The 144,179-nt window shown below is 43.4% G+C and overlaps 1 protein-coding gene across 3 annotated transcripts; it reads right to left on the reverse strand.

The window, feature by feature from the left end:
- Window positions 1-10,214: 10,214 nt before the first annotated feature.
- ABCC5 (ATP binding cassette subfamily C member 5) lies at window positions 10,215-95,417 on the reverse strand. 3 transcript variants are annotated; one of them, XM_073675307.1, is made up of 30 exons: window positions 95,260-95,417; window positions 91,764-91,938; window positions 59,488-59,651; window positions 59,250-59,405; window positions 57,200-57,347; window positions 53,433-53,666; window positions 45,640-45,813; window positions 44,307-44,454; window positions 43,651-43,799; window positions 42,021-42,128; window positions 40,698-41,048; window positions 39,429-39,500; window positions 33,264-33,388; window positions 32,534-32,606; window positions 31,111-31,314; window positions 30,846-30,989; window positions 26,483-26,585; window positions 24,345-24,529; window positions 24,025-24,171; window positions 23,816-23,945; window positions 22,053-22,206; window positions 19,417-19,545; window positions 19,130-19,316; window positions 18,122-18,211; window positions 16,951-17,140; window positions 16,694-16,853; window positions 16,308-16,386; window positions 15,910-16,023; window positions 11,742-11,906; window positions 10,215-10,495 (listed from the first exon to the last, which is right to left on the reverse strand). In XM_073675307.1, the coding sequence occupies exons 2-30, from the start codon at window positions 91,890-91,892 to the stop codon at window positions 10,394-10,396; spliced, it is 4,314 nt and encodes a 1,437-aa protein (XP_073531408.1). In that variant the 5' UTR covers window positions 91,893-91,938; window positions 95,260-95,417; the 3' UTR covers window positions 10,215-10,393. The 3 variants fall into 3 exon arrangements, with proteins under 3 accessions (XP_073531408.1, XP_073531409.1, XP_073531411.1); XM_073675308.1 differs by lacking the exon at window positions 95,260-95,417 and adding an exon at window positions 93,449-93,583; XM_073675310.1 differs by lacking the exons at window positions 10,215-10,495; window positions 11,742-11,906; window positions 15,910-16,023; ... (20 more) ...; window positions 45,640-45,813; window positions 53,433-53,666 and adding an exon at window positions 54,427-55,564.
- Between the last annotated feature and the right edge of the window lie 48,762 nt (window positions 95,418-144,179).

Raw genomic sequence — 144,179 nt, forward strand, 5'->3', positions numbered from 1 at the left:
CCTCCTACATGGGGAATGGAGTCACTGGGAAGACTTCCTTTTCCCTGAGGGACTCTCAAACATGGAACCTCTATTTTTTGCTCTTTTGTCATCTCATTTTTCTTGATCCCTAGAAGGTCTTCTCCAGCCATATTTTCTCTTCTGAAAGGACCTCCTACACTCCGGGACAGAAAAACTGGGGAATCTCACCGTTTTATCACCAGCTTTGCCCAGGATGTAATCAAGAACTTGACCAAAGAGAAATTCCCCATCACACAGAATTGAACCTAGCTTGGTCTTAGACTTGACATCCCCCAGCCAGCATTTTAGCCATAGCACCCTACGAGCAGCGTTGGAGAGGCACACTGACCTTGCCGCCAGCCTTGCAGAGTCTGCTGGGGCATCTGCAAAAAAAGGCTGCTGCTCCCGATCCCCTCTCTATCGTGTTGCCTGTTCATCCAGGCAACTGGGCCGGGTCTGGGCAAGTTCTTTTCCCGATCCTTTTCTGCTCTGGATGTCTTCAACTTCAGGTTCCCTCAAAGACAGGAAACCAAATGATGGGGGGGGAGGGGGAGGTTTCACCCTTTTATTCAATAGCTTTTCTGTCCTTGATGGGTGGATACCCTCTTTCATGTAGTGCTGTCATGGGGGAAAAGAAAATCAACTTTAACCTTCCTCTGGACCAACAGTATAGGGCAGAAGGCTGAACTGGATCAACAAACTCTTTTTTTTTTTTTTTTACTTACAACCCAGTTACTATATGTTATTCTGCCCTCTGAACCATCACAAGAGGATGCTTGCTAGTGGCTTGCCTTCCAAAGAACAGAGGATCAATTTATTTATTTTACTTACATATATAGCGCCATTACTTCCACAGCACTTTACAGACATTATCAATCGCTCTTTCTCCAAATCTACCATCGGGGAACTGTTAGGACAACCCAAATTGTTGCCTATTTCGCTTACTTAAAGGGGTTGTTCAACAACAGACATTTATTACCTAAAAAAATGCTCATTGAACACTCTTGATTCTGCGGATAGGTAGTCAGCAACATAATCCTTATCCACTGAGGCAGTGTTCATTGACAATTTTTTCAGGACTATGAGTAACGCATGCGCAATACACATTGTTTACACATTACACATTCGAAAAGTACATGAATAGATTATCAATCTACAAATATCTGAAAAGGACACACTAAACTAGATGTTAGAGGATAACAGAAGCACAACAACATGGTGATATTGTAATTTGTATGCATAATATGTTACCTTTGGTCTCTGTCTTATTGATGCACGATTCTTACTGGACTTTAAAGTGAACCTGTCACCAGTTTTTTCGTATATGAACAAATACCACCACCTTCGTCAGCGCTTGTTACGCATTCCACAAAGTTGTATGTTATCCCCTTACTCTGTTCTGTATACCCCCTCAAAAACTGTTGAATTGCTCTCGCGCTGTATGCAAATCTGTATGAGACAATCCGATGGGTATCATCTGTCCCTCCTCTCGGGTAATCGCAGTCCTCCGGCTTCGACTGATGTGGATGATGCATCCAGAGTCATCCACGTAGCCAAAAGGAAATCTCACGTCTGCGCAGGTACACTGCCAGCTCTAGCAGGCGCACATTGCGGGCAGAGCAAATCGAGCATAGTGTGTCTGCACGAGACGGCGATGTCCCAGCACAGGCGAAAGATTTCCTTCAGCTATGTGGATGACGCAGGACACAACAACATCAATTAAAGCCGGAGGACTGCGATTACTAAAAGGAAAAGAGGGACAGATGCCACAGCAATGACATCCATCAGACTTGACCGTCCAGATTTGCATACAGCTCAGGAGCAATTCAAAAGGTTTTATTGGGGGCATACAGGGGAGTCAGAGAATAATATACAACTCAGTAGAAAGCAGCACAGGCGCTGATGAAGGTGGTGGTATTTGTTCATATACGAGAAAAACTGGTGATAGGCTCCCTTTAAATATGTGGATGGACATACATTCTTATGGTTTGACAAAGACCCATATGTTTGTCGAGTGCAAAACGTTGCTATCTTCCTGTATTTTTCTGATGCATTAATAAAAAAGTCCTATTTTCCTATCACCCATGACAGCACCATGAGAAAGGGGATCCGCCCTTCCAGGACAGGAAACCTACAAAATAAAAGGGCGGCGCCTCTCCACCACCTCAGTTGGTTTCTTGTCCTTGAGGGGGAACCTTGTTAATACGGCGGCAGAAGAAAGAAGAGAAGATTATTCCCAGACCTGGGCCGGTCTCTGCTATGGCCGGCGCCAGGGACCTGGAAGCGCCATGGTGGGTCCAAGGGGGCCTGTTCCATCGGACGGGCTCGAGCAGCAGCTGCACCATTCCCTTATGGTGGTCTGGCAGCCGCGCATCCCGGTTGCGCAGGATGCTATCCATGAAATCGCACCCTAAGACGCACGTCGGTGAAAGAAGAAGTAGCGGAGACCCATGTCTTCTAACATGTTTCCGGCTACTGTCTTGTACCAGCCTGTGGCCCTGATGACGAGCATACCGGAGGGTCCTTGATGGGAGAACCTTAGACAGGCTTAACTGTTGAAGATCCGGATACGACTGAGCGGCGCCCCTGTCTGGGGTCGGCAGCTCCAGCTCCGTGCATCAGTGGGAAAGCTGCTGTGGAACTGTGCCCGTCAGGCGTCGGCAGCTCCAGCTCCATGCATCAGTGGAGAAGCAGCTGTGGAACTGCGCCCCTGTCTGGGGTCGGCAGCTCCAGCTTTGCACATAAGTGAGAGAAAAAAAAAAAAAAAACAAGCAATGTGAACTGAGGTCTAAGATGGTAGACATGCAAGAAATAGGAGCATGTTCACACTAGCAAAAAGAAGCAAAACCTACAAAAGACAGAAAATATATCTCATACCCTACCATCATTATATATAAATGTAAAGCAAAGTTGCATAATAAATATAGGGTACTTAGTGAACTATTTTTGATCAAAAAAAGTATACAAGCCGTCCCACCAGCGGCAAGGTGACCCTAAATTGGGACGGTACCTATACTGTCTATATTAAAAACCTTACTGTATATCAAAGTTGAAGCAATGCATATACAAGGGTAGACAAATAGGACCGGGTCCCAACTCCAGACCACCTAGGCCCGTGGTAAGCTACATATATACCAATCAGCTCAACAAAGGGGATGCCACACCCTTAAATTGCACAGAATGCAAACAAGACAAAAAACCAAGCAATGTGAACTGAGGTCTAAGATGGTAGACATGCAAGAAATAGGAGCATGTTCACACTAGCAAAAAGAAGCAAAACCTACAAAAGACAGAAAATATATCTCATACCCTACCATCATTATATATAAATGTAAAGCAAAGTTGCATAATAAATATAGGGTACTTAGTGAACTATTTTTGATCAAAAAAAGTATACATATTTTCTGTCTTTTGTAGGTTTTGCTTCTTTTTGCTAGTGTGAACATGCTCCTATTTCTTGCATGTCTACCATCTTAGACCTCAGTTCACATTGCTTGTTTTTTTGTCTTGTTTGCATTCTGTGCAATTTAAGGGTGTGGCATCCCCTTTGTTGAACTGATTAGTATATATGTAGCTTACCACGGGCCTAGGTGGTCTGGAGTTGGGACCCGGTCCTATTTGTCTACCCTTTTATATGCATTGCTTCAACTTTGATATACAGTAAGGTTTTTAATATAGACAGTATAGGTACCGTCCCAATTTAGGGTCACCTTGCCGCTGGTGGGACGGCTTGTATACTTTTTTTGATCAAAAATAGTTCACTAAGTACCCTATATTTATTATGCAACTTTGCTTTACATTTATATATAATGATGGTAGGGTATGAGATATATTTTCTGTCTTTTGTAGGTTTTACATAAGTGAGAGAGCAGCTGTGGAACTGCGCCTCTGTCTGGGGTCAGCAGTTCCAGCTCTGCACATCAATGGGAGCACCTGTTGAGCTGTGCCCCTGCCTGGGGTCAGCAGCTCCAGTTTTGATCGGCGCACTATTGGAGGCGCCCCTGCCTGGGATTGACCACACCAGTATTGCTCAGGCATGGCCGGATGGAGAGGAACAGGCCTGTGACTTGGTCCAGCCTCATAGCACTTTATATCACATCATAGTGCCTCACAGCGCCTCTTGGCACATTATAGTGCCACATAGCACATCATAGTGCCTCATAGCATAGCGCTTTATAGCACATCATAGTGCCTCACAGCGCCTCTTGGCACATCATAGTGCTTCATAGCATAGTGCCTCATAGCATAGAGCTTCATAGCACATCATGGCACATCACAGTGCCTCATAGCATAGCGCTTCATGGTACTTAATAGTGCCTCATAGCACCTCGTGGTACACATCACAGTGCCTCATAGCACCTCACAGGGACTCATAGCACAGCGCTTGATAGCACCTCACAGCGCTTCACAGTGCCTCATGGCACATTATAGTGCCTCATAACGCATCATAGTGCCGTATAGTGTCTCAGTGCTTTATAGTGCCTGATGGCATAGTGTCTCATAGCGCCTTATGGCTCTTCATAGCATAACATATAGTGACTCATAGCATATCATAGTGCCTTATGGTGCATTCATAGTGCCGTATAGCGCCTGTTAGTACCTCATAGCGCTTCACAGTGCCTTTTAGTACCTCACAGGGCATCATAGTGTCTCTCGGTGCTTCAGGGTGCCCCTGTGCCTTGTAGTGCTTTATAGGGTGTCTGTGCCTTGTAGCGCTTTATAGGGTGTCTGTGCCTTGTAGCACCCCTGTGCCTCATAGTCCCTCTTTGTAAAGGTACTGGTTGCACAACTAAGTTTATGTCTGACAAAACAAGTTCAGCGACTGTAAACTGTGCATGGCAAGCTTACCGAATTCAGGGGGAAAAAGATCCTAGCCTCTATTTTGAGACAGAGGGTGTCAGTATTCGTGGCTGGTGCTCAGCTGGCTCGGTGGAATGCCGGTTGGAGGCAGGTGACAATAAGAGCGCTTCCTTAGTTTTGCAGGTTAATAATAAACCTTGTAGGGGTTTCACTCTTAAAAGGTAGGAGGCATCATGTAGTGCTCATACAGCCATTGTGGGTTTGGTCCAGTCGAGAGCAGTTTTATTGCTTTTTACAGGTTGCACAGAAGTCATAAACATTAATATTTCTGGTTTTGTCCAAGCTCTGACTAAATAGGACAGACCCTGACTACTCATATACAGCTCAGCTAACCCAGCTTGATCAAACAAAACCATATTTATCCAGGGCAACCACTCATACTTGGAGTCTGGCCTGTCTCTCTGATTTAGCTCCAAGACACATACAGTCTGATCTACTTTCCAGCAGTCTGACTAAGGTGAATGCCTAGCCTGCTCTGGTGCTTAGCTCTCCAGGTGCCCTAATCAAGACCTGTAAAGCTATTATTTAACCCAGGCCTACTTGGGTTTGCTACAACCCGAATGGGCTGTACAGATTTCTGAGAGTTCTGATCATTGGAAATGGACTCTATAAGATCTGCTAGTAAATCTGAAGTTCCAGATTGCTATATAGTAGTATAGGCGTTTAAGGAGGTATACAATCAGGGTCCAATTCACATGAAACATCAAATTTTCTGAGAATAGTTCTTGGCATAAAATGAGGATTTAGGCTTTCAGTTTGTGTCCTTCCATTCAGATGTTAATGAGCTTTAAGGCTTTATGGAGAATTATAGTAGTTAGGACAACTCTCATATCGAAGGAAGAGGCATTGACAATAGTTTACCTCAACTATTTCAGGATTACGGGCTGATCCATTGAGCGCTGCAGAACTCACTGGGCAATGAGTAAGAGTTGTGGTCTCCCAAGGTAGAATAAGGAGTCCTGCTATATGTCAAAATTAATAAGCAGTCTGGCCACAACTCTGAACAAGGCAATATTGCTGTTAATAACTAATCTCCTACATTCCAGTAGTAGCATGGTCACAGGTACACACCCATGGGCTGCCTCTAAAGACCCGGTTCCTCTAACCTAAAGAAGCTTTAGGCAGTATATAAGAAAGCTCCATTCATCTATACATGGTCACCATGTAAAGGTCTTGTCATACAACAGAGTAGCTTTATCTTGCATAAACCATTATGGAGGAACACTGCCAAGATCCCTAATGACACTCATGTCTAATCAGTTCAGATGGAAAAGTCTCACATTTTATCTTTAACAGCACCTCATATAAAGAGGAAGAGAATTGCAAGTGGACCTTTTTAGCCGTAGAATACTGGAACAGTGTCCGACCTGCATTGAATAAGCAAGGAATGTGAAAGTGAGTTTTGGATCTAGGCCCATTTTCAGTCCAAAGATGGCACCCTGGGATCTGAATCCAGTGCTTACGGCTCTAACAAGCCTTTGCTTCAACCCATGGATTCAGGGTCTTCACATTAAAGACTATTATCCCGGTGGCCCTGACTTCAGCATGGTAAGTTAGTGACATTCAAGCTTTGTCGGTTAATCCTTTGTTTATACAGATCCTAGAAGATGGGCCGGTTCCAGAACTACCCTATCTTCCGAAGATGGCTTCCAATTTCCATAGAAGTCAGGAAATTGTGCACCCTACTTTCTGTGCTAATCTGGGGAATCCATGGCAGAACAATAAGAAAGCGGATGTCCCCATCAAGCATTTTGTAAGGTTGCGATTCAGTTTTCACCTTGCACCTGATATAGACACTATAGGCTTGATCTGGGATCTTCTGCTGTCCTTTCCTTTAGGAAAACTGTGCTACAGGCTGTGGTTCCACCCTAACTTTAAAGTTTTTTCTCTGTAAATCTCTCGTTGTGGTGCAGTCATGGGTGATCAGAAAACACTAAATTACTTACCGGCAATGTGATTTTCCTGAGCCCATAACAGCACCCTTATATTCCCTCCCATCACTGGTAGAAGTTGATCACTTCATTTCCTTCGTGGTGTTTGATTCACGCGGTGTGTAGAAGGAAAAATCATGGGATATATAACTATTAAGTAGTGTCCTCTCATGCTCTGTAAACAACTGAGGTGGTGGAGAAGCGTCGCCCTTTTATTCTGTAGGTTTCCTGTCCTGGAAGGGGGGATCCCCTCTCTCATTGAGGTGCTGTCATGGGCTCAGGAAAATCAAATTACCGGTAAGAAATTTAGTGTTTTCTATCTAGGATACTGTGGGGGTTTTTATTGTTTACTGGATACTATAAATTACCGAGGATCGTACTCTTCATTGGCGTACTTGCATTCCTTCATATTCAACGACAGTTATCCTATGCTTGGTGCTGTCCTCTCTTGTTTGTTTTACTCAATATATTGCTGTCAGCTTCATCTCTCCCCCATTGTACTGCTCTCACCTCAAACTGTCCGCTCTCTTCCTAAATAGTATGCTGTATGACAGCTCCACCTATTCCTTCTCTGATACGGCCCACACTACCATAGGTGAGAGGATGGGTTTCTGTATCATCTCACTGGCTACATGCTGCAACTTCTGCCCTTTCTGCAGTGTAGTCCTTGCATACTGCTCAAGTTAGGTAACTTACCTCTGAAAATGAGTGCATGACATGTAACTGTGCAGCCCTTAGGGGGGCTGTCTACATAAAAATAACCCAGGTATGTGCTCCAAAACCAGACAGGACATAATAAAGAGCAACTGAGCTACAAACCTATGTATTTATCTCACATTCTGATGAAATGACAGGTATGACTTTACAATTTTATTAAAGATACGATTGTCTCTTGGAATCCTTCTTATACATGAAAAATATCGCTTATGTCAACATCTTTTAAATAAAATGTTAGATAAGCATCCAGTTCTTCTCTAGGTACCCATACATCTTAGATAACTGTTGTTTGCCCAACAGCTAGTTCTGCCACTTCCTTTATAGCTGTATGGCTGTGTGCCAACGATGCGTTTTTCATGCGTTTACGCTGCGGAATTTCCACAGCGTAAACGCTTGGTAAACCTTCCCCCATCGTCTCCAATGCAATTCCTCACTTTCAATGCCCATGCTGCGGATTTTTCCGCAGCGTCTATGCTGCGCTCAAAAATCCGCAGCATGTCCATTAATTTTACGGAAGCGCTGCGTTTTCGCCGCCATTGACTTGCATTAGAACGCGCCAATTCCGCAACACTGCATCTGTACTTGCGTAATTGACGCGTTCTAATGTGCGGATGGTACCCGGGTGAGGAGGACAGGAGACTCTCCTCCACACCCAGGTACCATAAAAAAAAGAATAAAATAAAAAATAAAGATTATATTCACCTTCCGACGGCCCCCGGACTCCTTCTCTTCGCTTGCAGACAGATCGCGCAGGACTGAAGGACCTGCGCTGACGTCACAGTCATGTGACGGCAGGTCTTTTCAGTACAGCTTAGCGCGATCTGCCGGCAGCCAGCACAGGAGCACTGCAAGTCTCAGGGGCCATCGGAAGGCAAGAATTAGGTTTATTTTTTTTTTATTTTTAACCACTCTCTCGGGTCACACTATATAAATCCATGCCGTTTGCATGGATTTATATAGTGTGACCTAGTTGTCACAAGCACTTTCCAAGTGATGCTAATCGCTTGGAAAGCGCTTGTCAACCCGCATGCGGAAATGCCAGTGAATAATGCTCCATTTCCGCATGTCCCTGGCAGGAAAAAGCATGTACAATCCGCATGTGTTTTTTTCTGCCAGGGAGATGCAGAAACGCTCAGGAAAAAATCCTGAGCATTTCTGCATCGTGGGCACATAGCCTATGAGTGGTTGGTTGTCAGTATTTTGCACCTGTGATATCTTATATCATGTAGGCTTACTGCATCCTGCAGTTCATTAGTATTGTGAACTGGTATTGGAAAGTACAGCTGCTTTTTTTTTTCTGTGATGACCGATTTTTCTCTCCTCCATCATCATAATCTTTTAGAGGCGACCCTGGGACTCCCATTCACATTAGGTGGTTGCCCAGTTTGGTACACTTTAATGTCTTTGGGGGCCTTAAAGGCCTGTGTTACAAGATGACCCTTTGTAGTGCAAATGAAGCAATAGAAAAATACATTGGGCAGACAGGTTTATTATAGAAAACACCTTTGTTTTTGTACAGTATAAGGCTTTGAGACTATTTGCGTTAGATGTAAGTTTCACCAGGCAGACATAATATATATGCTTTGGCTTTTCCCTAAGTTCACAAGACATTGGGAGGAACTAGTCAATATAATGAATTCCATTTCCCATCTCTTACTTTGTCACTTTATGCACTCTCAGTATGTGGATAACCTACCCAACACCAGAACCACTTAAGGTGGTTGTGGCTCGTCTACTATATTACTAGAAAACTCATAACCCAAGATTGTTTCCAAAAGAACCCACATAGATTACAGGAGTTCCTTGGTAAACTTAAGGAGGCGTTTAACACTTGAAAACAGTATTTATAGAAATAAGCGCTGGGGTAAACATTTTTGAACTTTTATAGGACTCTAGACTTGATAGGTCTTGCCTGACCCCTTTCAATATGACTAAAATAGAATTATTCATTTTTGAGATGGTGCAAGTCAGGTCTTACAATGGTTCCATACTTTACTGTTTCAGTGTTTGAAATTAATTCTGAACCATTAATTCATTTTATTCTATACTTAAGATTTTCAATTTGCTCTTGGTTTTTATGGTCAATTTTGACAATTCATGTAATTGGACTGTAGTGTCTTCATGTACAATTCTGTGGTGTTACTGGTTTATATGGAAGCTTAGTGCACCCACACATCACAACCCCAGATAGGAATTGGAACTCTTCAACTTTTTCATATTATGGACTAATCCAACAAAATTCTCCTGATCCTGAAGAAAGTACTATCATAGTAGTGGTCCCCCAAACACTATTGAAAATTGGCCCCCTTCAGTTGACTCCCACCCTACCATCTCCCATTGCTAATTGGTTAAATATACAAAACGTTTTATATAAAAATTGTGAAAACACATTTACAGTCAAACGTTTGCATAAAATCCACACCCATATATTTCAGTTAACCCAGTGCTCATTTTAATATAAAATAAACCAGCTTACATCTTCACAGTAAATATAGGCTATATACAGACGCATGTAGAAAGCTTCATTCTAAGCTGGCTACATACAGAAGTATGGTTGCCTGAACCATTTTAATTATTTTCAGTGCATTTCATAACGAAAACGCATATATTTTTACCTTTAGTAGTAGGAATAAATACAATAGAACATGAATATTCTTTCAAACGGTTAAAAAAAATATCTAAATCAGTCCTGAATTGGTTTGTGCTAAAAAAAAAAAAAAATAAAAAAAAAAAATCTAAAACAATAGAAGGAAAATTAAAAAGGCAAAATATACCATATTTTCAGTCAAGAGAAAAAAAAAGGTAGGGATTGAGCCTGCCACAGGCAGGGAATGAGAAGCAGCGCACAGCCCCGCGATGTGGGGTTTAGCTGAGGTGCTCATTATTTAGCCCTTCACGGTAATCTTGTTATCTGCTGCAGCAAACATAGAGTAGAAACGAGTATTCTCATTGGAAAGCAAGGCAGACGGTGTGTCAAATTCCATAACCTGTAACCAATAAAAACACATTAGTGACATAAAAAATGCAAAGGTGCACCCATATCATTAATAATTAACATTTTTAAAGGATTATTTGCAAGTTCTTTAAGGAGTAAAAATGAAAAGTGCTTTGAGTGGTGCGCTCCTGAAAACACATAATTCAGCCACTACACTTTTTTTTTTAGTATAATGTAAGGTAAGGATTAGTGCTCTTTGGTAGTCGGTAGCGTACACTCAGGTGATGAGATCTGGTCCAAACAAGTTAACTTTATTGTGTTTCTTAAACTTCAGGAAGACACCAAACAAGAACACAGCCTTTTCTAGGCAAAAAGATATACTAAAGAAAACAGTCCATATACCGCAGATTACCACTAGTTCCACAAGAATCTGCAAAGGATCACAAGTCTTTCCAACTTCACTGACAGACCACCTCTGAAACAGCTCAGGCGCATTTTAAATTAACTACATTGGACATATGGGAGCACCCAGTCCCAATCAGCTCCTCTATCTGCTCCTAAAGCCCGGACCCAGATATATATATATATATATATATATATTATATATATATATATATATATATATATATATTTATATTTATATATTTGCTAGAACCTGCTCTCCGGGCTTCAAATCACCGAGACCAACCTAGCTGACACTATCTCCCCATCCAGGACCTGTCCAGCTGCATCCTTACAATACCTACAACATATGTTTATGACTCTGCTGTTTTCATTTATTTCAGAATTAAATAGTAGCATCTGAAATCAAACAGTTTGAAAGCTTCTGAGAGTGGCTGATAATTCATTATTAGTGGATTTTGTGATTAATCTGCAGACTGGCTCAAAAAACAACTTAATTTCCAAATAGTCTTAGTCCGAATTCAGACAACTGATTATCAGTACGAATACGGACCATGATTGCCAGTCAAACCACAGGTCTAGTGACCTGGACTCAGCAGTCTCATAGGTCGTGCAATTTGTGAAACCGGCCTTATAGACTTGCATTGGGCATATATGTGCTCTTTACCATGGCTGTGTGAAAGGCGTATCAAAATGCTGAGACAATCAGACCAAAGACAACAAGATAACAAAGAATAACAAAGACATGTAGGTCTGTGCGGGAGCTGGATACACAAAATGAAATAGTATTTTTAAACAATATTACTCACAAGGTCATGTAGTAACACGGTTAACAATTAATGAATACTTCATTATATCCACAATAAAAATCCCATTGCTAGATTCTTTTCACTAACCTGTCCTTGTGCTAGCACCATAATACGGTCACAACCAAGTACAGTGTTGAGACGGTGAGCTATGGTCAACATTGTGCAGTCTGAAAATGCCTCCCTTATAGTTTCCTGGATTAAAAGGTCCGTCTCTGCGTCCATGGCAGCTGTGGCTTCATCAAGAATGAGAATCTAACACCGAGCATAAACAATCAACGTTAATGTAAATTTAAAGCCTTACAAAAAACTCAATCTTATTTAATTTACAACGCAAACAGCATAAAATGCAGTGAAACTATGCTTTAAAGGGTGATCCAGCTTTGTAATAAAGCCCTTCCTATACATCAGGGCTATCTATACTCCCCACGGAAGGTGCTTCTTTAACAGAGTCCTAATTCTGATGAACTTCATACTCACTCAGTAAAGATTACGGGCTATATACAACCGCATAATCATTTTTCTTTTTAGCTGTTCCCATGCAATTAAAATAAAAAATGAGGCAACTTTGTAATAGGTCCCAAATATTTTCAGAATAGTTTTAATTTCTACAGCTCTATGTAGAAGTTTTCACCAGTTTTCAACTTTCTGCTAAAATACATTCAGTAGGTTACTAATAAGTAGGAATGAAAGAAAGTACGATTGCAAGATCCAAATGTACAGGGTTTATTTTTTTGTCTGTTAACATGGAAAAGTAATTGTAAAGGTTTTTTTTCTAGATACATTGACTTAATAAAAATCACTTTGCAACAAGAATGTTTAAAGACATATAAATAAGGAATTTATATTCTGAGCCCAAATAGGGATAATGATAATAATGTCTGTAAAGCGCTGCGGAATATGATGACACTATATAAGTAAGCATAATACAGTTATATGAAAAAGTTTGGGCACCCCTATTAATCTTAAGCTTAATGTTTTATAAAAATTGGTGTTTTTGCAACAGCTATTTCAGTTTGATATATGTAATAACTGTTGGACACAGTAATGTTTCTGCCTTGAAATGAGGTTTATTGTACTAACAGAAAATGTGCAATTTGCATTCAAACAAAATTTGACAGGTGCATAAGTATGGGCACCCTTATCATTTTCTTGTTTTAAATACTCCTACCTACTTTTACTGACTTACTAAAGCACTTTTTTTGGTTTGGTAACCTCATTGAGCTTTGAACTTCATAGCCAGGTGTATGCAATCATGAGAAAAGCTACTTAAAGTGGCCACTTGCAAGTTGTTCTCCTGTTCGAATCTCCTCTGAAGAGTGGCATCATGGGCTCCTCAAAACAACTGTCAAATGATCTGAAAACAAAGATTATTCAACATAGTTGTTCAGGGGAAGGATACAAAAAGCTGTCTCAGAGATTTAACCTGTCAGTTTCCACTGTGAGGAACATAGTAAGGAAATGGAAGAACACAGGGACAGTTCTTGTTAAGGCCAGAAGTGGCAGGCCAAGAAAAACATCAGAAAGGCAGAGAAGAAGAATGGTGAGATCAGTCAAGGACAATCCTCAGACCACCTCCAGAGAGCTGCAGCATCAACTTGCTGCAGATGGTGTCACTGTGCATCGGTCAACTATACAACGCACTTTGCACAAGGAGAAGCTGTATGGGAGACTGATGCGAAAGAAGCCGTTTCTGCAAGCACGCCACAAACAGAGTTGGCTGAGGTATGCAAAAGCACATTTGGAGAAGCCAATTTCTTTTTGGAAGAAGGTCCTGTGGACTGATGAAACCAAGATTGAGTTGTTTGGTCATACAAAAAGGCGTTATGCATGGCGGCAAAAAAACACAGCATTCCAAGAAAAACACTTGCTACCCACAGTAAAATTTGGTGGAGGTTCCATCATGCTTTGGGGCTGTGTGGCCAATGCCGGCACAGGGAATCTTGTTAAAGTTGAGGGACGCATGGATTCCACTCAGTATCAGCAGATTCTTGACAATAATGTTCATGAATCAGTGACAAAGTTGAAGTTACGCAGGGGATGGATCTTTCAGCAAGACAATGATCCAAAACACCGCTCCAAATCTACTCAGGCATTCATGCAGAGGAACAATTACAATGTTCTGGAATGGCCATCCCAGTCCCCAGACCTGAATATCATTGAACATCTGTGGGATCATTTGAAGAGGGCTGTCCATGCTCGGCGACCATCAAACTTAACTGAACTGGAATTTTTTTGTAAAGAGGAATGGTCAAAAATACCTTCATCCAGGATCCAGGAAATCATTCAAAGCTACAGGAAGCGACTAGAGGCTGTTATTTTTGCAAAAGGAGGATCTACTAAATATTAATGTCACTTTTCTGGTGAGGTGCCCATACTTATGCACCTGTCAAATTTTGTTTGAATGCAGATTGCACATTTTCTGTTAGTACAGTAAACCTCATTTCAAGGCAGAAACATTACTGTGTCCAACAGTTATTACATATATCAAACTGAAATGGCTGTTGCAAAAACACCAATTTTTATAAAACATTAAGCTTAAGATTAATAGGGGTGCCCAAACTTTTTCATATAACTGTAAATTATAAAGGGAATCTGTCAACAGATTTTTGCCATCTAACCTGAGAGCAGCAACATGGAGAAACAAGAGACCTGATTTCAGCTGTGTGTCACTTACTGGTCTGATTGCAGTAGGTAATATCACTATTTTATCAGCAGATTATCACTAGAGGACCACTAAACGAGTCCTCCATATTCATGATCTCTGTATAACCTCGCACCCACCAACTGATTGGCAGCTGTCTGCCAAATGTACAGTGTACAGAGAAATGTGTCAGTGTTGTGAGAGGTTTATGCACAGCTCAGCATTCAGAGAACGGATAGATCTGCAACAGATAAAACAGGGATTTTATCATAACTGCAGAAAGCAGCCCAGTAAGTGATACATCATGTTGCTTTCTGATGGGGTAGCAAAAATCTGGTGCAGATTTAAGCAGACTCCTTATGCACATACAATGTGAAAATACAGCAGTTCATATATACCTCATGTCTATGTTCAATGTTGTGTGTGTTCAAGAAATGTATATTAAGTTCCCAGTTCTGCTCTAGCTTCAACTCACCATGATCATGGTCTTGTATTAAAAGGAATCTGTCATATCAAAAACGCTATTAACCGGCAGATATAGGGATAATATGCAGGTTAATAGCTTACTAAAGCAGTGTGGCTGCTGCATTGAGAGCTCAGATACGAGTAGGAAATGAACTTATTCCTCTCGGGAGCCTCCGAATTTCAGTCATAGAGGCATGGCCGGTGTGGCTTTAGTCACCACTAGTACACTGCCCTGACACACTGCTAAGCCAGCTGTCAGTCAGTGCTGGGGCGAGGCTATAGCCACAGCTTACTATGTACTGCACAGTAACTGAAGCCTCCATGACTGAAAGCTTGGGGGTGCTGCAAGGAACAACCCCTTTAAGAAGAGCGGGGAAAAGAAAAGGCAAGAATATCCTTATCCTCTAAAATATGTAATTCACTAGCACAACATCCAGCTCTAGCTGATCTTCAAATGGGTAGGAAAATTTTTTAAAAAGTATTATACAGTAGTTTTGATATGGAATTTCAAGGTAAGTACACAAGTCCTATCAGGTCCAAGAAATCTTTTTAATAAAGCATGTGGTCTGTATTGGGAAATCTGGTGATAGATCCTATTTAAATAGAATAAAAAGCATTACACTAAGCAGCAGACTTTCATCCCCATATACAGTGGGCCATGGTGGAGAGGTTGGAGTGTGTGGACAGGTGTCCTTTATACAGGTAAAACAGGTGCAATTAATACAGGTAATGAGTGCAGAGTAGGAGGGCTTCTTAAAGAAAACTAACAGGTCTGTGAGAGACAGAATTCTTGCTGGTGATCAAATATTTATTTCATGCAATAAAATACAATTACATTATTTAAAAATCATACAATGGGATTTTTTTTTTAGTTTCTGTCTCTCACAGTTGAAGTGTACCTACGATAAAAATTACAGACCTCTCCATTCTTTGTAGGTGGGAAAACTTGAAAAATTTTCCCCACTGTATAAATTCATGCAATTTTGAAGATGTTTCTACAAAGATATTTACAGCTTCCTTTATAAACTATAGGCATTATCAAACACAGATCAGCTTAACAGTATTTTTAATGACAGTAAGCACAGCAATACCTTCATTTTCATCAGCCCTGTAAAGATAACATTCTGATATACCCAGCAGCTGACTTACCTTACATCTACGTAATAAAGCTCGCGCTATGCACATTAACTGGCGTTCTCCCACTGAGAAATTCTCTCCATTCTCCAAAACTTCACTTTCAAGCTTGAGAGGTAGTTGGGCAACCTAGCATGAAGAAACCAATATGTTGTAGAAATGTAAAATAGTGAATGCTTCAAAAATGTGGCTGAATAGCATCTTAATTCAGTCACTTAAAGGGAACTGGTCATTGTATTTGAAAGCCGACTAGGGACTGTGTCTCCTGGCTGACTAGTCCAGCGCTGCCCCCAGGGAGCTTCTCCGCGCCCTGCTCTCGTTGACTGACAGGTCTCAACATAGCTACACACAAGAGAGACCTCTCAATCTAATGATGGGTTTCCTTTAAAATATAAGTGCGGATATTAACTTACACATTCCTTCATGTGTGTCCTTTCCAGGGCATCCCAAATCTGCTCCTCCGAGTATTGATTAAAAGGATCCAAGTTGGAGCTAGGGATTTAAAGTAATGAATATTATAATTTTGTTACAGAAATTGGAGATCTGGTTTGCAGATAAACATTCTGTAGAGAGAAAGTAACTCTTACATATGACGGTTCTATCTTTAAACCACCCCATACACGGCCTATTAGACAACATGTATGTTGCCACCCCCCAGAACATCTTGGTACTATGCATATGCAGCAAACAAAGTTTGGCTAACCGCTGACTGATTGTTTCATACTTTTAGCATTGAGAAGAACTATGACAAATTTTATGGGGAAAGAGATGGGACCTAGATTATTTTAAATGTGCTTACCGGACAGTGCCACTGAACAAGACAGGCTCCTGGGGTATAATAGATAGCTTGCTGCGCAAGTCTGCTAAGCCAATGTCACTAATGTTTACACAGTCTATTTTTATGCAACCATTAGAAAGTTCCACAAGTCGAAAAAGTGCCATGCCGAGAGAGCTCTTTCCTATGGGGCAAAATAAGGTTTAATAGTTAAAATGCAATAAGTCATCATGGAACCACACAATCCCATTCTTCATATATGTAATATATATTTCTCTCACCTGACCCAGTCCTTCCCACAATTCCAACCTTCTCTTTAGGCTTGATGGTAAAAGACACTTTCTTCAGTACCAAGGGTAGGTTTTCTCTGTATCTCATTCCTGCAGTTTCAAAAATGATCTCTCCCTCTTGGGGCCAATCTGCAGGAGGAGCCTTGTTCTTAATTCTGGCAGGAGCTTCAAGGGCCAATGTCTAAATGGAAAACAACAATTGTATGGGAATAATGAGCATCGGAAAACTCTTATTCATACACAATGCTGATCAACCTGACCTGGTGATCATGAATAAATCTCAGCAAAACGCCCTTAACAAAAACACACAGACTTCTCACAAGAACAAGAAATGGGTTCCTTGGCTGGGATCCACTACAATATTTGCTTAGATTAAATGAAAACTTAATAAATGTGTCATGTCCTCAAACGCTTAAACTATATAGTGTATAGCTGATATTTCTCTTATTGCTGAGCCCTTTTTTTCTAAGAACGCAGAGAATTCATAGACCGTGTCAGAGCAGCTCCAGCAGTGTGATCTTGTGACACATACAATATATCAGAACCTCAGGCTTTATTTTCACACTGCAAGCGGATAAAGAGGCAAAGGAACAAGCCAGCTTGCAGCAGACCCATAGAGGAAGCGGAGAACATCCAGAAGTCACCGATGTGAAGTTCCCGTCCTGCATACACATAAGTACTGCAAACCCTGCTTGGTTTTGTGAGACAATGTAAATCTCACAAGAGCAATCTGCTGGAGCTGCTGTGACATGGGTCATTGGACTGTGAAGGAGCAGCTCAGGTTCATGCCCCATTGACACAAGAAAAATAAGAGGTGCAGAGGAATCAGGAGCTCTAAAAGCTAGACTGTCAATTTTAGGTTCTTGATGACATGACAGGTCCTCTGATCACAACACTGAAAATCTGTTACAGAAAGCACAAAAAGTAGTTATGAACATGAACACGTATGCCTAGAACATGTGATGCAAAAATCAGTGATATTGGTGATCTATCCTTAAAATAGGTCATCAATATCAGATCGGTGGGGGTCTTACGAGCAGCAACTGCTACCACCGGAGATAATAGCTGATTGGTGGGGGTGTCAGACCATCATCAATCTGATATTGAGGATAGGTCATCAATATCTAAGTAGTGGACAACCCCTTTTAACACTGATGCTTACCTTGATGTAATGACTGATGCGTTCTACTGATGTGAATCGAGCTTCTGTTTCTGATGCAAGTCGGACTGTAAACTGGAATAGTCCTGTCAACTGGAATACAAAACATAAGAACAATAAAGCTTAAAACCGATGCATTACTAAAAACTTCGCAAAATCTTCACAAATGCACGAAAGAAAGTTATGACTCTGTAATTCAAAATAGATAGTTTAAATGAGTGTACCCTATCTGGCATATTTATGCCATACCCAGAGAGCTAAACAAAGAGATTCATGTTCGCAGCCACCTCTCTACTCCTGATAGACGTGGGTCCCAGATGTGGGACCTGCATCTTCTGAGCATTTATGGCATATCCTGTCGATAAGACAACCCCTTTAACAACAGACAGCAACTTCAACATGACTATGTATGCACAATGCTGGTTGGTAAGTAAAGTCTTGACATGACAAAGGGGTTGTCCAATCTAAAACTACAAACTATATAGAGCGACTGCAGACATGCATACTCCCGGCCACATTTTGACTAGATGGGCACGGTCTCGCTTAATGCAAGTGTATTGAGCGATGCCGGAAACTGTCTAATCGGAATGTAGCCTGGCGTATCGCATATTTGCGGCCACATGACTGCCACTCCTGGCACCTGAAAATCCTCGTAGCATGCAGGGTGTGTGATGACAAAGTGAAGATTCACAAGTCTGCAGTCACAGAGTAACTGCAGACTTTTAGTTGAATACTGGACAACCCCTTTAAACATGACTGTTCAAAGATACAGCTTGCGTGTTATGAAATATATCAAATTGAAGCAAAATACTGCAACACAATTATGAAATGTCAGAACAATGGCACGTCATTGCTCACATAGTGACATTGGGTGAAATTTGCCATGCAGAGTCATAAAACTGAACAAACTAATCTCTTTGATCAAGGTGGCAGCAGTGTAGAATATAAATGGCCTGTCCAGAATGGGAGAATAACACAATACAAATCCAATGAAATAAATCCTTCACTAACCTGTACTGCGTACGACATTGCAAGTCCAGCGTATGCTGGAGAGATTTCCCCATGCATTAACACAATCATGAGGCCAGTAGTAGTGATTAGGGATATACTGATTATATCCAGGCGAATAGCCAACCAGCGCATGGCACAATTAAACAGATAGAAGGGGGCCTGGTTATTGTCCAACAACTCCTGATATCTGAAAAGTAATCAGAAAAATATAGGAGGGTGAGACAAGAAATTACTATAGTCTTCTATGAATATCAACCTTCTTCAACCAATGGCAAAAGGACACCGACCTGTGCAGAAACTCATGTCCTTTGCTGTATGCGTGAATGGTAGAAAGCCCTTGAATACTTGATGTTATGTGTGACAAGAATGGACTTTGCGTAATGTTATCCAGTCTCTTCAGCTCTCGAATGAACACCCTGTAACAGATGAATAGTATTCGTTACTTTTATCAATATACATTTGCATAATTTTTCACAACATATTAATGGATGTTTAATCCTTTGATGACAAGGGACTGTTATTGCCTATAGGCATTCCTAAATTATTGTTATAGTTGTACATTCATCTGGGGTACACATATACGGTAGGTTAGTGATTCACTAATATTTTATTCTTAGCAAAATGCAAAAAAAAATGTAATCAGGTGGTCACAGGTATGTGTATATATGAAATAGGTAAAACAAATAGAATAGACACAGCACTCTAATAAAAATAAAAAATATGTGAAAAAAAGTGGACTTTATTCCCCCAGGTACATGAGACGTTTCAGCTTCTCATTTGAAGCCTCTCAAGTAAATATTAAATAGGTTTATTAGATTTGGTTCAATGACCGCCATGTAATGTCATTTGTTAACGGTGTCCCTGTTTTACATTATTCGCCTTAATTTATATTTTCAGAGGGTTATTTTCATGTTAGACAATTAAGGCATATCCACAGAAGATGAGACCTGCAACTCTCTCTAGACCAGGGCTCACAGCTCCCCATCTCACAGCCATTGTGACTGGAGGGGTGGCAGTGCATGTCCAGATTGCTCCATTTGCTTCTCTGGTAGGCCTAAAAACAGTGCTGTAAAAGAATAAATCGGCTGTGTCTGGAACTCCTGTTCATGTTGCACATGTGAGACCACCTCTCCATTAACAGAGGTTATGAAATGTTAAGTGGAAACCCACATAGGCCCTAAAGATGGAATTGGCACATAGCAGATACTTGTTGCAAGCATTATGGCATAGCCACAGGATATATAATGGGAATTACTCTTTAAAATTCTTTTTAATTCCTTAAAAAGGTTGTCCACTACTTTACCATTGATGACCCATGCTTAGGAGAGGTCATCAATGTCTGATTGGTCGGGGTCCTACACCCGGCACTCCTACTGATCAGCTGTTCTTGGTGTACTACACACTCGTCTCCTATTCAAATCAATAGGAGGCAGATGTGCAGAACCCAGCTGCAGCTACTATCAGAAGTCAGAGAAACTCTGCAATTGAGCAGTTCCAGCCGGCGGCCCCGACACCAGCTGATCAGCGGGGGTGCTGGGTGTCGGACCCAGACCGATTAGACATTAATGATTTATCCTTAGGATAGGTCATCAATGCTAAAATAGTGGACAACCTCTTTGATATTACATATTTACAGCCCGTTGTCCGGACATACTTAGTATTTTCTAACAACAGGTATCATAGAAAGTACTAGTATCCTTTAGACCCAGGCTGTCTCCTCATATAAATGTATACATCCTCTCATCTGTTGCCTCCTGTACCCCAATCAATGGAAAATTATTCCCTTGTTTCCTGATAGCAACATTTAAGGGGTGATTACAGCCTTTGTCATGCTCTTGCTAGCCAGGGCACCTCAACTGTGTGCCATACTATTATGGTGGCAGCCCTTAAGGGGTAAAATTTTCATCTTCATCAAAACTGCAGTTAAAGAACATAACATTGCACCATTAAAGAAGCCCTTCCATTATTAGTTTTCTTCATTAAATGTGTGTATATGTGCATGTAATTTAGTGTGAGTGTATTAATATACTTACCTACTGCCATTGTGCTCCTCTTCTCAGTGACATCACTGCAATTCTAACTAGCTGGCTCACTGCATGAGCAAAAAGTATCTTTTATAATGCAAGTCTATGGTACCCCATTCCTAACACTCCATAGACTTACACGGTAAAACCCACTTCTGGGTCATGCAGAACACAACATGAATCTGAAGAGCGGTGACATCACTGAGAAGAGGAAAACGGCACTGGAAACTGGAGAGAGTGGTAGTCGGTGAGAATATCACTATATACCATACACACATACACTGCACTCACTATTCAGGGATTCGCCGGTTTCTGAGCCGGAACAGGAGGGTATGTATGAGTTATACATACTCCCGGGCAGGGCCCGTCTAGTGGGCATGCACTCACTCCATACACACCTTGCTCCGTCCAGTGATGCTGCCGGCCAGTGGGCGTGGTTGACTGGAGGGCGTGGCCTTACTTCATACAGATGTTTGGAAGCGAGGCCGCGCCCACTGGCCGAGAGTATGTATAACTCATACATATCCTCCGGTACCGGCTCAGAAATCGGTGATTCCCCGCAGCGGACAGTGCCTGCGCTGGGTGGGGATTCCCAAGTCACACAGAGTGGCTGCAGACTTATCGATTTGGACTGGACAACCCCTTTAAGGCTGTGCCACATATCTCCATGGACGGAGTCTGGTACCGCAAATCCTCTTAAATACTACCAATAAGGATGAGCTGCAACACCTGACACCATCCATGGACACACATGATTCTTGTGCTGGAAAAGAAGAAAAAAAGCCGATCCCTCTATTCTAACCCTGGAAAACCTGTTTAAATAGATCAACATTAACACAATGTACCCATGTAATAAGAGCTTATAACAGTCCCAGAAATGTCTGCAACATAGCACTTGCCTGGAAACAACATGCAAAATGGTGAACAAGATAATAAGTGGTCCGACGGCCAACAGGAACCATGGGAAGACACCAGATATGACTCCCAGACAGAAGAAAACTAGTATGACATTTTGAACAAACATTTCAGCTTGAAAGGGAAGGCGGACATCAACTGCAAAAAAAACAAACAAAAAACCCAGAATGATTAATGGTAATTAGCAAATGTATGACAAAGGTGGGGTCAGATCGGCAAAATACAATGTAATAGTTTATAAAGGAGTATCCTAAAAACATTCTAAAAGGTTTTTGTCAGAAAGTAAAATGTGACAAACAGTTTGATCAGAATTTGCCATCAGATCCACATAGGTTGCCCGCCACTGACAATTTTACAGGGGTTGTCTCACCAGTTACAACCACTTTCACAGGACTTTGGACAGACCTGGCAAACACCAAATTTTGCTGATGGAAGCTCTGTTTGGTGACTGATGCAGAGTAAAAGTGTGATCCTTTTTGTCTCCATCTTGCCAATATGTGCCCGCATACTGTTTATTTAACTGTGTGTGAAAGCACCGCAGACTGGGTCACCGCAGAAAAACGTGTACGGTGCGGTATATACTACTTTTCTTTTGCAATGGGTCAATACAGTAGATGGATTCCACAGTATCCATGCAGACTGTGCCCACTGAGTGGGGCGTACACCTCATGGAGGCCACAAACACCACATGTTCTTTTCTCTACACCTGACCAGGCATTATGCAAAGAACTGCAACACAGTGCCAGCTCCTTCACTGTCAGGAATGGGAGTGATTTATTTCTTTCTTATGACTCATTTGGACATTGTCTCAAACAAAAGAAATAGAAATTTTAGAAAACTTTGAAGGAGCTCATATTTGTGTGTTCAATTTTCCCAAAAAGTTCAAAATTGTTAAAAAAAATAATAATCAAAAATAAAACTAAGAATTATCAGTAGAGACATACTAACGGATGTAAGCAACAGATTCCTTTTTACCCAATTATGGTTGGATTCATATAGTGTTTTGTGTAATTTTTGTGGGTCAAACACTCTCCTTGAAGGGAACCTATCATGTCAAAAAATTCTATTAACCTGCAGATATGGGGTTAATCTGCAGGTTAATAGTGTTCTGAAGCCGTGTGGCCGTCACACTGAAAGCACTGCTACTGGGAGAAAATTAACTTTATTCCTCCCAGCAGCCTCCGGTTTTCAGTCTTAGTGGCGCGGTCGGCGCATCTTCAGTCTCCGCACTGTTCATAGTGAGCGGTGGTTGTAACAGCATCCCGGCACTTACTATGCTGCTTACTATGTTTTGAGTGGAGACTGCGCCTTTATGATGGAAAGTCAGAGGCTGCTGGGAGGAATAAAGTTAATTTCCTCCCAGTAGCCAGGCTTTTAGTGCAGCAGCCTCATGGCTTTAAAACGCCATTAACCTGCATATAAACCCCATATCTGCAGGTTAATATCGTTTTTGCTACATGACCTGTTCCCTTTAAAGTTACTTTAACCTTTACAGCAAACTTTCAAAAAAAAAAAATCTACATATACTTTTTTTTTTGAAGATTTTTTTAAATTTTTTAATTAAAGCCACAACATGCTCTGACTTTTTTCTAGTATCTACCCATAGGCTGCTGTATAGGACATGAAAAATTGCAGAAAAACCAACTCCACTTTTTAAACTCCTAGAAAATATTTCAAAATGCTGACTAAATAGTGTGTGAATGAGACCAATAGGTTACAACCTCTTCAAGAGTACAAGAAAACTCACCTTCATCCATGTCTTTAGAAAACCTGTTAAGAATCCGACCTGTAGGAGTGGTGTCAAAGAACTTCATGGGGCTCCGGAGAATGCGTCTAAAGAGTTCATCATGAAGTTTAGAAGAAGCTCGGAGAGTTCCCTGAAACCAATTAAAGGAAGGAACATTAATAATCCAAGCAGAGCAGTAGACCAACCAAAGATAACTGAAAATTCATTACCTTGACAAAGACAACGCCACGCACTGCTTTCAGGATCAGCATGACAACCATGGACAGAGCATAGATGCCAGTGTAATAGAGCATATGAGGATTGTCCTTCATGCTACTACTGACCACAGTTTCATTGTGTAACAGCACAGATGTGTTCTGTAAGAATACACAAGGTTTCCAAAAATCAGTTTCTACAGGAGGTAAACTACTTGTACAACACATTGCATGGTATCTCTCTCAATCCATAGGGCTATTCCATCCTGGATAATAAGGGTGTTTACAGTAGATACTGTTTTTACATCACATTTAGCATTAAATGATGATCTTACCCCGCTTCCTTGCTTAATCCAATAACTAAGCCACCAATTGCTGAATGCTGTGCTTCCAACATTGAGCACAAACAGGGCCATGATGACGAAAAATGCAAAAGGACCTCCAGCTGCCTGGATATAGACTCCATAAACTGACCAGGGCACTGATCCTTTGCCTTTCTCCTCCATCTGCATAAGCTGGCCTGTGGATTAGAAAAGCCAAAGAACATTATGTATAAAAAAACAGTATGATTGTTTTTAAACAAATCCTCATAACTTGGCACCACACTAAAGAGAACCTGTCACCAGGAAATTAGACCCTTAATTAAATGCATGTTTGTAAGGCCCTTTACTTTGCAAGTTATAGAGCAATTCATCTCTGAAGTTTTAATCGTAAGTCCAGTGAGCGGACACTGCTCTTCCAGCTTTCATGCCTGTCTTAATCAGTCTTTAAATGGCCATTACAAACAAGCCTTTAGTTAGGGGTCTCATTTCCTGATGACAGATTATCTTTAATGCAAGTATTAATTGCAGATTGTGGAATAAGAATCCTTCTCTCCAATAAACAAGACCAACACTGCCGTCTGAATGCCCATTTACAAATAACCATGATGAGCTGGTGTGATTTATTGGTTTCCAGGGGACCTTATTTAGTTAAGGCAATGGTCATGGATCACAACTGATTGTGCATACAGGAAAATTACAACTATTGAATCAGTGAATATATATGAATAAAATCTGAAATTTGCAATACATACGAGGGGCGTTCATTAAAGATTTCCCCTGACCCACTTCTATTTATCACAGGACGCTGAAACTTCACATGTGTAATGATATAATTCTCTATAGGTTAAGTGCCAATTTGCAACTCAGAACTGATAACAGTCTTGATTTTACAGGTGCTGAAGTGGTGTTAGGGTTGATAATGGACCCAGTGGAATACAGAGCAGTCATCAAGTTCCTTTACTTGAAAGGTCGCACACCAAAGGAGACGTTCCATGAGATGAAAGAGGTTTATGGTGATTCTCCATCATATGATGTAGTCAAGAACTGGCATCGTCAATTGAAATGTTGCCAGACTTCGGTGCAAACAGCTCTAATTCCAGGGTGACCCCACTCTGCTATTGATGAACACACCATCCGGCAAGTGGAGGTCGCCATTTTGGAAAATCGCCATGTAACCATTCGCCACCTAGCCCAAAATGTAAATATTAGTGTGGGGTCCGTGCAAAAAATCATCCAAGACCATCTTCACATGCATAAGGTATCCGCTCGCTGGGTTCCCCGGTTGCTCACACCTTTCCAGAAGCAGGAAAGAGTCGAATGCTCTCAGGCTCGATTGACGATGCGCCATGGAAACCAGGAGGACTTTTTCAACAGACTGATCACACAGGATGAAAGCTGGGTCCATCACTAGGATCCTGAAACTAAAGTCCAGTCGATTCAATGGAAGCATCATGACTCACTGCCTGCAAAGAAGGCACAAGCACAACCCTCGGAAGGCAAGGTCATGCTCACAGCATTTTGGGACTAGCACGGAGTAGTATTGATGGATTTCCTAGTAAATGGTACCATGATCATTGGGGCATACTATGCTTCACTGCTACGGAAATTGCGGGAGGCCATCAAAACCAAGAGACGTGGCATGCTCACCAAAGGTGTCCGCCTTCTGCAAAACAATGCACCAGTTCACAACTCACATGTTGCCCAAATGGAAGCAAGCACCTGTGGCTTTCAAATTCTACCACATCCCCCTTATTCACCCGACCTCGCGTCATCGGACTTCCACCTCTTTCCAAAAATGAAGTTATTTTTGAAAGGCAAGCATTTTCCAGATGATGAGACTGATTTCCGAAGTCACAACGTGGCTTTTGGAGCAACCTGTCGACTTCTACAAGAGAGGTGTTTACAGTTGCTTAAATAGATGGGAGAAGTGCGTGTCCCTAGGTGGCACCAATGTAGAGAAGGACTAATAACTGTGCCAAGTTTCATTGCTCTCAGTCTACAGGAAGTGGGTCTGGAGAAATCTTTAATGAACGCCCCTCGTATGTCCCTATGATCAGACTTGTAAATGATGGCATATGTAATACAAAACTACCTTAATACAAAAAACTTCTGGTAGGTGACAAACTGCTACTGATGTAGGAATAGCTCACCATCTTCCTTTTTTGTGACCTTCTCTTTCTTCACAGACCCCGACTTGTTTCCTTTGTCTAAAGGCTTTTTTAATGAACTGCTCACATTCTTTTTGAGACTCACCTGCAGAAAAAATACACATTAACATTTTTCAAATAAGACCACAGGGAAAGTATAAACAAAACACAAATGATTAAACATATGCAAAATCTGGTTTCAGTGCAAAGCCAAATTCTATATATACTTCTGCTCCTGTATAGACCAAACGGTGAGCTTCTACCAAATCACTGGTTTCAGTGAAGGTGTAAAAACTTGATAACAAGATAACTTGATAACTTATAACTTCTTGAAAACTTCTAACAGTATCCCAGAGGTCAATGTATTTAGCTGGAAAGCCCCTTTAATCTTCGGGTAGCACAATAATCATATCCTTCTATGCATATTAAATAAAGGCTTGTTCCCAGAATCTAAAGTTATTGAATATCCATAAGATAAAGTATAAATTACTGATCACCCCCCAGCAAACTTTGAATCCTGAGAACAATGCTCGGCAGAGCCCCATCAGGAATGAGGCAGAGGTGTGCTTGCTTGACTTCTGCTGCATTGACTGTCTAGGAGATTGCCAAAAATAGAGCTGTACTCTTCAGCTGTTCCATAGACAATGAATGGATAACTTTAGATTCTGGAAATAACCCTTTAAACAGATCACTTGAATAATTGACTGAGCAGGGTCACATTGCTGCATCCAAAGTACAAAATGCTCAGCTTACAAAGGAGAATCCTAAACAAAGATTCCCTTTAAAGTGTCATGCAAAAATCTCCTGTATGTTACATTAATAGGGCAAAGGATTACATAGTCGGTTCCCGTGTTATGAAATAAATTAAAACAGGCTTGCTGTTCTACTTAAAAAATAAAAAAAAATTAGAAAATGAGAGGGACGTTTTTAAAACTTTAAATTGAGACATAGTCCATTCTCTAACCCCGTGGATTCAGCGCCTGCTGATCTGGTGGTCTGTGGTGCCAGGACAAGAAACAATGAGGTCCCATTCACAAGCCTCAGCGGTTAGGAGACCGAAGAAAAGGACGACATTGCTTATAGTTGTGGCACAGACCACAAGAGTGGCATATGTTATGTCCATAGATGTAAGAGCGGATGAGTATGCCTTACATCATTTTAAAAACATCCCTTCCATTTCTTTTCCACCTGTTGGGCAACTCATTTAAAGGAAGCCTGACAGCTGATACATGTTGCCGTACATAAGTCATAAGTCTGGGGTGGTCGCCCACCTTTCTCAGCATTAAAAGGAATCAGTCACCAAGGTTTTTGCCACCTAATCTGAGAGCAGCATAATATAGAGAGAGAGAGACAATTATTCCAGCGATGTGTCACTTATGGACCTGCTTTAGTTTTGATAATCTCCTACTGAAACAAAAATCATTATCACTTGAGGACTAGTAAACCTGCTGACCAATTGGCAAGTTGGTGCCTATGCACAGTGTACACAGAAAGCTGCCAATCAGTGGTGTGGTCGGGGTTATACAGAGCTCAGCATTCAGAGAACTGGTAGATTTGCAGCAGATAAAAAAGGAATTTTTATCAAAACTGCAGCAAGCAGCCCAGTAAGTGATACATTGCTGAAATCAGGGTCTATGATGGGGTAACAAAAACCTGTTGACGGATTTCTTTTAACTGTTGGCTCTATACAGATACACCTCAGCCTGTCAATCACATCTAAGCGGAACCAATAAATAAAAAAAATAACATTCTACTTTATCTAACTGATATCTGCTAAATAGTACCGAATTTTTTTGGTTTAACAGGAGAGGGGATCTGAATACATAGTGTGCTGACATTCCACATGAGAGCACAGTTTTATGACAGATCTGCTTTAAATACTAATGGATTAAGGGCTTTGTAAAGGTTAAAGGAAGTCAGGGTTCATTAAATGTGATTCTGTGAAGAAAAAATTAAGAGAAAACCTTATTCCCATCTTCTAAATTTATGACATCTCCACAGGATAGGCAATAAATATATAGTGGAGGCTGGTCCCACCAATGGGACCACTGGTTATCTCAAAAATGGGGGCCCATGTCATGCTGCTGTCTGTGGAGAAGTGGTCAGAATTCCCATACAAATTAAAGGAAATTCTGACCACCAATTCACTGATAGCAAGCAATGGGGCCCCCATTGGTGAGACGTCCGTCTATTATACATTTATGGAGAATCCTGTGCATAAGTCATAAAAGTATGAGATGCATCTCATTTAGAACTGTAGCCTTTTCTGATAAGCCCCATATGCCTCTCCTAAACCGCTCTAAATTACCTCTGAAATGATTTCTGACAAGGAGTTCCAGTGCTCCAAGTTGGCGGAGGTATTTACTGGGGGTTACGGCTGCTTGTGTCATGTTAGTGTATTCTGCAAGGCTCTAAAGCTTCTTATTCATAAGGAGAAAAACATATATAGACACATAGACCCAAAGTTTGGACACAACTTCTCATTTAAAGATTTTTCTGTATTTTCATGACTATGAAAATTGTACATTCACACTGAAGGCATCAAAACTATGAATTACCACATGTGGAATTATATACTTAACAAAAAAGTGTGAAACAACTGAAAATATGTCTTATATTCTAGGTTCTTCAAAGTAGCCACCTTTTGCTTTGATGACTGCTTTGCACACTCTTGGCATTCTCTTGATGAGCTTCAAGAGGTAGTCACCGGAAATGGTTTTCACTTCACAGGTATGCCCTGTCAGGTTTAATAAGTGGGATTTCTTGCCTTATAAATGGGGTTGGGACCATCAATGGTGTTTGTGCAGAAATCAGGTGGATACACAGCTGATAGTCCTACTGAATAGACTGTTAGAATTTGTATTATGGCAATAAAAAAGCAGCTAAGCAAAGAAAAACGAGTGGCCATCATTACTTTAAGAAATGAAGGTCAGTCAGTCCAAAAAATTGGGAAAACTTTGAAAGTGTCCCCAAGTGCAGTTGCAAAAACCATCAAGCGCTACAAAGAAACTGGCTCACATGAGGACCACCCCAGGAAAGGAAGACCAAGAGTCACCTCTGCTTCTGAGGATAACTTTATCCGAGTCACCAGCCTCAGAAATCGCAGGTTAACAGCAGCAGAGATTAGAGACCAGGTCAATGCCACACAGAGTTCTAGCAGCAGACACATCTCTTCAACAACTGTTAAGAGGAGACTTTGTGCAGCAGGCCTTCATGGTAAAATAGCTGCTAGGAAACCACTGCTAAGGACAGGCAACAAGCAGAAGAGACTTGTTTGGGCTAAAGAACACAAGGAATGAACATTAGACCAGTGGAAATCTGAGCTTTGGTCTGATGAGTCCAAGTTTGAGATCTTTGGTTCCAACCACCGTGTCTTTGTGCGACACAGAAAAGGTGAACGGATGGACTCTACATGCCTGGTTCCCACCGTGAAGCATGGAGGAGGAGGTGTGATGGTGTGGGGGTGCTTTGGTGGTGACACTGCTGGGGATTTATTCAAAATTGAAGGCATACTGAACCAGCATGGCTACCACAGCATCTTGCAGCGGCATGCTATTCCATCCGGTTTGCGTTTAGTTGGACCATCATTTATTTTTCAACAGGACAATGACCCCAAACACACCTCCAGGCTGTGTAAGGGCTATTTGACCAAGAAGGAGGGTCATGTGGTGCTATGTCAGATGACCTGGCCTCCACAGTCACCAGACCTGAACCCAAATGAGATGGTTTGGGGTGAGCTGGACCGCAGAGTGAAGGCAAAAGGGCCAACAAGTGCTAAGCATCTCTGGGAACTCCTTCAAGATTGTTGGAAGACCGTTTCCGGTGACTACCTCTTGAAGCTCATCAAGAGAATGCCAGAAAAATCTTTAAATGGGAAGGTGTGTCCAAACTTTTGGTCTGTACTAATATATACATATATATACACATACAACGATACAATGTTATTGTGACTTTATGTCACTACATAGCTGAATTAAGTAAATTGACAATTCTAGCAATACTTGTGCCAGCAATGGACTACCTGTCGGAAACGGTGCTACAGTACCTAATAGGAAACTTTATCACCATTATTTTATAATACGCTGTCTTCCATTTATTGAAAACTATTTTCATTATGGATCTTTTAGTATGAAAAACACTGTATAAGATAAAAGGAGTCACTGAAAACACCTCATATTCTGTAGGTGGGAGAACTCGTAACAAAATCAATCTTTATTAAAAGATCAAATTTGTGTGAAAACCCATAAAGAGTAGAAGGCTATAACAAAGATGGCTATTTCAAGTTTATCAACCTAATAAAAGTTTGGTTTTCTGACTTAATAGTACAAGAGTAATCCTAAAAGCGGTTAGAAAGTCTAAAACTTACCTCAATATGAGGTGCTTCCCCTAGTTGAAAGTTGTTAAAAATAGTAGCATATTCTCCATTTAGCTTTATTAGATCCTCATGCGTCCCTCTTTCTGTGATGCATCCTTCCTTCATGTAAATGACTTCATCACAGTCCACAAGGTACTGGAGGTAGAAAGTATTAAAGAGGGCATAGAATGACAGAAGGTGTGGCAAATATGACCATGTTTTCAGGCTATGCCACCCTGACACCATTCTTAGCACCTCCCTTGGCTCTGACCATTACCTGAAGTTGGTGGGTGATAAACAAAATAGTTTTAGATTTCAGGTGCTTTTTGATGGCACTGTTGAAGATGTGATTGCCTACATGGGCATCTAAGGCACTGAGGGGATCATCCAGAATGAAAATGCTACGGTCACTGTAGAGGGCTCTTGCCAGACTGATTCTTTGCCTCTGACCACCACTCAAGTTTGCTCCACGCTCTCCAATCTACAAGAAAATAGTGCAACACAATTAATATCAGCCAAGCATGCCCCCCAAAAAGTCACCCTTTGGACAAAAAGAAATAAATTTATTCAAATAAAATTTAATAAATATATTCTATTTGCAGACTGACATTTTCTGAAATTAGACACCTGACACACTTAAAATGCCTCCCTGCACTGTATAATTGGAGGTCTACATAAAATTTTGCACCAAATCTTAAATTTTCGTAGTTAGTGCATAAATAATCATGTTTGTGGCTAAAAATGTAACCAAAGCAGAGCCGGTGAGCTACAGTTCCTCCTTATAATAAAGTTCAAGAAGGGCAGAATTTATACATGTCATTTATGCCCAAGTCTAGGTGCACACATCTGCACATATTCCCACAGGTGAAGGGATCAAAATCCAAAATGTAAGTTAACATTGAGTTATGGAGTTGATAAATTGTATGGGAGGTGACTATATGTGCAACTTTTCATTCTGCTCTTTAACGGAGTTCTGTACGTTGAATGTTGAGGGTTTTACATATACCATTCCAACATGTCTGACTTGGTGAGGCAACCACCGGACATGCATGTACTACTCTTCATGCACTCTCAGCCTGGGTCTCATAACTACTAGACACTTATGGCATATCCTTGGAAATACTTTATAACTGTCTGGGTTAGGAATACTCCTTTACATATTACATCCTTCATTGACAGTGATCAGAGTTAATATGTGTGATGGACCATCAAATTTAAGACATTATATCACTGTGAGAACTCATCTACAGATTCCTGCACTTTTAGTCTTAGCAGCCTCTTGTGTGCACTGCCTTCTTCTCCCTTTTTCCCTCTCCGTATGGGCAGAATGTAATTTGATACCTCACTTAAGACAGATTTGTAGACAGATGTGAGCATTTTTTGACAGTGAGTCAGGAGTCCAAGGAAAGAAGTGACCAGTAAGTGTGAAAGAGGCATTTCTCTCTAATAAGATATATTAAAAAGTTTCTTATTGTCACTGGCACTATTGATTTATGGAAAAAATATACATAAAGTGGTTATTATTAAAATAATAATCTCAGGAAGCAATTCTCTCTCTCTTTCATCACTTATTAAAGCGGCAGTGATAAACCCTGATGGTATAATTTAGAACCAGGCAATATATCATATGGTGAATTAACAGTTAAGATAAACATTAGGCTTGGAAAGTAAATGGTAATGGAGTACTTTATAGAACGCACCTCTGTCAAGTCACTATTGGGCAGTATTGCCAAATCCGGTCTCAGACAGCAAACGCTCAACACTGTGTTATACCTAGATATAGAAACAAAGTAAGGACACACTGATCAAAATAATTCTGTAGCTAATCAAAACAATACAGCTTGGTTCACCAATTGCTCTGTTGACATGGAGCAGCTGAATCACCGGCAGAAGCAGTTTGTGACCGCTCTGAGCAGGCCCCGGGTTAGGCAGGGTTAAGCCAGCAGTCAATCAGCATGACGTTGGCAGTCACGTCCCAGCGATAGAGCACAGCAGAAGAGAAGCCTTCGCTCTGTCGATGTGACATCAGTGGAAGCCACTAAATCACTGGCAGGAGCAGTCTGTGCCGACAGAGATTGGCACCCGACACAACAGGCAGGCAGTTAGGAACTCCCTGCCTGTTAGTGCTTAGGACCATAGTAAAAAAAATTAAATAGTCCTAATTATAACCCTTTTAAACATTGATAATCTTTTATTTTTATAATTTGATTTTCTATACAATACTTGTGGCGCAGCCATTTTGCTGACAAACTCCTCTGCTCTGTTACAAGCATTCTGGGATATACTCTACAGCAGCCAGAAGTAAAATATTAAGACGCAAAGCATTAAAGCAAAATTATGCACCACAGACAAGAGAAGTCTTTTTTTCTGCACTTTTTACTTGAAGAAGACAGTAATTTACTTTTAAATCCTTGTTACATGTCCACATACCTTTCCTCATCATATTCTTTTCCAAACAGAATGTTATCTCTTAGGGTAGCATTCAGTATCCAAGCCTGCTGAGCAACATAGGCAAAGGACCCATTGACAGCTATGCTGCCTTCTAGAAGGGTCATCTGCAAAGAATGCACAACTGAGTAAGTCATTCTGAGAAGGCAGTGGAAGAGGAAAACACATAGAATTTCATATATAAAAGTTATACTATTATTTTTCTAAAAGAACCACTGTGAATAAATATGCTCCCATAAGATGTAAAGATAGATCGCATGCTGCAAATCATGATTTGAGGTGGCAACACACCCTGAAGATGATGAAAACGAATGATTAAAAAAAACAAAACCCTACCAAGAGTGTGCTATTTTGCCAAATATACGTTTTGTTTTTTTTAAATCAAGAAAATGATTATTGAAGCAGCTGACATTACAGACTTCAGAACAGTACAACAGTTACAAGCGCAGAATATACAGTCAACAAATACATTGTTGTCATACATGACCACTGTTCATACAACAAAGTCCTAACCCCATTAATTCCACCCCCAACGAACCCACCACTCTCGTTTCTTGGCTTACTTCACCTATATAAACCACAATAAATAACCCATTCTGACTCTACTTCTACATAAGCTTAAATCATTAACCTATTATGTAACTTAGACTCGTTTATCCCAACACTAATCAGATGAAAAGCACAAGCGACGCTAGCACCTCGGACACTACTGCAGGGGATCTTATCCAATCTCCCCATTTTTTTCAGAATTTGCTAGTTGCTCCCCTTTTAATATATATACTTTGTTCTCCATTAGGAGTGTGCTATTTAAGCACTGAACTACTTCAACAATCGAGGGAGGACCACTTGCCAACCAATGTTTGGCAATGGTCTTCCTGGTGTGATATACAGTGCTGGCCAAAAGTATTGGCACCCCTGCAATTCTGTCAGATAATACTCAGTTTTTTCCTGAAAATGATTGCAATCACAAATTCTTTGGTATTATTCTCTTCATTTAATTTGTCTTCAATGAATAAAACACAAAAAGAATTGTCCTAAAGCCAAATTGGATATAATTCCACACCAAACCTAAAAAAGGGGGTGGACAAAAGTATTGGCACCCTTTGAAAAATCATATGTTGCTTCTCTAATTCATGTAATTAACAGCACCTGTAACTTACCTGTGGCACCTAACAGGTGTTGGCAATAACTAAATCACACTTGCAGCCATTTAACATGGATTAAAGTTGACTCAACCTCTGTCCTGTGTCCTTGTGTGTACCACATTGAGCATGGAGAAAAGAAAGAAGACCAAAGAACTGTCTGAGGACTTGAGAAACCAAATTGTGAGGAAGCATGAGCAATCTCAAGGCTACAAGTCCATCTCCAAAGACCTGAATGTTCCTGTGTCTTCCGTGCACAGTGTCATCAAGAAGTTTAAAGCCCATGGCACTGTGGCTAACCTCCCTAGATGTGGACGGAAAAGAAAAATTGACGAGAGATGTCAACGCAAGATTGTGCGGATGGTGGATAAAGAACCTTGACTAACATCCAAACAAGTTCAAGCTACCCTGCAGTCCGAGGGTACAACAGTGTCAACCCATACTATCCGTCGGCGTCTGAATGAAAAGGGACTGTATGGTAGGATACCCAGGAAGACCCCACTTCCATAAGTGGGGTCATAAAAAAGCCAGGCTGGAGTTTGCCAAAACTTACCTGAGAAAGCCTAAAACGTTTTGGAAGAATGTTCTCTGGTCAGATGAGACAAAAGTAGAGCTTTTTGGGAAAAAGCATCAACATAGAGTGTACAGGAAAAAAAAAAAGAGGCATTCAAAGAAAAGAACACGGTCCCTACAGTCAAACATGGCGGAGGTTCCCTGATGTTTTGGGGTTGCTTTGCTGCCTCTGGCACTGGACTGCTTGACCGTGTGCATGGCATTATGAAGTCTGAAGACTACCAACAAATTTTGCAGCATAATGTAGGGCCCAGTGTGAGAAAGCTGGGTCTCCCTCAGAGGTCATGGGTCTTCCAGCAGGACAATGACCCAAAACACACTTCCAAAAGCACTATAAAATGGTTTTAGAGAAAGCACTGGAGACTTCTAAGGTGGCCAGCAATGAGTCCAGACCTGAATCCCATAGAACACCTGTGGAGAAATCTCAAAATGGCAGTTTGGAGAAGGCACCCTTCAAATATCAGGGACCTGAAGCAGTTTGCCAAAGAAGAATGGTCTACAATTCCAGCAGAGCATTGTAAGAAACTCATTGATGGTTACCGGAAGCGGTTGTTCGCAGTTATTTTGGCTAAAGGTTGTGCAACCAAGTATTAGGCTGAGGGTGCCAATACTTTTGTCCAGCCCTTTTTTGGAGTTTTGTGTGAAATGATCAATGATTTGATTTTTGCTTCATTCTCTTTTGTGTTTTTTCCTTGCAAGCAAATTAAATGAAGAGAATAATACCAAAGAATTTGTGATTGCAATCATTTTCAGGAAAAAACTGAGTATTATCTGACAGAATTGAAGGTGTGGCAATACTTTTGGCCAGCACTGTAATACTTTAGCTATGGCTAAGAGTACTGGAGAGGAACCTCCAATATCTCCCACCAGACACAAGACCTGGGGTTGAGAGGAACCCGGATGTTAAACTCCAAAATTAGTCTGCCTACATTCTCCCACAGCCCTCCAGTTGAGGAGAAGATCAAAACATACAAATCAAATCCGCTCCCCCTTCCCCACAACGGGGGCAGCGATCATCCACTCTTAGGCCCATCCAACATAATGCTTTTGCAGTTCTATAGACTCTATGGATCAAACATTTGCGATCATCCTCTGTGCCATATGAACCAAATTCTGGTTAGTGGATTCCAAGATATCATCCCATTTTTCCCTGGAAACATGACCCACATCTCTCTCCCACCTTGTTTTGACTACAGCCATAGGGTCACCCAGGATTCTTGGTAACAAAGAGCTATACATAAAGGAGATAGTACCCATAGTCGTTTTACCCCACACCACATAGTCTAGTATCCCGTTAATGGAGATGGAAAGGTCTGAATTGGCCTCTTGAGCTCTTACTACATGTCTTAGTTGTAGCTATCAGAAGAATTTATAATTACCCATCTTAAATTCCTGTTTTAGGTGTTCCAAGGAGCAGAAGTAACCATTAAGAATCAATTGATACACATACCTGTTTTTACCATTTCCCAATCCCTTCCAGAAGTAGCATTTCCCTCAAACAAGGGTTATTCCAAATAGGAGTACATTTCTAGTAATCTCTCATTCCCAGTAACTTTTTACAAGTTCACCATGTTTTATGCATAAGAAGGAGGGTAGGAAAATCCCCTTAAGTGTCCTTAAATTTATGAGATTCCAAGAGGTCTAGCAAATTTGCACTCCAATACAAATATTTCAAGACTACAGTCCTGCCTTTTGAATCCCTTCCAAAGCCCATCCTCTAAAATGTTCAAATGTTGGAATTGGGACGCTAGAAAGTAAAATCATAGAAGTACCACCCCCCCCAAGCATGTGGGAGTGATAAGCCTCCCTGATCTTTGGGTAGCTATAATTTTTCGAGTTTTATTCTTGGAATACCCAGTTTCCAGCCCAAGTCTCTGAAAATATTATGCATTTTCCTAAACCAATATTTAGTTATCCAGACCGGAGAGTTGCGAAGGGCATAAAGAATGCAGGGCATAAGACACATTTTGATGAGATTGGTTCTGCCAAAAGCCAATACTGGTAGTTTTCCCCAGGCACTAACTTTATTTCTGGATTTGATTACTAGGGGTTCAGATTTAAAGGTATATAATCATTAGTCTCCTAACTAATGTAGATACCAAGGTATTTGAATTTCTGTACTATTGGAACATTTGAGACAGCATCCATCCCCTTCATATCCCTCCTATACAGGGAGAGAAGTGCATATTTTGACCAGTTTATAGTTAGCCCCAAGAAGTTCCTAAGTTCATCTATTTTTTCCATTGCAATGGGAAGAGAAGTACTATAATTATTAATAACCGATAAATTATCAGCATACAAGGCAACCCTTTCTTCCTTATTTCTATATGTAAACCCTCCTAGCCCTGGGTGCTTCCTAATAGCGCAAGCCAAGGGTTCAATTGCAAGAGCAAATAATAGGAAAGAAAGTGGACAGCCCTGACTCGTGCTCCTAAAAAAAAAAAAAAAAATCAAAAATTGTCAGAGATGTCTCCATTGGCCCTCACTCTAGTGGTCGAAGCTTTATATAGTAGCATAATCCACTTAATAAACTTAGGGCCAAAGCCCATCTCTTTTAGCACAGCCCAGATATATCCCCATTCCACACCATCGAGGGCTTTATTAGCATCCAGCAAAAGGACAGAATTTTGACTAGAATCAGCTTGTGCCGCTTGTAGATTGACAGTCTCCATGAATTAAAGGCTGCAGATTTTGAGAGCATGAATCCCACTTGATCAGGCTGAATTACCGAGGTGATGACCGAGCTCAGGTGTGTTGCAGGATTTTGGCCAGTATTTTAACATCACAAGTCAACAAAGAAATGGGTCTAAACAACTCCGGTAGCTCTTTGTCCTTTCCCTCTCTAGGCAAAACCACACTTATTACCTCATACAGGGCTTTTGGCAGCTCCCTGGACAGAAAAGCATTATTAATCATTTCTGAGTAATGCTGCATTAGTTCCCCTTCAAACAACTTAAAATTTTCTATTGAGAGACCATTTGACCGCAGGGCTTAGTCATTCAGCATTTTCCCTACCGCTTGTTGAATTTCTTCTTCTGTGATCGGCATATCAAGTAAATCCTTGTCCCCATCATTTAAAGAGGGGAGACCAATCAAGCTTAAATATTCCACTAACCGCTCCCGAGTGTAACTAACCCTGGATGAATAAAGGCTAAAAGAAAAACCATGTAATAGCTGCAATATTTTAGTACTTTGAGTACTTACATTCCCTTCATAGTCCCTTAACTGGTATATAAATGCATTATCCCATTGTGCCTGCAATAGTTTGGCTAATAACCGACCTGTTTTCCCCTCTTCATAAAACTGTTGTTTAGAAACATACATTTATTGTCCGCCTGCTCCAGTTGGAATGTTCGTAGTTGTCGCTGGGCCTTCTTCCACCGCGCCTGATTTTCTGAACTATTAATGAGAATATAGGCTCCCTCAGTCACTTGCCCCCTATTCTCCAGCTCATCTCCCTTCCTTGGCTATTTAACCATCTTTATTTCTCTTATTAGGAATGCCTTCATGGCGTCCCAAACTACATTAATGGGAGCTGAGCTCACAATAAGGTCAAAAAATTCTGACAGTTTCCCCTAGTCATTCTAGGGGAATCATCCTCCTTTTCCATTTCAAGGGCCGCGTATCAGGACATATTTGATCCCTGAAAGCTCCCTTCCGGCTTTTGGCTCCTTGGTGTTGTTTTTGTGCCCAGTCTGGCGGTCACCTCCCTACTAATAGCCCTCTGTCTCCTCACACAGGATGAACAGGTGTCCTCCTGAAGTCCCAGCTGTGCTGCTCCTTCCTCCCTGCCAGATCTTTTGCTACCGGTCAGTTTGCCTCCCTCTGGCCAAATACACCTAGTCAAAAGGAAGTCCTCCTCCCCCACAGCTGGAATAGTGCCAGAACTAATGGACGAATCAGGCAGTGTGTTTCCCCTTCCTTTTACAGGCTTATCCTGCAGGGGCAACTTCTTTATGTTATGGACGAGGTCTCCCTGGGCCCAGACTATCTCCCTTGCTTGCAGTCTACACCCTTTCAATTTAACTTTGCGGCGCGCGGCAGCAGAAGCATAGCGGCTTTAGGACCCGGCTGCATCTCTCTCTCCTGTCTGCACAGTAGATAGAGAACTTGCGCGGCTGCCAAATTGGAGACCGCATGACCATCTGCTCTTCTGGATACCTGATGATGCAGGTATGTTGGAGTGTCTGCTCACGAGTCCCTCTCCTCCTCTTAGCACCCCTCGCCATGCAGCATTAGGTCACAACCTCAAGATGGCAAGTATACATGTTAAATCCCATTATGAAGCGCCATGTATACAGTAAACGGACAACAAGTAGCCAGTCAATGTCCCCATCAGGAAGAGCAATGAAGATACATGTTAGCTTTAACCCACATAACCTCCTCTCTCATGTTCACCCATACACAGTTTCTGCAATTATCCTGTACATACCTGTCCAAGTATAGCAGAAATTAAGGATGTTTTTCCACTGCCCACACATCCACATATCCCTATCAGCTTGCCCTACGGGGTAAAAAGAACAAAACTAATTGTGAATTTAACTATTACTAAATTCATTAACAAAGTGTACTAAAAGTAAATTTGCAAATAGAATGCATTATCTAAAAAGGCTTTTTTTCCCCCCAAAGTATTACTTTGGTTAGGTGTCCGTAAACCAAGAATGAAAACCTGAACCAACGAAATAAGGAAATGTATAATCCCCACAAATTCACAATCTCCTTTACAGGTGTCCGGACCACTTATAAACAACCTGCTGAGTTCAAGTCACAAATTTTAGGTTGCCACTAACAAATGGGATTCCTGAAAACCATCAGCAGGTCGAATGTATTACTGATGTGCCAGCTCTGAGAAATAAAAGCTTTGCAAATTAGCCTGTAAATGCATTAGGGGTGTGGCGATTCCTTCATCATTACACCCCCAAATGCACTTCCATGCTAATTTACTACTTCAGAGCCCAATTTACTCCAGGTATCATTTATATTGTTGTACTATAACTTATGCAGCAATGCCACTAGCTTCAGTAACAAAAAAATAATCCTGACAAGTTCCGTTAAATGATTATGTCCAGAACAAAAAGTTATCCCCTATCCACAGATCAGGGGGTAAGTTACTGATCGCTGGGAATCTGACCACAGGGTTACAATGAATCGTACAGCAGCATTTATAAGTTCTTCACTACACAACAGTATGGTAAAGGACTATGCACAAACACAGACGTTAAAGCGGTTGTCCAATCATAACATACTGATGACCTACCCTTAGGGCACATTCAGACTGGACTGCAATGCACAGACTGGTCGGGAGGTCTCCCGACCAGTCTGAGCATTGCAGTCCAATATACACTTATGTCAGACTGCACCCTCAGGATAGCAGATTATTGTGGGTCCGACACCCAACACCCTCCTCAATCAGTTGTTAGAAGCTCTGGCGGTGCCAGATGTAGATGTAAGCCCAGTGAATGAAGCTGCAATATGCAACTACATTCAATGTGTATTGGCCAGAAGTTATATAGAGTTGATGGGTTGGGATGCCGGGTGTCAGCCTCCCATCTAGCGGATATTGATTGGATAGGTCATCAATATCTTGTGACTGGACAACCCCTTTAATTCCACACACCATAAATATGAATATATCCTACAAAACCAGATTCCTTTCAGTTTATTATTTGAGATATTTTAACAATAGGTTTATAGGTTTTACCTTTTCAATCTCCAGATCAATGTTGTATAAAGCCCGCTGGAGCCTCATACTTGATAGCTGCATATCTTTGGCTTCTTCATCAGGGCTGGCTTGTTCATCATTATCCACCAGTAGATGTCCTTTTTGCTCTGCTAGAACAGCCTGTGGACCTTCTTTCTGCAAGTTAGCCTTCTCTTTCTTTCCTTTTGCCCCCTTCTTGTCTTTTTTCAGTTTGGGGGTGGTCTTCGGAGAGCACTGGGTGCTGGCATGGGAAGAATCCCATGCTAATGTAGCATTTTGCAGCTGAATGGTGATGTTTGGGCAGGATGGCTTTTTCTTTACCATGTGAACCTCTTCCATTAGAAATAAACTCTGATAGGAGGTTGTGAGAAAGGTGCAAAGATGAGACAGCAGGTCAGGTCTAGGTCACGCAGGAAGCAAAAACATCAGGCTATACAGTGGAAGGAAGCTGCTGCGGAGCAAAAGGTAGCTTATTAGAGACAACTAACTTCAGATGGATGGTGACTGGGAGCACTTCTGGAGCAAATCTCCCATTCTAAGTAAGCAAATAAACAGTCTAACAACGCCTGTCCCCCATTTCTCTCATCATCATAATAGGAGAGTGGACCTGTACATATATAACAAAGCCATAGAGCAATGATGCCTGCCATAAAACATGCAGTGCAGGTAAAGCTATTATAGACCCTGACGAAGGAATCATCCCAACTTATTCCCCAACATAACCTATTATAAAATCCGCTATCCACCTTCTCAGCCTCCAAAATCCCTCAGGCCATACCATATGCAACTACACCTAGAGGACTTATCACTTACAGCCTTGTGAGTTTTGAGCTGGAGACCAATCTGACTTGATTTGCTAGAGCTGAAACAAATGACTTCTGTTAGTGGTTATGTTAAGAGCTGGCACGCTCTCTGGGCCTACGTTACCTTCTCAGCAGCCCATAGGTCCCTCTGCCTGTTCCAGTGTAACTTTCACTGGCATGACATAACTATGTCTATAGACCTGAAGACTGGTTAAGCACAAAAAGTGAGTTGTTTGAAAAGAAACATCTGCACATCAGTCCAACTGTATTCATTAGAGGTGGATGGCTGCAAGATTAGGCCACCAGCAAATATGCATATATAACAGAAATACTGCTAATGAGACAAGAAATAATAATATCCCCAGTATAAAACCAAGTGGCCAATAACAATGAATGACTAAAACTTCCAAAAACTAGTATGAAACCCTAATTAGTCCCAATTAGAATTTTTACCAAAGGACAGCATGTCACCTGGACAACGCAGGAAAAGATGGGATCAGACCTGTGGACCGCAGCTTACCTTAAACCTTTCCATGGATACCGAAGCCTCAGAGAGAGATTTCACCGAGAATGGTGTCACCTTTAGAGCAAAGGTCATGGAATTAAAGACTGTGACAACTGTAAAAGCCTAGGAAGAAAACAATAGGGTGGATTTATCAATAGTCTAATTTTTAATCAAAACAAATTGAGATGGTCTTAAAATGTGCAAGACTTTAAAAGGCACATGCTGTCTAGTCCAAGTTTCAGCCACCTATTACTCGGCTTACTTTGTGACAGAAATTTGTACAAAAATTTGACAATTTTTGCAGCATTTAAACCATGCCCATTTTCCTTTCCAGGGAGACCATGCCCCAAAAGGTGCAGAGAGAGTCAGAAATTCATAACAAATTTAGTCAGTACAGAAAATCGGGTTTTTATACGCAAATTGCGGCAGAATTCCGGAGTATTTAGTATGATAAATCTCACACAATGTGTCTAGCTTCATTATCGAGAAAGCTTTTTAATTCAGACATTGGATATACTGTATGTTAGTAAATTGTACAAAATGAACTGGCATCTGTTAACAATCTAAGGTTTATAGATGACCATATACTGGCATAGTTTGGTTACAGAAGCTGGCAAAAAAGATTAACAAGATATCTGTGGTTTTCCTACACTCCATGTACTAGAAATGGGTCAAGTTGGCTACTAAGCCATATATTACTGTAACTAAATAGTGTTACGTGATCCTTTGTAAGGTATTACACTGGTGAGACTGTACAAGAGACCTGTCATTGTCTTACTCAACAACCAACAGGACATCAATTAGAGGAAAAAAGGCAGACAAAAAGCACCCAGAAGCAACTTTACTGACTTCTATCAAGATGATATCATGAAAACAAGAGCACGAGACAATTAATGGCTCTACAATAGGAAGCAAAGAGTTCCTCTACTACCATAGATAACTGATCACAATGTACCAAATTTAACAATAATATACGCTGATGACACTCAGTTCTACCTCTATGGCCCAGACGTCACCTCTCTGCTTTCCAGAATCCCAGCATGTCCATCAGCCAGATCCACCTCCTTCTCCTCTCGCTTCCTCAAGCAATATGTGGACAAAACCGAACTCCTCATCTTTCCCCCATCTCGCCTATCTTCCCTGCCTGATCTATCTATCACAATAAACATCACGCTTTCCCCTGTACTGGACATCCGTTGACTCGGAGTAACCCTTGATTCAGCCCCATCCTTCAAACTGTACATCCAAGCTCTTTCCACCTCCAGCTCCAAAATGTTTCCAGAATCCGTCTTTTCCTAAACCCTCAATCTACTAAAATGCTTGTGCATGCCCTCATCATCTTAAGTGATGTGTCACTTACTGGGCGGCTTGCTGCTGTTTTGATGAAATCATTATTACAGATCTAGCAGTTCTCTGAATGCTGAGTTCTGTATAACCCCGCCCACAACACTGATTGACAGCTGTGTACACTGTGCATAGGCAGAAAGCTGCCAATCAGTGGTGGGGGCGGGGTTATACAGAGCTCATGAATATGGAGGACTACATGGCAGTAGGTTTACTAGTCCTCTAGTGATAATCTACTGCTAATAAAACAGTGATTTTATAAAATCTTGAGTAAGCAATCACCTTTAGGTCATCATGTTACCTGGGCAGCGGTGAGGTCGTATCCAAGCATCATGTGCACAGAAAAGGTAACCACACTGGCAATGACCACAACGATAGGAGCAACTCCCACAGTGATGCTCTGGAAATATCCAGCTTTTTCAAGGATCTTGCGTTCATTTTCTCGTATTTCTAAAAGAAATTAGGTAAATATATGTTTAATGATCATTTTTTGTAACATTAACAAAGTCTGCTATCTTCCATAGATATAAATAACAATAAAAGTAACCCCTTTAAAGTACAAACACAATAGATGGAAAGTGCAAGCTCCTCGGCATGAAATCCTGAACTACTTGCCTTCACTGCTTTGTATCAGAGAACATTGTACGAGCCTATACAACAAAGAGCAGGGTATATACGAACAGGGGAGCCATGGGCTGCAGGGTCAACACATGAGAACACCACGTTTCACTTGGGCTGCAAGTCGCAAATTATTGGTACCGATGACAATTTCCTTCCTTCTCCCTGCAGTCTTGTCCCTTACATTAACTTAGCCAGGTTCCCTTTAAATATACATGGGATATATAATAGCAAAAATGTTTAAATGCTAAAAAAAAACAAAAAAAACCCCTGCTGTCTCAGGATGGTTTTAATAGTTACACATTGCACAAAAACAGCATGGAAAAGATTTGAACTTACTCTGCACGTTTTGAGAGAATGCCTTCACCCAAGCATACATCTTAATGAACTTAATGTAATTTAGTACTTCATTCATTGTCTGAACACGTTCATCAGTGACTGAAACACATTTCCTTCTGAAGTATGCAGTGAGCCTGGATACAAACATCTGCACAAAAAAGAAGTCATTTTTAATAACGCATCAATGTGATGAAAAAGCTGCCCCAAATATGTTACCCTCATTATTACGGATGTGATTTGGACTATAATGACATAGTACAATGTGTGCCTTAATATATGTCCTCCCCTGCTGTTTGTTACGCCTATTTCCTACTGTTGGACTTATGCCTGCCTAGACATGCCTTGTTTTTATTCAGTAAAGGATGTTTTCTACATTTATCACTGATGTGGGCTCACTACCATTTCTTCCTAATTTTAGTAATTAAAGAGGGGGCACAGGATGACGCAGGTAGTAGGAAACCTGCATGGCTTCTTACCAAGGTGAACGTTGGACCAGGGTCCTAAAAATTGTTATGATCAATTAGTCATGACTACAGTGCACACAATAAAAATATATTCACAAATATCCCCTTTAAGGCAAGCATCAAATATAGCAGCGGCACCAATTAAATGGTTATTTTATTCCCTTTCAAGATTGCACATGATTCCTGTCATTTCCCTCTGCATACTGTGCTTTTTTCCCCCCCAACATTACCTTACCAACACTAACTACATATACATTTATACAAACAGAAACTTGCCTCTCAATTAAAATTCTGGTAACAAATTGTGTCACTTTTTTACATTTATCAAGACCTATAACTGGATTTGCTGTAAATTTTAATCATGCAAGAGGCTGTGATTAATGCATTTTCACAAGGTGCCGCGAGTCATATTGTATAGAAAATATGCAGCTTCTGAACAATATATGCCGTTTTATACCGTGCACTTTTTAGGACAGTAAATATATTATTACTAATTACTGTCCATTTGTGAAGGAAAAAAAGTCAAGAGAGGCTTACTGACTCTACAGGTTTGCTATCAATTAAACCAATGCCAATATAGCACAAAAGTGACATGTCATTGGTAGTTATCGGTCACAGCTCCAATATACGTTGGTAGTCTGTCCCTGGTTTGCTCAGCGAACAAGTATTTTACTGATTCATCAGCTGACTGGCAGCCTATTTATGATTATTGGCAAATGAGAGCTCCTAGAAAAGCACATTCACAATAATTGGCAAATGTGAAAATCCATCTTAAATTACCGTATCTGTAATCCAGACAGTGAAACGATTTGTGGTCCTTTCTAGAAAAGCAACAATCACTAATAAAAAATCTGAATGAAGTTACTTACCATAGCTGGATAAAATAGAATGAACACTGCAGAGCCAAGAAAGCCAGTGGGACCCAATATATAGACGTTGTACACCATGCCAAGGACTGCAACTATGGGACCTCCTGCCAGCAGACTGCCCACAGCTGCAGCTTCAAACACTCGCTGCCCATCACTGGAGCAAACATTTATAAGCTGGAAATTAGAACAGGATCCTTATTAAAACCTGAATGTAATGATTATTTAATAAAGAGTCTGCAATTACAACTTATTATAAACAAGATAAAAAGTGCCTCCTTTCAAAATTTACTACAAGCAATACATATAGTAAATCAATTCCAGAATTTTATTTAACTGTAACATGGTCTATTCCTAGAGACCTTCTCATCTGCAAGACCTATATATATTGATAGATTACATTTTAGAGAGTTCTGCTCTCAACCAGATCAGCATGTTCTTGCATCATGACAGAGAATGTTAATAGTCTGTTATTGATCGCAGGCTGATATATATATTGCCTATTACACATATGGCTTATTAAAAGTTTCACTGGACTTTTAATAGTTTTCCATTTTTTGAGGGCAGCCTGCTTTATTTTATATATTATCTCATTTTTGGACTAGAACCAGTGGACTGTCAACTATCGTTAACTCTGAAGCCCACTGGTTATAACCAAAAAAACCAGATGATATAAATCTATAAATATATATTCAAAATCTTAATAAATTTAAAGAGGGACAGTCATTTTAAATTTTTGTTTCATAAATCAATAGTACACGTGAAAATAAGCAACTTTGCAAGATATCTTATCAGAGAGATCTGCTTCTTTCTCGGCCAGAATTGGTCATTCATTATCAAAATTCTCAATTTTCAGGGAAAATCTGTATTCAGTGAAGACAGACTTTCCCATTATGGAGATAGGAGATGGCAGTTAGTACTGATACACTTCTATGCAGATGGGAGGAGCTAGAGACAAAGCTCCACCCCCTCCTCCCCAACCTAGATAGAATCTTATCAGTAGCAGTTCTCCTCCCGGCTATGCAATGATAGGATGACGCAACTAGGACCAGACGGATGACAGAGAGGCCGGAGAGGTGAGAGGCAAGTTGAGTATAAGATTTTCCTTTATTTTTTACATCTTACACTTATTATGATCTGGGGTCTGGAGTTAGCCCAGAGCATAATAAGGGACATTCAATTTGCGGAGAATAATTCTCTGCATATCAAATTTCCCAGGAAAATGCACGCAAATAGAGTTTGAATTTTTCCTCATCATCACTACCCAAGATATATCCCCAAAAAATATTTGTCTTTAAAGCACCACTCCATCGTTTTGTTTTATTTTACTGATGGAGTGGTGCGTCAAATCTATGTCACCTGCCCCCTGTCTTATACTCACCTTCCATCATCTTCATCTGTTATCAGTGCTGCTCCTGTCGGTCTCAGGCAGTTTGTGACCTGCCAGCTGCTCCAGCGTTTCACTGAGTGAGCTGGACCTGGAGGTCACTTTTCTATACAAGTCTATGAGAGCCTTGTTCTGGCATCGTTCTCATAGACTTGCATTGAGAGCTTGTGACGTAGCTTCTGATCTCAGACAAGTCAGAAGCTGCGCTCACAAGATGGCGCCGCGGGACAGGAGCAGTGCCAAAAAAAGTGAAGTGGCTGCTTTTATTTCAATATACCAATTCATTACCCAGAGAAACAAAGCTAGTATCCCTGTACAGAGAAAACTTATTTTTTTGGAAACTTCATTTGTTTTATTGTAGTCAAGAACAAAAGGGAAATAAACCACAGTGAGAAACCAAAAAAATCCCTTCCATGAAAAAAAAACAAAATAAAACTTACACTGCTCAAAAATATTAAGGAAACCATTAGGTCCTGTTTACACTGCGTTCATGCAATGCATCAGTTTTCTGACTGAATCCCCATAAAAACCAGATTAATTCACTGGCACAATCTGTCCGCAGTGAATAAAGAATTTCACATTACTAATGACTAAGCCAGGAGATGGCAGTTGCTGATCATGCAATTCTATAGAGAGGAGAAGGAGCTGGAGGCAGACACAGACATCCTGCTGAAATCGACATTTACACTTTAAGCATCACTACATGACCCCAAGTCAATTTAAGAGTAAGTAAACTTTCTTATTTGCCAGCATTTGGAAAGTTATGATTTTTTGTAACATACCTCATTAATTCCTTATTTTGCTGTATTAACTGCCTACTTAAAGCTCCCTAAGAATATGCTATTAACTACTGCTCAGCAAGAATACTTTTTCTACTTAGGCTATGTGCCCACGATGCAGAAATGCTCCAGATTTTTCCTCAGCGTTTCTGCAGCTCCCTGGCAGAAAAAAACGCATGCGGATTGTACATGCGGATTGTACATGCGTTTTCCTGCCAGGGACATGCGGATGTGAAGCGTTCTTCACTTGTATTTCCGCATGTGCGTTGACAAGCGCTTTCCAAGCGATTTTAGCATCACTTGGAAAGTGCTTGTCAACTTGGTCACACTATATAAATCCATGCAACAAGCATGGATTTATATAGTGTGACCCGAGAGAATGTATAAAAATAAAAAAATAAATATATACTTACCCTCTGATGGCCCCCGGAGTCTTGCTTCCCTCTGTTCTCCCTTGCCGGCAGCTCGCGGTACACTGAAGGACCTGCCAACGTCAGCGTCGCGTGACCCGTCACATGACTATGACGTCAGCGCAGGTCCTTCAGTCCATCGCGAACTGCCGGCATGAGAGGAGGAGCGCACCGGGGGCCGCCAGAAGGTAAGTATGTATTTATTTTTTATTTTATTCTTTTTTTTTTTTTTTTACAGTTTTCTATGGTACCCAGGTCCGGAGGAGAGTCTCATCTTCTCTAGACCTGGATACCATCCGCACATTAGAAAGCATGGATTACGCATCTACATATACAGTGATGCGTAATCCATGCGGTCTAATGCAAGTCAATGGCGGCGAAAACACCGCACTTCCGCAAAATAATTGGTAGTGCTGCGTTTTTTTCTGCAATGATAATCCGCAGCGGAGATTTCTGCAGCATGTGCACAGCACATGCGGATTATCATTGGGGAACATGGCAGGCCTTCTACCATGCATTTCTTAAGCGTTTCTGCAGCTGCGGAAACACTTAAAAAAACGAATCGTGGGCACACAGCCTTACAATCAGGGGAGAAGAGCAGAGCGGCTCAGACAGGGAAACTTCTGTATTCAGATTGTGGATAGTGTACGTGATAGTTGACAGTACGCTGACTGCTGTTAGGTACCGGGACAAAATTCTCAAGAGTTATTGTCATACATTACACTGGTGCAGTGGGGCCAGAGTTTATTCTGGTGCAAAATAAGCAGCCAAAGTGTGCAGTCAGTTCCTGGATGAGGAAGGCATTGATGCCACTGACTGGCCCTGACGTTCCCCACACCTTACATTGGTGCAATGTGCCCAGAGGTCTTCCTGGTGCAGGTTAATGCCAAGCCTTACTTGGCCAAAGTGTGCAGGCAATTGCAGGAAGACGAAGGCAATCATGGAACTGACTGACTCTCACGTTCAACAGACCAAAAAATCCAATGGACAACCTCTGGGACATTATGTATCAGTGCCTCTCATAACGCCAAGAAATGCCACAGATTGTCCAGGAGCTCACTGATGATCTGATACAGGTCTGGGATGAGATCCCCCAAGAAACCACCTGCCATCTCATCGGGAGCATACAGACACTTACACTATATACACTAGTGTATACACTACTGAGGCCCATTTTGAGTTGCTAGGATGAAATTCCGTCATTTTTATTTTCTACTTTAATTTTCAAGTGGCGGTTTAGAGGCCAACCCTCAAATGGTTGAGGATTTTGGCTTCCATTGACATTTGATATATTATTTTGTTCTTAAAGGAGTTGTCCAGTACTTTTTTCAATTGCCCCAATGTACTTAGCATGGGCCCATAAGTGTTTTTGTAATTACCTTCAGTTGTACGTATTGCCTGTGAGCGGCGCTATAGCTGGCTGCTCACAGGCATCACGTGACCCCCGGCTGCAGCCGGCTCTGGCATCCACTGATGTCACGTCAAGTTCCGGCAGCAGCCGGGCGTGACTCAGTGCTGCGTTCCACGGAGAGTGATGGGCTGTGGACAGGGTTACCCATGCGGTGTAACCCTGCCCACAACCCAGCATCCACCCCGAGGACCGCGTCCCTCATGTCACGCCTCACTTGACCTGACATCAGCGGAAGAAAATGCCGGCAGCCACCGGGGGTCGCTTGATGCCTGTGAGCGGCCAGCTATAGCGCTGCTCACAGGCAATACATACAAGTAAAGGTAATTGCAAAAACACTTATGGGCACATGCTAAATACTGTACATTGGGGCAATTGAAAAAAGTACTGGACAATTTCTTTAACCCCTTAAGCCCCGAGGGTGGTTTGCACGTTAATGACCAGGCCAATTTTTACAACTCTGACCACTGTCACTTTATGAGGTAATTACTCTGGAACGCTTCAAAGGATCCCCCTGATTGTGAGACTGTTTTTTCGTGACATATTGTACTTCATGATTGTGGTAAAATTTCTTCGATATCACTTGCGTTTATTTGTGAAAAAAACGGAAATTTGGCAAAAATTTTGAAATTTTTGCAATTTTCAAAATTTGAATTTTTATGCCTTTAAATCCGAGAGATATGTCACACAAAAGAGTTAATAAATAACATTTCCCACATGTCTACTTTACATCAGCACAATTTTGGAACCAAAATTTTTTTTTGTTAGGGAGCTATAAGGGTTAAAAGTTGACCAGTGATTTCTCATTTTTCCAACAAAATTTACAAAACCATTTTTTTAGGGACCACATCACATTTGAAGTCACTTTGAGAGGTCTTTATGACAGAAAATGCCCAAAAGTGACACCATTCTAAATACTGCACCCCTCAAGGTGCTCAAAACCACATTCAAGAACTTTATTAACCCTTCAGGTGCTTCACAGGAATTTTTTGAATGTGGAAGAAAAAAATGAACATTTAACTTTTTTCACAAAAATGTTACTTTAGACCCAATTTTTTTTATTTTCACAGGGGTAACAAGAAAAAATGGACCCCAAAATTTGTTGTGCAATTTCCCCTGGGCACGCAGATACCCAATATGTGGGGAAGAAACACTGTTTGGGCGCATGGCAGGGCTCGGAAGGGAAGGAGCGCCATTTGACTTTTTGATTGTAAAATTTGCTTGAATAATTAGCGGACGCCATGTTGTTTTTGGAGAGCCCCTGTGTGCCCAAACATTGGAGCTCCCCCACAAGTGACCCCATTTTGGAAACTAGAACCCCCAAGGCACCTATCTAGATGCATAGTGAGCACTTGGAACCCCCAGGTGCTTCACAAATTGATTCGTAAAAATGAAAATGTGGTTTTTTTTTCACTTTTTCATTTTTACGAATCAATTTGTGAAGCACCTAGAGGTTCCAAGTGCTCACTATGCATCTAGATAGGTGCCTTGGGGGTTCTAGTTTCCAAAATGGGGTCACTTGTGAAGAGCTCCAATGTTTGGGCACACAGGGACTCTCCAAATGCAACATGGTATCCGCTAACAAATTGAATATAAAATCGGCTCAAATTGTTAGCGGACACCATGTTGCGTTTGGAGAGCCCATGATGTGCCTAAACAGTGGAGCTCCCCCACAAGTGACCCCATTTTGGAAACTATACCCCTCAAGGATTTTATTAAGGTGTATAGTGAACATTTTGAACCCAGAGGTACGACACAGAATTTGTTTACATTAGGTCATCATATTGAATAAGTTGTCATTAGTCTTGAGCGCAAGTGCTCACTACTTGAGTTTGCATCGGGTACTCAGGTATGCACCATGTACAGCGTATGCTCGAGTGACATGCTCGAGTCCCTGCTCCGCATGTTTCACGGTTATTAGACACCCAAAAAAAAACATGCGGGGATCGCTCGTGCATGGCAGGCAATCCCTGTAAAGTTTTTTGGCCATGAAGCCTATGGGGCAGAGACTCGAGCATGTCACTCAAATACCCACGATACTCAATGCATACCAGAGCACCCGATGCAAACTCAAGTAGCGAGCACTTGCGCTCAACACTAGTCGCCATATCGTCATCTTTTTTTCTTTTGAAAAAAATCCCAACCCCATCACAACCCTAACCCCAACCCCAGCCCTAACCGTAGCACAACCCTAATCCTAGCACAACCCTAACCCTAGCCCAATCCTCACCCAAGAGTTTATTTTTGACGCCGTTCCTCGTGCGGTATAAGTGATTAGACGACTTTATTCTTCGGGTCGATGTGATTACAGCAGTGCCAGAATCATATGGGGTTTTTATGACTGACAGCTGTCACACACTAAAAGACGCATTTTTTGTAAAATCTAGTTTTTGCATTGCCATATTTTGAGAGCTATAATTTTTCCAGATTTTGGCAGACAGTCATGTGACGGCTTGTTTTTTGCGGGATGAGTTGACGTTGTTATTGGTGCCATTTTCAGGCACGTGGCATTTTTTGATCGCTTTCTATTGCGATTTTTGGGAGGCAGAATAAACAAAAACCAACAATTCAGGAATTGTGCTTTTTTTGTTTTTTTTTATTCTGTTCCACGTGTGGTAAAATTGATAAGGTAGCTTTATTCTTCGGGTCAGTACGTTTACAGCGGTACCACATTTATATCGGTTTTCTATGTTTTGCACTTTTACATAATAAAAGCAATTTTATAGAAAAAAAATATTTTTTAGCATAGCTTTATTCCGAGAGCTATAACTTTTATTTTTCGGCTGATGGAGCTGTATGTTGGCTTGTTTTTTGCGGGACGAGATGACGTTTTCAGCGGTACCATTTTTATTTATATTTGTCCTTTTGATCACGTGTTATTCCATTTTTTGCTTGGCGGCATGGTGATAAAGCATTGTTTTTTGCTTCGTTTTTTTTTTTTTTTTTTACCGTGTTCACTGAAGGGGTTAACTAGTGGGACAGTTTTATAGGTCAGGTTGTTCCGGACGCGGCGATACCAAATATGTGTACTTTTATTGTTTTTTTTTTATAATAATATTTATTGATGGGTACATTATATTTTTATTTTTGATGGATTTATTTTTATTTTTTTTTCACTTTCTGGGTGTTTTTACACTTTTTTACTCTGTGCCATGCAGGCTGTAAGCGCTGGACGGGGAGAAGATTGTTGGAAGATGCACTGCGCATGTCCAAACAATCTTCCTGCTGCCTGGTGACCCGGATGTTGTCATGATGACATCGGGTCGTCATGGCAACACCCGGGAAGCCTTTGCAGACAGCGCTGGAAGCCGGAAGAGGAGGTGAGTATCTGCGATCACCTCCCCTTGCCCCCGCAATGCTGCGATCGACTTCGATCGCAGCATCTCGGGGGTTAATGTGCTGGGAGCGGTGCAGGGCCGCTCCCTGCACATAGTATCGGGTGTCAGCTGTGACAATCAGCTGACACCCGGCGGCGATCGCGCCCGCACAGCCTGTGTGCGCGCGCGATGACGTACTAATACGGGTCTGGCTATAAAGTCCCAGGGCACAGACGCGTATTAGTACGTCAGATGTTGTTAAGGGGTTAATGAATTACACAATTTATATCGTTAAAGATTTTTAACTTGAATCTTGCATTTATTGAGATCTGATGTGCGATTCAAGGGTCTCCTTAATTTTTTTGAGCAGTGTAGTAATAGACCTCAGCAAAGAGAACCAAAAGAACATTCCCATGTTAGTGAGTGGTACCCTAAGCAACATAACTTGCAAGGTATACAAGCAAGGAATAAAAACGGCTTTAATCTTAGACTCACCTCTCCCAGTGATTTTTCCTTTATGTTCTTCAGCTTAAGAATCTTCTTGAAGGCCATGGTAAGTATCGCCCCTCGAAGACGGGAACCGGTTCGATAATTTAAAGCCCATGTGAGTGCCAGGGACCAAGATCTGACAATCTCTGTCATCAGTAGCCCAAACACTAACAACAAGCTGTATGAGAGCTCCGTATCATTATGCTGGGTATATTCCAAGAGGCTTTTCACTACGAACGCCTACGGGGAGAGAGGCAAAATGGCATGAGAAGCCTTGTACCCTTTTCACGACAAATTTACCAAGTATTATGCTAAGTTAGAATACAGCTAGTGGTCTCCCAACACCTAACAGGAAAGCAATACTGTTGGAGGCAAATGTGTAACCTTTGGAGACAGTTGATAGCAGATATAGAAAGATAAAATGCAATTACACATTACCTTCAGAGAAATAATGGCAGATTTGTGACAGGACTCAATGCATTCTAACTTAACATAAAACTTACTTCATCGGCAGTACAATATCAATATAAAAACTAGTTTAACAGAAAACAGAGGCATAAAAAGGGAAAAAAAACAAACAAAAAGGAAAACAAAAAAATCTTAATGCAAATACTTAAAATTTGTTTTCAACGTGCGCATTGGATAGAAAGGAACAATTGTACCTACAGTTGTACGGGGAAGAGAAGGACATTTGGCAATAAATTCCTGAAAATAAATATCAGCAGTTTATTATTATAGAAAAAAAAAAAACACACACACAAGCAAGTTGAAACAAGACAAGTGAATTGTGTACTCTGGACACGTTACGCTTACCCAGGCAACCAAGTCTTCCACTATACCAAAAGCTCTGAATGGTTCATATTCCAGCCGGCTCCTTTATATTGATCTTTCCTATAAGTCATTTTCTTTATCACTAAATAAATTCATTAATTTACACTACTTCAAAGCTACGATGCCAACAAGTGAACAAGTAACTATCATAGATAAAAAAACTATGAACTTAGGGGAAAAAAACAAAATTTTATTAAGGGAGTGGGGTTGTATTTCACCAAACAGATTCCAACAAGTACTTCGCTAATAACAGAATCACATACAAATCAGAAACAAAACAAGAGAGCAAATGGGTAATATACATATCTCAAGCATTCTACCAATCCATTCCAACGCGTTCTGGAAAGAAGCATAACGGGGAAAAAAAAAACTCCTATTCATCATTTTCTTGAGCTGTATCCAATAATTATTCGATAAGTTGACAAAAAGGAATTTTATCGAGTTGATATACAATCGAATGGCTGGAATCTTTTAAGTCTCTTCTAGTCCTTGTACAACAGTCTTTCAAGCTGAGCCAATCAATCAGTTGGCATGTGGTTGGCACAGATTATGAGAAGCTTTGAGCGCGTATGCCATTGGTAGATATGAAGGAACCTGAGGCTACGCATTACCCAGCCTGCCTTTCCTGTTATTACAGGATGAGTCCGATGAGTCCATGTCCTTGTGGTTTCCCCCTATCAGCCCTGTTGGGGCAACTTTCAGCTCATAATTGTATAAGGGAAAGGCAGCACTTGGAAAGGCGGAGAGACTGGACATAAGGCTGCTTGTTTGGAAAAGTAACACTGGGGTACCTGCTTGTGTAAAATTTTGGCACTGAAGGATGAAGCAGTCTACTTTTAAGACACCGGATACAAATAAGAAGTAAAAAAAAAAAAATAATAAAAACATAGATACAGCGAAATAAGTGAAGAGCTGCTTCTTAAGAGTCTTGCGGAGGCACTGTTGGAGGTGTGAGCACCTCCTACCACCAGACAGAGACTCAAGATAAAGCAGTATGTTCCGTATCCAATGATATAAAGGATAATAAATGAAACTCTAAGCATTCACAATTATCAATTTATTTACGAGGTGAAAAAACAAACAAAAAAAAACAAAAAAACAAATGTAAAATGGGAAGCAAATAATGAAAGCACTGTTAAGAGTTAATGGGAGAATCTTTGCAGATTAATGTTACCATAGGCTTAAGCTTCTTGTGGTTGTAAGCATTCCCGTGGAATAAAGAAGACCTTACCTTAGTCTTGCATTGCGTGTGTTTCTGCCCAGGTTGCCTGGCTGTATCTGGCCGCAGAACTGCCACCCTGGAAATTCTAAAGAATAGCTTCTGTCATTGGTTCCACTACATTGGTCACGTTAGTAACGATCCCTCTCCCACCCCACCATTAGTCCAGCGTCTCACATGACAAACAGGAGAGGCTGGATTAAAGAGACAAAACATGTAAAAGCAAATCAATGTACTCTTATAAGTACAATCCAGTATTCTTCTAACTCTCAGATATACAATAAGGGGATAATCATTTGAAAGAGTCAACATAATATACCTTCCTGATCTTAAAAATTGTGTAGATTATCTTTATCCCATATGGTCTTTAAACATATTTCTCATGTAAAGAAATATTTCATCCTGGGAAAGGAAGTCATGTGCCAAAGTGTTTTCTAACAGGAAGAAAATGTTATGACTTTTTGTTAGAGCACAAAAAAAAAAAAAAGAGAAAAAAAGCTATAATAAAATCTCCCCAAAAATGCATAAAAATAGTTAACTCAGATATAGCCACTTATTGCTAACCAATCAAGAATCTGAATGTAACAGCTCTAAGCTGTAGCGCAATAGTCACCATGTTCCACTCGTTTTGCTCCTACTGCCTAGAATTAGTACCAGGCTCTATCTCTCATGGCACAGTGCTTTACAGAAAGGCATGGTTTGTTCTTAAATCACTATAAAAGTTTGCACAAAACCATGCGGCAAATCTAGAAAATGGCAAGAGTAAACTGGCAAAAGTATAGTTTGTCTCCTGACTTTGATCTAAAGACCAAGGATAGAACACACAACTATTATGGCTCTGCCCTCTATGAAATCCTATAATGTTTGCAAAGGTGTGAAAATTAAGTCACTTTCCTCTAGGAACACCCATTACCTATGTAGTGTAACAATGACAGAAGCTCTTCTTAATGAAGCTTGTTTTGTTAGGTTTGGAGATTTACAATATACCTACTACACCTTTAGACTCAATATCAAATCAACGTATTGAAAAATAAAGCAAGTTGCTAACGGAGATCAAGGGCAAACAGTATATACATTATAGTAAAAAAAAGTTACTTAAACAGAAATTTTAAACAGTGCCCTATAGGTTACTTACCCCATGCATTGCACCTTCGTCTTTAAGCAGCACACTGAAAATTAGTACTAAAAGAAATTGCTATACACCTTAGGAAAATTAGCAATAAGTCTCAAAGGAGAGAACAGGGAACTAGAGCTTGCTGAATACATGCACGTAAGACCACTGTGGTATAATGTGAGGTATACGGCTCCCAATAATGGTTTAATAGAAGTCATTCTTGCTTATTGTGTCTTCTATTGTAAGCATGAGAGCACTTGTTCTACACAGAGGATACCCCATACGTGGTAGCCAATAATGCTACTTTATATCAAAATATGTATATTTGATAAAAAAGAGACTTTCTTTTAAAATCTGCTATAATTATATAATATTGCGTTTTTGGTTCTACAAAAATGCTGTTTTTGAAAATTGTCAGCTGTAGACCACACGCTCCATCAACAGGAGAAATAAAAGAAGAACCTTTGCTAATTCTGCAGATCTAAACTAAGAAACTTAATAGTAGGGCAAAAAGCTCACCGAGGAGGGGGGTAAAAAGAAAGAAAACGAAAGAAAGAAAGTCTAAAGATATTACCTCTGGGCACATGAAACAGGGTGGAAAGTACTTACTGGACCAATGAAGCCAGCCAGTTGAGTAAGCATCAGGCACATGATGGAAATGATCAGCCTGGTGCGACAGAATCTCCACGAAACGCTCCGAAGAGAGGCTTCGTCTCCTCCTCGTTCCTTCACCTCCTCGAACCACAGTCTCTCCAGCCTGGACGGAAAAAGAATGTACATTATTGTACAATGCTCAAGTGTTAAAAGTGAATAGACTGCTAAGAAATGATGCTACAAACAAGGCAAGGGTAAGAGTACATTCTTGAAAGGACTAAGACCCTGACGTGAAGGTTTCTTTCCTGCATTTAATGGCTAAATGCTTCTACATGAAGCAAAGTGCATGGAGCTGGATGCTGACATCAACTCGGTCAAACTCCATCTCTGCACACAGACGTAGAGGCCTACCATAAATGTTAGCAATGACAGAATGTTGCATTTCCCTAGGACGGTCACACCATTGCCTCACCTAAAATGTATTATACTATGTCCACCTCCAAAAATGGACACAAGTCAATTTTTTTCGATATGAAGCTCCAACTTCAGAGTTTCATAACAATCTAACAAAATAAGCGCAATCTACAGCCATCTCTAGGAGGATAAGCATTTCCTATAGCCTTCATTGGAAGATGAATATTTCTGCAGAAAACCAGAATTGTAGTCATATGTGCCAACTGCACAACCACTTCTCAAAATAAAGCTGTCACAGCTATTAGCTGATCGCTACTAATATAGCAGCTGAATGTACCAGCTGATTAGCTTGGTTTTCAGCAGCAATACCCAGTCAGAAAGGCTGCAGAAATGTACTGTTGCATTGTGCCCATTCATGTTTTTTGGCAGTAGCTTCTGTCCAGGATAATAGAGGGGGAAGCATCATTCTAGGACATCCATATGTCCTTCGCTGGGTCTAGTAACAACAGCTGCCCATTTGGGACATAGTAACTTTTCAGAATAAAATGTCCTGTGCTAGTACATGAGGAATAACACCATTTTTGACCATTATGTGACTTATGTGCTGCATTCTCACCAGTTTTCTATTCTCCATGCTCTCTGTGTAATTTGCTGGGGGGGGGTGAGACGAGATGCAGAGATTTCTCCCATAAACAGCTCAGTGAAGGAGATGCCCATTCTTCATTCACTTTTTATCTCAGAGACAAGCTGCAGTCACCAGGAGGACATTATAAAGCAGAGCTGGGCTGATCTGAATCAACCTCTGATGTGCTGTAAAACACTTGTTATAGAGCTCTGCACATTGTTTTTCTGTCTGCTATTTTCCCTGCTGCTCACGCCTCTTCCCCTCTCCATAGGGGATAATGGGCTGTGACATCATATCTCCTCTGAGCAAGATGGACTTCAGCTGTTTTTTCACAGTGGATGCCAAGTTCAGTGGGTGGGGAGGGAAAGAAGTGTCTGATAAGTGGGGAAGGAAGCGGATTTCTCTGATAAGATACATTACAAAGTTTCTTATAATTGCCTGTACTATTGATTTATGCTTGCGGAAAGTACAGTTCCGTTTTAACTACACGCCAATTCTAAGGCAGTACAAAGTCTCAATTGTTGGCATTGCTGTCTCGGAGAAATTGATACAAATCTCAAATTTGGTTTGTGTGCTCCAGAGTATGGTTATCCCCCAGGGTACTCTCTTTTTGGGATGAACACTATACATTGTTATTGAACTTACTATGAATAACTAAGGTTATAAGTATTTGAGTAACCTCTTATATAAAAGTGAAAACAAAAAATTGTATCCCATCTGCGAAATTTTTGAAATTTTACAAAATTTGCATCTATTTCGAGAGTGAGGCCCCATTACACAGCTTTCAGTGTGGAGGTTGCGGCAAGCTCGGTTTTCTCCATTCATTTGTATGGCAGTTCCAAAATCTGGCAAAAAACTCTCTCAACAATTTCTGGAACTCCAGCCTGCACATCAATGCACATACAGCATCTGACATATATGATATATCTTGTGAATATGCCATATATGACCCACATAACAATTATTTAGTAGGAAGTTGTTAATTATAGTAAATTGCCATAATCAACCTACACAATAACAACATACCGTCTACTGTTGATATCAGAAGACTCATGCAGGGACAATGGCCAGATATCTTCAAAAAACAATTCACCCTTCTTGTACGCTTTATGTGCCAGAGGTGTAAGCCAAGAGAAAGTCATGAAGGAAAACAGTCCAGCATTATCCACAGGGTGCTGGTGTCTGTAAAGGAAAAGTACATATATATCAACAATGTCTGCAAATACAAGATCCAACAAGCATGGAAAGGTAGAAAGAAACTTACTTGGAAGTAATCCGAAAAGGTTTCAACAAGTGTAGACCATAGTGGTATTTGGTATTGTTGTGCTGGTTTTCACCCAAGAACTGCAAGTGTGAGTGCATGGAAACATCCAATGGAAGACCCTCAGCTCGTGCCGCAGTCTCCAAGGCATCCAGGCAGTCCACGTCCTGTAAGTAAATGTAGGCAATAATGTTACACCACCAGGAATAAGTGTTTACTTAATAATATTTACAAGCTTGGTATAATTCAGCATGGGTATGGAAAAGGGCAAATTAGCCTAAAGAGGATGTCTGGTCAGGAGCTCGAAAATTATATTGAAGTCATAAATCCATTAAGAAAAGCTGTGATCTGTGACTACAGTTTAGATTCATGTAGTCAGAGACACACCCCCTGTCTTATCATTGGCTCAGCCTATTGCTGTCTTCTTCCCCCCTGCAGCTCAGCCTCTTCTGATTGGCTGTTGTGTACAAGACTACCTCAGGAGAGATGATTTATAGTACAGCAAGTGCCGCACACATACCAATGCAAAATGAACCTTTATAAGGGGAAATCTGAAAAAAAAAATCTGAAAGTCACAAAGGATAGACGTGATTCAATAATTCAGGTCAGAACCGATCAAAGGCTCCTGGGAGAAATAAAGATAATTTTAGACATTTTAGAGTGGCCTTGTATTGTGGCTAGCCTAAGGCACACCTGTGCAATAATAATGCTGTCTAATCAGCATCTTGATATGCCACACCTGTGAGGTGGATGGATTATCTCGGCAAAGGAGAAGGGCTCACTAACAAATATTAGACAAATTTGTGAATATGTGAGAGAAAAAGGCCTTTTCTGTACATAGAAAATCTAGGATTTTTGAGTTCAGCACAAGAAAAATGGGAGCAAAAACAAGTGTTGCATTTATATTTTTGCTCAGTGTAGTTATTTTTTTTATGTCAGCCCTGAAATTACGTATTAGAACAATTAAAAAAATTGGTTGCAAAAGTATACCTAGCCATTTTAGATTGCACAGAAAAAGATACAATAGTGTAGATTAGTGTAAACTATTAATTTGGCTAACCAAATTTTAATGTATATACAGATTCAAAAGTCAGTCTTACAAGTAAGGTTAAGTGCACACGTAGAGTTTTTGATGTGTTTTCTCTGCGCGGAAATGTATCAAAAACACCATGTCATCCTTCTGCCAGCTAATGCAATGACAATCCTGATGTGCTGTTCACATGACACAGAAATTTCCGTTCAGGATTGTCATTGCATTTAAATACGCAGCAGGTCCGTTGTATGCTGCATTTCTGCAGCGTTTCCTGCCCACTGACTTCAATTGAACCGCAGCAAACCCGCAGGTATAAATATATCTGCGGATTTGCTGCACATTTGACTAGTCAATGGGTCAAATACGCTGCAAAACCGCACATACAAAGGTACCCAGGTCGGCTGGGGATGACTACTTCTCCCTTCATTTGACCGCCGATCCCGCTGATAACAGTAGTCTCTTCAGCCGAGCCAGCGCCTGTGTGCGCTGCGTGTGTAAAATAAATAAATAAATAAATAATAATAAAAAAACATTATTCTCACCTGTCCGGCGTCCCCTGGTGGCATCGCGATGTCCCCCGGCGATGCAATCAGCCCAGTGGCCGGTGGTACACTAACTGGGGCGGGCTCGCTAGCGGCAGTGTATATCGCTGCTGTCGGGACTGAGTTTACGTGAGGTCATCAGCTGATGATCCCCGGGAGCTCAGTTTACGGCACCGGTGCTGCGTGGGAACATTCGTGAGAAAGACGCCAGACCGATTGAAGTGTCATTACATGCGGTGGATTCACATGTATAGACAAAAGTGCGGCATTAGAACACAGCGTTTTGGACGCAGCAAAAATACGCTAGGTCCAAAGCGCTGCTTGTTGCTGATGGGGGGGGGGGGGAGGGGACGTAGCAGCTAACAAAACAACTATGAGCTGTTAATAGCCAGGGACCATGTTTACCTAATGGCACCTTCCCAGGCTAAAAATAGCAGCTCTCAGCTGCCCCAGAAATGACATGAATTGGTAAAATTGTAAAGTGCTGCGGAATATGTTGGCGCTATAAAAATAATTATTATGCTAATGAGATTGGGTATATGGGATTAGCTGACACCTAGCTCTTTTGTTTGGTGATGACAAGGTGTCAATCAGACCCTTTCATTACCAAATCTAATTAAAGTAAAGTTAAGAGTTAAACACACAGACACAGAGCAAACACTTTATTTGAAATACAACAGACACATTCTTAAATGAACCAATATACTCACCACAGTTCTGACAGTAATCCAAGGGTTAAAGCAACGTCCCATATTTCTTTTTCAAATAACTTTATTTAGCACCCAAAAGCATGCATTTCAGTACAAAAAAAACGCATAAAAAACTGCATCAAAAAATCTGGAAAATGCGTGTTTTTTCAGCAGCGTTTTTCCTGCCAAAGAGATGCAGAAACGCTGCAGAAATTTCTGCTTCAAATCCTGAACGTATGCACATAGCCCAAAGAGTTTAACTGAACAAATGTCCCTTAGTCTCATAGCTATAATAATTTTTGTCTCTATTTTGGACAATGGTATAGCTTGAAGCAGCAGCTTTCCAAGGTTAGATACAGGATCATACTAGATGAAAACCATTTTGGAGGTGTTCCTGCTGCTCCACGTTTTTCTGATAGGATATCATATTTGTCTTATTGAGGTAGCATGCCATTTATCATCACCCCAAAAATGATTTTTTTTGTGGTTACTGTGTATCTATGGGGTATATCTGTATAGTCCCACTTTACATCTGTACTTTATTATCATCAATCATTGAGAATTAAGTTAAAAATATCTGTAGCATTTTTGGGCTGAGCCAGAGCATTCCTTTCCATTTTATCTTTCATAGTATGGGATTTGGCATCTGGAATATGTATTCACCAGTTTTTAATCCCAAATCCTACTGTGTGTAAAAATTGCACATATAATTTTTTTTCTCTGTCGTGCACCCTGTTTAGTATCCATTGCTAGCACTATGAAAGCATGATAGCCCCTGGGACCTGGACGACAGGAGTACTCATCATTAGCGCCAGGCATGCACGTTAGACACTGGTACTCTGGATGTGATTATTGCTGGCGCCACGCATGTATGAGAGTACCATCTCCCTCCAGACATGGATGCCAGCAAGAGGATACATGTGACCTTGTATTCTGTATGTGCTCATGGACACCGCGGTCACATGGTCCATGACACGACCATGAGATGCCTGATCACATGGTGAGGACTCGGCTGGTCACATGGGGGGGGGGTGCGGTCTACCTGCTTTGAGGGATTTTATGTCATGTGACTGCCCTCTAGTGCTTCACAGAACGGACATGAGCAGCAGACATTTTGAAGACATTCAGGTCTCTTTTCCTCTATAAACCTTCTATTGTTTTGATACTTTTTGGACAGGATTGGATTGGCTATATAAACCAGCTCTGCCATCCATGGGATACACAAGCATCAAGTATGTTATGGAGTTATGCTGTTCCATCTTTCCTGGCCTCTTGATGAACCTTTTCCTGGACGGGAAACATGTCGGGGTCATGATTATGGACACCAAATTATTATAATATAATATAAATATAAATTATATATATACACATACATACATATTATATATATATATATATTATATATATACACATATACACACACACAGTACAGACCAAACGTTTGGACACACTCATTTAAAGATTTTTCTGTATTTTCATAACTATGAAAATTGTACATTCACACTGAAGGCATCAAAACTATGAATTAACACATGTGGAATTATATACTTAACAAAAAAGTGTGAAACAACTGAAAATATGTCTTATATTCTAGGTTCTTCAAAGTAGCCACCTTTTGCTTTGATGACTGCTTTGCACACTCTTGGCATTTGGGTAAGATTCACAAGGAGTGGACTGCTGCTGGAGTCATTGCTTCAAGAGCCACCACACACAAACGTATCCAGGACATGGGCTACAAGTATCGAATTCCTTGTGTCAAGCCACTCATGACCAGTAGACAACGCCAGAAGCGTCTTACATGGGCCAAGGAGGAAAAACACCTGGACTGTTACTCAGTGGTACAATGTATTGTTTTCAGATTAAAGTAAATTTTGCATTTCATTTTGAAATCAAGGTCCCAGATTCTGGAGGAAGAGTGGAGAGGCACATAATCCAAGCTGCTTGAGGTCTAGTGTGAAGTTTCCACAATCAGTGATGGTTTGGGGAGCCATGTCATCCTCTGGTGTAGGTCCACTGTGTTTTATCAAGACCAAAGTCAGCACAGCCGTCTACCAGGAAATTTTAGAGCATTTTATGCTTCCCTCTGCCGACAAGCTTTTTGGAGATGGAAATTTCATTCTCAAGCAGGACTTGGCACCTGTCCACACTACCAAAAGTACCAATAACTGGTTTAAAAACAACAGTATCACTGTGCTTGATAGGCGAGTTTGCTGGCCAAACCTTAACCCATAGAGAATCTATGGGGTATTGTCAAGAGGAAGATGAGAGACACCAGACCCAACAATGCAGACGAGCTGAAGGCTGCTATCAAAGCAACCTGGGCTTCCATAACACCTCAGCAGTGCCACAGGCTGATCGCCTCCAAGCCATGCTGTATTGATGCAGTAATTGATGCAAAAGTAGCCCCGACCAAGTATTGAGTGCATTTACTGAACATACATTTCAGTAGGCCAACATTTTGAATTTTAAAATCATTTTTCAAGCTGTTGTTATAAAGTATTCTAATTCACTGAGATAATGACTTTTGTGTTTTCATTGGCTGTAAGCCATAATCATCAACATTAATAGAAATAAACACTTGAAACAGATCACTCTGTTTGTAATGACTATATAATATACAAGTTTCACTTTTTGCATTGAAGAACCGAAATAAATGAACTTTTTGATAATCTAATTTAGTGAGAAGCACGTGTGTGTGTGTATAAATATATATACACACATACATACAGTGGGTACGGAAAGTATTCAGACCCCTTTAAATTTTTCACTCTGATTCATTGCAGCCATTTGGTAAATTCATTTCCGTTTTGTTTGTTTTTTTCAGTCAAGATTGGGTGCAGAGTGTACTTTAATGAGAATTTTTTTTTTTTTTTTTTTTAGAATTAATAGAATTTACCAAATGGCTGCAATGAAACAGAGTGAAAAATTTAAAGGGGTCTGAATACTTTCCGTACCCACTGTGTATGTATTTTATATATACACACATACACACTTTTATTTCTTTTCTTACCCTTTAATGTACACCCATTAAAGTATTTGTCTTTTCATAATAAAGGTTTCCTCACTTGTTAGACTAAGCTATCAATTTGTCATAAATGCATCGATAAATAGTGTTTTAATTGTTATCATGCACCACATTCACCTAGTGAGTGTATGTCCTGTTGACTAATGGGGAGATCACATTGAGGGCAAGATAAAAAGATTATGCTAGATATCTGAACTTGCACAGAAGACCATAACATAATAAAAAATAACTAACTAATCTCGGCGTATTATTCAAGTCGGTTCACTAGAAGACAACTATCAAAAAAGTACATCTACAATATACATGAGACTCTAAAAATAAAACAAAGAAATTAAATAGATGTCATAACCACGTTCGACATTCTCTAAGTGCTCTTTAACGGTACTGCATCATAATAAAACACTGCTCAGAATGATTGTTCCATTATGTAGCTAAACCCAATGAGAATTCCTGTCAAATGCAGCCTTAGTCTCAGAAATGTAAAAATAGAAGAGAATGCTTCCTTATCCGATACATTTAGTATTAATGCATCACATTATGTCCATGCTGTCGACATGAGGGATCACAAAGAAAAGATATTGAACAGAGGCAACTTTGAGGCTCCAATTCTGGTGTAAAACTCCTTGAAATATCACAAAAATGTTGCAACTTTTGGCATTTCTACACCAATCTTGTCAGCACCACCAAAGTTGGTAAAACTAGAGCTGGATGGGGCGTGGCGAAGCCACCAGATGAGTTCTTCAAAATTTACGCCACAAAAGTAGAGTACATTACACAGCGATGTACACCTACTCCTGACTAGAGAAACATGTTGAGTTTGGCACATCTCTCAATAGCAGGAACACACCTCTTATTCCATTGCTCACTTTATTAAGACTGGCATGTAAAAGTTTGGGCACCCCTGATCAAAATTACTGTTATTGTGAACAGTCAAACAAGTTGAAGATGAAATGATCTCTGAAGTTAAAGATGACACATTTCCTTTGTATTTTTGGAAAAAAAAAATATATTTTCATCTTTTACATTTTAAAAATTACGAAGAAAGAAAATGGGCTAATGCAAAAGATTGGCCACCCTGCGTGGTTAGTACCTAGTAGCACCCATTTAGAAAGTATCACTGCTTGTAAATGCTTTTTGTAGCCAGCCAACTGTCTTTCAATTATTGTTTGAGGGATTTTCATCCATTCTTCCTTGGAAAAAATTCTTCCAGTTCTGTGAGATTCCTGGGTCGTTTTGCATGCACTGCTATTTTAACACCTAGCCACAGATTTTCAATGATGTTCAGATCAGAGAACTGTGAGGGCCATTGTTAAACCTTCACCTTGCGCTTTTTGAGGTAGTCTATTGTGGATTTTGACGTGTGTTTAGGATCATTATCTATTTATAGAAGCCATATGCTTTTCAACTTCAGCTATTTTTACAGATGGTGTTATGTTTGCATCAAGAATTTGCTGAAATTTCATTGAAACCACTCTTCCCTCTACCTGTGAAATGTTCCCTGTGCTATTAGCTGCCACACAACCCCAAAGCATGATTGATCAACCCCCGTGCATAATGGTTGGCGAGATGTTCTTTTCCTGAAATTCTGTGCCCTTTTTCTCCACACATAAGTTTGATCATTGTGGCCAAAGAGTTCTATTTTAACCTCATCGGTCCACAGGACTTGTTGCTAAAATTCGTCAGGCTGAATTTTATGGTGAGGACGCAGGAGAGGTTTTCTTCTGATGATTTCCATGAAGGCCATATTTGGGGAGGGGTCTCTGAACAGTAGAACAATGTACCATAACTCCAGTTTGCTAAATCTTTCTGAAGGTCTTTTGCAGTCAAGCAGGGTTTCTGATTTGCCTCTCTAGAAATCCTATGAGCAGCTGTCACTGAAATTTTGCTTGGTCTTCCAGACCTTATCTTGACCTCCACTGTTCCTGTTAACTGCAATTTCTTAGGCTGAGTGCCCACTATGCGTTTTTCAAGCGTTTTTGCCGTGGAATTTCCGCAGCGAAAACGCTTAAAAAACGCTTGGTAATACGTGCCCCATGGTCCCCAATGATAATCCGCATGTGCTGTGCACATGCTGCGGAAATTTCCGCTGCAGATTATCATTGCGGAAAAATCCGTACCATGTCCATTAATTTTTCAGACACGCAGCGTAATTGCCGCCATTGACTTGCATTGAAACGCTTGATATCCACATCACTACATGTGCACACGCGGATATGAAGCGATTCAATGTGCGGATGGTACCCTGCTCTGGAGAAGAGGAGACTCTCATCCAGACCCGGGTACCATGGTACCTATAAAAAAAAGAATTTAAAATAAAAAATAAAGATTATACTTACCTTCCGATGGCCCCCGACCTCCTCAGCGATGCGTCCGGTGTGTTGGGCGGCTCGCAGTGGTGTGAGGACCTGACATGACGTCATGTAGTCATGTGACAGGTCACGCGACCACTGAAGTCAGCAGTCGCGTGACCTGTCACATGACTAAATGATGTCATGGCAGGTCCTTTTACACAACCGCGAGACACCGGACGAATCGGAGAAGGAGACCGGGGGCCATCAGAAGGCGAGTATAATCTTTTTTTTTTTTTTTTACCATTATTATTCTTTTTTTTTTTTAACCATTACTTGGTCACACTATATAAATCCATGCCGGCTGCATGGATTTATATAGTGTGACCAAGTTGTCAAGCACTTTTCGATGCTAAAATCGCTTGGAAAAGAACTTGATAACCCGCATGCAGAAATGCATGCAAAAACGCTTGACAAACGCTTCTACCTGGCGGGAAAAACGCATGTAAAATCCTCATGCGTTTTTCCTGCCAGAGAGAAGCGGAAAAAATATACAGCATTTCTGCATCGTGGGCACATACGCAGCACTACCAATTATTTTGCGGAAGCATGGCGTTTTCGCCGCCATTGACTTGCATTGGAACGCATGGATTACGCATCACTGCATCTGTAGATGCGCATTCCATGAATTTCAATGTGCGGACCGGGTACCATAGAACCTGTAAAAAAAAAGAATAAAAAATAAATATGTTTACCTTTTGATGGCCCTCGGTGTGCTTGTCTTCGCTTGTCGGCAGATCGCGGTGGACTGAAGGACCTGCGCTGACGTCATTTAGTCATGTGACGGCAGGTCCTTCAGTGTACCGTGAGCTGCCGGCAAGCCAGGACGGATGGAATAAAGACTCCGGAGGCCATCAGAAGGTAAGTATAGATTTATTTTTTACCATTCTTTAAGGTCACACTATATAAATCCATGCCGTTTGCATGGATTTATATAGTGGGACCAAGTTGTCAAACTATATAAATCCATGCCGTTTGCATGGATTTATATAGTGTGACCAAGTTGTCAAGCACTTTCCAAGTGGAAAGCGCTTGTCAACCCGCATGCGGAAATGCATGTGAAGAACGCTTCACATCCGCTTGTCCCTGGCAGGAAAAATGCATGTACAATCCGCATGCGTTTTTTCTGCCAGGGAGATGCAGAAATGCTCAGGAAAAAATCCGGAGCATTTCTGCATCGTGGGCACGTAGCCTTAATGACATTTCGAACTGAGGAAAGGGCAACTTAAAAATGCTTTGCTATCTTCTTAGGCTATGTGCCCACGATGCAGAAATGAAGCAGAAAATTTCTGCAGCATTTCTGCATCTCCCTGGCAGAAAAACCGCATGCAGATTGCAGGAAAAACGCATGCACAGAATACATGCGGATCCACATGCGTTTCCGCATGCAGATTGACAAGCGCTTTCCAGGCGATAGCATCACTTGGAAAGTGCTTGACAACTAGGTCACACTGTATAAATCCATGCAAACGGCATGGATTTATACAGTGTGAACCGTAAAAATTAAAACAAATAAAGCTATACTCACCCCCGAGGCCCCGGCGTGTGCTGCAGCGCTCGTTCTTGTCTGGTTCTCGGCTGCCGGCATATCGCGAGACAGAGCGGTGAAGGGCCTGCGGTCACATGACTGTGACGTCACCGCAGGTCCTTCAGCGATGCCGGCATTCAGAGAGAAGCCTTCGGAAAGGGGAGTATAAACTTTGTTATTTTATTCTTTTTTTCCAGGTACAATGGTACCCAGGTCTGGATGAGAGTCTCCTCTCCTCTAGAACTGGGTACCATCCGCACATAGAGACGCATAGAAGCCACTTGTACAAATGTACAGTCGCGGTTTCTATGCGTCTCAATGCAAGTCAATGGCGGGAGTTCCGCTGCACTTCTGCAAAATTAAATGACATGCTGCGGATTTTTGTACGCAGCATGTGCATAGAACATGCGGAATCCCCTTGGGGACCATGGGGTGCGGATTACCTAGCGTTTCACAAGCGTTTCCGCTGCGGAAATTCCGCAGCATAAATGCTTGAAAAACGCTACGTGGGCACCCAGCCTTAGAGCCTTCTCCTGCTTTGTGGGACTCCACTTTCAGGCTATGTGCCCACGTTGCAGAAATTAAGCCGCAAGTCCTCTCCCGGAAAACCGCTTGCGGAATTTGGCAAGCGTTTTTCGTGCGTTTTTGAAGCGTTTGTGACATGCGGAATTGCCTTGCGTTTTTTATTGCATTGACAAGGCAATTCCGCAAGCGTAAACGCAAAATTAATGAACATGCTGCGGATTTTTGAGCGCATCAAAAACGCTGCGGAAAAATCCGCAGCATGGGCATTGAAATTGCGGATTCTCATTGGGGACCATGGGGGACGGATTAACAAGCGTTTCACAAAAGTTTACGCTGCGGAAATTAAGCAGCATATATGCTTGTAAAAAGCTACGTGGGCACATACACTCAGAGTGCTAGGCAGCTGATTAGAAGAACCCATGGTTGTTGTTTTTTGGCACAAGATTAGAGGAGGCTGGGTTTTTATAAAACTGAGAAATTTACATCACCTGGCCTTTCCTAACAATGATAGTGAACAAGCCATAACCCTAACCGGCTAATTAAGGTACGAAACCTTAGTCAAAGTTATCTGAGCACACAAATCTCCAAGCGTGCCCAAACTTTTGCATCGGCCCATTCTACTTTTTGTATTTTTTAAAAGGAAAAAAATTACAATATGTTTTTTTTTTGCCTAAAATACAAATGAAATGTGTCATCTTTAACTTTAGGCATTTTAGAGTATGTGCATGCAGTGAGGTTTTGATGCGGTAAATCCGAGAGGAATTGCCCCCAAAAACGTATTGCAAACCTTATACCAGCATTTTCTATGAGAATTTGGAAGATCTGTGCACATGATCAGGAATTTTCCTGACAGGATTTCATGTGCATTCAAATAAGCAGCATGTCTATTCTTTGTGCGTTTTTGCCTGAATTTTTCCTATACAATGCATTGGAAAAAACGCATCATCCGCAATCCGAAATCTGCAGGCAAAAACGCAAGAAAAAGCATCAAAAACTTGCTGCCAAGAGGTGCAGAACCTTGCAGAAATGCTGCAGAAATTTCTGCAAACAAAATACTGATCATGCTCACATACCTCAGTAATCGCTGCGAATTGCACTTGCGCTGCGTGCAATCCGCAGAGTCCAGATGTTAGAGCATAGTGGATGGGATTTCAAGAAATCCCATGTCCGCTATGCGTCTCAGTGCTCCTGTGTATCGCTCGCGGACATGCAGATTGCAGATTTACAGATCGCAGCATGTCAATTTCTCCGCTAGTCTCCGCAAGAGAAATTATATCAGTGCAATGCATAGGATGCAGTGAATCCACATGGTTCAATGAACACATGTGGATTCACCTGCGTGCAGCGTGCCAATACCGACCGAGTGCACATACTCTAAGAGATCATTTCATCTTCAACTTGCTTAACTGTTCACAATAACAGTAAGGCCCATGATGCAGAAATTCTCAGAATTTTTTTTTGAGCGTTTCTGCATCTCCTTGGCAGAAAAAAAGCATGCGGATTGTACATCCGCTTGTCCCTGGCAGGAAAAACGCAAGTGAAGTGTTCTTCACATGCATTTCCGCGCGATTTTAGCATGACTTGGAAAGTGCTTGACAACTTGGTCACACTATATAAATCCATGCAACAGGCATGGATTTATATAGTGTGACCGAAAGAATGGTAAAAAATAAAGAATAAATATTATACTTACATTCTGATGGCCCCCGGTGTCTTTATCCAATGCGTCCTGGCTTGCCGGCAGCCGAGACAAGGACACCGGGGGCCATCAGAAGGTAAGTATAATGTATATTTTTTATTTTATTCTTTTTTTTTTTTTTTACAGGTTCTATGGTACCCGGGTCCGGAGGAGAGTCTCCTCTTCTTCAAACCCGGGTACCATCTGCACATTGAAACGCATGGATTCCACATGTACAGATGCAGTGATGCGGATTCCATGCGTTCTAAGGCAAGTCAATGGCGGCGAAAACGCAGCGCTTCCGCAAAATAATTGGTAGTGCTGCGTATTTTTCCGCAATGATAATCCGCAGTGGAAATTTCCACAGCATGTGCACAGCACATGCAGATTATCATTGGGGATGGCAGACCTTCTACCAAGCGTTTTTTAAGCGTTTCTGCAGCGGAATTGCCGCTGCGGAAAAGCTTAAAAAACGCATAGCGGGCACACAGCCTAAAGCTGCCTATTGAAGTCTATGGAGATGCAGTCTGTGGGAATGATGCTGCAAAATCCACCATGGTAAATACTACTGTGAAAGAGGCTGTGCGGCGAGAATAACCAGACAAAGGGAAAACTTGAACAAATGTTGTCACGTAGAAACCAGGGCTGTGGAGTCGGAGTCAGTGCTCATTTTGGTAGAGTCGGAATAAAATGGACTCCTAAAATATATAATAAATTGGGTGCAGTAGATCAATGCAGTTTGTGGGGAATATTTTTTCATAGGAATTTGGGAAAGTTATGAAATGTCCTATAAATGGCTGTTCTATTCCTGATCTAAGGCTACATTCACACACAGCGTTTTTGCTGCGTTTTTTGAGGATACGCTTTTCAGCTGCAAAAGCAGATCAGCTTTTTAAAAAACCGCATCACCTGAAAGGTTTTTGAGCTCATAGATGTTTTCAATAGCAAAAGCAGATTAGAAAAACGCCGCACAAACTGACATGCTCATTCTTTGTGAGGATCTGTTTTTGAGCCCAAAAACAGATCCTCACAAAACGATGTGTCTGAATGTCATATCTTGAAACCCATTGACTTTGCTGGGATGCCCAGAGACACTGCATTTTACTGCAAAAAACGGATCCACAAAAACGCTGTGTGTGAATCATGGCCGTAGCCAGTGAGGGGCAGGGGGGCAGCTGCCCCCCCCCCCTAGAAGCAGGGGCACGCACCTATCAAAACTCGCTTGTATGCTGCAGTGCTCCCGTCCTGCACTGGATCCAGACTGCAGGGGGCAATCTCCCCTCCTCTGTCCTGTCTTCTGCCGTCTTCACCAGAGAGAGGAGGGGGAGGGGTGCCTGCCCTGCACAGGATCTGATTCCTGGGCCCCGAGCTGGAGAACGTGAAAGTACTACTGCTCATCTCTGTCACAGGAAGGTAACTAATGCTAATATTGTAGGCGATTATTATGTGCTCTCTGTACAATGTGTGTGAACTATATGTGCGATATAGGCAATGTACTATTTGCTGTCTGTAGCTGTCATCTGTCTATCACACTCTATCCATCCATCCCTCCATCTATCCATCATTATATTCTATCTAAATATCTTGATTATTGTATCATAAAAATGATTAAATGTCTGATGTTCACATTGTACTACAATAAATTTTTCATTTAAATATAAGCAATATATGTGGGAGTCGGACTCGTGGAGTCGGTGTAAGGGAAATTGAGGAGTCTGAGTCGGAGTAGCAGGTTTGGCTTACCGACTCCACAGCCCTGGTAGAAACAAGATATGAGCACATTGCTTGGCGTAACCCCAGTGCAGGTCAGTGCTCTGTGCCGTGGACAGGAGCCGCATGAATTTTCTTAACCTCAGGAATCCCAGGCTTGGCTTGTGATTAGCTGAGCTGGTGAGATGTCACCTGTGAGACACATGCCGCACAGATAAGCAAACCAGTCTGGCAAATCAAACACTGCGCCGGGAAACTCATAAGCTCATAAAAATCGCATTGCCCCTGTCCATAGCCAGAGAGGCCAAAATAGCCATCCGTTCATCTCTAGTAGGGACTGATTAGCACCTATAAGTGTGATATATAGAATTTTAAACAAAAAAGCTGAAAACCCCTTAAATCATCAGCTAACATTAAAAAACTACTAGTCAGAAACAGAAGTGCCTTTTCCAGAGTCATCCAGACATGACTTCATTTCGGCTAAATGTACACTTTCGATAAGGAAGTAACAGAAAATAAAGCCAACCCAATCAGACAGCAATTCTCGTCCAGCTTGTAATCTACCAATTAGGATAAAGGCACTAAGCCAATGAAAAAGCTGTTGCCATAGGAAACCCTGACATCGGATATAAAGGTCAGGCCGAAAACATACAAGGGAGCAGCCGCAGTTATCACATGCTAGAGAAAGACAATGAGGTGCCTGCATGCAGCCACTGCCTATGACACATTGCAAAACCATCTGAATGGATGAAAAAATAAGGATGTGGGCAGGGGCCTCACACAGTGCTGACTCACCATGACAAGCAGCTGACCTGATGCAATTATGTACATTCAAGACATGGTTATTAACCCTATGCGTCCACCTGTTTACACTATGCGTACATTGTTATGCCAGGTGTGCAATATGCACTTGTACATGGTTTGTTTTCTTTACATCTGCATACTAAATAATAGGGAAAGAGGCAAAGAAATATTAGAAGACTCAATAGCACAGTCATTAAATAGGTCAATCAGTGAATATGGTAGGACAAATTTATTTTACTCACTTATATAGCACCATTAATTCTGCAGCGCTTTACAGACATTATCGGCACTGTCCCCATTAGGGCTCACAATCTAGATTCCCTATCAGTATGTCTTTGGAGTGTGGGAGGAAACCGGAGAACCAGGAGGAAACCCACACAGACACGGGGAGAACATACAAACTCCTTGAAGATGTTGTCCTCAGTGGGTTTGAACCCAGGATGGCAGCGCTGCAAGGTTGCAGTCCTAACCACTGAGCCACCGTGCTGCCCTATAGAATGTTATGGGGGGAAAAAAAAAAAAACAACTAAAAGTAGACATACAGAATTTTTTTATTTTTCTTCACAGTGTGCTGAGATTTGGTGAGGTCACAGTTATACACTGCAGATTTTCTGCATGCATGGATGGATGGAAATGTGCAGCATATCTAGCAGCTTTTTTTTATAATGCCCTTACAGTGAGTAGAGGCTACAGAGGAGCAGAAGGACCCTGCAGATGCCTAAACACAGCTGTGTTGCCAAAAGAAAGTGTAGGGGGTTGTGGATAATAATGCAGTCTACAAGTTAAAGTACAAAGCAAAAAATAGACACTTACAGCCATGAGAACACACAGAAATAAGTTGATTTTAGGCAAATGAAGAAAGACAAATAATAAATTGAATGTTCACTAAAAGACTACACAAAATTATATAGCAGAATGTAAAAGGCAAGACTTGGCGCAGGGTCAGAAATCAGACAAAGACTTGACATATACACTTATTTTGGACTTGTGCCTCCCACTTGGTGGTATGTCATGGTATGATTTGACGCTTTTGTTATGCAGATGCCCCCCCCCCCCCCAAGTCTTGTGTGATTCCGGACCCTGTGAATGTCTCGCCGTTTTACATTCTATTATTTTTGTGAAGTTATGTGGATTATGGCTATAGGCATTATAAGTTAGAGTACAGACATGAGCAGAAAAAAAGCCCATTGCTACTACTGGTGATTTGAATAAAGCAATATGTATCTCAACAATGGCAGGGGAACAACAAAGAATAAAATGCAAGCTGTCAGATTAGACATGAAACTGAAAGGTATTGAAAACTAGTTGTTAATTAAACCTTTCCCCGCCATGGACGTAGTTCTTGCAGGGAGGAAGATCAGTAGCCATGGATTTATGAGATATGTCTTGTCAACTAATGCTTCTATGCCAGTCTGGATTACAGCTAGAGGGGCGATCTAGGTCTGGTTCTATAGCTCTGAATTTCAGCTTTAGAATATGACCAGAATAGCCTGTGATCAAGCCCAAGCTATAGCAGATTAACTTGAGAGCCGCATGCGAGTCTGCACCTCTCTCCTGACTAAACTCCCAAGGGTTCCATCTCAGTCTAGATCGCAGCCTTAGTTGGAAGCCTGAATGCTTGGCTTTAACGGGAACCTGTCAGGTCCCCCGTGCCCCCAGAACCACCAGCAGTTGTGTCTACATGGCTAAATAATACTCTAACAGTCCCTGTATTACATTACGCACAAACAGATCTTTAGAAAAAGTATTTCTAAAGTCCGTTTATATGTAAATGAGGCCTTTGACTAATTGATGGGGCCATTGGTGTCTCCAGACTAGTCGGCCCACTTAGCATGTTATCACTCCCCTGTGGGCGTGATAACATGCCTTACAAGCGCCAGCGTTATACGTACCTCACGCATGCATACCACTTCTCCTCCTCACATCATTGATCCTCTGAAGCCAGGTGTACGTGTGCCGGCCTCAGAGAGGCGCACTACACATAATCCGAAGTCTTCTGCACTTGTGATCATGCACAGTGCGGATCTGAAGCCGGCACGCGTACACCTGGCTTCAGAGGATCAATGATGTGAGGGGGAGAAGTGGCAATGAGGTAAGAATATACTGTATAGTTTCCTGACTGAATTTGAGAACTGCAACATGTCAAATCTTTCAGCGTTTCTGCAGTGTTTTTTTTTCATCCATATAAAGCAATGAGAAAGTGAGAAAACGCTGCAAAAACTGCAACAAAAATTTTTGCTGCAGTTTGGTGGATAAAACTAACTTTATTAAACATGTACTGTATGCTATCAATGTAATAGTAGTGGACAACCTCTTTAAGGGGCAGCTTGATAATGTGCCAGGTCCTGGTCCCCTTTCTTAAAAAAAATGTGGGTATGAGGTTTAATATGTTTTTTTTTTTTTTTTTGCAGTTTAATTTTTATTTGTACATGTCAAAAGTGTGGAAATTGTCTAGTCTACCAAAAGAGCAAAATGTCCAAAAAGCCCTGACAACGATGAGGTTAAGAATACTGTGCAGTTTTGTGCTGCCACTTCCATGCAAATATAGCTGAACTTGTAAATTCGCAAAACCACAAAGTCTCAATGTAAGAGTCACAGCCTCACCACCAAGTCAGCACCCAGGACCAATTAAACTCGAGTGAACTGAATGTGTCAAACAACCTCTGTTATATGCAAGGTCACACCAGACTGTGCTGACAAGTCATGTACAGCCTACAGTATGGAGCCCACGCAGGGAATGACCATGATACAGTCACTAGCTGATCAAGACCAGACACTAATTCAACCTTTAGGCTATGTGCCCATGATGCAGAAATGCTCCGGATTTTTTCCTGAGCGTTTCTGCATCTCCCTGACAGAAAAAAAGCATGCGGATTGTACATGCGTTTTTTCCTGCCAGGGATAAGCAGAAGTGAAGCGTTCTTCAGATGCGGGTTGTCAAGCGCTTTCCAAGCGATTTTACCATCACTTGAAAAGTGCTTGTCAACTTGGTCACACTATATAAATCCATGCAAACGGCATGGATTTATATAGTGTGACCCCAAAGAATGTCAAAAAATAAAAAATAAATCTATACTTACCTTCCGATGGCCCCTGGAGTCTTGCTTCGCTCCGTCCTCGCTTGCCGGCAGCTCACGGTACACTGAAGGACCTGCCGTCACATGACTATGAGTCCTTCAGTCCACTGCGATCTGCCGGCAAGGGAGAACAAGCGCAGCGGGGGCTGTCAGAAGATAAATATGATATTTATTTTTTATTCTATTCTTTTTTTCACAGGTTCTATGGTACCCGGGTCCGGAGGAGAGTGTCCTCTCCTCCACACCCGGGTACCATCCGCACATTGAAACGCATGGAATGCGCATCTACAGATGCAGTGATGCGGAATCCATGCGTTCCAATGCAAGTCAATGGCGGTAAAAACGCAGCACTTCCGCAAAATAATTGGTAGTGCTGCATTTTTTTCCGCAATGATAACCCGCAGCGGAAATTTCCGCACCATGTGCAAAGCACATGCGGATTATCATTGGGGACCATGGCAGGCCTTCTACCATTTTTAAGCGTTTCTGCAGCATTTTTGCCGCTGTGGAAACGCTTAAAAAACGCATCGTGGGCACACAGCCTTAGGCTATAGTCACACGTTGCGTTTTTGCTTTTTTTAAATGCAAATTTTAGGCTGTGTGCCCACTATGCGTTTTTAATGCATTTCCGCAGCGTTTTTGCAGCTGCGGAAACGCATTAAAAACGCATGGTAGAAGGGCAGCAATGTTCCCCAATGATAATCCACATGTGCTGTGCACATGCTGCAGAAATTTCCGCTGCGGATTATCATTGCGGAAAAAAACGCAGCACTACCAATTATTTTGCGGAAGAGCTGCGTTTTAACCGCCATTGACTTGCATTAGAACGCGCCAATTACGCAAGACTGCATCTGTACTTGCGTAATTTGCACGTTCTAATGTGCGGATGGTACCAAGGTGTAGAGGAGAGTGTCCTCCACACCCAGGTACCATAAGAAAAAAAAGAATAAAATAAAAAATAAAGATTATATCCACCTTCCGACGGCCCCCGGACTCCTTCTCTTCGCTTGCTGACAGATTGCGCAGGACTGAAGGACCTGCGCTGACGACACAGTCATGTGACGGCAGGTCTTTTCAGTACCGCGATCTGACAGCAGCCAGCACAGGAGCGCTGCATGTCTCGGGGGCCATCGGAAGGTAAGTATTAGTTTATTTTTAACCACTCTCTCGGGTAACACTATATAAATCCATGCTGTTTGTATGGATTTATATAGTGTGACCTAGTTGTCACAAGCACTTTCCAAGTGATGCTAATCGCTTGGAAAGCGCTTGTAATTCTGCATGCGGAAATGTCAGTGAATAACGCTTCATTTCCGCATGTCCCTGGCAGGAAAAACGCATGTACAATCCGCATGCGTTTTTTCTGCCAGGGAGATGCAGAAACGCTCAGGAAAAAATCCTGAGCATTTCTGCATCGTGGGCACATAGCCTTAAGCTGCATTTTACAATACCAGCAAAGTCTATGATATTTCTGAAATCTCATGCACACACATTGTTTTTTTTTCCTGACTGATTTGGAAAACTGCTGCGTTTTTTGCAAACTGCAACATGTCACTTCTTTCAGTGCTTTTGGCAGCAATTTTTCACCCATAGAAAGCATGGAATAAGTGCAAAAACACAGGTATCTGCTTTTACTGCATTTTTGGTGCAAAAACCTGAGGAAGTTGAATCGTGTTTTTTATGCACTAAACTTTATCAGCATGCACAAGAGACAAATATACCTGACAAAAACGCAGCAAAACCTTTTTGTAAGCAGCTTCTTTACTGCCAAGAGAGCAGGTTTTGCCTGCAGAAAAAGCGCTATGTGTCAATACAGCCTTAAAGGGAATCTGCCACTAGATTTTTGCGACCTCATCCGAGAGCAGCATAAGGTAAGGATTATTTAGAGATGTCACTGACTTTACTGGGTGCAGCAGTTGTGATGTAGATGTAGCAGAGCTCAGAAAGCTGACCCCGCCAACAGCACAGCTTTCTATGTACATTGTATATTGACAGTAAGCTGTTAATCAATGCTGGGGGAATGGTCGGACCAGAAGGCACAGGGCAACTAGTCCAGCTTGGTGTGGGTTGATGTAAGTAACTAATAGAAGATATGGGTGAGTGTGTGTGATATAAACTATGTCCTGCAAATAAAACACTTATTCTATTGAAACAACAGCACCTAGCCTAATAAGTGACATCCCTGAAATCAGTGTCTCAGCCCCTACACCATGCTGCCCTCAGATTACACAGCAAAAACCTGCTGATTCCCTTTAAGGATGAGAAACAGATGTCCCTGATGTACTTTCAAGGAACTTGAAAAAAAATTGTCATCTTCTACAGCTCTAATATGTGATCACTTATAGTAAATTGTCAAATGTATAAAAGTAAATTAAAGAGCTCTTATTTTTTTAGGCTGGGGTCAAACATAGCACTTGGCACAGGTGTAGTGCACATCCATTTGCCTTTGCTGAGAAGCCGCTCTGTAAATGTTGCAGCAACTTTAGACTGTATTAATAGTAAGTTATTGACCAGTGGGAGACACAGGACAGCAGTACCAAGGAGCAGCCAGAGTCCAGTAGGAGAGTACAAGGAGCAGCCAGAGTCCAGTAGGAGAGTACAAGGAGCAGCCAGAGTCCAGTAGGAGAGTACAAGGAGCAGCCCGAGTCCAGTAGGAGAGTACAAGGAGCAGCCCGAGTCCAGTAGGAGAGTACAAGGAGCAGCCCGAGTCCAGTAGGAGAGTACAAGGAGCAGCCCGAGTCCAGTAGGAGAGTACAAGGAGCAGCCCGAGTCCAGTAGGAGAGTACAAGGAGCAGCCCGAGTCCAGTAGGAGAGTACAAGGAGCAGCCCGAGTCCAGTAGGAGAGTACAAGGAGCAGCCCGAGTCCAGTAGGAGAGTACAAGGAGCAGCCCGAGTCCAGTAGGAGAGTACAGTTTTATATATGCCTATAAAGTAGGCAGCTCAGATCAGGAGACCTAGTGGTCTGTGTTCATGGATGAGTGAAACGAGCATAAGAGAAATAAATAGTCTCTATGGGAGTGTGGCTGCAGCTTACTTCCCTCATCCTACTGAGAACATATATGCTTGGCCAAGCAGAGTGAATGAGCATTCGGCTGACAGCCATCAAATGTCTATGCCCCCCTTAGTAAGCAGGAGCCTGACGGGTCGCTATGAAGGGAATGAAACTTGCACTATTTGAAAGCCCATTGGCCACATACACAGGATTGTGTTAAATGGCCTGATTGTGCCAAATATATATGTTTTTTCTTTTTGTGTGAGGAATCTCTTGGGGTAGGCAGCTCACCTGTGCTGCGTCCAAAGCGCTGCGTTGTACAGTAGAAGCACAGTGGATGGATTTATAGAAATCCCATGCCCACAAGCCGCAGCATGTCAATCTCTGTTGCGGAGACGATTTACATGTGGGATTGGACGCGGTGTAAGTCATGTACTGGGAGTGTTGCTCAGGACACGGTGGAGCCAAGGGCGAGAAAACCAACTCTTACACAGTTTGTTCCCAAAATAACTATTTTACTTAAAGTGAGTATTTTTACCCAGATAATAGAAAACATTTAAACATTATACAGACATTAGCCAATGGCTGGAACCTCTGTGCTATACAGCATGGCACCTAAGCAATCTGTATTTACTATTTTTCTATAGACTTGCCTACTGGAGTGCCTATCTAAACCGGCCGCCTATTACCGTTTTACACACCGAGAATTGGATTAATTGTATGAGTGTAACGTACAAGCTAGCCTGCGGTACAGCACTGAAGTTTACAATCTTACAAATATTTCCTCTATTTCTCCAACCAAATTTTCCTCTCCCTTTCCGTGGTGTCTACAGCAAACTCAGAGGAACAGTCCGTCCTCAACTGTAACGAAGTTGCCCAAGGTGACGGTAGTTTAGCCGTAAATAAAGTCTTACGCAGTTGAATAACTGTCCAGTACTAAAATGCTCTGAAGAAACTTTCTCCTGTAACAAAATGGAGTTCAAGTATGGTCCGGAGTTCGTTGTGTGCCGTGTCAGCACTTCAAAGTGGATTGGGTTTTTTAGTTATTAAAAAAAACTGTGGCAGCGAATCTGAAAGTTCTGGATGCTGGTATTAGCAACAAACGTTGTGTGAAGAAGTTAATATACCTAACTACAGGCTATATTTCAGCATTAAATATTTTGGCGCCAAAATGTTATGTGCTGAGTGAACAGCTACTCACTGCAGGGCCCCTTCAACCGGTGAGCGGTACAATTGATGCATGTGGCTTAATTCCTCAGGGGTGTCTAACACCCCTTCACTGCAGGTCCCATCCTTTATCGTCTCTTAGCAGCGTTTCTGATAGGAATTTCCTCAAACCTAGACAGGTTCTGGTCGCGAGCAAGCTCAGCTCCAGTATGCCGCTCCTCTGCTGTCAATGGGGTGTTCTCACAAGCAGATGCTACTGAATTCCCTTCTAGCGCATCCTTTCCTGTTCAGGACATATTCCAGACTACCCCCAAGATGGGCGCTCCACTTATTCCTGTCACGTACTTTCAACTGTCAACTGGGAAATCCCCTGAGCACATTAAGCCCCTCCCACACTGGAGGTAGACAAAGCACCAACTCTCCTTTGGTTGTTGGGCAAATTTCACCGTTACTACCCTCTAACAGAATGCACTGAACTCCCTATAACCAATATATTAACTGCTTATTCTTACATTCCTGTATAATCATGTAATACAATGCATTTGAAATCATTCACAGAGTTAAAACCTTACATCAAAATATATGCACAGTCTTTCAACAAGTACAGTGTTATACTGGTGTGCATACAAGTTCACCCAATTACATCACTCTGGTGAATCGACACACATATGGCCAAAGCATGGCTATAGCCTGATCGTGGGCACATACCCTTAAAGCCTGGAAAAACTTACTGAACCAACATTAATGCAGCAAGGTCACCTTCATTACAATTGTAAAGTCATCGATAACTCTTTAGGTTCACATGAGTAATATGAACAATTCCAGTACTTATTCCATCTCCACAAACGTGAGTCATCACAAAGATCTGAGTGGGAGAGTAAGACATACAATACAAGTCGATCTTTTCCCATGGTAAACTGTACAATGGAAGATATGGCTAAAAAGGGTACGCAATAAAAACCTATATATGGACTTGTGGTAAAAACTAAGTATAAGGGTGCGCCTGCCACAAGAGCAGGGCTGTGGAGACGGTAAGCCAAACCTCTGACTCCTCAATTTCCATGACACCGACTCCACCATACATGGCTCATGTTTAAGTGATAAATTTACTGTAGCATAGATTCATCTCAGCTAAAAGTCTAGACCCTTACATCAGGAAAAGGACATTTCATAACTTTCCCAAATTATGAAAAAAAATATTCCCCACAAACTGCATTGAACTACTGTACCCAATTTATTATATATTTTAGGAGTCGGAGTTATTCCATTTTATACCAACTCCACCAAATGGGCTCCGACTCCACGACTGACTCCACAGCCCTGCACAAGAGTTCGGCCAATGGCTCCATGATTAAAAAATAAGATTGCATAGCAATTGGTCATTAGATTGGGCATTGTTTTCCAAAGTAATGTCTCCTTTATGGAAAGGGAATATAGGTCTTGTAAAATTCTCCATACAGAACTAGACAATTAACACTTATGAGAGCCTCATAAGAACAAATTAATGTAAAAAACATAACTGCAGTAAATGCAATGGACCAGAATCACCTTTACGTTGTCAGAATGATGTGAAGACGGTACCAAGTTGGCCAATTTGCCCATATTTTTAAACTCCCAGGAAACCTTTCCTAATGTACACTTCCTGACAGAAGTTATGTCGCTTATCCATGTTATGTAAATTAAAGCTTATAACCTGACGTTAACTTCATCCATTGGTTTTATAAATTACTCTTTTGAAAGCTGAAACCCTCCCAAATTTGGTTTAGGTTAAGAAAATAAATTGGCATCAATGCTGAAATATTGATCATTTAATGAACACAGAATGGTCAGATTTTGGCAAGACAAACGTTTTGTCGCCCACAGAAAGTAATGTGATATTCAAACAAATAATTATCTTAAAATACAAATATATGTTGCATAGCATTGGTGAATGAAGTTGTGGTGCTATTAGAGTCATATTTAATATTTTGTGTGACTTCCATGAGCTTGAAGGACTGCATCCATGCGGTTCAACAATGATTCATACAATTTATTAATGAAGTCATCAGGAATAGCAAAGAATGCAGTCTTACATGCCTCCCAGAGTTCATCTAGATTCTTTGGTTTTGTCTTCCAAGCTTCCTCTTTCATCCTACCCCAAACATGCTCAATGATGTTCATGTCCGGTGACTGGGCTGGCCAGTCCTAGAGCACCTTGATCTTTTTTGCCTGGAGGAACTTTGTTGTAGAGATGGATGGATGAGATGGAGCACCATCCCGCTGCAGAATTTGACCCCTTTTATGATTTGGAATGTAAGAGGTAGCTAATACTTCTTGATATTTTAGGCTATTGATATTGCCTTCCACCTTGCAAATGTTTCGCACACCCCAATATTGAATGTAACCCCAGACCATGATCTTTCCACCACCAACTTTAACTGTTTTCTGGGTGTATTTTGGAATTTTGGATCCATACTCCTGCAGTATTTGCGGCAGCCGTGGTGTAATTCTACTGAAGATTTATCAGAGAAATCCACCTTCTGCCACTTTTCCAGCGTCCATCTGTTTAGCAGGCTGTGGGACTTTGCAAATGCCACACGTTTTTTTATTTGCCTTTTGTTTAGTGCTGGCTTCTGGGCACTAATTCGACCATGGAGGCCATTTCAAGACAGAATCCTACAAACTGTTCTAGTTGACACAGGGACTTGAGGTGACCAGGCCTGTTGGAGCTCTGCTGCAGTGGAAGAGGGGCTTGCTTTTGGATTTTCTAACCAACAAACGTTCCTCCTGAGCAGTTGTCTTGCAGGGTCTGCCGGACCTGGGCTTGTCAAACACATCTCCAGTCTCTTCAAATCTTTTTTTAATTCTTTGTACATGACGCTGAGACACACTAAAGGTGCCAGACACCTCTGCAGTGGATCTGGTCTTCAGCCTCTTGATAATCAAGGCTTTGGTCGCAGGGTGGATTTTTGGCATGTTGTCAGAGCTCAAGTTGCAGTTCAAGTGAAGGTCTGGGGTGCTGGGTTTCTTTTTATACACACCCACTAATTAACCGATCATTTACTGAGCACTGGTGAGAATGTAAACTAGGATTGGGTGCATTATATGACCAGGCGACAAAACTTTTGTCTTACCACAATCTGACCATTCTGTGTTCATTAAATGATCAATATTTCAGCATTGATGCCAATTTATTTTCTTAACCTAAACCAAATTTGGGAGGGTTTCAGCTTTCAAAAGAGTAATTTATAAAACCAATGGATGAATTTAACGCCAGGTTATAAGCTTTTATTTACATAACATGGATAAGCGACATAACTTCTGTCAGGGAGTGTAGGACATACTGTCTTTTGCTCTTACCATTATCTCTTGGAAATCTGCATGGCTTAACATAGCACATCTTATACTGGTTGTATCTCTAACTAAAAGGGATGGATACACTGGAAATGGAGCTTTGCTGGCTTCCCGAGGAATTGATACTTCTGTGTAGATTGTACTTCCCCTACGTACTAAAAACACAATAAAGAGTGGGACATTACTAAGGGAAGGAGTGTAAATTTGTAAGCAGGTGATCGACCAGTTGACTAAAAAGACTTCCTGTCCACTATGACAACTCTACATAATTCTTCTAAAGCAGTAGTCCCCAAATATTTGTACCTTGAGAGCCACATTCAACTCAGAGAGACTGTGGTATCCAGCCCCCTCAATCCCCCACAGTAGTTATACTCAGAGCCCATCATTACCAGTATGATGACAGCCAAAGCTTCCCCACAGACAGCATGCAGACACCTTGTTCCTCTCTCCCATATAAGCAGTCTACTGACATCCAGGGGATCCCACTTTATACACATTTAGCATTCCTACATCAAGCGCCCTCACCACACTATTGCATTCAGCTTGAAGCACCCTCTGTAACTACCGTATCCTCCTATCTCCAGCTTACCATATTTATCTCTTTTCCTGTCAGTATATGCACATGCAGATCTGTTCTTCTGTGCAGTGGTACTGACAAAAGTCATCATCTGGAGACCTGCTCTTCATGTGTTTGCTAGACTTAATGCAGCAAGCTCACAGACAGCCGTGAACCATACATCATGGGCTCATGTGGCACTCGAGCCATAGGTTGGGGACCCCTATTATAAAGGATGGTTGTACAATTATTGCTTGGTCACTGATATCTGGAAAAGAAGCTATTCCTTAAAGTAGAAGAAATAAAATCACTGCCCTGCTGGCCCATTATATATCATTCCGGTAGTATTACCTTATTTAGTTTTCCTTTCTCTATGAACATTCTAGGATTTGTCGTCTTCAATTAAATCACATGATCTTATGGTGACTCCCTGAGAATTACGCCGCTTTATATTATCCACAGAGAAGGTCACCATCTCGGTTACCAGAATTTCCCGTATGACGACACTTCATGGAACGTATCACTGAAGTTCACCATGGGTGGTGAAGGTGGAGACAGAAACATGTATCACAGTTAATGATGATGATTGCATGGGTTCTGTCGCACAGCTATTATGTAGAAGATGACCGTTTAGCCTCCCTGACTGTATAGTTATATTTTCCTATTTAGGTGAATATGAAGCAAGGATAATCACATTGTACTCCCAAGCAGGCAGAGATACACTGCCTCCAAATGCCAATGTGATGCTACACTGATGCATCATGGGATTGATAGAGCATAGAGGAATAAAATGCAGGATGACAGCTAGGAAGCAAAACAGAGGATGAACTGTATGTAAATGAGTACACCATATGTACGAGAAATGCGAGTGTGATAGACAAGAAGGTGGGGGGAGCAAGGACTGAAAAATAAATTGCAGAACTGATTCATCTGCTACCAACATTCAACCGGCTTTAGTAAATAAAGTCAGTCTCCTCCTTCGCTGGTTTCTACCCACATACCAATAATAACTGGTTTTCTAAGTGCTCCTTTATTTGCATTAATTAGTGGCCCAAGCATATGATTCTCTGCCTAGCCTCGTCAATTATCTGGCTTGGGTGTGGGCTGATGTACGTAATTAATAGAAGATATGGGTGAGTGTGTGTGATATACATTTCTTTTATGTGAAATAGTCATCCAGAGAATTCACACTCTTCGACTTAGGATATTAAAAATACATACCTGCTGGATAACAGACAGGTGCACGGCCATTGATATGAAACCTCATGGTGTCAACAATAGACTATGTGAACAATACAATCATTCTCCAATGTTCCATGCTTCAAAGCAAACTGAAACCAGCAGGGCAAAGAAACAAAATACTATTGTGTGACACTTATGCAAAGATCTCAGTGAGATAGGATACATAAGGAGGGTACTATCCTATGGTGCTAAATATGCAAGGCCCATCATATGTTCCCCTATGGAATGGTATTACCTTTCTATTCTCTTCTGATCATTTCTGCCATACTTATTTTTCTCACAAACTGTCCTTAAAGAAGCTCTCCCAGCTAATTTTTTATTCCCTAATCCTCTCTAAATATATCTGTAGTTTAGTGTAGGTGCATTAAAATTGTTACGGAGAGCAGTTTTCTCTGGTTTCCAGCGCCGCTCTGGTCCTCTACTGGATCATGTGACCACTCCTCCACTTTGCCTGCTCACATAGGGACTGTTGTGAGGAGCAGTGGATGCTTTCTCATAGTAAGTCAATGGAGCCTCAGAACGAAAGCTCCTTAGACTTCGCGCTCAAGCAGACGTCTGTAAAAGTTGTTCATGAGCAATTGGGAGACCTGGGTACAATCCGGGTATGTATAGATTTACTTTTCTATAACCTGTATGCCCATAGTAGAGGTCTGATATCTCCCAGAGGGTGACAGATTCCCTTAAGGGATATATTCATTAAAGGGACTGCCAGCGCAGAATGACTGTTCATACCAAGTACAGGCACTCGGTGCACCTTTGGCATGGCCTAACATTTAAGTGCACCTTTCCACCTACATCTCAGCCCTTCTCTGCCTATATGAAGCCAGAGCTGTCAAAGAAGAGGGGGATGGAGATTGAGGGAAAACAAGCAGGTGGGAAGGTGCACTTAAATGTTTCACCACGTTGTTGTGCACCGAGCACCTCTACTTGGCGTTTGAAGTTATTCTGTGCTGACTGTCCTATTAAAGTGAGTATGCCAGCCAAAAATAACTGTTCACACAAAGCACAGGCACTTTCCCACCTACTTGTTTTCCATAAACATATAGCCACCCTCCTCTTTCTTGATTGACAGCTTTAGATCACAGAAGGCAGAGAAAAGTGGAGCCAGAAAAAGGGTGAAAAACAAGTGGGAAGGTGCACTTAAATGCCTGGCCACGCCAAGGGTGCATTGAGCGCCTGTACTTGGTTTCAATAGTCAAGAAAAATTGACATGCTGCGGATCTGAAAGACGTGCCGCATATCAGTTTCCGCGGGTGATCTGCAGGTGCACGGGGACGCATAGTGGACATGGGATTTCTAGAAATCCATCCACTATGCTGTAACATCTGGCCGCTGCAGTTTTGAAGCTGCATAAATACGCAGCGTCAAAAAAGCAGTAAGTCCTGTACTTGGGCACATATATTTAAAGTTTATTGACAGGGCCGTGCAACATTTTACACCAAAAAAGCTCAAATATAGCAAAATGAAAGAAAAAAAAAAAAAAAAATAGCATTTGCACCAAATTCATCAAATGTGCATTGTTTTGACGAATTTTAGGGCAAAATCTGCCAGTACAAAAAAAATAAATGCTTACTTGTATAAATTACTCTAAGGGCTTGTTGACAGCTAGAGTTTTTAATGTGTTCTTTACTTGTGTTTTTATGTGTAGAAAAAATATATTTGAAAGGAACACCAAAATGAGTGAGATTTGTAAAATACCATTCACGTTTTTTTTTCTCTAGCATTTTTTTGACCTGATGTGCGTTTTTAACCAGATCATTATTCCCAGTTACTGACCATGCATTTTTATTGTATTGAAATATTCAAAACATTTTTGCAGCTTTTTTTTTTTTTTTTTTTTTTTAAATACGTGAGATCAAATTTTTATGGCATTTTTGAACTCTCCTTTTCTGTTTATTTTTTGCCAATATCTGTGAGAAAACATAGGCAATGTGTCGGGTTTTATATTGTTTTTAATGGCCACAAATGACTACTAAAATACATTAAAAAAAAAAACATCACAGGGAAAATTCAGCCACCTGCCTACACAGCAGAGCTGTGCTAACTGCAGAGCTAACTGTAGCTCCTATGGACGAGTAGCTCCTGCTTCCTCCCTACACCCACTGATCACGTCTGTTGGGTCCAGAGGAGTTATGTGTGTATACCACGATCAAGAAACGAGATACTGTGTGTATACTAAAACCAGGAAAAGGGAGATGATAATAAATAGTCTCTGTCTTCTCTATGAGGAGCCTGGCTGTGTCTGACTAATGGCTCCCTGACCTCATGCAGTGACATCCTATATAATGCAGGGCTTTACTGCAGTTTTTCCCCCATTGAAATCACAATCGCTTAGCATTAAAAAAAAAAAAAAAAACCTGCATGTCATTTACACTGTGGTATTCTGGACACAGCCTGGGGTTTTCACGCAGGAAAGAAAAAAAATTTACACCACTTAAAGTGATAATTAATTAAAAAAAAAAAAAGTGAACTTTCCAGAATCTTATCAAGATTTAACAAGAATCTGGGAAACCAATACATTAAAATATAATTTTATTTATCTTGAATTTAATGTTTATGGACTTTGATACAAAGTTCATCAGCGTTTCCTAGCCAGCATTGCCAACATGGGAGGAGCTGTGGTGGGGAGGGGTGTGGCGAAGATCACCCAGAAAATTCATCAAAATTAATGACACTTTAAGACCATGGCCCCACTATCATTATTTGGTCAGTATTTGGGAGCCAAAACCAGGCGTGGGTGATAAATGCAGAATTGGTGACTTGTTTCTATTATACCTTTTCTCTGATTGTTCCTCACCTGGTTTTGGCTCCCACTCCTGAGAAAAAATACTGACTGAATACTGACCAAATACTGAGAGTGGGGCCGTGGCCTAATAGCGGAGGTGCGCACCAGTTGTAAGATGAGCCTAATTCATTAAGTTGGGAGTAGCTCTTAATGAATCAGGAACATCTTACTCCAGCGGTTCCTTCATTAAAACTGGCATGCAAAACAAATCTGTCCCACTGTTCTCATCTGGTCTTGACTTAGCAGTGCTGTAAATCTTTGTTTTCAACTGGCACAATGGATGGCAGCCTCCAACAATGCACATAGCAACTCAGTTAATGTACTGTACATGGGGTTGGTCTACCATTGTTTCTAACAGGCTAGAAGTGGCAAATTCTGACTGCCCCTCCACAGTTCTGCTTGTTGTTCTCGGGTGTTCTGGACGGAGTAGCATTACAATATCGGAGGTGTACTGTAAGGACATTGCACAATGCAATTAGATATACTAGGTAGTATAACACCTAGCCGTTTGAGAACACATTGAGGATTTAAATTTCAGAGCTATATTCTCTAAAAATGACATGCCATGAAACAGAGCCAGAGAACCTGCGGGTGAGCAATAGAGGCCAAAGAAAAATCTTTATAAATCGAGTTGATTTGATCATGCAAAATGTCGACCAATACCCTAAATATAACAAAACTCTGAATCGTGAAAATGTACAATATGCACATGGTCACGATTCCTCTGTATTTTCTGTGCAGATGGACGATCAACCATCTTTTCACAATTTTCCTCTATTGCAGGGGTCTCAAACACGTGGCCCGCGGGCCGCATGCGGCCCCTGAGGCTGCTTTATGCGGCCCGCAGGCACAGACCCCTTGACGATCCCGACCTGGTCCAGGAGGAGCCGCCGACAGCAGCGCTGAATTGCCGCACAGAGACTGTTTCCCAGCACTGCATTTCCAATGTCAGCCGCCGGCCAATCAGAGGCCAGCAGCTGATATCTGCGTGTCGGCGCAGCGAGTATGACGTCATTGCCATATGCAGATGTCAGCTGCTGGCCTCTGATTGGCCGGCGGCTGACATTGAAAATGCTGTGCTGGGAGACAGTCTCTGTGCGGCAATGCAGCGCTGCTGTCGGCGGCTCTTCCTGGACCAGGTCGGGATCGTCAAGGGGTCGGACTCTGTGGTGCCTGCGGGCAACATCTGCAGGAAGGCCGCCGAGGGAACGAAGGACAGGTGAGAATCATCTTTTTTTTTTTTTTCTATTTTATGTGCGTGAAGAACAGCACAGGGGGCACAGAGCCACAGGATGGGGACCTGGATGGGGCACATAGCCACAAGAGGGGACCTGGATGGGGCACATAGCCACAGGATGGGGACCTGGATGGGGCACATAGCCACAAGATGGGGACCTGGATGGGGCACATAGCCACAGGATGGGGACCTGGATGGGGCACATAGCCACAAGATGGGGACCTGGATGGGGCACATAGCCACAAGATGGGGACCTGGATGGGACACATAGCCACAGGATGGGGACCTGGATGGGGCACATAGCCCCAAGATGGGGACCTGGATGGGGCACAGAGCCACAGGATGGGGACCTGGATGGGGCACATAGCCCCAAGATGGGGACCTGGATGGGGCACAGAGCCACAGGATGGGGACCTGGATGGGGACATAGCCACAAGAGGGGACCTGGATGGGGCACATAGCCACAGGATGGGGACCTGGATGGGGCACATAGCCACAGGATGGGGACCTGGATGGGGCACATAGCCACAGGATGGGGACCTGGATGGGGCACATAGCCACAGGATGGGGACCTGGATGGGGCACATTAGTACAAGATGGGCGCCAGGATGGGGCACGTTGCCACAGGATGGGGACCTGGATGGGGCACAGAGCCACAAGATGGGGACCTGGATGGGGCACAGAGCCACAAGATGGGGACCTGGATGGGGCACAGAGCCACAAGATGGGGACCTGGATGGGGCACAGAGCCACAAGATGAGGACCAGAGCCACAAGATGGGGACCTGGATGGGGAACATTGCCACAGGATGGGGACCTGGATGGGGCACATAGCCACAGGATGGGGACCTGGATGGGGCACATTAGTACAAGATGGGGACTTGGATGGGGAACATTACTACAAGATGTTTTCCATTATTACTATATGATGCTAATTGTAAGACAATATTACTGTATGTGGCCAATTGGGGGAAATAAAATTGTAAAAAAAATAAAAAATAAAATAAAGCATGAAAAAATATTGGGCACTAAAAATGCTGTTTTATATGTAAACTAAAGTAAACACAAAAAAGTGCACGTTTATTATCGCCACTTCCATAACGACCCAAGCCATAAAAAAATAAACACGGCAAAAATGTTCAAAAGGTGTATACAAAAAAAATGGTATCACTAAAAATGTCACATTGAACAAAGAATGCGGCCCCCCAAATTCAAATTTTTTCCATGTGCGGCCCATATACCCAGCCGAGTTTGAGACCCCTGCTCTATTGAGAGAAGTTGGATGAGTCTAGTCGGCACATGAGCACAAGTATGCAAATTGCATACATGCAGTCAAGTGACAGCCCACCCGCATGGGGAACACAGGGGAATTGTGACAGTCCGCGAATTGCTCACTGTTATGTTTTCGGCAGTGTGCAGTCACTAAGAGCATTATAGACTTTTCATTTCAATCCAGACAACCGCTTTAATATATGTTACATTATTTTGTACTCCAAATAAAGTATACAATATATCTGGGCATATCACTCTTTAAAGGGATTATCTGGGACCATTTATTTTTTTTAGTATTTATCTAAGAACTAGCAGGCAGGTAATTGCTGACTACCTGTCCGTTGTGCTGGGAGGCGATCTCTGCCAGCACAGAACGCTTCTGCTGGTGATTCAGCAGCTTCTGCTGAGGTCACGTCGACAGGCCAGCGGATACTCTTCTGCTCTGCTTTGTTGATGGGGCATGACCGCCAACGTCATGTTGATTGACAGCTGGCTCCCCACTGTCACACCCTGTTCATTGACAGAGCATCCCAGAAGAGCTACTATGTTGACATGGAGCAACTGAATCGCCGGCAGGATAAGTCAATGACTACTCTGTGCTGGCGACAGGTAGTTAGCAACTAATTGCCTGTTCATTTTAGGCCCATAATAAAAATAAAAAAATAGTCCTGGATAACCCCTTTAAATAACAGCTGCTTGAGACCAATACTACAAAGCTAAAAAAAGGTCAAACTAACCGGTGATTTCGCCTTTGAATATCTGAAGTCTTCTTCCTCTTTTTTCTCATCTTTGTTGGTTTGCTCCCGGACATTTCTGTACCCAAGGCTGGGTATGACATATTCGACTCCTAGATCTAGATCTTTCATCTTCTCTTAGCATTGAGTGCCTCTAGTGAAACCGCGTTCACTAAAACTATAGACAAAAAAATATGTCTTACTTAAAAATGTCTGCATCACCTGCAATCTACATTTCTCACACATTAAAGGCAATGTATGCGTATATTAAAAAACATTGTGATGATTGCGTCATTTTTCAGCATTCTTAATTTTTTTTTTCAAGCCATTTACAAGTGTTACTGTATGCAAATTGTCCGCACTCGCATTTTCCTGCCCAGTGCTGCCCGTCGCTCTTATCTACATATCCAATATCAGGCGCTAGGTACAGCGATGTATGTGCACATTCAATGTGCAGGATGACGGTGGAAAAGGATAGCGCTATCCAGGTGTTGACAGATCTGGATGTCCACATTGGCTGCCCCACAGATCATAACCATCTGCATGCTCAGAGTTGTGCGCACCTCCAAGCAAAATGGGAAGGTACCCGTCAGTCATCTCCACTGACGGATATGGGCAGCATGGGGACAGAGCAGTTTGCAGTCTACAGAAACACTTGAAAAATGCAGGAGCTAAACTATTAAAAAAAAAAGAACTACAAAATACAGAACAGTGATTTAATGGACCACAACAACAAAAAAAATACAAAAAGGTGTACATAGCCTTCAACTCCTCCTAAACAAGCAAACTAGTCATTTCATTGCTCTTGGCTACAAGCTTATACAATAAAGCACACACATGTCCGGGCAAGCCTGCACTAAGTGGGAGGCGTCTGAATCCCTCCATTCTTTTTGGGTTCATTTGATTTCTGTCTGCATTTTGCTTAAATAATGACATCATGAGTTGGCTGAAGATATAGCAACAAGCGGATAAACAAGTATATAAAATGAAGAATGAGAGCAGGACAGGCTCATATCGATTGGCAGATTAGAGGCTATTAGTGGTTTTTAAGAATTTCTCAGAATATGGAACAAAATGCACACTTCCATATGCAATGTTTGTAATTGTAACCCACAACATAAAGGCAGTCCGTCGTCCCCTCCAATAATAAAAAATATATTTTTATAGCCTTGCACATATTACACCTATATAGCCATCCAATACCCTAGTTAGGAACAGCACCGGCCTTATACCAAGAGCAATCACAGAACCATCCCCTTTTAAGTGTTCCCTTCGACTCCTAAATTCACTCTAATTAACAATCCCCCTCAGGACCAGTACATAACATATAAAGAAAGCAAGAAAGAAAAGAAGGTAAACAAGAGAACCAGTCCCAAGAAGAAGGATGAAAGCAATCTCCTCAACCAGAGACTCCTTCAAATGCAAGAAAACCCAACAGACAGCAGTTGTGGGGTCCCTTCCCCTCCATCTGTGCAGAGCAGGGCAATGGCTGGCTGGATGAGCAGAGCTCCTGTGTACTAACCAACTGTGCCCAGGACTGGGCTAGGAAGCGCAGGCCTTGAGCTCAGTCACCTTGCATTGTAAAGATAGGAAACAGCAAGGCCACATATTCTAGCAGAATCCATAAATCCCCAGCTTCCAAGAACCTCCACATCAGTGCCCGGGCATGCCGCAGGGTTCATAAATACCTGCTGATCAGTGCGGCAGCTCTGCCAACTACAGCGCCAGTAATAACTGTGTACAATAGCAGCATACAGTGCGCCACCCCCACCAGCACTGTGCGAGGAGAAAGGAACCAAAGATGTGCCAAGCGTGCCCCCTACTGCCCAGTATACACATTACACAAGCAAATAAACAAATAGGGAAGCAACACAGGGGCAGCCTGCCTCTGACAACATCCCTGTGTTCTGGAGCAGCCTGCCTCTGACAACATTCCTGTGTTCTGGAGCAGCCTGCCTCTGACAACATTCCTGTGTTCTGGAGCAGCCTGCCTCTGGCATCCCTGTGCTCTGGAGCAGCCTGCCTCTGACATCCCTCTGCTCTGGAGCAGCCTGCCTCTGACATCCCTCTGCTCTGGAGCAGCCTGCCTCTGACATCCCTCTGCTCTGGAGCAGCCTGCCTCTGACATCCCTGTGCTCTGGAGCAGCCTGCCTCTGACATCCCTGTGCTCTGGAGCAGCCTGCCTCTGACATCCCTGTGCTCTGGAGCAGCCTGCCTCTGACATCCCTCTGTTCTGGAGCAGCCTGTCTCTCACATCCCTCTGTTCTGGAGCAGCCTGCCTCTGACATCCCTCTGTTCTGGAGCAGCCTGCCTCTGACATCCCTGTGCTCTGGAGCAGCCTGCCTCTGACATCCCTGTGCTCTGGAGCAGCCTGCCTCTGACATCCCTGTGCTCTGGAGCAGCCTGCCTCTGACATCCCTCTGTTCTGGAGCAGCCTGTCTCTCACATCCCTCTGTTCTGGAGCAGCCTGTCTCTCACATCCCTCTGTTCTGGAGCAGCCTGCCTCTCACATCCCTCTGTTCTGGAGCAGCCTGCCTCTCACATCCCTCTGTTCTGGAGCAGCCTGCCTCTCACATCCCTCTGTTCTGGAGCAGCCTGTCTCTCACATCCCTCTGTTCTGGAGCAGCCTGCCTCTCACATCCCTCTGTTCTGGAGCAGCCTGCCTCTCACATCCCTCTGTTCTGGAGCAGCCTGTCTCTCACATCCCTCTGTTCTGGAGCAGCCTGCCTCTCACATCCCTCTGTTCTGGAGCAGCCTGCCTCTCACATCCCTCTGTTCTGGAGCAGCCTGTCTCTCACATCCCTCTGTTCTGGAGCAGCCTGCCTCTCACATCCCTCTGTTCTGGAGCAGCCTGCCTCTGACATCCCTCTGTTCTGGAGCAGCCTGCCTCTCACATCCCTCTGTTCTGGAGCAGCCTGACTCTCACATCCCTCTGTTCTGGAGCAGCCTGTCTCTCACATCCCTCTGTTCTGGAGCAGCCTGTCTCTCACATCCCTCTGTTCTGGAGCAGCCTGTCTCTCACATCCCTCTGTTCTGGAGCAGCCTGTCTCTCACATCCCTCTGTTCTGGAGCAGCCTGTCTCTCACATCCCTCTGTTCTGGAGCAGCCTGTCTCTCACATCCCTCTGTTCTGGAGCAGCCTGCCTCTGACATCCCTCTGTTCTGGAGCAGCCTGTCTCTGACACCATCCCTGTATAGGGGGCAGGCTGCATCCTCTCCGGACACTACGGGGTTAACACTATGGCCCGACGGTGAAGTGCCCGAATTATGAAGCCCGGCCTCCGCAATGTCACCTCTGTCAGTAGGAAGGGCGACATTGTGGACCGGCTCCATACTGTTGTGTTTTGCTGCTGGTGCCTCAGGTGTCGGATAACAATGGGAGGATTCTGACTCTCTGGGGTCGGATATAGGGGAGTCCTGGCTGAGCCCCGAATACCTCAGTCTATCTCACGCCCCGTTGATGTCAGTGATAATGAGGAGCACCGCTCCCGGGCCGTTACCTGGCAGGTTATGAGCGCAGGTAGCTGAGGTTCGGTGCTATCACAAGCTCCGGTCCTTTCTCTTCCACTGCGGCTCTTCAACTCAGGAAAACAAGCAGCCGGGCAGCGGGGAGAGTCCAGGGAGGGATGCACTGCGCCTGCTCAGTGTCAGCAGAGGCTGGCTGTAGTCCTCTGTAAGTCGGGAAATGTAGTTCTTTTTTCTCTTAACAGCTTTTTTTCAATACAAATAACGGACTTCAGCTCCCAGAATTCAATGGGGCTGAGAGAGGCGTGACTGTACTATCAAAGAGGCGAGTGGGATGGCCTCCGGCTAGGCCACGCCCACACGGCCGTGCTGCGGCAGCACCCTCTGGAACGTTCTGTGTGGAGATCTGAGTGAGGCCATTTTAGGCCTGGGTGTGACTGGCAGAGTAATTGTTCTGCCATAAGTGCTGTGTGCCTGGCATGTCACCAGCTGTAAGGCTGCAGGTTATGTCTGCTGCTCCAGTCATTAAAGGTGTGTTTCACCCCTGGCTATAGGTGCTGCCTTGAGCAATGTAGAACTAGTGGAGTCTCAAACATGAATTACTGTAGTAAGTCGCCAAATTATCAATAATCAAGCCAGAGCCCCATTACAGCCAATGCACATGGCGATTTTGCATGGACCAATGGTTTGTGTGGGAAAAAAGGGCAGTTCCTCCATGTTCTGGCCCATAATAATGTAAAGGCAGCTCTGGCACTGGTCCACAGTACTGAGGAGCTCCCGGTACTGCAAATCCACGCATGCCCGCAGTCTGCCATTGTTACTACTCCGTTTCACAATACAGCAGTCTGAACTGGGCCTAAAGGCCCCGTCACACATAACGAGATCGCTAGCGAAATCGTTGATGCGTCACGGTTTTCATGACGCAATAGCGATCTCGCTTGTGATCCCGTTATGTCTGACAGGTAGCAGCGATCAGGCCCCTGCTGCGAGATCGCTGATCGTTACAAAGCTCCCCGGACCATTCCTGGGTCGTTGCGCTCCCGCTGGGCAGTGTGCATCGCTGTTTTTGACACCTTACCAACGACCTCGTTAGCGATTCAGAACTGGGACACGTAGGCGTGCATAAATTGGACTTTTCCGCGCCCCTCGTCCCCGATTACTGGTCGCTACTGCGTCCTTGTTTTCGGATCCCACCAGCGTTCTCCGGCTGTGACTCCACTTTGAAGAAATCAGACATCTTTAGCGAGGTAGGTATTGTTTGGGGTCTCAAATGAGTTTCCATTTTTAATTCATTTATAGGACATCTACCAATTATCTGCTATCATTGCTCTTCAGGGAGGGAGGGCTTGGCTTCTATCTGTATATATATGCTTTTTCATGGGCAGATATTTTAGGGGTCTCGTGCACACACACCCACACAGCATGTTTTCTGACACGCTGTCCTGGACAAAAGCTTCAGAGTTTTTCACACGCCAATTAACATGAAGCTTAAATCAATAGGCTCTGTTGTTTTGGCCTGTTGCACGCTTCACAACTTTCTTCGTCGACGTGATGCAATTACGTACTGTCCGCCTGGCTTCGTGGACTCTGTGGACCGAGCCAATGGGGAAGTGGAGCTCGATGAATGGCATGCAAACGATCCTGCAATTGCAGACCTTCAACCAGTGGGACATGGCAGAAACACCCATGATGCGAAGACCTGCCGCGACAACTACTGCCAGTATTTTAACGGTCCTGGTGCTGTTCCTTGGCAGCATCAGAACCTATAGTGGGCAACTACTCATGTTTCTATACTACTGACATTTCTGTACTGATGTGTCTAATAAACTGTGTGTTCTACTATGCAACTACTTTGTTTCTCATTCTTTCAGTAGTAGCAGTAGTCACCGCAGTAAGCAGTCCATATATATATATATATATATATATATATATATATATATATACATACATATATATATACATACATACATATGTATACACATGCGTATACAGATACATACATACATACACACACGCATATACATTCGTATACTCGTATGTAAACAGATTCATCCATGTACTCATACATATTTTTAAGTACATAAATATATACGCACACACACTCATATACACATACGTATACAGATAACTATATATACACATACATACTCTCAAACATACAGATATGCATACACATAAATGGCCATTTACATCTCTATATATATATTCATATAAATATATGGATATCCATACATCTGTACAGGAACAACGCACACACCAGTGTTCCCGTCTGACCGGAGACACAGTAGCGATGTTAAATCAAGGCCGCCCAATCAGAACGCAGTAGCGTCCACCAATCGGAGATGAGGGGACGCGGAAAAGTGATTTTATGCACGCCTTTGTGACACAGTACAGTCCCCATCAAGGTGTAGATCGTTGAAATAGCTGCTGTGTGAAAGTGTCTCAACGACCGCCGAGATCGTTAGTTAGATCGCTGGGGCGGCCGAAATCGTTGGTAAGTTCTGCATGTTTGACAGCTCCCCAGCAATCACGAAACGACTCTCCAGCGATCTCAAAACCGTGACGCACTAACGATCTCGCTAGCGATCTCATTATGTGTGACGGGGCCTTTAGACTGGGCAACCTGTGGTTTCAGAGGAGATAACAATCGCCCTACTGTGAGAAGGACAGATAAAGTCTGACAATTTTTCCTGCTAAGCTACAGCTGTTAACCCATTCAGGACTGGCAATTTTTCATTTTTACGCTTTCATTTTTTCCTCCTTTTCTTCACAGCGCTCATTGTATTGTAAAAAATGAGCTGGAAACCTGATTCTCCACGTCAGTACAATTACAGCAATCCCAAACTTCTATTTTTTTCTATAATTACTTAACCCCTAGGACCGAGCAATTTTTCACTTTGGCACTTTCATTTTTCCCTCCCCTTTTTCTAAGACCCGTAACTTTTTTATTTTTCCTCTGGCAAAGCCATATGAGGGCTTGTTGTTTGTGAGACCAGTTGTACTTCGGAATCACATCATCCACTTTATCTTACGGTTCACTGGAAAATGGGAAAAAATTCCAAGTGAAGTGAAATTGCAATAAGAAAAAAAAGCAATTCCACAATTGTTTTTTGGGTTTTGCTTTTTCGCCGTTCATTCTGCAGTAAAAATGACCTGGAAATATGATTGTGTAGGTCAGTACGATTACAACGATACCAAAATTGCATTTTTTTTTTTATTTAAGTGGTGAAAAAAATTCAGAAATTCATAAAAAGAACGAAAACAAATTAGCTTGAGTAGCCATTTTCCAAAACCTTTAACATTTTTATGTTTCGGTATGGAGCTGTGTGAGAGCTTGATTTTTGCAGTCACCTGATGTTTTTATTGATACTATTTTGAAGTAGATTTGACGCTTTGATCTGTTTTTAAAGGGAATCTGTCAATCCCTGGCACTTTGATGACCCCTAATATGGGCATACAGGTGATAGAAATGTGAATCTATACTTACCTGTATGGCCCATATTAGAGGTCTTGTTGGTGTGAAATTGCTTTTTATTTCTTCAGGCTCATGATCTGTTCCTGTCCAGGGGACGGGAAGAAATCCCGCCTACTGTTGGAATTAAAATATTTTCCCCCTCCCCTGCATGTCACAGTGCCCTGTGACGTGCAGTCTTTATGGCCAGATCCCGCGCCTGCACACTTCACCTTTTTCTGCAATGTGCACTTCTTCCTGCCTTTTATGGACCATTGTAGAACAGGGATCTTCTGCGCAGGTGCCGGGAAGCAATCAGACGATAAGGAAAAAAGTAAAGAAAAAAAAGTAGTAAAAAAAGATATAAAAATTGGAATCACCCCCTTTTCCCCAGTTAACAATAAAGAAATGTAAGGAGAAAAAAAATTATATATATATATATATATACACGCACTGCTCAAAAAAATAAAGGGAACACTTAAACAACAGAATATGACTCCAAGTAAATCAAACTTCTGTGAAATCAAACTGTCCACTTAGGAAGCAACACTGATTGACAATCAATTTCACATGCTGTTGTGCAAATGGAATAGACAATAGATGGAAATTATTGCCAATTAACAAGACACACCCAATAAAGGAGTGGTTCTGCAGGTGGGGACCACAGACCACATCTCAGTACCAATGCTTTCTGGCTGATGTTTTGGTCACTTTTGAATGTTGGTTGTGCTTTCACACTCGTGGTAGCATGAGACGGACTCTACAACCCAGAGAAGTTGCTCAGGTAGTGCAGCTCATCCAGGATGGCACATCAATGCGAGCTGTGGCAAGAAGGTTTGCTGTGTCTGTTAGCGTAGTGTCCAGAGGCTGGAGGCGCTACCAGGAGACAGGCCAGTACACCAGGAGATGTGGAGGGGGCCGTAGGAGGGCAACAACCCAGCTTCAGGACCGCTACCTCCGCCTTTGTGCAAGGAGGAACAGGAGGAGCACTGCCAGAGCCCTGCAAAATGACCTCCCGTAGGCCACAATTGTGCATGTGTCTGCACAAACGGTTAGAAACCAACTCCATGAGGGTGGTATGAGGGCCCGACATCCACAGATGGGGGTTGTGCTCACAGCCCAACACTGTGCAGGACGCTTGGCATTTGCCACAGAACACCAGGATTGACAAAGTCGCTACTGGCGCCCTGTGGTCTTCACAGAAGAAAACAGGTTCACACTGAGCTCATGTGACAGACGTGACAGAGTCTGGAGACGCTGTGGAGAGCGATCTGCTGTTTGCAACATCCTTCAGCATGACCGGTTTGGCAGTGGGTCAGTAATGGTGTGGGGTGGCATTTCTTTGGAGCCCTCCATGTGCTCGCGAGAGGTAGCCTGACTGCCATTAGGTACCAAGATGAGATCCTCAGACCCCTTGTGAGACCATATGCTGGTGCAGTTGGCCTTGGGTTCCTCCTAATGCAGGACAATGCCAGACCTCTTGTGACTGGAGTGTGTCAGCAGTTCCTGCAAGATGAAGGCATTGAAGCTATGGACTGGCCCTCCCGTTCCCCAGACCTGAATCACATTGAGCACATCTGGGACATCATGTCTTGCTCCATCCACCAACGTCACGTTGCACCACAGACTGTCCAGGAGTTGGCGGATGCTTTAGTCCAGGTCTGGGAGGAGATCCCACAGGAGACCATCCTCAACCTCATCAGGAGCATGCCCAGGCGTTGTAGGGAGGTCATACAGGCACGTGGAGGCCACACACAATACTAAGCCTCATTTTGACTTGTTTTAAGGACATTACATCAAAGTTGGCCTGTAGTGTGTTTTTCCACTTTAATTTTGGGGGTGACTCCAAATCCAGGCTTCCATTGGTTAATACATTTGATTTCCATTGATGATTTCTCCTCCTCCCATGACGGCACCATGGAGAGAGGGGATCCGCCCTTCAAGGACAGGAAACCTACAGATAAAAAGGGCGGTGCCTCTCTCCCGCATCAGTTGGTTTCCTGTTCTTGACGGGATCCTACAGTCCGGAGGAGGCATACCTGCAAGGTACCAGAAGATGGACGTCGTGGGATGCCAGGCCCGGCCAGTCCGATCCAGGCAGCGGGAGTCCCCTGCCTCGGCTGGGGCGGTGTCCTGATGCGCCACCGCTGGGGTCTGTAGGCCCTTAGGGTGTGCGGAGGGGGGTCCGGACGAAGAGGACAGGGCCTGTCTGGGCCCGCCGTGGACTGTGCTGGACCCCCCTGGTTGCGGAGGTGAGAGCGCGGTGCGGCCCGGCATCATACTTTTCAACTTCCGGGTCTGCCACGCAGATGGCTCCACCTCCTGAACCGCTACCCGCTCTTCCGTCTGGTTGGTAAGTGAGCTTCGTGAAAGTCCACTTTGTAACTAGGGGCCCTTGCTCTCTCTCTTTTTGTCTCCTATAGGGGAAAAAAGAGTACAGGGAAAACAAAAAATAGGACTTGTGCACTATGCACTGAAGCCTTGCCCAATACTTGGGATAAGAGACTCTGCAGCTCCTGTATTGAGCAGACTATATTCGAGGGAACCCCGAGATTTGCCTCTGAACTTAGAGACCTAATTAAATCGCAGGTCGAAAACACCATTAAATCTTTTCAGGGGGGCAAAAGGTTAAGGAAAACCAAAAACATATCCCCCGAGTCCAGATCTAGCAGTTCTGAGGATGGCGGAGATTCGGACACTTCCATCTCTTCCTCTTCCTCTTCCTTTTCTACAGATAGACGAGGACTGAGCTGCTTCCCTATCGAGGAAACAGATAGCCTCATCAAGGCAGTCAGGTCTACCATGGGATTAGCTGATCCCCGGCCCAAAAAATCCATCCAAGACGTAATGTACAGCGGTCTAGAGCAAAAAAAGAGGGGATCTTTTCCACTCAACGAACATGTTCACTCTCTGATTAAGAAAGAGTGGAAAAGACCAGAGAGGAAGGACTTCCTTTACCCTAAACGAAAGTACCCGGTTGAGGACCCTGCATGTTCCTTTTGGGAGAAAGATCCAAAACTGGATGTCGCCATAGCCAAAGCCTCAAAGAAATACTCCCTTCCATTTGAGGACATGGGCGTCTTAAAAGACCCCATGGATAAAAAGGCAGACACCTTCCTAAAGGGTTCCTGGGAAGCCGCTGGGGGGGTTACAACCTGCGGTAGCTGCCACATGTACGGCCAGGTCATTAATGGTCTGGCTGGATCAGCTTGAATCTCATCTGAGGCAGAAAACATCTAGAGGCACAATCCTTGAAACTATCCCGATAATGAAAGGGGCAGCGGCCTTCCTTGCTGACGCCTCGGCGGACTCCGTCAGGTTAAGTGCTAGAGCGGCAGGGCTTGCTAACGCGGCTAGACGAGCCCTCTGGCTCAAATGTTGGCCCGGGGATCTACAGACTAAATCTAGATTGTGCTCCATCCCCTGTGAGGGCGAGTTTCTATTTGGGCCCGCCCTTGATGACATCTTGGATAAGGCAGGGGACAATAAGAAGCGGTTCCCTATCCTGTCTAACACTGTTTACAGGAAACCTTTTCGGAGTAGAAGGTTTAGCCGTAGAAAGCCCCTAGAGAGCAGGATAGGTGGGAAGACAGGAGAAGGAATACCAAAGGGTTCCTATTTATTAAACCCTCCAATGATAACAGAAAGCCCCCTTAATGAAGATTTGCGCCGGGTGGGGGGAAGGCTATCAAGCTTTCTTCCGGCCTGGGAGCTAATATCCAACAGCTCATGGATTCTGGGCCTAATACAATCGGGCCTGAAACTCCAGTTCCTCAAATTCCCTCAGCAAAACTTTGTTATAACCCCCGAAAGGTCTTCAAGCGAGGAGCAACAGGCCTTGGAGCAGGAGATCCGGGGACTGGTAGGGAAGGCAGAAGGCAGTCCTTCGGGAGGTCCCGGGGGGGGGGGGGGGCATGGGCTTCTATTCTCCATTATTCCTGAGGAAAAAATCAGATGGGACGTACAGGACGATTGTGAATCTAAAGAAGCTGAACAAACTTTTGAAGGTGGAGGCCTTCAAAATGGAAACAATAAAATCCTCAGTAAAAATGCTGTTTCCCGGTTGTGTCATGGCCGTCCTGTATTTAAAAGACGCTTATTATCACGTCCCAATACACAAAGACTACCAGAAATTCCTCAGAGTAGCAGTTCCTATGGGTGGAGTGGTCAAACACTATCAATATACAGCCCTCCCATTCGGCATCGCCATAGCCCCAAGGGTTTTCACCAAAGTTGTTGCAGAGGTGATGGCTCATCTAAGGGAACAGAACACCCTGGTCGTCCCATACCTAGACGACTTCCCGGTAATAGGCAGCTCCTTCCTAGACTGCAAATCCCATCTGGAAAAGGTCATGGATTACTTGACTCGCTTAGGTTGGCTTTTGAATCTGGAAAAGTCCAAAACGGAACCATGCCAGATACAGGAATACCTAGGCATCTGCTGGATTCAAAAAGACAGGAGTGTCGTCTCCCCTCAGGGAAAATTCACAAAATCATAAGCGAGATATCACGGGCAAAGTCCCACCCGTCTATGTCCCTTCGGAAAGCCATGTCCCTTCTAGGCTCCCTGACAGCATGCTTTCCGGCCGTCCAATGGGCTCAAATACATACCAGAACCCTTCAGTGGGAAATCCTAGAGGCAGATAAAGCCCTAAAAGGGCGTTTAGAAGGGCTGTTAACGCTATCTGCAGAAACCACACTTTCCCTAGAGTGGTGGGGGAACATAAGCAATCTAGCCCAGGGGATTCCTTGGACAATCCCGACACCACAAATCCTGACCACAGATGCAAGTCCCAGGGGCTGGGGGGCTCACCTCAACAACCTAGTAGCTCAGGGGTCTGGGCAGAACACCTAAAACTAGTTTCCTCAAACATGAAGGAGCTCCTAGCAGTAGAGCAGGCACTCCGGGAGTTCATGCACACACTACAAGGACATCACGTGAGGGTCTTTTCAGACAACCGGGTAGTAGTGGCGTACCTGAACCACCAGGGGGGGTACACGGTCCCATTCCCTAATGCAGGCGACAGAGGTCATCTTTCGCTTAGCCGAGAGGAACTTACAATCCCTATCAGCCCTACACATAAAAGGGATAGAAAATCGCACCGCAGACTTTCTGAGTCGGACTCAACTAAAGCAGGGCGAATGGAAGTTAAGTCAGTCAGTTTTTCTGCAGATTGTACAAATGTGGGGTTTTCCCTCCATAGATCTGTTTGCCAACAACCGGAACAAGAAAACACACTCATTTTGCTCCCTAGACCCCAAATGGAACCCCGTAGCCGTGGACGCCTTCATGATCTCGTGGAGTTACCCTCTAGCTTATTCTTTTCCTCCGACAGCTCTGATTCCAGCTGTTCTGAGGAAAATCAGGGAAGAGAAAGCGAGGGTAATTTTGATTGGCCAAAAGGGGGCTAAGAGGGCATGGTTTTCATGGCTGAGGAGGTTATCAATCTCCGACCCCTGGGTCCTTCCGGAGCTTCCAGACCTTCTTTCTCATCGTCCGGTTCTCCATCCTCGAGCTTCAAGCTTACACTTGAAAGCCTGGAATTTGAGAGGGCTTTCCTGAAGGACAAAGGTTTCTCCCCAAATCTTATCACCACACTATTTCAAAGTAGAAAACCGGTGACCACCAAACTATACGGGAAAACCTGGAAGAAATTCCTTTCGGTCTCAGGATCCAGGTTAGGTGGGGAGGTTCCATTGACGACTATCCTGGAATTTTTACAGAGGGGCTTGGCGCAGGGCCTGGCCACAAGTACCTTAAAAGTTCAAGTTGCAGCCCTGGGAGCGCTCTATAACTTTGACCTAGCTAGGAATAGATGGGTATCTAGGTTTATTAAAGCATCAGCTAGATCCTGACCCATCCCATCCCGAAATACTACATCCTAGGATTTGAACCTGGTTCTTTCAGCTTTAACGGAGGCCCCTTTTGAACCTCTGTCGGAAGTATCCCTAAAAATTATGTCTCTAAAAACAGCACTCTTGGTAGCTCTCACATCCGCACGTAGGGTTAGTGATATTCAGGCCCTATTGGCAGGCCCCCCCTTCACACAAATCTTGGAGGATAGGGTTACTCTGAATACCGACCCGGCCTATCTACTAAAAGTGGCGTCAAGATTTCACAGGTCCCAGGAAATCACCCTCCCTTCTTTCTGCCCCAACCCTAGGAACACGAAAGAGAAGATCTTGCATACACTAGACGTTAGAAGGTGCCTAATCCGATACCTAGAGGCGACACAAGAGTGTAGGCAGGATAGTTCTCTTTTTGTTTGCTTTCAGGGGAAGAAAGCTTCTAGGGCACGCTGGCCAGATCGATAAGGGAGGCCATCACACTATCGTACTTCTCACGTGGAGAAGCTGCCCCGGAGAAACTGAAGGCCCACTCAACAAGAGCGGTGGCAGCCTCCTGGGCGGAGAAGGCCGATGCTACGATAGAGCAGATATGTAGAGCGGCAATCTGGTCTTCCCTCTCTACCTTCTTTAATCACTACCGGCTAGACTTAACCTCTTCTTCGGATCTTACTTTCGGGAGAAGGGTTCTGGAAGCTGTGGTCCCCCCCTAATGAGTCACTTCTCTGTAATTCTCTCCGTGGTGCCGTCATGGGGGAAGGAGAAAGACGTAGTTACTTACCGGTAACGGGATTTCTCAGAGCCCATGACGGCACCCCTACATTCCCTCGCTTCACGTATGGGTGCACACTTATTAGTTACTTGTTGTAGCCACGTGGTGTGTCTGACAAGGTCTTAAATTGTAAAATTTTGTGTTACTAACCTGGTGGTCCTCTCATGCTCTGTAAACAACTGATGCTGGAGAGAGGCACCCCCCTTTTTATCTGTAGGTTTCCTGTCCTTGAAGGGCGGATCCCCTCTCTCCGTGGTGCCGTCATGGGCTCTGAGAAATCCCGTTACCGGTAAGTAACTACGTCTTTTTGTGTGATTTTGTTGTCAGCACATTCAACTTTGTACAGAACAAAGTATTCAATGAGAATATTTCATTCATTCAGATCTAGGATGTGTTATTTGAGTGTTCCCTTTATTTTTTTTGAGCAGTGTATATATACAGTACGGACCAAAAGTTTGGACACACCTTCTCATTTAAAGATTTTTCTGTATTTTCATGACTATGAAAATTGTATATTCACACTGAAGGCATCAAAACTATGAATTAATACATGTGGAATTATATACTTAACAAAAAAAGTGTGAAACAACTGAAAATATGTCTTATATTCTAGGTTCTTCAAAGTAGCCACCTTTTGCTTTGATGACTGCTTTGCACACTCCTTGGCATTCTCTTGATGAGCTTCAAGAGGTAGTTACCAGAAATGGTCTTCCAACAATCTTGAAGGAGTTCCCAGAGATGCTTAGCACTTGTTGGCCCTTTTGCCTTCACTGTGGTCCAGCTCACTCCAAACCATCTCGATTGGGTTCAGGTCTGGTGACTGGAGGCCAGGTCATCTGGCGTAGCACCCCATCACTCTCCCTCTTGGTCAAATAGCCCTTACACAGCCTGGAGGTGTGTTTGGGGTCATTGTCCTGTTGAAAAATAAATGATGGTCCAACTAAACGCAAACCGGATGGAATAGCATGCCGCTGCAAGACGCTGTGGTAGCCATGCTGGTTCAGTATGCCTTCAATTTTGAACAGTGTCACCAGAAAAGCACCCCCACACCATCACACCTCCTCCTCCATGCTTCACGGTGGGAACCAGGCATGTAGAGTCCATCCGTTCACCTTTTCTGTGTCGCACAAAGACACGGTGGTTGGAACGAAAGATCTCAAATTTGGACTCATCAGACCAAAGCACAGATTTCCACTGGTCTAATGTCCATTTCTTGTGTTCTTTAGCCCAAACAAGTCTCTTCTGCCTGTTGCCTGTCCTTAGCAGTGGTTTCCTAGCAGCTATTTTACCATGAAGGCCTGCTGCACAAAGTCTCCTCTTAACAGTTGTTGTAGAGATGTGTGTGCTGCTAGAACTCTGTGTGGCATTGACCTGGTCTCTAATCTGAGCTGCTGTTAACCTGCGATTTCTGAGGCGGATGACTCGGATAAACTTATCCTCAGAAGCAGAGGTGACTCTTGGTCTTCCTTTCCTGGGGCGGTCCTCATGTAAACCAGTTTCTTTGTAGCTCTTGATGGTTTTTGCAAGTGCACTTGGGGACACTTTCAAAGTTTTCCCAATTTTTCGGACTGACTGACTTTCATTTCTTAAAGTAATGATGGCCACTCTTTTTTCTTTACTTAGAATTTGTATTATGGCAAGAAAAAAGCATCTAACAATCTATTCAGTAGGACTATCAGCTGTGTATCCACCAGACTTCTGCACAACACAACTGATGGTCCCAACCCCATTTATAAGGCAAGAAATCCCACTTATTAAACCTGACAGGGCACACCTGTGAAGTGAAAACCATTTCCGGTGACTACCTCTTGAAGCTCATCAAGAGAATGCCAAGAGTATGCAAAGCAGTCATCAGAGCAAAAAGGTGGCTACCTTGAAGAAAAGAGAATATAAGACATTTTTTCAGTTGTTTCACACTTTTTTGTTAAGTATATAATTACACATATGTTAATTCATAGTTTTGATGCCTTCAGTGTGAATGTACAATTTTCATAGTCATGAAAATACAGACAAATCAATCTTTAAATGAGAAGGTGTGTCCAAACTTTTGGTCTGTACTGTATATATATATATTATTATTTTTTTAAATTTCTTGGAGTGCTGCCTCTTTATATTTTTTCTATTGACATGCAGCAGTTTGGACAGACTGTTTGGAGACTTGGCACCGACTAGTGAGTAATATGAAATGGTGCTGTCTTTCATATATATATAATTTATATATATATATATATATATATATATATATATATATATCAAAAGAACGCAGCAGCACTCCATATGGCCAAGATACGTCTTAACAATGAAAATAATGAAAATATAAACTGTTTTGCTTAGCAACAAGTACTTACAAACAATGAAGGTTTTTAGCGCATAAATTGGCCAATTCATGTGTGCCCATAAACCACGGCAAGGTAACCTCCCCCTGATGGGTTACTACTCTGCCTAACATGCCACTTTTGGGCTACAAGCCTACAACTAAACGGACAAACATGTCTTCTTCTGGGCTAAAAACACCTACATTTAAAGGGCAAGCTGAGCTGTTTATACAACACCTGCTGGTAAATAATAATATATATATATAAAATGTGATTACTTCTGCCTGGCTGTTGTGATGCTATTTTCCCGGTGATTTTAATAAACCGGAAGTAAATGGTTGTCAGCTATAAGGACGAAAATTGTGTTTGACATTGTTTTATCTCTTTATGTGTTAGTTTTCAACATTTGCTGGGCCAAATGTTTTGCATATTTTGTCATGGGTAGTCGAATATTGCCTAGTTTTTTTTTTTCTTTTTATGTGTGTGTTTTTAGGTTAAAACATGGCAAAGACAAAGCCAAATTTATCACCAGATGTCAGGAAGCTTATTAGGCCACGGCCCCACTATCAGTATTTGGTTAGTATTTTTTCTCAGGAGTGGAAGCCAAAGCCAGGTGAGGAACAATCAGAGAAAAGGTATAATAGAAACAAGTGCACCAATTCTGCATTTATCTGTCACGCCAGGTGTAGGAAAGACTTAGTGCAACACAGAGGGAAGAGGGAAAGGGAGCCCAGAGAATAGGGAAAGGGGGAAGTGGAGACCTCCTAGTCTGGTCTAGTGTCACCCTATCTCAACTACCGTCCCTATATTGCCTCTTCAGCAATCGCCGCACGCATGCCTCGCCCTGTCTTTCCCTGCCATATGGCTAAGGCTAGTGAAGGGAGGAAATGAGCACTAGTCGATCAGGGGGAGAATGCTTAGCTTTAGACGACTCCAGACAAATGCGAACTCGGCCTCAAGCTCCAGAGAGGACAAAGTACTGCTCTTGCTAAGCCTTCACAAGTAGAAATGAATATAGCAGGCACCTCCCTCTCAGACACACCAGGTATATATACACCCAGGCAAGGGAGCTAATTACCAGAGGGAGGTAGCCTCTAGGTCCTAGAGACAGCCTCTCATATAAGAAGATGTCTGTAATGCCAAACGTAGGGATCTCATGCAACCAACTGCAGGTCGACAGTCTGTCACCTCTGATACACCCGTGACAGTAACCCACCCCTCTACGAGTGGCCTCAGGACTGGGTTTCTAAGGAAAAGAGGTGTGGAATGAGCGAACCAATCTATCACGCAGAAACCCACATCCTCTCTGTAATGCACACGCCCGGGCTGAGCGGCGTGTGCGTGTGATTCCACTGGACCGTGCCGGAGAGTGAATGCCTGGAGGGGCGTAACTAGGTATTCACCCGATCCGACCAGGGTCGCACGACGGCATACAACGCCAGTGCACCAAGGAGGAACCGAGCAGAGGGACCAGGTGCTACTCCAGGACAGACCCCGGACACGGCTGTTGACCCACACAGGGGAATACAGGAACAGACTGGTTAGGCTGGCATACAGACTGGTGGGAATAGGCAGGCACGACTGGTATGCAGGCAGGCGGGTATGCAGGCAGGGGGGTACAGGCAAGCACGGCTAGAGTGCAGACAGGAAGGCACTAGCAGGCAGGAACACAGGCGGGACAGGACCCAGTACACACTGGGACCCTGGAACAGAACCACAGATGTGGCGGACAAACACAGCAGAGTGAGGCCGCCCAGAGAGGTGAGCGAGAACAGGGCAGGACGAGACCGCCCGGAGCGGTGAGCAAGAGCAGGGCAGAACGAGACCGCCTGGAGAGGTGAGCAAGAGCAGGGCAGGACGAGACCGCCTGGAGCGGTGAGCAAGAGCAGGGCAGGACGAGACCGCCTGGAGCGGTGAGCAAGAGCAGGGCAGGACGAGACCGCCTGGAGCGGTGAGCAAGAGCAGGGCAGGACGAGACCGCCTGGAGCGGTGAGCAAGAGCAGGGCAGGACGAGACCGCCTGGAGCGGTGAGCAAGAGCAGAGCAGGACGAGACCGCCTGGAGCGGTGAGCAAGAGCAGGGCAGGACGAGACCGCCTGGAGCGGTGAGCAAGAGCAGAGCAGGACGAGACCGCCTGGAGCGGTGAGCAAGAGCAGAGCAGGACGAGACCGCCAGGAGCGGTGAGCAAAGGGTCAGAGCTGAGCGAGACTGCCGGAGCAGTGAGCAAGGAGTCAGAGCAGGACGAGGCCGCCTGGAGCAGTGAGCAAGGAGTCAGAGCAAGACTGCCGGAGCAGTGAGCAAAAGGATAAGAGCGGAGCGAGACTGCCGGAGCAGTGAGCAAAAGGGTCAGAGCGGAGCAAGGCTGCCGGAGCAGTGAGCAAAAGGGTCAGAGCGGAGCAAGGCGTCAGAGCAGGACGGACAGGGCTCTGTTCACACGGAACAGACAGGAAGGGAAAGGCAGAGCCAGATACCCACAGGGTATTTGCAGTGAAGTAGCAAGTGGACCACAAACTCACAAACGGGAGTACAGAGACAACAAGCAGGAGTTAGGAACGAGTTCAGACTCTGCAGAAAAAGGAAAGGAACGGACATAGAGGCAAAACAGGTAAAGGATAGGAGAGAGTTCAGACTAGAACTGAGTGTACGGAAGAGACCGACACTGCAGCGGGATACAGGAGCGGGTCTGGGAATACGGCCCCCAGAGAGGCGGGACGAACAGGCAAGGAGTGTGTTCAGACAGGACAGACAAGATACAGGAGCGGGTCTAGGTAATCGGCCCCTAGAAGGCGGGAGGAACAGGCTAGGAGCGTGTTCAGACAGGACAGACAAGATACAGGAGCGGGTCTAGGTAATCGGCCCATAGAAGGCAGGAGGAACAGGCTAGGAGCGTGTTCAGACAGGCCTGGAAATACAGCCTCCAGGTTAGGCAGACAAGAGAACACAGAACAGGACCTGGCACCTTCAGAGTGCAAGCACACACTGAATGAAACACAATGCTCAGGCAGGGATTGATTGGAGCAGCTGGGTTATATACCAGGTGACAGACAGCAATAGGCTGAGGACGCACAAGGGGTGTGACCCACAGCAGGTACAAAAAGCAGGAAGTGATCGGGCGCCGCCCTTAAGCAGCAGAAACAGACACAAACAGACAGCATGGAGGGAAGCCAGAGAGACATTCTGGACTGGAGATCAAGTGCGCGCTCTTGCACAGTGGGAGATGGACCACCATGCAAGGGCGCCGCCAGGTATGTTACACTCTCCTCTGGACCATAGCCTTTCCAGTGCACCCAGTATTGTAGAGAGTGACGTTGGAGACGAGAATCCACATTCCTCAAAATCTGGAACTCCAGATTACCATCAACCATTACTGGGGGCGGTGGTAGAGGTGAGGGCTCAAAAGATTCCACATACTTTTTGAGTAAGGACCTGTGGAACACATTGTGGACCTTAAGGGCCTGAGGAAGTTCAAGACGAAACGCTGATGGGTTAATGACGGCGGTTATTTTATAGGGACCAATAAACCTAGGTTCCAGCTTCCAAGAAGGAACTTTCAATCTTATATTCCTGGTAGACAACCACACAAAGTCATTCTCATTCAGGTCCGGACCTGGCAAGCGTTTTCTGACAGCCATACGTTTATACCTGTCTCCCATGATCTTTAATTACTCATAACACTCTCCCATACTGAGGAGAGCGACGAAGCAAACCGTTCCTCCTCAGGAACGCCTGATGCTCCTCCCCCACTAAAGGTACCAAACTGTGGGTGATAACCGTATGCACCGAAGAACGGTGACCTGCCAGTGGATTCTTGACGATGATTATTAATGGCAAATTCTGCCAGCGGTAAGTAGGATGCCCAATCCTCATGATTTTCGGAGTTGAAACACCCGAGGTAGGTCTCCAAGTTCTGATTGACACGCTCAGGTTGACCATTCGACTGAGGGTGAAAGGCAGAGGAAAAGGACAGCTGCACCCCCAGTCGAGAACAGAATTCCTTCCAGAACTTGAAAACAAACTGGGTCCCCTGATCTGACACCACATCGGAGGGAACCCTGTGAAGCTTCACAATCTCATTTATGAACACCTGAGCAGGTGTCTTGGCATTTGGAAGTGCAGGCAATGCAACAAAGTGAACCAATATACTGAACCTATCTAAGACCACCAAAACCACCGTTTTGCCTCCAGAAACCGGTAGGTCAGTAATAAAATCCATGGACAAGTGTGTCCATGGCCTACTAGGGATAGGTAGCGGAAGAAGAGTACCAGACGGACGGGTATGCGAAACCTTAGAACGCGCGCAAATACTACAAGTAGCTACATGTTCAATCACATCGCGATGCAACCCCGGCCACCAAAATCGACGAGAGAAGAGGTCTGCAGCTACCTTACCACCTGGATGCCCAGCAAGCACAGTTATGATGTTATTTAATTACTTTGCGGCGCAGATCAAATGGTACAAATTACCTTCCTGAAGGGCAGGAGGCAGGGGCGTCCCCCTCTGCCTCCAACACCTCACTCTCCAGTTCAGGATAAAGTGCCAAAATGACTACCCCTTTCTGTAATATCAGGGCCGGGTTCTCATGGTCACCACCACCAGGGAAGCTCCGGGACAAAGCATCAGCCTTGACATTTTTGACCCCTAGACGAAAAGTGACAACAAAATTGAACCTAGTAAAAAACAGGGACCATCTGGGTTGCCTAGGGTTGAGACATTTAGCTGACTGGAGATATGACAGGTTCTTATGGTTAGTAATAGGATGGACAGCCCCCTCCAGCCAATGTCGCCATTCCTCGAACGCCAATAGTTCCCTATTACCCAAGTCATAATTTTTCTCAGCCGAAGACAATTTTTTAGAAAAGAAGGCGGATGGACGCCATTTACCAGGGGACGAACTGTGAGACAACACAGCTCCAACCCCGACATCCGACGTATCAACCTCCACAATAAAGGGTTGAGAAACATCGGGTCGACTGAATATAGGTGCAGTGGCAAAATGATTCTGTAAGGAAGAAAAAGCCTGGAGGGAAGCATCCGACCATTTGGAAAAATCAGACCCCTTCCTAGTTATTTCAGTAAGGAATTTCACAATAACAGAGTAATTTTGGATGAATTTCCAATAAAAAAAAAACCGAAGATGACAACAAGTACCCCAAAAACTGCACCTCCTGAACAGCGAAAACACATTTTTTCTAGTTTGGCATAAAGTTTGTTATCACTTAATATCTGGAGCACCTGCTTAACATGCCCCCTAGGTCCTAGAGACAGCTTCTCATCTAATAAGATGTCTGTAATGCCAAACGTAGAGATCTCCTGCAACCAACTGCAGGGCGACTGTCTGTCACCTCTGATACACCCATGACATTATCACTCACTCCTGGTTTTGGCTTCCACTCCTGAGAAAAAATACTGAACGAATACTGATAGTGGGGCCGTGGCCTTATTCTGAGAGTGAAGTCAGGCAAAAGCCAAAAAGAGGTAGCTATAGAATTCAACTGTTCTTAGAGTCAAGTGTCGCGTATATTGAAGAAAGAAAAAGATTTTAGAACAGCTGACAAACCTGGAAGTGAACGACCACGAAAAACTTCCTCCAAAGTTAACACATTATTAAGAAAAAGTCAGTATCTGATGTCCATAAAAGTGCTGTACAGATTTCGCATGAAATGAACAAAGAATATGAGGTCAAAATGAGTCGCCAAACTGTAGTACGACGACTAACAGCAGTAGTGTATGTAAACTTCTGTTTTCAACTGTATATTTGTCATGGGGCATTAGGTGGTGAAAAAAAAAAATCATGTGTTTAACTAAAAAATTTTGTTTCGTGGTGCGAGACCCGTTATGTTTTTATTTTTCCATTGATTGAGCTGAATGAGAGCTTATTTTTTGCTCACCGAACTGCCGTTTCCATTTATAACAATTTGGGCTACATGCAACGTTTTGATCACTTTTTATTGTATTTTTTTTTAGGTAGGAACCGCAATTCTGGCATTTTGAGTTATTTTCTCCTTACGGCGTTTATTGATTGGGTTAATTAATTTTATATTTTTATACGTTGCAATTTTACAAACTTGGCAAAACTAAATATGTTTGGGTTTTCTTATCTTTTCATTTTTAATGGTTGAAAAAAGGGGGTGCTTCAAATTTATCTTCTTTTGTTTTATACTTTTAAAAACCTTTTTTTAAATTTATTTATTAGTTCCCTTGGGAGACTTGAACTTGCGATCGTCCAATCACTTATATTATATACTGTGTGACAAAGTCACTGGCAAAGTACTAGAGGGGAGATATATAGCACCAAGGTTGTTAGCTTCAGTAATATAAACCTAGGAAAAATTATCCAGCACACTAAGTGCTGAAAGGGGTTAATCAGCCATGTTTAGTGCTAGGATGGTTGAACAGCTGTAGAGTGGGAGGAATCCAGAGGATAAATACCCAGCTTTCTAGAGCAGTGTGTGGGGTGGGCCTGGAGGTGAAAGCACTGAGCTGTGTTTTCATGTGAAAGAAAGCTAAATCTTGTGTTTGTTCCTGAAAAGGGCAGTTTCCCGTAGCAACAAGGACTGTGCCATACATTATGTATTTGTTTTCCTATTAGGCCAGGAAGTCCATGTTTGTTTTGCTAACGCTGCCTTGGTTTATGCAGCACTCTTATTATTCATATTCAGCCTTCCAAACTACATAATCCAGGATGATCTTGTGGCCATGTGATGAAAATGTATTTATATCCTTTACCAGTTCTTTTCCCCTTCACTGCCATCCTTTTTACATAAAATGTGCACTGATCTCTATAGCCATTACAATTTTGCACTTATTACTGCTATTATGATTGGATGTATTATTGTAAGAGTGTTACATTTGGAGGTTTCCAATTATAATTTTTAAAAACAAACTGTCCTTGCTCAGTCTAGACACAAATGCGTTTTACAGCATCATTTTCTTGGCATCGGTTGAATATTGCTGTTGTTTGTACTATTTCCATCCTTATGTAGTCTCCTTCCTATTTCTTAAAAGCAAAATGTATAATTTATAGGAAACATACAAAGTGTACTATAGATATTTCATCAGGTAAAGGTTTGGTGCGTGAGAAGGAAATATTTTCCCCTTGAAATTTGGAACAAGAGTTTTTACTGATATAACTTAAAGGGAACATGTCAGCAAAAAAAATGCTATTTATCTGCAACCATACTGGTCTTCTGCAGGTAAATGCCATTTTAGGCCTCCTTCACACTTATTATATAATACTGATACCGGAAAAACAATATCGGTATCATCAGTGTTTTGGATCAGTGTGTCATCAGTGTGCCATCATTGTACCATTAGTGTTTTTCGGTATGGCAAAAGAAAAAGAAATTACGAAGCTTCTCCTATACTTTGCAATGTTAGGCCACATGCACATGTTCAGTATTTGGTCTGTATTTTATATCAGTACACTGTGTGCAGAATTATTAGGCAAATAAGTATTTTGATCACATGATACTTTTTATACATGTTGTCCTACTCCAAGCTGCATAGGCTTGAGAGCCAACTACCAATTAAATAAATCTGGTGATGTGCATCTCTGTAATGAGGAGGGGTGTTGACTAATGACATCAACACCCTATATAAGGTGTGCTTAATTATTAGGCAACTTCCTTTCCTTTGGCAAAATGGGTCAGAAGAGAGATTTGACGGGTTCTGAAAAGTCCAAAATTGTGAGATGTCTTGCAGAGGGATGCAGCAGTCTTGAAATTTCCAAATTTTTGAAGCGTGATCACCGAACAATCAAGCGTTTCATGGCAAATAGCCAACAGGGTCGCAAGAAGCGTGTTGGCCAAAAAAGGCGCAAAATAACTGCCCATGAATTGAGGAAAATCAAGCATGAAGCTGCCAAGATGCCATTCGCCACCAGTTTTGCCATATTTCAGAGTTGCAACGTTACTGGAGTATCAAAAAGCACAAGGTGTGCGATACTCAGGGACATGGCCAAGGTAAGGAAGGCTGAAAAACGACCACCTTTGAACAAGAAACATAAGATAAAACGTCAAAAATGGGCCAAGAAATATCTTAACACTGATTTTTCAAAGTTTTTATGGACTGATGAAATGAGAGTGACTCTTGATGGGCCAGATGGATGGGCCAGAGGCTGGATCAGTAAAGGGCAGAGAGCTCCACTCTGACTCAGACGCCAGCAAGGTGGAGGTGGGGTACTGGTATGGGCTTGTATCATCAAAGATGAACTTGTGGGACCCTATCGGGTTGAGGATGGAGTGAAGCTCAACTCCCAGACCTACTGCCAGTTTCTGGAAGACAACTTCTTCAAGCAGTGGTACAGGAAGAAGTCGGTATTGTTCAAGAAAAACATGATTTTCATGCAGGACAATGCTCCATCACATGCATCCAACTACTCCACAGCATGGCTGGCCAGTAAAGGTCTAAAAGAAGAAAAAATAATGACATGGCCCCCCTGTTCACCTGATCTGAACCCCATAGAGAACCTGTGGTCCATCATAAAATGTGAGATCTACAGGGAGGGAAAACAGTACACCTCTCGGAACAGTGTCTGGGAGGCTGTGGTGGCTGCTGCACGCAATGTTGATTGAAAACAGATCAAGCAACTGACAGAATCTATGGATGGAAGGCTGTTGAGTGTCATCATAAAGAAAGGTGGCTATATTGATCACTCATTTTTTTGTTTTTTGTTTTTGCATGTCAGAAATGTTTATTTCTAAATTTTGCGCACTGATATTGGTTTACCTGGTGAAAATAAACAAGTGAGATGGGAGTTCTATTTGGTTTTTATTAAGTTGCCTAATAATGCTGCACAGTAATAGTTACCTGCACAAACAGATATCCTCCTAAGATAGCCAAATCTAAAAAAAAACACTCCAACTTCCAAAAATATTAAGCTTGGAGATTTATGAATCTTTTCGGTTGATTGAGAACATAGTTGTTGATCAATAATAAAAATAATCCTCTAAAATACAACTTGCCTAATAATTCTGCACACAGTGTATTTGTCAGACAAAACTAGGAATTGGTGAAAAATGCAAAAGTGGTACATGTGTTTCTATTACACATTTCCTCTGATTGTTCCACTCCTGGTTTTGGCTTACACATACTGATGTAAAATAGTATCAAATAGTGGACATGGCCGTGGTGCTAGTAGTGGTGTAGGTGCTGCAGGGCGAGAGAGGACGTTGTCGATCTGTGCCTGCTATGTGTCCAAATGGAACACCTTCTTCTGGTGCACGCAGAATACAGGACTTTCTGCGTAATTTCGTAGGTACCGAGTACTGCTGGACGAATGGTGAGGCCAGAAATAGTACAGACTGTTTTAGATTGTATGACTGAGATTTCCACCAGTTCCTTCACTTTGTCTTACACCCGGTCCCCTGCTGAAAGTGCAGAGTTTGCACCTGTGGCTCATGGACATCTGTCTTCCACCTCACCCCCTTGCAAATCAGGGAAGCAGTCTGAGCCCCAAGTCATGCAGCAGTCACTTCTGCTTTTTGATGACTCCGCTGGCTGTGGTTCCGTGGGCCACCTGGCCCTGCCCCACAAGTGGAAGACATTGAGTATACTGATGCTCAATTGCTTGTTCTGTTTGAGGATGAGTACATGGGAGGAGTATTGCAAACGGTCAGCTGACCACCGCAGTATCATCTCTGATGATGATGACAAAACACAGGTGCCAACTACTGCGGCTTTCTGCCTTGTGCAGACCAGAAGGGAGAGCAGTGATGAGGAATGAGTGAAAGATCATGCAGGGGATTATTATTATTCATTTTTAGAGCACCATTGATTCCATGGTGCTGTACACGAAGAGGAGTTACATACAAACACAAATTACAATGAACAAACTAATAGTGACAGACAGGTACAGAGGAAGAGGACCCTACCCTTGCAGCCTTACATTCTACAGGATAATGGGGAAGGAGGCAGTAGGTTCGGGGGTTACAGCAGCTCCAGTGTTGGTGAGGCGGCAGCTCTGGTAATGGTGAGGTGCCAGCGGGGTAACATAGTAACGTAGGTTGAATAAAGACCTAGGTCCATCAAGTTCAACTTTTCTCCCCCTACTGTACTCCCTACACTAACACTACACCTACTAACTTACTGGGACTAGGGCTCACAAATGTAGTATTACCATTTTTATTATTACTGCACTATTACTATTACAAATTAACCAGTTTATAATTTTTTTAATTATTTTTATTTTTTGTATTACTCTTATGATTCTAATAATCGTATTACTAAAATCCCTATACCTAAATCTGTTGATCCAGAAGAAGGCAAAAACCCCAGGACACATTCAGCCAATTTGTATCACGGGGAAAAAATCCTTCTTGACCCCAAGAAAAGGTGATCAGTAGAAGAACCCTGGATCAAATGTACTACTGTAGGTGTAACATTTTGTCTAATTTAACTGTAACCCACAATGTTACCTGTATCGAGGAAGTCATCCAGCCCTTTTTTGAAAGCTGTTATAGTGTCTGCCATCACTACCTCTTGTGGTAAGGCATTCCACAGTCCGACTGCTCTGACTGTAAAGAACCCTTTTCTGTTTAGGTGCCGGAATCGCCTTTCTTCCACCCGTAATGAGCGCCCCCTGGTCCGTAGTATGGTCTTTGGAAGGAATAAGTCATGTGCTAGTCCTTTGTACTGACCACACATATATACATGTAAATGAGATCCCCTCTGAAGCGTCATTTTCTAAGCTAAACAAGCTCAACTTTTTCAACCTCATCATATGAGAGGCCTTCCATCCAGGGCCGGCGTCAGCACCCGGCCCACCCGGGCAAATGCTGGGGCCCTGAGCAGGCAGAGGGGCCCACTGGCGGTCGCGCACCCCGCTGGGCTATGGGCGGAGGAGAGCGGTGTCAGCGCCCGCCCTTCTCCGCCGCTTGCTCAGGGCCCCGGCAGCTGGATACTTACCTCTCCCCGTGCCTCCGCAGATCAGCTGTCTTCCTGCTCTGCGCTCCCTGTGACGTCTCAGGTCAGAGGGCGCGGTGACGCCTTTACACCGCGCCCTCCCCTGAGCCGTCACAGGGAGCGCTGAGCGGGAAGACGCCGACAACGCTGGAGTTCGGACCCGAGCAGCGGGCAGCAGGTAGCAGGTGAGGAGAAGGGAGGTGAGTATTTGATTTTTTTTTTTAATGTATGGAGGCATGGGACAGTATAAAGAGAAGGGGGGGGGTGGCATCCTCCATGGAGCATTATAAAGAGAGGGGGGGCATCCTGCATGGGGCATTATAAAGAGAGGGGGGGACATCCTGCATTGGGCATTATAAAGAGGGGGGGTGACATCCTGCATGGGGCATTATAAGGTGGGGAACAGCCTGCATGGGGCATTATAAAGGGGGGGGCAGCCTGCATAGTGCATTATGTGGGGGGGAACAGCCTGCATGGAGCATTAAAAGGGGGGGCCTGTATGGGGCATTATGTGGGGGGTAACAGCCTTCATGCAGCATTATATGGGGGCCATTATCCTGTATGGAGCGTTATAAGGGGACCGGTATCCTGTATGGAGCGTTATATGGGGCCAGTATCCTGTATGGAGTTTTATAGGGGGACCAGTATCCTGTATGGAGCGTTATATGGGGGCCAGTATCCTGTATGGAGCTTTATAAGGGGACCAGTATCCTGTATGGAGCGTTATATGGGGGCCAGTATTCTGTATGGAGCCTTATATGGGGGCCAGTATTCCGTATGGAGCCTTATATGGAGGCCAGTATTCCGTATGGGGCCTTATATGGGGGCCAGTATTCCGTATGGGGCCTTATATGGGGGCCAGTATTCCGTATGGAGCCTTATATGGGGGCCAGTATTCCGTATGGAGCCTTATATGGGGGCCAGTATTCCGTATGGAGCCTTATATGGGGGCCAGTATTCCGTATGGAGCCTTATATGGGGGCCAGTATTCCGTATGGAGCCTTATATGGGGGCCAGTATTCCATATGGAGCCTTATATGGGGGCCAGTATTCCGTATGGGGCCTTATATGGGGGCCAGTATTCCGTATGGAGCCTTATATGGGGGCCAGTATTCCGTATGGAGCCTTATATGGGGGCCAGTATTCCGTATGGAGCCTTATATGGGGGCCAGTATTCCGTATGGAGCCTTATATGGGGGCCAGTATTCCGCATGGAGCCTTATATGGGGGCCAGTATTCCACATGGAGCCTTATATGGGGGTCAGTATTCCGCATGGAGCCTTATATGGGGGCCAGTATTCCGTATGGGGCCTTATATGGGGGCCAGTATTCCTTATGGGGCCTTATATGGGGGCCAGTATTCCGTATGGGGCCTTATATGGGGGCCAGTATTCCGTATGGGGCCTTATATGGGGGCCAGTATTCCGTATGGAGCCTTATATGGGGGCCAGTATTCTGTGTGGAGCGATTCACCGGTTTATATAATTTCTCCACCTTATCTCTGCATCATGAATCGTGGTATGTGTTAAAGGGGCCCACTGAGACTCTTTCGCCCGGGGCCCAGAAAAACCTGGAGCCGGCCCTGCTTCCATCCCTTGTAATAATCTAGTTGTCCGCCTTTGAACTGATTCTAACTTTTGAATATCCTTTTTAAAATGTGGAGCCCAAAACTGGATCTCATATTCCAGATGTGGCCTCACCAGTGATTCATAAAGGGGTAACAATACGTTGGGATTGCGGGATTTTAATTTCTCTTTTTATACATCTTAAAATCTTGTTTGCTTTTGCGTCTGCTGCTTGACTTTGAGTACTGCTGCTCAGTTTACTTGTAACCAGAATACCCAAGTCCTTCTCCTATTCTGTAGTACAGAGTATATTCCCATTTAATGTATACGTGGCAATAGGATTACTCCGTCCTACTCTACATTTATCTACATTAAACCTCATCTGCCAAGTGTTTGCCCATTCAGTCATCTTATCCAGATCGTTCTGCAATATCATAATGTCAAGATCAGATTTTAATATCCTACATAGTTTGGTATCGTCAGCAAAAACTGACACTACTCTCAATCCCATCCCCAGATCATTAATAAAGAGGTTAAAAAGAATCGGTCCTAGCACAGATCCCTGTGGCACCTCACTGCTGACTATGTCCCATTTAGAGAATGTACCATTTATGACGACTCTTTGTTTCTTATTATTTAGCCATTTAGGTCATTGCAGGCTGTAAGCTGTTCTGAAGAGATGGGTTTTCAAGTTCCGCTTGAAAGTTTGGAATGTAGGGGATAATCGGACGTGTTGGGACACAGAATTTCAGAGGATGGGGGATACTCGGGAGAAGTCTTGCAGGTGATTGGATGAGGAACGTATCTGTGACGTTAGTCACTACTCACGGACAGGCCGTGAGACAGAGAAGTCAGACGTTCCGGGTCAGTACCAAGATAGAACGTAGTAAACTAAGGGAGAAGACAAAGGCGTACGTCAGGTCACAGTCCAGGGTCAGAAAACCAGGGAAATAATGGATCTAAGCAAAGGGGAAAAAACAAGTGAGTAGTCAGAACACGGTCTAAAGGTCAGGAAGCAGTAGATGAGGACTCACAGCTCAGGAATCAGGCAAACACACACCAGAGAGCAGAAGCTTTGACTGGCAGTGATCTGGGCAAGACAGCTCACTTAAATAGCAGGGTAATTACTAAGAACAGGGAGCACCTGAAGTAATCTCTGCACCTCCCAATCTCAGATAGGTCAAGTGAACTGTCAATAAAAGCACCAACAGCTCAGCATGCCCAAAGCACAGGATAGGATGACAGAGCTGTCCATCACTGAGTCCCAGACACACAAATTGGAGGAATCGTGACAGTATCCCCTCTTTTAAGGGAGGCCAGGAGACCCCCAGGTTTCCCAGGAAACCTTCGATGAGAAGCTCCAGCTAAACGATAAGTCTTCACCGAACGAGCCGGAACCCAGGATTTCTCCTCGGGTCCATATCTCCTCCAATGGACAATGAACAAGATATTGGAGGGAATTTCAGACCCTCCGATAATCCACGATCCTCTGCACCTCGTACTCCAAACCTCCATCGACAGACACTGGAGGAGGGGGGATAAGACAGACAACACCGAAGGAACATACTTCTTAAACAGGGATCTGTGGAAAGCATTAGGGACACGAAAGGACTGCGGAAGCTTTAATCTAGAGGCAACCGGATTGACTACCTCCAGTATCTTATACAGGCCAATAAATTTAGGACCCAACTTTGCCACTCACCAGAGAGCAGAAGCTTATACTGACAGTGATCTGGGCCAGACAACTCACCTAAATAGGGAAATTACTAAGAACAAGGAGCACTTAGAGAAATCTCTGCACCTCCCAGTCTCAGATAGATCAACTGATCTGTCAATAAAAGCACCGACAGCTCAGCATGCGCCAGCACAGGATAGGATGACAGAGCTGTCCATCACTGAGTCCTAGATACACTGAGGGGAGGAATCATGACAGTATGATTGTGGAGGCAAGAATGAGTTCTTGAGAGGACCAGGGATTACATGGTGGGAGATGTCAGGAGATTAGTTCAGAGATATAGGGGGAGAGAGATTATGAACGGTTTTGTGGGTCAGTGTTAGTAGCTTGAAGTGGATACTGTTATAGCAGAAGATGAGGCCCCTCAAATTCAAAGACCCCATCTATGCTATATAAGTCTGAAAGTTACTTTAGGTCAAAATAACACCAGCAGTGAATGTTCCTTCTTGAATCAATAATGCGTCCTTGCTAGTTATCAGAATGTATCTGATTAAATGTGTCTAATCAAATGTGTCCGATTGAATGTTTCAACACAAGCACGAGAATAGAAATCAGTCTTTGTGTGCTAAAATTGTATAATCAAACCATATATGGTAAATCCGTTTCCTGCCTTCAGGGTGGATATAAAACCCATGCTTTGTAATAAAGTTTAGAGTTTGTTTGACACACATCCTATCCTGTGTCTCAATCTCTCCGAGCTCGTAATCCAAAGGATAGAAGACTCAGAATGCAGTGACCACAGCTGGCGCCTCGAACAGGGACCTTGAGTTAATCTACCCAAGGGTGCTCGACCGGTCCGAGACGTGGGACGAGTGAAGCTCTCTGTTGGTGATATATACAGCGCTGAGGTAAGAATAACTGTTATATTCTACCTAATTATATCACTGCATAGAAGAGACTCCCTCACCCCCGAGCGGTCGGCTCCCCAGGTAATTCACAGATTGTTGTCTGGCTCAGGTCCCTTTGAACCAGTAGAATTCCCTCAGATAAATTGACAGTCCTGCCTTCTATCCTTTGGAAAAACTTAAGAATGAAAGTATGGATCCGATGATTGTGCTGTGGGTGTGTCTTGGGATTGGTGTTTTCGGTCTGTTTTTCTGGTTGGCGTATAAGTCCTGGAAGGCTAGTAGTGGAATGGTTCAGAAACCTTTGTGGCCCATTGTCTAAGTGACCATTGTCTAAGTGACTGAGGAGTCTACTCTAAGTGAGGAGAACCGAAAAAATGGTGAACCAAAATGCCAAGGAAGGCATTATAGCCAAAGACTTAGTGGTACGCAGAGAAGGGAAACAGGCACTGATTGGAATTGACAAAATATTGTGTAAAGCGGGAATGAATGAGAATGGAGAGATGAATGGAGAGAAATTGAAATCCTTCTTTAACTGCTATCATGGATGGCTGAAAGATAAGGGTCTGTTGAAGACATTGGATGTATGGATGAATGCATGTGCTCATTTTAAAGGAAAAATTGAAGAATTAGGAGACGGACGTTACAGACTGACAAAAACCGGAATGACAGATTTTTCTCTCTGTCCGCTCCCGACGTCACCCAGCTCACCCCCACCCCAGTACCAGAATTCTCAGGAACCCAATTGTTGGGTTTGCCCCAGGTGTGGACAGCAGAACCCCTTGACAGTAGACATCTGTGTGGCATGTGGAGGACCGAGACCCCACCCAGCTAGTCTATTCCCAATGAGGACGGTAGTTGTGCCAGGAGCACCGGCAGCAGCAGCAGCAGCGGGGGGGGGGAAGCAGTTGTTCCAGGTCAGGAAGCTCGCACAATGTTAATGTATAGACCATGAAGTCCTTCAGAGCAGTTGGAGTTGATCTCCCAGCTGCCAGACCCATCCCAGTCCCCTATGGGTTTCGCTAGAATGATCACCACCATACAGGATACGTACCATGCCACTAGAATAGATCTGCAAGGGGTAATTAAGGGGAAATTGGCAGATGAAGCTCGGTATGACAGACTGACGGACGAAACTTATAAACAATATGACAATAGAACGGGCCCTGATGTAGCGGAGGCTAATGATGCAGCAGCCGGGGTTCTGTATGTAAAAGCGTTGGTAAAAGCATGTAAAGACAGGCAAGCAGAAAAGCAAGTTACACTAGAAGATAGAGTGCAGGGGAAGGAGGAAGATCCTAAGGATTATTTCTATGCATTAAAGAAAACCTGGTCAGAAATGGGGTTCAACCCCGGAAATAAGACTAGTGAGAGGGTATTAGCAAGTGCTTTCATGAATGGACTAAAGAAGGAGATTGCAGAGAAGGTAAAAGCAAGTAGACCGGACTGGAGATCAGTGAAGGCAGAAGATTTAGTTAGAATAGCTCAGGGGGCACAGCATGACATAGCGCAGGCAAAAAGAGCTGCCAAAATACACATAGTAGAGACGACCCCCAGAAACAGAGGCAGAGGACGGACTGAAGGAGGAGGACAGAAACTGTGTTACGGATGTAAAAAGCCAGGACATTTTAGAAAGGACTGTAGGACCAACCCGTATCCAAATGCTCAGAGTACAGGTCCTCCAGCCGACCAAACAACACCCCCATAGGATGAGGGTAGCTTGCACATGAACCCCCTCATCTCCTTACCCCCAACTCCCAGTTGTATAGTGCAGGTGAACCTACCAGGGGGACATGAAATCGATTTCCAAGTAGATACGGGAGCCGACAATTCAGTAATTACGCAAGGTGATTGGCCATACACTGCCACTGATTTTTCACATCATGTCATTGCCACCCCCTTCAATTCCCCGTCTGTCCTGCTCCCTGTCACTAAGAGAATTCCCCTGCAAATTCAAGGAGCTACTGTACATAGCCAGCTCATGGTATCGCCCCGAGGCCAATGTAATCTATTGGGAAATGATGTGTTGTCCCAATTACAAGCACATATTGAGCATCATCCCGATGGCACTGTCACCATGACCCCAGGTTTAAAACCAAGTACCCTTTGCAAAATAATGTCACTAGATATTGCCAGCATAGAAGAGAAAAATTAGTTTCCCCCGATATTGAAGCATGCTGTACCGCATGATTTTTGGGCCTCAGACAAAACAGATGTTGGTAGATTAAGAGTTCAACCAGTAATGGTAAAATTAAAACCAGGAGCAATTTTGCCTCAACAGAAGCAGTATCCCCTTAGCTTGGCTCAGGAGAATGCCATAGCCCAGCAAGTCCAAAAATTACTACAGAGGGGAGTCCTAGTCAAAACCCAGTCCCCTTGCAACACTCCCCTGTTCCCTGTAAAGAAAAAGAGCGTGCCAGGACAACCAGCCGCATATAGAATGGTCCATGACCTCCGGTTGGTTAACAAAGCCACAGAACTTCTAACACCAGTTGTGCCCAACCCGCATACTCTGTCACAGATACCTTCTAACTCTCTTTGTTTTTCAGTGGTCGATTTGGCAAATTCATTTTTCAGTGTACCATTACATCCTGACTGCCAGTACTTATTTGCTTTCACATTCCAGGGTAGTCAATATACATGGACAGTGTTGCCACAGGGTGCCCAGAATTCACCCACAATGTACACTGCAAGTCTGCAGGAAATACTGGAGGGATGGTCTGAACCACATATCGTTGTTTTGCAATATGTCGATGACCTGCTCATTTGTGCCCCTTCTAGGAAACAATGTCATAGTGCAACTATATCGCTTATGTTGTTTCTCTATCACTCTGGCTGCAAGGCATCGAAAGATAAGCTTCAGTTTTGTAAATCTTCAGTCACCTTTTTGGGACATTGCATTACACCAGGAGCTCGTCATTTAACAAATGCACGCAAACAAGCAGTACAGGCATTCACCGTCCCCATTAATGTTGCAGCCCTCAGAACTTTTCTTGGACTTGTTTCCTATTGCAGACAGTGGATTCATGCCGTCTCTATTTTGATGCAGCCCCTCTATGACTGTCTTACTCCAACACCTTTTGTACTAACACCAGAGGCAATAGACTGTTTTTATTCTCTCAAAAAGCGTATTTTGGCTGCTCCAGCTTTGGGTACCACTAATTATGAGCTCCCATTTACTCTGTATCTTCATGAACAAGCTGGACATGCAGCAGGAGTTTTAACTCAAACACACGGTGATAATCAGAGACCTGTTGCCTATTTTAGTGGCAGATTAGATGCGGTAGCCAGAGGTGCACCATCCTGTGTACGTGCTCTGCATGTTGTTGGACTATTACTCCATAAATCCGCAGACATTGTTCTTGACCACCCGCTCACTGATCTAACACCTCATGATGTCTACACTATATTGAACCAAGTGCAACCCGCTCACCTCTCAGCAGCACGTCATCTTAGGTTACAATGTGCACTGTTAATGCCTCCCAATGTTTCTTTACAGAGGTGTACTACCCTGAATCCAGCAACTTTGTTACCTCTCTCGGATCTAAAGGAGGGGTCAGGTACTGTGCTTTATAAGGAAGATCCAAGAGAGGAAGTTCCTCATGACTGTGTACAAATAATGGCACAAGAAATGGCAGGTTTACCTACTGTATTTGAACATGAATTACAAAATGGCGATTTTGAATTTTTTGTAGATGGATCCCGTCATCAGGACGGTTCAGGTACTTTCCATACTGAATATGCAGTTGTCTCCCTCAATGCAGTAATCAAGGCTGAACCAATGCTCCCACACCAATCGGCTCAAGAAGCTGAACTTAGGGCCCTAGCCGAGGCCTGTAAACTAGCGGAAGGTAGTATTGTTAACATTTACACAGATTCTAGGTACGCATTCGGTATAGCGCATGATTTTGGTCCCATATGGAAGTCAAGAGGTTTCCTGACGGCAGCAGGACACCCAATTAAGAATGCTGATGCGGTCCAGCAGTTAATTGATGCACTACAACTACCCAAAAAGGTAGCTGTCATAAAGGTAAGAGCACATACCAGACACACCGACCAGGTAAGCAGAGGTAACGCGATGTCAGATGCAGCGGCAAAAACAGCAGCCTGTAAGCCGCAACAAGGGTCAACAGTACGTCAGATAAGTGCCCCTAAAAACCCCTTTGTGTCGGAGGACATCTTATCCCAAATGCTGGCTCAGGCTGAAAAGGAGGAGGTTGATAAGTGGTTAAAGGAAGGTGCATGCCTGAATGAAGCAAATGGGGTATGGGGGAAAGGGACACGACGATGCCTTCCAAGGGCACTGTACCCAGCAGCTGCCCAGATGCTACATGGGCCGACACACCAATCTAAAACGGCTGTGATGAGTGTGATGCAGAAACATTGGGTGGCACCAGGATTCTCCACCTGTATAGAAAACCTGGTACAAGGGTGCATGATATGTGCTACACATAATCAGGGTAGAGTAGTTAAAACACCATCCAAACACACCCCCCGGCCCCTCTATCCACTCCAGAGACTGCACATTGATTATATTCAGCTGCCAAAGTCAGGATCATGGGAATATGTGTTGGTCTGTATTGATTTGTTCTCAGGATGGCCAGAGGCTTTCCCGATTGCCAAAGCCACGGCTGCGGCAACCGCAAAGAAACTGCTTGCGGAGGTGGTCTGCAGGTATGGGGTACCAGAGGTAATTGAGAGTGACAGAGGTACACACTTCACAGGTGAAATAATGAATGAAGTCATGTCAGCTCTAGGAATTCAACAAGCATTCCACACCCCATATCACCCGCAAAGTAGTGGTAAAGTGGAAAGCCTGAATGGGACATTGAAATTAAAAATTCAGAAAGCCATGGCTGAGACAGGAAAACCATGGCCGGACTTTTTACCGCTTGCTCTGTTTTCAGTAAGATATAGGCCTAATAGAAAGACTGGACTCTCTCCATATGAGATATTGTTTGGCAACGTACCCAGCCTAGGGTGTTTGTATCCGCAAGCATTAGAAATGAATAACCATGTGCTAAGTTCCTACGTGAGGGCTTTACACAAAAAGATTAAGCAAGTACATGATAATGTCTTCAGTTCTCTTCCAGATCCATATCAAGACTCTAGCTGCTATACGCTGCAACCTGGAGACTGGGTGGTTATAAAAAGACACATGAGGAAAAGCCTAGATCCACGGTTTGACGGACCCTTTCAAGTTCTGCTGACCACAAGCACAGCCGTTAAGCTAGAGGGAAAATAGGCCTGGATCCACGCGTCCCATTGCAAAAAGATACTAGGAGAACCAGCGGACAAAGAATGAAGACATTGTTTATACTTACCTGCATCCTTGCGACCACAGGTGCATGGACTAGGTTGAGCACCACAGATGGAGACGACAATAGATTCATTAAACACCATCTTGCTCTAATCGATGGACGAAAGGAGCAAAACCAGACCATTGCTAATTGTTGGATATGTACACATGCCCCTGTGACATCCACTAGCATACCCTTTCTCGCTGTCCCAGTCTCATGGGAAGAGATAAACTTTTGGGTGAACTGTTCAGATACTTGGGCCAATAATGCCACACAGAGACTGGAATACCACTGTTAGGATTCCCGTAGTAGGATGGACAAAATTTCCCTGGTGGCAAGGGAACCTGACGGGTCAAATAATTCCCAGGTTGTATATAGCATTTAAAGGAGGGGAGTGGGTACCTCGTAACAAAACAAAAATTACTGATCTAGGGAAAATACCTGAACAAGGATTGAAAATAAGATTTAATGCCACTTCAGGAAGCAGTGATGCCTTTAAACATTCCCTGTTGGAAAGATATCTACACACTTCTAATTGGGTGAATAATGTTTATTTTAAAAACGGGACAAGTGATACCTGTGCCAAAATACCTGGCAATCCTGATGCTGGCTATTGTTCCCCTATAGGTCAAGTGCCTGGGTGGTGTATGATGTCAAATGTTGCTAAGTTTGTTGATTTAGTTCACCGTCTAATACTGCAACATTCAGCATTATGGAATCTCCCCTTATCCATGTATTGGGTATGTGGAGACAAGGCTTTCAAGTGGCTCCCAGTAGGAGTAACAGGAACTTGTACTTTAGCCAGATTGAAACCCGCAACTTATATTGTTACTCCAGACCAGCTAGATCCTTTGTCTATCCCAAAACATACACTGCATAAGCGATCAGCAGACAATAAAGAAATAGTTCAAATGGGAGGGGTAAACAAATTTTTCAGTGCATTGTTTATATACCCTATGTTGACACAAATGTGGGATAAATTAGTAGAAGCTACGGACTATCTTGATGATCAGATTTGGGATATTTTAGAAGTAGTTAACGGATCTCTTGCAGTACAGAATCAATTGATTATTGTCACGAACCAACATACCCTTGTACTAGATTATTTAACAGCAGCACAAGGAGGGATGTGCCAGATAATAGGGCCCGCATGCTGTCATTATATAGACAATTCTAGTGTATTGACGCTGAAACATAAGTTAGAGGATGTGGTAAAACTAAGGAAGCTTTATGATGAGGCCAACCTCAAGAATCAGGATTCCTGGTGGGCAAACACCTTTTCCTTTCTAAGTCCTGCTAATTGGTTTAAAGGTATCGGTGGGTGGTTGGCTGGTATAGTGCAAGCTATTTTACAGGTTTTGCTAAAGTGTCTTGCGGTTTATTTGGTTTTTAAGCTTTTTCTAATGTGTATTCAGCGGTGTACTAAAAGAAAATATAGAGAAACATATTGATAAATGAAGGAACAAAAGGATGGAATGTTATAGCAGAAGATGAGGCCCCTCAAATTCAAAGACCCCATCTATGCTATATAAATCTGAAAGTTACTTTAGGTCAAAATAACACCAGCAGTGAATGTTCCTTCTTGAATCAATAATGCGTCCTTGCTAGTCATCAGAATGTATCTGATTAAATGTGTCTAATCAAATGTGTCCGATTGAATGTTTCAACACAAGCACGAGAATAGAAATCAGTCTTTGTGTGCTAAAATTGTATAATCAAACCATATATGGTAAATCCGTTTCCTGCCTTCAGGGTGGATATAAAACCCATGCTTTGTAATAAAGTTTAGAGTTTGTTTGACACACATCCTGTCCTGTGTCTCAATCTCTCCGAGCTCGTAATCCAAAGGATAGAAGACTCAGAATGCAGTGACCACAATACTGTCATGCAGGGTGTGGGAAAGACTTAGTGCTACACACAGGGAAGAGGGAAAGGGAGCCAAGACAATAGGGGAAGGGGGGAGTGGAGACCTCCTAGTATGGTCTAGTGTCACCCTGTCTCAACTACCATCCCTATATTGGCTCTTCGCCAATCGCCGCACGCGTTCCTCGCCCTGACTTTCCCTGGCTAAGGCTAGGGAAGGAAGGAGATGAGCACTAGTCAATCTCCACTAAACTATAGACAACAAGGGTAGACAAACGGGGGAATTGCTTAGCTTTAGACGACTCCAAACAAATGCGCAGTACTGCTCTTGCTAAGCCTCACAAGTAGTAATGAATATCGCCAGCACCTTCCTCTCAGACCCACCAGATATTTATACACCCAGGCCAGGGAGCTAATTAGCCAGAGGGAGGTAGCCACTGGGTCCAAGAGACAGCCAGCCTCTAGGAAGATGTTTGTAATGTCAAACGTTGAGATCTATTGCAACCAACTGCAAGGCGACTGTCTGTCACCTCTGACACACTCGTGACAGATATCTTGTGGAATTGGGAACCAATGAAGGGATTTGCAGAGAGGAGAAGCAGAGGAGTAGCAAGGAGAGAGGTGGCTTAGTTGGGCAGCAGAGTTAAGGACAGACTGGAGAGGTGCGATGATGCAATGGTGTGATGATGAGGTCCATGGAGTCAAGGCCATCCGAGTGACATGGACAGTTTTGAAGAAGAGGTGGTGGGCAAGCTGCCTCAGCTGCACAGCAAAACAGGGAGCACTCTGTATTAGTTTATTAGGTCACTCTTCACCGGGCTGTGTTAGGTCACGTGCACCAGGCAGTATATTACGAGTACTTTTCACCAGGCTGTATTAGGTCACTGTGCTCCAGGCTGTATTAGGTCACTGTGCACCAGGATGTATTATGGGTACTCTGCACTAGGCTGCATTAGGTCAATGTGCACCAGGCTGTATTTGGTCACTGTGAACCAGGCTGTATGAGGTCACTGTGCACTAGGCTGTATTACGGGTACTCTGCACCAGGCTGTTAGGTCAATCTGCTCCAGGCTGTTAGAGCACTCTACACCAAGCTGTTAGGGCACTCTACACCAGGCTGTTAGAGCACTCTACACCAGGCTGCTATGGCACTGTGCACTAGGCTGTTAGGGCACGCTGCACCAGGCTGTTAGGGCACTCTACACCAGGCTGTTATGACACTCTACACCAGGCTGTTATGACACTCTACACCAGGCTGTTATGACACTCTACACCAGGCTGTTATGACACTCTACACCAGGCTGTTAGGTCACTGTGCACCGTGCTGTTATGGCACTCTGCACCAGACTGTTAGGGCATGCTGCACGAGGCTGTTATGGCACTCTACACCAAGCTGTCATGGCACTGTGCACCAGGCTATTAGGGCACAGTGCACCAGGCTGTTAGAGCACGCTGCACCAGGCTATTATTGCACTATACACCAGGCTGTTAGAACATTGTGCACCAGGCTATTAGGGCACTCTACACCAGGCTGATATGGCAATCTGCACCAGGCTATTATTGCAGTGTGCACCAGACTGTTATGGCAGTGTGCACCAGGCTGTTAGAGCACGCTGCATCAGGTTGTTAGAGCACGCTGAACCAGGCTGTTAGGGCATGCTGCACCAAGCTGTTAGGGCACTCTCCACCAGTGCTGAGACTAAAATGGCGGTGCAACCCGTGATCCAGCTTTTATAGAGGCCAGGTCACATGTTGCGCCAGTCAATCACAGCCATGCCAACACTTGGCATGTCTGTGATGGCTCCGGAAACTTCTAAAAACTTGTTGATTGGCTGCGCTGCAGCCTTTCAACAAACTTTTTTTTGCACCGAAGCCGAACAGTATAAGGAACTTCCGGAAAAAATGCCGTGTTCGGAGTTCGGCACCGTATACTGAGTGTCTGGTACGAACCCCCAACTTTACAGTTCGGGTTCGCTCATCCTTGTACATGAGTCAACAGTGTGATGCAGCAGCAAAAAAGGCAAAACAGTTCTTGGATGTATTAAGAGAAGCATAGAGTCTAGATCACGTGAAGTAATTATCCCCCTCTACTCTTCCTTGGTCAGACCTCTTCTGGAATACTGTGTCCAGTTCTGGGCACCACATTTTAAAAAAGACATTGAAAAACTGGAACAAGTTCAGAGAAGAGCTACCAGTATGGTGAGCGGACTGCAAACTATGTCCTATGAGGAACACTTAAAGGATCTCGGAGTGTTTAGCTTGCAAAACAGAAGGCTTAGAGAAGACTTAATAGCTGTCTCCAAATATCTGATGGGATGTTACAGTGTAGAGGGATCATTCTTATTCTCATTTGCACATGGAAATACGAGAAGCAATAGAATGAAACTGAAGGGGAGAAGATACAGATTAGATATTAGAAAAAAAATTTCAATGAGTGGAACAGGCTGCCACAAGAGGTGGTGAGTTCTCCTTCAATGGAAGTCTTCAAATAGAGGCATCTGTCTGAAATGGTTTTGTAAATTGTGGACACTATGGCCCTGGGTTCCAACTCTAACATTCTATGATTCTATGCTAATTCCGGTTGCTCGTCTGGAAGTAATTCATAGGGAAGAAAGGATGATAAAACTGTGTCCCCTGCTCCCCCATTCCACTTTAACAAGAGATCAATGATTTTGTGGCCAAGTTAATATAAAGGGGTAGTCTGTGAACTGCATCTACAAACGTCACAGATTATTACTCGGCTCAAGACAATTCAGCTCGACAACATAAATACAGCTGCATACAGTATTAGCAATATTTCTTCAGACGGAAGAGGCGTATGTTATGATATAGCGAGCTTTCCTAATAATTTTAGGCATGTAGACCAAAGCATCTGCTACCACAAGTCCTCTATAAAATATAGGACTATGGTCTGAGTTATATCAGGGCCAATTTTAGTGTTCCTGCTGCCTGATAATAGATGATAGGCCTGATAAATTGCAGAGCAGCGCAAAACAGCCACACCTACATGCAGAGCCGCCATCAGGGCATTACTGTCCTTATTGTTGTATGGGGCCCGGCGAGCAGAAGAAAAGAGGGGGTGCCCTTGCCCCTACTCACCGGCCCCCAGGGGCGGGGGTGGGTTGCGGCGCACATCTCGGTGAAGGGAGCTTTCCTGGAGCTCCACGGCGGTCAAATCAGAATGGCAGCACAGCTCCAGGGGAGCTCTCTCTGCCTCTTCTGTGACGTGCTAATGACTGCACCTGCATGATAACATCATTGCGCAGGTGCAGGCATGTACGCGCGCGGAATACTGGAAGTGGACCTGCAAGAGATAATATGAGAGGTAAGTATGAAAACCTTTTTTTTTCTTCTTTTAATAAAATGAATTAATGGGTGTGGGGGGGGAGCTGATGATGATGAATTGAGGGTGGAGGGTGGGGGAGCACAAATAATGATGAATTGGGTATGGGAGTGCAAATAATGCTGTATTGAGGTTGGAGGACGGAGGAAAGCAAATGATGAACTGAAGGTGGGGGACAGCAAATGATGAATTGAAGGTGGGGGTGGGGAGAGAAAATGATGATGAATTGATAACTATGTGTTATTTTCTGTAGAGACGAGTCCTGGCTGGAAAAGTGATGGCAGTCTGCGCCGGATGAAGAAAAGCGAAAATGAAGAATTTCAACTAGAAATGTCACTGGTGAGTCAATATGTTACCTGTACACTGATACTATACATTGTATACTATGCACAGAGCTTTTGTGTATAATGTCACTGGTGATCACTGTATTACCTGTACACCAACACTATATACAGAGCTCCTATATATAATGTCACTGGTGATCACTGTATTAGCTGTACACTATATACAGAGCTCCTGTGTGTAATGTCACTGGTGATGCCTGTATTACCTGCGCACTGACACTATACGCAAAGCTCCTATATATAATGTCACTGGTGATCACTGTATTACCTGTACACTGACACTATATACAGAGCTCTTGTGTATAATGTCACTGGTAATCACTGTATTAACTGTACACTGTCACGCTGTCTCTGTGTACTGGAGGTAGGGGGCCTAAGCTGACCCTAAGCTGGGGCCCTGACTAATCCCTCTACCTGGAGGTACTGTTAAAGGTACAGAGGTCCAGGCCGCCAGCGTAACCCCTACCTCCTGAGGATCCCTGCACCTAAGTAATCTAGTCCTGAGAAGGACCCCGATAACAACAAAAGGGGACAGGTAATAATATGCCAACACTCAGTACTTAGACGAACGAGACAGTACAAGGGTAAAACCAAAACCACCTTGCATACAAAAACTATACAACAACAACAGAGGGAACACCAACAGGAAAGGAGATAAATGATAAAGCGAGGAAGGGAAAAACCACTCCAAATACACTTAGCTCTGAAACTCCAAATACCACGATCCGCTCTGTTAGTCTGCATGAAATGCTTTCACCGACAACTTCCCTAACAGATCAGCAGACATATGAAGGAATCTCACTACTGCAGAATTGATTGCAGCTGGGCGAGGCTGGACCTTGTCTAGCACAGAGAGAGAGAGAGAGAGAGAGAGAGTTAACTCCCTCACTGCCGAAAAGCACAAAGCACCAAAAGCTCAGCTGCGAGAAGTCAGGCTGTGCAATCGTGACGATCTTCGTGGCGACACAACCATGACAGTACCCCCCCTTCTACGAGGGGCCTCCGGACCCTCAGGGCCAGGTTTATCCGGGTGAGTCGTGTGGAAGGCCCGAATTAACCGGTCTGCGTTAATATCTGACGCAGGAACCAACATCCTCTCCTCAGGACCATACCCCTTCCAATGAACCAGGTACTGAAGGGACCGACGATTAAAGCGTGAATCGATGACCTTCGATACTTGGAACTCCAAGTTATCATTGTCCACCACTGGAGGCGGAGGTAAAGGTGACGGTATCACCGGCGCCACATACATCTTAAGCAACGATCTGTGGAACACGTTGTGAATTTTAAACGTAAGGGGGAGATCAAGACGGAATGCCACCGGATTAATTATAGAACTGATCCTGTAAGGCCCGATGAACCTGGGACCCAGTTTCCAGGAAGGAACCTTAAGTTTAATATTCTTAGTAGACAACCATACCAGATCGTTCACACTTAGGTCCGGACCAGACACTCTCCTCCTGTCAGCCATACGTTTGTAACGGTTCCCCATAGTACTCAGATTATTCAGTACCCCTCTCCATACAGAAGCGAGTGATGACAAAAATCGTTCCTCCTCAGGAACCCCCGAAGAGCCCCCTCTACTGAAAGTACAAAACTGGGGGTGAAAACCATATGCCCCAAAAAACGGGGACTTACCAGTGGACTCGCTCCGCCTATTATTAAGAGCAAACTCCGCCAGAGGTAAGAAAGAAGCCCAGTCCTCCTGGTTCTCTGACACAAAACACCGGAGATATGTCTCCAAACTCTGGTTCAGACGTTCCGTCTGACCATTGGTCTGGGGATGAAAAGCCGATGAGAACGACAAATGCATCCCCCGCCGAGTACAAAATGCCTTCCAGAACTTGGACACAAACTGAGACCCCCGATCCGACACCACATCGGAGGGTACCCCGTGAAGCCTCACAATCTCCCCAATGAACACTTGCGCAAGAGTTTTAGCATTAGGAAGAGCAGGAAGAGCGATAAAATGTGCCATCTTGCTGAACCTGTCCACTACAACGAGAATGACAGTTTTACCCGCAGACGGCGGGAGGTCCGTAATAAAGTCCATAGACAGATGAGTCCAAGGACGCTCCGGGATCTTCAAAGGTAAGAGGGCCCCAGACGGACGGGTATGTGGGGTCTTAGAGCGCGCACAAACCCCACAGGACGCAACAAAAGTTACCACCTCCTTATGTAAATTAGGCCACCAAAACCGACGCGAGAGGAGATCCACAGTTGCTTTACTCCCTGAGTGTCCTGCTAAAGCTGAGTTATGGTGTGCCTCGATCACCTTTTGTCGTAGTCGATCTGGAACAAACAGTCTCCCTGGAGGTCCAACAGGGGCGTCCCCCTGAGCCTCCAATACCTCCTCCTCAAGCTCAGAGCATACTGCCGACACCACCACCCCCTCTTGAAGGATAGGAACCGGGTCATCCGTATTCCCGGCCCCAGGGAAACTACGAGATAAGGCATCCGTCTTCACATTTTTTGACCCAGGACGAAACGTAACGACAAAATTAAACCTGGTAAAAAACAACGACCACCTGGCTTGTCTGGGATTCAGACGTTTTGCGGACTCCAGATAAAGCAGGTTCTTGTGATCGGTGATGACGGTGACCGGATGGACTGCCCCCTCCAAAAAATGGCGCCACTCCTCAAAAGCTAACTTAATGGCCAAGAGTTCCCTATTGCCGACATCGTAATTCCTCTCGGCGGACGACAATTTTTTAGAGAAAAAGGCGCACGGATGCCACTTACCAGGGGACGAACCTTGTGACAACACTGCTCCCACCCCTACCTCGGAAGCGTCTACCTCTACAATGAATGGCTGTGACGCATCAGGTTGAATGAGTATGGGTGCCGAGGCAAAACATTTTTTCAAGGAGGAGAAAGCTTGACAAGCCTTGTCAGACCACCTAGAAAAATCCGTGCCCTTTTTTGTCATGTCAGTGAGAGGTTTAACCATGGACGAGAAATTACGAATGAACTTCCGGTAATAATTAGCAAACCCCAGGAAACGTTGTAGTGCCTTAAGATTCTCAGGCAGATCCCACTCAAGAACTGCCCGCACTTTCCCAGGGTCCATACGAAAACCAGACGCTGAAACCAGGAAACCTAAAAACTGGAGTTCCTGTACGGCGAACACCCACTTTTCCCATTTAGCATACAGTTTATTATCCCGCAAGATCTGTAACACCTGCCTAACGTGCTCCTGATGAGACACCAGATCAGGCGAGTAAATTAAGATATCATCCAGATATATGACAACAAACTGTCCAACCAGGCGGCGAAAAATGTCATTAACAAAGTGTTGGAACACCGCCGGGGCATTAGTCAGACCGAATGGCATGACAAGGTTCTCATAATGCCCCTCCGGAGTGTTAAACGCCGTCTTCCACTCATCCCCCTCCTTCATTCTAATCAGATTGTACGCCCCCCTGAGATCCAACTTAGAGAACCATTTGGCGCCCACAATCTGATTAAAGAGATCGGGAATAAGTGGGAGCGGGTACGGATCTCGGACTGTAATCCGATTAAGTTCACGGAAATCCAGGCAAGGGCGTAGGCCTCCATCCTTCTTCTTCACAAAGAAGAACCCCGCGGCCACCGGGGAAGATGAAGTCTAATATGCCCCTTAGCCAGACTTTCAGAAATATAATCCTTCATGGCCTGCCTCTCAGGACCAGAAAGGTTATACAACCTAGATTTAGGTAACTTGGCCTCAGGGAGCAGTTTTACAGAACAGTCATACTCGCAATGAGGAGGTAGTTCCTGACACCCTTTCTCCGAGAATACATCCTCAAAGTCCACCAAAAATGGAGGTAAGACCCTAGGAGTGACAGCACCGACGACCGTATTCATGCAGTTTTTATTACAGAAATTACTCCATTGGCTTATCTCTCTGGATTGCCAATTAATAACCGGGTTATGCTTAGTTAACCAAGGAAGGCCCAACACTATAGGAGTGGGAAGACCCACCAACACGTAGCAAGACAACAGTTCTTTATGTATCGCCCCCACTTGAAGTTTTACGTTATGCACAACATGCAAAAAACTTCCCTGACCGAGGGGCCTGGCATCGATCGAGAATATGGGGATGGGTTTAGCCAACTCACTCAAATGCATACCTTGAACCCAGGCAAACCGAGCGTCCACCAGATTAGCCCCGGCCCCACTATCTAAAAGAACAGATATCTTCTCAGTTCTCGTACCCACCACCACCTCCGCCGGTACGAGAAACTGAGATGACCCTAGGGACGAAATACCTACTCCCAGATTGCCGTCCACCACACAACCTGGGATTAAAAGTTTTCCGACGACTCTTTACTCTGCAAAGGACGGGATGGACACCCCCCAATAAAATGTCCCTTTCTCCCGCAGAAGAAACACCTTCCAGTCTTGTGGTGTGCCACCGGTCCCCTCCCCCGAAATGATGTCCCTCCTAATTGCATAGGCTCCTCTGGACTGACCAGGGGAACCACCATATGAGGGGACCTTGTAGGAGGTGGAGTCATCACAGGGGGTGGAGTTATCCCGCACCTCTCCCGAAGCCGTCTGTCAATGCGAATAGCAAGGGCCATAGCGGCTTCCAGTGACGCGGGAGAGTCATACTGTGCCAGCACATCCTTTAATTTGTCGGATAAACCTTGACAAAACTGGCTCCTAAGAGCCGGGTCATTCCACTGGGTGTCAGTGGCCCACCTACGGAACTCCGAACAGAATTCCTCCGCCGGACGATCTCCCTGTTGGATCCTACGTAACTTAGATTCAGCAAGGGAGATCCGATTCGGGTCATCATATACAAGACCCAGAGCAGTAAAAAACCTATCCACTGACTGGAGAGCCGGGGAGCCCGGGGGAAGAGAGAACGCCCAAGATTGTGGGTCCCCCTGTAGGAGCGAGATGACAATTCCCGCCCTTTGTTCTTCACTCCCCGATGACCGAGGCCACAGCCGAAAGTACAACTTGCATGCCTCCCGGAAAACAAAAAACTTGTCCCGCCCCCCAGTGAACCTGTCAGGGAGAGCTACTTTAGGTTCTGGTCCGGCTTGCTCCTGGGGATACAAAACCTTGGACCTAACGTCCGCCAGCTCTATGGATAAACTCTGCAACTGCCGAGCTAGACCGGCTACTGGATCCATGGTAGCTGGAGAAAATCTAAGTGGTCGGTGAAAATGTCACGCTGTCTCTGTGTACTGGAGGTAGGGGGCCTAAGCTGACCCTAAGCTGGGGCCCTGACTAATCCCTCTACCTGGAGGTACTGTTAAAGGTACAGAGGTCCAGGCCGCCAGCGTAACCCCTACCTCCTGAGGATCCCTGCACCTAAGTAATCTAGTCCTGAGAAGGACCCCGATAACAGCAAAAGGGGACAGGTAATAATATGCCAACACTCAGTACTTAGACGAACGAGACAGTACAAGGGTAAAACCAAAACCACCTTGCATACAAAAACTATACAACAACAGAGGGAACACCAACGGGAAAGGAGATAAATGATAAAGCGAGGAAGGGAAAAACCACTCCAAATACACTTAGCTCTGAAACTCCAAATACCACGATCCGCTCTGTTAGTCTGCATGAAATGCTTTCACCGACAACTTCCCTAACAGATCAGCAGACATATGAAGGAATCTCACTACTGCAGAATTGATTGCAGCTGGGCGAGGCTGGACCTTGTCTAGCACAGAGAGAGAGAGAGAGAGAGAGAGTTAACTCCCTCACTGCCGAAAAGCACAAAGCACCAAAAACTCAGCTGCGAGAAGTCAGGCTGTGCAATCGTGACGATCTTCGTGGCGACACAACCATGACATACACAGACACTATATGCAGAGCCCTTGTGTATAATGTCACTGGTGATCACTGTATTACCTGTACACTATACACTATATACAGATCTCCTGTGGATAATGTCACTGATAATCTTTGTATTACCTGAACACGATACACTATGTACAGAGCTCCTGTGTATAATGTCACTGGTGATCACTGTATTAACCCTACATTATACACTGTATATTATATAAAGAGCTCCGGAGTATAATGTCACCGATGAGCACTGTATTACCTTACACTATGCACAGAGCTCCTGTGTATAATGTCACTGGTGATCCCTGTATTACAGGCACACTATATACAGAGCTCCTGTGTACAATGCAGGGCTGCCACCAGGAATTTCAGGGCCCCATACTGGCAAAATTGAGACTCCACCAAGGCTCCACCCCAGCTCCACCTCCACCCCTCGAACAGTCTCGCCGCCCACTCTTGGAAAAACTCCACTTCTGTACCATGTCCTCACTAATCACACATTAACAGTTCCCACTGAGCCATATCACATACATAGCCAGCAACTTTTGTTTTGGCCAAAAGATTTTTTTAAGCTGCCACCACGACAAGGAGACTCTTCTGGCCGGGCCCTACTCTACTGTACTCTACTCTAACCTATTAACCCCTTGAGGACAGAGCCAATTATGTACTTAATGACCAAGCCAAATTTTACAATTCTGACCACTGTCACTTTATGAGGTAATAACTCTTGAATGCTTCAACGGATCCCCCTGATTCTGAGATTGTTTTTTCGTGACATATTGTACTTCATGATAGTGGTAAAATTTCTTCGATTACACTTGCGTTTATTTGTGAAAAAAATGTAAATTTGACAAGAATTTTGAAAATTGCGAAATATTCAAAATTTTTGTCAAATTTCAATTTTTTTCACAAATAAACGCAAGTGATATTGAAGAAATTTTACCACTATCATGAAGTACAATTTGAATTTTTATGCCCTTAAATCAGAGAGATAACACACAAAATCTAATATATATAATCGTCTTATCCCGTCTGTCTGTCTGTCTGTCCTTCTGTCCAGGAAATCCCGCGTCGCTGATTGGTCCGGCCGTGGCCAATCAGCGACGCGGGATTTCAGAAAAAGATGGCGGTCGTTAGCGGCTCATCTGCCGCACGGAGGTCAGCGGCGATGCAGCCGGGAGATGACCATCGCTATCCGGTCATCTCCCAGCTGCTCGCAGCAGAAGTACCCCGACCGGCGGCGCCGCTGACCTCCATGCGGCTACAATCGGGAGATCAGCGGCTAGGGCCGTTGATCTCCCAACGACAAGTGTGAAGGGAGGACCGGGGAGCGGCGCCGCCGGTCGGGATACTTCTGCTGCTCGCAGCCGGTCATCTCCCGGCTGCTCGCAGCGGAAGTACCCGCACAGGCAGCGCCGCTCCTCGGTCCTCACTAATACGATTTGCTGATTGGTTGCGGCCGCGCATGCCGACACCCCATATGTGAGGGAAAGCCACTGTTTGGGCACACGACAGGGTTCGGAAGGGATGGAGCGCAATTTGACTTTTTGAATGTAAATTTTGCTGGAGTAATTAGTGGACGCCATGTCGCGTTTGGGGAGCCCCTGATGTGCCTAAACAGTGGAAGCCCCCCACCAGTGATGCCATTTTGGAAACTAGACCCCTCAGGAAACTTATCTAAATGTGTGGTGAGCACCTTGAACCCCCAGGTGCTTCACAGAAGTTTATAACATTGAGCCGTAAAAATAAAATGTTTTCATTTTTCCCACAAAAGTGTTTTTCAGCCCCCAATTTTGCATTTTCTTAAGGGTAACAGGATAAATTTCATCATAAATTTTGTTGTGCAATTTCTCCTGATTAAGCCAATACCCCATATGTGGGGGAAAATCACTGTTTGGGCGCACTGCAGAGCTCGGAAAGGAAGGAGCGCTATTTCACTTTTTGTAAAATTTGCTTGAATAATTAGTGGGTGCCATGTCGCATTTGGGGAGCCCCTGATGCACCTAAACATTGGAAACCCCCCACAAGTGACCCCATTTTGGAAACTACACCCCTCAAGGATTTTATCAAGGGGTATAGTGAACATTTTGAACCCAGAGGTACGACACAGAATTTGATAACATTAGGTGATTATATTGAATAAGTTGTCCTTAGTCTTGAGCGCAAGTGCTCACTACTTGAATTTGCATCGGGTACTGGGGTATGCACCAAGTATCGTGGATGCTCGAGTGACATGCTTGAGTCCCCGCCCCGCATGTTTCACAGTTGTTAGACACCCAAAAAAAAAATATGGGGATAGCTCGCGTATAACAACCGCGAAACTCGAGCATGTCATTCGAGCAACCGCGATACTTGGTGCATACCTGAGCACCTGATGCAAACTCAAGTAGCGAGCACTTGCTCTCAATGCTAGTCACCATATTGTCATCCTTTTTTTTTCTTTACTTTTGAAAAAATCCAAATCCCAACACAACCGTAACAAAACCCTAACCCTAATACTAACCGTAATCCTAACACAACCCTAACCCTAACCCTGGGCTAACCCTAACCCTAAGCTAACCCTAATCCTGGGCTATCCCTAATCCTGGGCTAACCCTAACCCTGGGCTACCACTAACCCTAACCCTGGGCTAACCCTAACCCTGTGCTATCCCTAACCCTGGACTAACCCTAACCCTAACCCTGGACTAACCCTAACCCTAACCCTTGGCTAACCCTAGCAAAAAATATATATATTTTTTATTTTATAATTTTTATTTACCTAAGGGGGGGTGACAAAAGGGGATTTGATTTATTATTTTTTTTTATTTTGATCACTGTGATAGGGTTTATCACAGTGATCAAAATGAACCAATAGGGAAAATTCCCTGTTGTTGCCAGGCACCAGCCGGCAGATCTCGGCGGGCGCACTGTGCATGCGCCCGCCATTTATTTTCTGCGGCAAGTTGCCGGGGAGCCGGGGTAAGATCCGGGGGTGATCAGAGGACGACGGAGGTACCGGAGGGCTCGGGGGGCTTAATTTCTCTCCCCTCTGACATGTATATACAGCTTTATTCCTCAGCGCATTTTCACGGCGCTGAGAAATAAGTACCCTTAACTGCCACCGTAAAAATGTGTTACGGCGGTCGTTAAGGAGTTAAACATTTCTTAAAATATCCAATACTCCTTTTTTATACTTTTAATTATTTTTCTTTAAAGAAATGTGTCACATACATTTTTTAAAATTACCAATAATACCAAATACAAGGGACAAATACCATCACACCACGACCAGGTCAAATATTACCACCACATAGTCACCAAATAATACCACATACAAGAAACAAATACCGCCACACCATGACCAGACCACATATTACCACCACATAGTGACCGCATAATACCACATACAAGGAACAAATACCACCACACCATGACCAGACCACATATTACCACCACATAGTCACCGAATAATACCACATACAAGGGACAAATATCGCCACACCATAACCGGACCACATATTACCATCACATAGTGACGAATACTACAATACTGGTCATTAATAAAAAAACAATACTAATATTACCATAAGTGCCAGTTATACACAGGAGCTAATAAACATAGTATACAGTGTATAGTGTAAGTATAGAGGTAATACAGTGATCACCAGTGACATTATACACTGGAGCTCTGTATATAGTGTCAGTGTAGAGGTAATGCAGTGATCACCAGTAACTTTTTACACAGTAGCTTTGTATATAGTGTCAGTGTACAGGTAATACAATGATCACCAGTGACATTATACACAGGAGCTCTGTATATAGTGTCAGTGTACAGGTAATACAGGGATCAAGAGTGACATTATGCATAGGAGCTCTGCATATAGTGTACAGGTAATACAGTGATCACCTGTCATATTATACACTGTGTGCAGAATTATTAGGCAAGTTGTATTTTAGAGGAATATTTTTATTATTGATCAACAACTATGTTCTCAATCAACCCAAAAGGCTCATAAATATCCAAGCTTAATGTTTTTGGAAGTTGGAGTGTTTTTTTTTAGATTTGGCTATCTTAGGAGGATATCTGTTTGTGCTGGTAACTATTACTGTGCAGAATTGTTAGGCAACCTAATAAAAACCAAATATAATCCCATTTCACTTGTTTATTTTCACCAGGTAAACCAATATCAGTGCACAAAATTTAGAAATAAACATTTCTGACATGCAAAAACAAAAACCAAAAAATTAGTGATCAATATAGCTACCTTTCTTTATGATGACACTCAACAGCCTTCCATCCATAGATTCTGTCAGTTGCTTGATCTGTTTTCAATCAACATTGCGTGCAGCAGCCACCACAGCCTCCCAGACACTGTTCCGAGAGGTGTACTGTTTTCCCTCCCTGTAGATCTCACATTTTATGATGGACCACAGGTTCTCCATGGGGTTCAGATCAGGTGAACAAGGGGGCCATGTCATTATTTTTTCTTTTTTTAGACCTTTACTGGCCAGCCATGCTGTGGAGTAGTTGGATGCATGTGATGGAGCATTGTCCTGCATGAAAATCATGTTTTTCTTGAACAATACCGACTTCTTCCTGTACCACTGCTTGAAGAAGTTGTCTTCCAGAAACTGGCAGTAGGTCTGGGAGTTGAGCTTCACTCCATCCTCAACCCGATAGGGTCCCACAAGTTCATCTTTGATGATACAAGCCCATACCAGTACCCCACCTCCACCTTGCTGGCGTCTGAGTCAGAGTGGAGCTCTCTGCCCTTTACTGATCCAGCCTCTGGCCCATCCATCTGGCCCATCAAGAGTCACGCTCATTTCATCAGTCCATAAAACCTTTGAAAAATCAGTCTTAAGATATTTCTTGGCCCATTCTTGACGTTTTATCTTAAT

This window comes from Phyllobates terribilis, unplaced genomic scaffold (assembly GCF_046119375.1).
Source record: "Phyllobates terribilis strain yellow unplaced genomic scaffold, ASM4611937v1 Scaffold_3__8_contigs__length_932513732, whole genome shotgun sequence".
NCBI classification, from domain to species: Eukaryota; Metazoa; Chordata; class Amphibia; order Anura; family Dendrobatidae; genus Phyllobates; species Phyllobates terribilis.

Coding starts and splice junctions, on each gene's coding strand:
- ABCC5 (XM_073675307.1), bottom strand. CDS start 91,892: ATGAAAGATCTAGATCTAGGAGTCGAATATGTCATACCCAGCCTTGGG. Junction 57,348..59,249: donor TCTGATATCAACAGTAGACG/GTATGTTGTTAT, acceptor TTTTCCGTCCAG/GCTGGAGAGACTGTGGTTCG. Junction 42,129..43,650: donor ACGACCTCACCGCTGCCCAG/GTAACATGATGA, acceptor TTTTCTTCCTAG/GCTTTTACAGTTGTCACAGT.